Source organism: Numenius arquata, chromosome 1 (assembly GCF_964106895.1).
Source record: "Numenius arquata chromosome 1, bNumArq3.hap1.1, whole genome shotgun sequence".
Lineage (NCBI taxonomy): Eukaryota > Metazoa > Chordata > Aves > Charadriiformes > Scolopacidae > Numenius > Numenius arquata.
In genome coordinates, this window is record NC_133576.1 from 1,949,195 (window position 1) to 2,091,929 (window position 142,735).

Consider the following 142,735-nt stretch of genomic DNA (forward strand, 5'->3'; position numbering starts at 1 on the left):
TCAACACCATCACAGCTAAAAGTGGAGGAGACAACTCTTAACAACTAGAAAAGCGAGGCTGGAGGATAACGTTGTCAAAGAAGAAAGCACAGAGTCAGAAGAAATAAGTCACTTCAAATTTCCTCCCTTGTTAGGGATTTCCTTGAGCACATTGGAAGAGCTCTGGTGATATTCACCATTTGCTGGTCACACCTCTGCTCCATTGGTACCACCTGTTTCTGCTGTTGGCTTTCACATTTCTGTGCAGCAAAAACTGTCATGCATGATTTTCTCCTTCGATCATTATCCAAGAAGCACAGGACGGTCCTCTGTGTTGTCATTCTCTGTAGTTCACTCTCGTACTTCTCACCGGATTCTTCACAGAAAACCGTGGGTTTGATTTGTCTATTTTTCTGTCCAGTTGACACTATTATGGTAACCCTGTTTTTCAGGCTTTGGTGGTCTCGACTGCTCTTCATCCTGTGCACTTCCTCAGCAGGCCTAAGCCTAAATCTGATATGCTTTCCTTGACCTACACAGGGCTAGTGGTGATGTTTTGGACACATCTGTGGCGTAGGATCATTTCCCTACTGGTGCATCACATTTTAACCCCACAGGGTCTGGTGTCCAGTGTGGTTTTTAAACAGAAACAGTCTTTTACAGAGTAAGGTTTATACGCAGAGACATTTGACTTTGTCCTGTCAATCTTATCTATGACACATGGCAATGGGCATGGTTGCACTTTTCTACCCAAAATACAAGTATGTGTTAACCTCAGTTGTGGCTGCAGGGAAGACCAGCGCATGGCAAGGCTTTGAAGTGTCTCCTCGTGCACAAGCAGGACTGTGCATGTATGGCTGTATAGGCATGTGTCTATGAGAGACAGGATCTCTTTGTGATCACACCTATCACCGAGGTTGGACTCCTGTCACCTGACAGGGGTTGCTTGCAAGTCAGGCATCTGGTATGAGCAAGTCTCCCAGACTCCTAATGTGTGAAAATGCAAGCTCCTCTTGAGGGGGATTCATCCAGTCTCCAACATCCATCTTGGGAAAGAACGTGCTAAGCTTGGCAAGGTGTCAGCCTGAGAGTCCCTCTGACTAGATATTTAGACAGCTAAAGGTAAAGGAGACAAATCCCGTCTGCCATTCCTATGGGAAGTGGGAGATGACGTGCCTGCCTGGACCATTTGTTTTTAGTTCTCCTTCTGCTCTTCTAAAATATTTGCAGCTTTCTCACACATATATCGTGTTGTTTCGGATCCACTGCAAGATGCAGTTTCTACTTTTCCACGTCCAACAACAGCGCAGCAATAGTCAGAATAGTTTTTTTCGATATTAAACCTGAAAAGGGAGAGAAAGCCAGATTTAGCTGCATTCCTAGCTTATCTGGATGCAATGCAGTCACTGTTGCTTTCACAAAAGACACTGGCATCTGCCCTTGCTGCTAAGTTGTATTCTTGCCAGTGGGATTAGAAGCTGCCTTGTTGGAGTCTCCCTCCCATTCCTTAATTTTCTTCCCCAAATTGCACCAAAAGTATACGGGCTATGCTTGCCATCCAGAGAGCTTGCCCTTCTTTGGTGGCCTCCATTCAATGGTGCCGACACCACACTCTCCCCTGTCCCTGCCTCCTATGTCCTTTCTTTCCCCTCTGAACTCCATCTAGTCAGATTCCTCCTTCCCCACCAGAACGACAGCTCTCTCCTCTCTTGCCATCCTGATGGGACACGCCTGTGGTCCCAGGGACTTACAGGCTCCCTTTGGCGTGTCACAGGGATGTGCTGAAGCACCTGAATCTCAAGGAATCGGGTTGCTACAAATAGCAGGTCCTGATCTCACTTGTACTCCCTCCTGTTGGCTCTCGGTATATTTTTTTTACTGTTTCCAGCTGTTACAGGGCAGTGACTTGCTGGAATAAGCTTACATGTCTGTGCTGTGTTCCATGTTGTTAATCCACTTCCACTTCTCCTCGCTTGCAGAGTATGTGAGACCAAGAAAGTAGTAATGACCTTCTGGTCGCACAGAAAGATATTTCTAGAAAGTAAACAAACAATGATAATACATTAAAATTACATGGTCTTCACCAGAGGTACAGGGAAATCTTAGTGCGCGATACCCAGCTTTCTGTGGAAAGTACAGTGTGCATCCAGCCACACCATCCCTTTCCACAGCTTCAGAGGCTGGATTTGTCCCTTTTTATTTCATCTCATCTCTCTTCCTGGGGCTTCTTAGCAATAGACTAAAGAGAATAATACACCTGTGATACCATTAAAGCTACACATTGTCATTAGCCAGGTGTGACGTGATACCTGGAGACACTTTTCTATTCTGATTGTGAGGGGAAAGGCCTTTCAGTTTTCGTCACTTATTCCAATAAGTAAGTATCTGTTTGACTTGCTTGGTCCTGTTTGCGTGCTAAACATAAAGTTAAAACATAAGTTAGCTAGGCAGACGCTTTCCTCCTTCCCATGGGAGGAGGCTTGCAGAGAGAAGCTTCCAGATGCAAGACTTCAACCATCAAGATGCATCTCACTGTGAAGGTGTTTGCTGCCATACAGAGGTGCCTGGTGCATACGGCTAGCAGTGGATTATAGACCCCCAAGGACATCTAACGTGAGAAGACGCAAGTGTAACCCATCATCCCTCTGGCATACAGGTCAAGCAGCCCTAGAAGCAGCCCCATGAATTTAGACCTCACCAGTTCATCCTGGTTGTCAATGGTCACCAGGTCTGAATTCCTGTCAGTACATTCTTTACGGGAGGCATTCCAGTCTTTTATTTCATGTGTTTGGGAAAAGAAGTAGCATTTTCCCCCATGTTTTTCCCAGTCTGGGGGGCAGCCTGAAGGAGGGAAGAACAAGTGTGGAAAAATCCATGTTCACACAAAGGAAAGGATGCCATTACAAAATAAGTTAAGAGAGTAAATTACAGCCCCAAAAGTACCCATGCGGCTCTGCTTGCCATTTTCACCAGACCACTGAGGATCCAGGCCAGTCTCTGCAGAAAATACCAGTCCAAGCGTCACTAAGCACGAGCCATAGAAGTAGAATCACAGATAACATTATCCAGCCTTTAAAATCTTTTTTAAATCTTTGCTCAGGAGATAAAGAGGAATCGTCAGGGCAAAAAGCAGCTTTCTGTTCTCTAACGTCTTATTTTGCCTGCTGCAAATTATTGCAAAAGTGACACTATTGAATAAAAAAAATGTTTCTTTCCACTGCCAGGAAGAGTATCGGGAGGAAGAGGGAATGGGAGCTGGAAAGGGTGATACGATTCAGGGAGATAAGATTATTTATTCCTGAGATGTCAGATTTTTAGTTTGTTTTTTGTTTCTTCTGAACAAAATCTAGACCCCTTCCCCCTTTGCTTAAATGGCAATCTAACAGGCTTCTGGAAACTCTCTTTTGAATGACAGAGGATTACCTACCCAGTGCCTCTTCAGAGGTGTTGGAGAACGTTTTTGAGCCAGGTGAGCCGCTTGCAGTTGGAAGGTCTGGAAATAAGAGTAGAATTTCTGCTTTGAATGTCTGACCCTCACTGCAATGTCACCTGTCCCTGCCCTCCCTTTAATCCTAAAACCCATAACCTCTCCTCATCCATCCCTGGGCAGAGCTCCATGCACTCCAGCTGGTCACTGACATAGAGGGTGAAACCCTCTCCTTGTTTCCCCGGCCTGTTCTTCCTGAGGAGCCTTTGTCCTTCCACGCCAACTCTCCAGTCACAGGAGCCATCCCACCACGTCTCCGTGATGCCAGTAAGACCACAGCCCTGCAGGTGTGCGCACACCTCTAACTCCTCCTGTTTGTTCCCCAGGCTACGCGCGTTTCATAGAGGCAGGACCATTTCATTTGAGAAGATGCAGCAGCCGGGTTTTGGATATGGCCTCACAAAGAGTTCCTCCATGGCGATAAGAATGCTTTCGTTCTAAAGAAAATAACTTAGTTTTTTATGCAGTCCAATGATTATTGTGGAACTCAGTGGCATATATGCAAAGAGACCTAGAACTCTGCTTTTACTCGAGTAAGGTGCAACAACTTCCTTTAAGTTGTGACTGAGATACCTCCTTCAAATGAGCTTTTTTCCATATTTATTTAAAGATTTTTGGTGTTATGAACATGTTGGTGACATGACATAAGATCATAGGTTTGAAATATTCTCATGGATAGAAATCATAATACTAACAGGCATTATCTAATCTTGACTTGTTTCTTCAGAACATTTGTATCATAAATCATGTCGTGTTTGAACAGTTTTTTTTTATTGGGTTTTGGCTTTTTTTCTTTTGGAATTTTAAACTTTCAAGCTACTCAATTCTTACAGATTTACTCTTACGGTCACGGTTGGCTAAAAACTCCTGTCCTGTGCCTTCAAGCCAGGTTCTGTTGGTACTGGTTTTGGATGTCATGACTTAGATATTCATCAGGGAGGGAGAGTCACAAATTACAGTAATTATATTTTTAGCACGACTTACACATGAGTATCAGGCACACTGCTAAGACCAGTAGGAGGATTATCAGAGCAACAAATACAGCGATACGTGTTCTGGAGGAACGGCTTACACCTACGGGTAGATGGAAAAAAGTAAAGATTAGTTCAACAGCTGGAAAAGGAACCCTTCATCTTCATTCACAGATGCCCTTTTCAGGCTCACGCTGAGACTAATCTTTCAAGTCAGGCAAAGCCCTTTGGTGCTGTCCCTCCAGATGCTGGTTCTTCTTGTGATAGATATGCTGTGGACACGTGGGTTTTTCCATCACAGATATTCAACCTGAACCCTTCCACCGTCGCCTAGAATACTTTGTTAAGTTCTGCTGCAGTTATTACTGGAGTTACGTGCTCACTGGGATCCTTATCTGCCCTCTCAAAATACTGATGAAGCAAACCCCAATCAACCTGCCCGATAAAGGTCCTGCCAGGTTATACTCCTCAACAAAGCTGATTTTCTGGTGGAGCTGAACTGTCTCCTCTTTCTGTTCTGACTGTTGTTTACAGTTGTTCAGGGGATCCTTGTGCTATTGATTAGCCTGCCAACTCAGTGGATATCGGCGGGTGCTACAGAGCACAAGCAGGTCCAAGAGGGGACAAATAATATGTTTGGTGTCTGTCTGGGCTCATCAGACACTGAATTAAAAGGTAAAGGAGAGCTTTCCATCTCTTCCTGCTTCACGTATCTGCTAGAGGATTTACGTACCCTGTCTGCTGTCTTTGAAGTTTATGGTGTCTGTGTGACAACTGGGATCTGAAAAGCAAATTGAGGTTTTTGCTGCTATTTCCTGTGCTCCATGAAGTAAGCAGTTTTAGAGAAATGAGGAAGCCATCCTGAATCTTCATCCAACCTGCAGTCGGTATCTGGTCCGTTCTGTCTGGTAACCTCCTTTTCTTGTGCACTAATACTTGTGCATTACTGCTGGAATTACTGAAATGCTGAGAAGCTGTCATACTTTGTAGGCTGTTAAACCAGGCTGATTTTAACCCAGAAGGCAGCACTGAAGACGAGCTCTGTGCTGTCTGGTTTTCAGCCTGAGGAGGTTTGGTCAGGAAATGGTTGCACCCTGAAAACATGTTGCACGCATCAACACATCCATTTGATAGGTGCAAATGTCCTACCGATACCTGAGTCCATGTGGTTACCAACAAGACTGTGAAGGGCAGAGAAAAGTTTCAGTGTCAAAATGGAAGCTTCTAGGAAGGAAGTTGGTGCCTGGGGATGCTAAGGTGGCAATTGCAGGAATGGTCCCAGTACCCTATGCAGGACTGGAGGGAGAAATGAAAAGGCGGCATTTTAACCCCCGGCTGAGAAGATGGGGTGACGATCCAGGTCAGGAATTTGGGACACATGGTGCAGAGTGTCCAAACACTCTGGAGGAGCAGATTTCATCTTAACTGTAAGGGAGTCAAGCTGCTGGACATGACTTTTAAAATCAGTGAGAGCAAGCTGGCAGGGTCCGATGGTTGTAAGTCACTCTTAAAATGAGGAAAGGGGAGGTGACACAGGCTAAAGAGCAGTCTGGGGTCATATTGCCATTCAATGTGACTTCCAAACCACTGTGTCCTCAGGAAAAGGAAAAGTCAGAGTGTAGAAACAGTCAAGCAGAAGATGCAAAACTGATTGTCATTAAAATAAAGCATTAAGAAGCAAACAACATCTATGGCACACCTCATTCTAAGTAAGTTGTGAAGATCTGGAATGTCCCACCCTACACTAAAATAGTCAGATGTCAGGTACCTGAAAATGGGTGGCTTCTGCCATCTGATATACTCTCCGGTATCATATAAATGCACAGACCTCGAAGATATTACACAGGATCCAATTAGACAGAAAAGGAGACTTCAAAAGACTTCAAACACATGTGCTTCAAAGATGGTATGTCTTCAAATACATCAAGAGAAGGTACGTTGCTGGAGATCTGTAGGCCAATGGATGGTAGACAATCCAGGAAGCATTCAGAAGATAAGGTCATTGTAGAGAAGCTAAATGAATCCCTTGTATCAGGGTTGACTGAATAAAAACTGTGTAGATCTTCCATTTCGGGGCAGTTCTCTGTGAGATGCCGCACGAACTGTAAGATGTATGGCCCAAATAAAAAAATGGACATTCCTCTCCTCTCCTCTCCTCTCCTCTCCTCTCCTCTCCTCTCCTCTCCTCTCCTCTCCTCTCCTCTCCTCTCCTCTCCTCTCCTCTCCTCTCCTCTCCTCTCCTCTCCTCTCCTCTCCTCTCCTCTCCTCTCCTCTCCTCTCCTCTCCTCTCCTCTCCTTTGTTTAAATTCATATCAATTTAGCAGACAGCATAAAACTTACCAGAGGCTGTGTAGCTGGCTGGAGCGTTTGTATCTAGGGATTGCACTTTCACTTCTGCATATGTAGAACCTAAAACCAGGCAAAAATAACAGCAAAGGAAGTTGAGAAACAACTTGAATGGAATGAAAATGACTGAAATTATGGGAAATGGTAAACACATGGCAGCAACTGATTTATGTGACTGGGTTTATCTACGCCTGAATAATGGTTTTGTCTGTTGCAGTCACACCTTGCTATAGGACTTGCTACAGGCAGAAACAGATCCGGTTTGTCTTCAGCGCAGACAAGAACAGAGGAGACACGGGCACATGCACACGCCTTTTAAATCTCAGCAGAAGTGTAGAAAAATGTCTAAGGTTGTCTGATTAGCTTACTCAATTCAAATCCACATGCGACTGGTAAGAATGGCTACATCAAAGCAAATCTAAAAACAGCAGATCATGCTGAAACTGAAAGGGTAACTGGTTAATGATAAGACAATGAGAAAAGTGAAAACTGTTCTAACATCTGCAGATAGTGAATACAAATGAATATGGAAGAAAGCATGTGGGGAAGGAAGGAAGGAAGGGCAGGGACACATAAAAAGTGGGTAGAAAGTAATAAATACGGTGTTGCAATTTTATAAAGCATTCAAAGTCATCCTGATGTAGAGCACTGAGCCCCTTCCTTTCTGTCACCGCACAGAGTTCATGTCTTTTATGAGTTTAAGTGCATTCCTGTTGATGGGGGTTTTCAAGAAAGTCATAAGCAGAGAAACTTAAAAATGCTGGAGACAATCAGGAGATGAGGAAGCTACTACGGTCAGCAGAAGCTGCAGCCCTACAGGATGAGAACAGTTGATGGCCTTCCCGGAGACAGAGAAAGAATCCAATGAGGAGTAAGAAGACCCCAGACCACAAACCACCATGGGACCAAGGGGTGCCTGCAAGTCACGTGAGGAGCACGTGAAGGGTGGATGCACAGATTGTAAGGGTATAATTGCCCAGGAATGTCTTTGTTCTGGGTCCCTCTCTGCAGGCACCCAGCTCCAGTGGTCCTTGCTGCTGTACCACTCCAATAAATTCTCTGGGGGAGGGGATTAGTGCCCGAGACCTGCCACGGGAAACCCAGGGCAAAGAAACTTCCTTAACACACGGCACTCTTTCTAAAGATGTGGGCGGGAGGCTGAAGAAGGCGAAGAAAGCTCAGTGCAGACTGATTGACCTACCTTGGACATCAGTGACCTTCTGTAGTCTGGGCCTCGTTGATTCGGTCAAGTTCAAGTCAGCGTAAATGATATTTTCTGACATTTTTTCTCCCCTACTTTTTTCCTCTTGCTGCTGTTTTTAAAACGGTGCTCTGGACTGATAACAACTCATAGCTCCCACCCCTTCTAACCTCCAGGAGGAAGTTCTTTGCTGTTTCTGTCATACGGAAACACGTAACGAGAAGGGGAACCTACTTCTAATTGATCTTTTAATAGCAATATGTTAAATGCAAGGCGGTGTCATTGTTGCGGTCGCCTTTGTCGGGAAGTGGTTTCCGCATTAGTAGTATCTTGAGTTTCCAAATATTGACACCCAGCCCTCCCTGTCCCCATTTGTATTTGGAAAGGATGGGTTCTATTACATGAAATGGGAAGGAGAAGAAAACTACAGGGATTCAGAAGTCAGCCCCAGGAAGCAGAGTGTAGGTCTCAGGCTGGACCCACGGCACATCACGGGAGCAGCCCTACAGAGTCCAGGGGCAGTGCTCTCAACAGCAGGCATCTGAAAGCAGGCATCCACATCTCATCTTGTGGATGAGAAGCTCAACATCAGCCAGCAGTGCGCACTGGCAGCACAGAAAGCCAACCACATCCTGGGCTGCATCAAGAGAAGTGTGGCCAGCAGGTCGAGGGAGGTGATTCTACCCCTCTACTGTGCCCTTGTGAGACCCCACCTGGAGAACTGTGTCCAGCTCTGGAGTCCTCAACACAGGAAGGACATGGACTTGTTGGAACACATCCAGTGGAGGGCCATGAAGATGATCAGAGGGATGGAGCACCTCCCCTATGAAGACAGGTTGAGAGAGCTGGGGTTGTTCAGCCTGGAGAAGGCTCTGCGGAAACCTCATAGCAGCCTTCCAATATCTGAAGGGAGCCTACAGGAGAGCCAGAGAGGGACTCTTCACCAGGAAGTGTAGTGACAGGATAAGGGGTAATGGTTTTAAACTGAAAGAGGGGAGATTTAGATTAGATATTAGGAGAAAATTCTTTCCTGTGAGGGTGGTGAGGCACTGGAACAGGTTGCCCAGGGAAGCTGTGGCTGCCCCATCCCTGGAAGTGTTCAAGGCCAGGCTGGATGGGGCTTTGAGCAACCTGCTCTAGTGGAGGTGTCCCTGCCCATGGCAGGGGGGTTGGAACTCAATGATCTTTAAGGTCCCTTCCAACTCTAACCATTCTATGATTCTTTGATTCCATGAAAGCATGAGACATTTGCCCAGATCCATAGAGAAATGTTCTCAATTCTGCTGAAACAGGACACTGCCTGAGGAATGTGGGTTTTGTACAGCTCAGAAATACTCTCTTCCCCTGTGTAGGTAACTTCTAATGGCAAATGGGGATTCATAAAGTGGGATTGGTCCACTCTGTTTTGGGAAGGGCAAAGGCTGCTTAAAGGCTGCAAGTGTTCAGCCATGTCTGTGAAAGCAGGGCTCCATCATGCGTAATGGTTTCTTGGGAAGACAAAATGGCATTACTCCATATGTACCGGCTTCCTTCTTCCCCCAGCCTTATATGGCTAAGCATGATATCATATGGTATGGAATACCCCTTTTGTCACTTGTGGTCAGCTGTCCCAGCTGTGTCCTCTCCCAGCTTCTCGTGCACCCCCAGCCTGGTCGCTTGTGGGGTGGTGGGAGAAGCAGAAAAGACCTTGATGCTGTGTACGCGCTGCGCAGCAGTAACCAAACAACCCTGTGTTATCAACACCGTTTTGAGCACAAATCCAATACAACACCACACAAGCTACTATGAAGAAAAGTAACTTTATCCCAGCCAAAAACAGCGCAGGTCACTACCATGTAAGAAGGATGTGAAGGTCCTTGAATGCATCCAGAGGAGGCAACAAAGCCGGTGGAAGGGCTGGAAGGCATGTCCTATGAGGAGCAGCCAAGGACTCTGGGTTTGTCTAGTCTGAAGAGAAGGAGGCTGAGGGACAACCTCATTGCTCCCTACATCTTCCTGAGGAGGAGAAGTGGAGAGGGAGGGTCTGATCTCTTCTCCCTTGGATCCAGTGACATGTGGGAATGGTTCAAAGCTGTGCCAAGGAAGTTTTAGACTGGACATTGGTAAGTATTTCTTTCCCAGGAGGGTGGTCAAACACTAGAACAGGCTCCCTAGAGAGGTGGTTGATGCCCTGTGCCTGACAGTGTTCAAGAGGCATTTGGACAATGTCCTTAACAACGTGCTTTAATGTTTGGTCAGCCCTGAAGTGGTCTGGCAGTTGGACTGATCATTGTAGATCCCTTCCAACTGGAACTATTCTCTTCCCAATGAGGAAGGAATCCACTCTGCATGGTTAGTTACACTCCTGATCACTATTTTGTGATGCTTACTTTTAAAGTCTAAGGGTTTTTTTATCTGGTGTACTAATTATTGTCAAAAAAAGCAGAGACTCTTCCTTGGAGAAAGGGGGGAGAGAATTTGTTGAAAAGCACTGGTATGAGATCTGAAACTTGGAAGAGACAGTGTGATGACAAAGAACATAACTATCATCAGACTTGTACTTCTAATTCTCATGTATGCATTGGGAAAAAAAAATAAAAGAAAAAAGATCAGCAAATGGTCCAGCTTTTGTAAAATTGGAATGAATAGATTTCTTATATGACAGAGAATAAGGTTGATTTTTCAGTAAACACCAAGTCATTGTCTCATTCTTGCCTGGCAATCAGCAGGTAAATCCCCTGCCATGCAGTCATTGATGGATACAGCAGGACTAACTAGTTTTAGAATCAGTCACATTATTTAATAACTACAGAGCCTAGTTGCCTATACTGACCTAAGTTCAAGGAATATGTAGATCGCTTGCGACTAGATAATGATAACTGAAATGCCAGTGAGCAAATATGTATAATAACCCATCTATGAAAGCTCTGGATTTAATAATTAATCAGGAGCTACTGAAGAGGTGACTGCATTCCTGCCTTTACTGCATCATGGCTCATTGCTTTTCTGATTTAGAGCAAACTATACTAGAAAGTACTTTTTATGAAAATGAAAAAAAATGCCAATGCCCATTGGACCTATTTCTTCCAAAGCTAGACAGTTTTCTATTATGTAACTGTCCTCTCATGTTCAAGGCCATCAGATCTGGGATACCCTGCTAACAGGTGCTACAGAGACTTCTTCAGCAGGTCAGTGATCTCTTCTGGTATTCTGTCCCTCACTTCCCATACTCAGAGGCCAAGACAAGCCAAGCAAACACCAGCTGTGTGAGAGAAAGAAGAGGAAGTGAAGCAGTTTCTTTGGTAGTTGATGACTCAGAAGTGCCTGCTGCAGTCAAACGAAGGTTTGCAGTGGCCCTCAGACCTGACACTGAGAGGTATCCAGAAATATTGTGACAGGCAGCCCGCTCTGGAATACTGATATCTCTGATTAGACCAGTCTCGTTTCTCTGGAGTTCCTGAGAGTGGAAGCAAAGAGGGAAAAATAAAATTACGTGATCTGCCTTTAAGTTGGGAGCCACAAGACTCCAGCATAACACTGCAAGTTTTGTATGCAATTTGGTCAGTTCTCTTGCTGTCTGGGTGTGTAACGAGCCATCTTGGAGACAGTCACAACATGGGTCTCCCCTCTGACAGCAGAGAAGCTCTCTGAGAAAGGAGAAGATGGAATTTTCATCCTTTCTGAGTTTAAGTTTTTTCCCTAATTTACCTCTAAGGTGAGTAGGTACCAGACTGACGCACTGAAATGCAGTCAGGTGGGGAAGCTATGTTCTATATATGTGGATTTTCAGGATCATCCTAACTCCCTGCGTATGCGCCTTGTCTGGGGTACCTTCAGCACGATTTTATTCCTCATTCTGTCAAAAGTTCCCTGCCATGGCATCGCTCTCTCAGCACTGCTATATTATCCAAGTGAAAGAGTGTTTTTTCTCTTTGGAGAAGAATTTTTAGCTTTTTTAGTTCAAAGTTCAGTAATGACTAATTGTCTCTTGGACAGTTTCTTGCAACTGCAGCCTAAGAGATGGGACTTTATCATTCAGGTAATCCCTTTCAGTTCCTATAGCCATGGATAAGGTATGAGCAGCTGGTGTTACGCAAGGGTTTGTGTGTTGTCTCTATCTCTCAGCTGTGCTTTACTGTCATCATGTCGGAGCTGACTCCATTTCCCCAGCCACAAATTGCTCAGAAAGGGGACTTACATTAATGGTTTTAATCATGACTACTTGCTCTGCCTCCTTGGCTGCTTTCTCTGCAATTTTGACAGTCTCATTGTCCCAGTCAACAAAGTCGATGGCCATCACGGCTTCCACAGCACTGGGGAAAGAGTAAGGGGCAATGGGGAGGTGGAGAAGACAAATGATGAGATGATGAGGAAGGAGGAAAAAAGAAAGGATGGGGGAAAAACAATAAAGGAGAAATTGTTCACAGTAGGACAGTTGATAGATATCTGCAGCAAGGGAACTCTCAGCTTGACAGATCCAGATACATGGCTCTTTCTTCCCTATCAGCAACATTTCATTTTCATTATCTTTTCCATTTACCATTCTTCATGGCTACATTTTGCTCTGCTGCCTCCAGAAACACGTTGACTCAGGACTTACTCTGAGGCCTCCTGTTTGAGTACGTGCGCAATGTACAAAACGTCAGGGTAGCCCATACAACTGGAGATGTTGTTACGGGGGTAGTAGAAGAGGAACGCGAGACACATCTCATTCATGGTGCTTGGCCCACCCTGCAAAGACACAAAGATGACTCAAAGGTCTGCTGAGACATGAGGAGGAGACTATTTCTCCTCAGGAAAGCACTCTTGTTCACAGCTCATGAAGATCCTGTGTGGTAAAAAAAAAAAAAAAAGAATTGATTTTTTTGACAGTTAGAAACAGAGAATCAACGTATCCTTTGAGAAGAGTCTGATAAATAGGCTGCTCTGTGCAAGGCATGCCTCAATATGTCTATGATATTGTGTCTGACACAAGAAGCCTTTGCCGGGGCTGTATTTGCTTGGGGGAGAGGGACATGCCCGCCCAAAGGATTTTAATGGGGATAAAGAAATTTTAAAAGTAATGGAATATTTGTAGGTGGAAAAACCAACTTACAAAAGTAATCCCTGACCGATCCAGTGTCTGAAAGTTGCATTCGACCAGGATCTCATCCCCCTAGGGAACACAGTAGGTCACACCATCAGAGCTGGACAAGCAAAGAACGCAAAACAACTGCTTGCAACACGGGGAACCAGGAAACTGTGTGAAAACAAAGGGCCACGGCCTGAGGTGGAATGAAGAACAGAACATGTCGACCTGCTTTGAGACCTCTAGTGCTCACCACCTCCCAGCCTGCCTGCCCACAGCTACATCCCAGGGGAAGAACGTACCGGTTTGATTATGAGGATTTCCTTCATGTCCCGAATCTCCTGCAGTCTGAAGTCATACTTACTGTCCTCACAGATGATCCCCAGCTGCTCGCCATTCCTGGGGAAGACAAAGGAGGGGAGAAAGTTATAACATTTCCATGGATTCCAGGATGAATTAAACAGAGCTGAGAAAAATCCTCTCCAGAAATTGTGCCTGATCTCTTTTGTACCTTAACTCACAGCACGTATTTTCAGTGACAGTTAGTCCCAAACACACACTTGAAATTTCTCACCCAATGCTCTTTGGTCTGGAGTCCAAATATGGACTTTTTACATTTCAGGGTCATTGTGCCTTGAAACTTTCACCTTTCAGATAACAGTCTAGGCTCCCAGAAGTAAGAACTCCAATACTTGCAGTACAAAAGAGTAGAGTTGGCAGGCTGTTTAGGACCTCCCTTGCAGATGCAGAAGTATCAAATGTGAATTCTTCCTTGCTATTTCTACAGTGCTTTGTGGTATTGCTTCTTAGGTGGTCTCTGCTCTGCCTGAGCACTGCTTCTCCATTCACGTTACACGTCCTTTGATCTTGCAAAGTACATCCACGGTGCTCATGGCAAAGTGCAAAAGGGCACTCAGCCCACAGATCCTTGTGGTGCCCATGGCCAGGCTGTCCCAGCAGCTGCCTCATACCCTCATTGTTGCAGGCTTGCTTTGTGACTGCTGGCAGCTCTGAGCGGGTGAACTGCTACCCTCATACTGTTGTCCAGCTACACATTATAGCAGAACCTTGTAGGGTTCAGGAGGGAGGAATCTGGCTCGAAGGCCAACTTCACAAAAGTGCAAGTCAAGAAAGAAGATGCTCTGTCATGTGACACACAGTTTATGTATACCATGAGACTTGCATAAAGAGCAGGAGCCAAAAGCTATTGCTATTGTCTGGAATGAAATAGCTCTGGCTAATTCACTCATACCAGCTATCTGTGACTTTTGGCCTGTGCTGGGGTTTTCTGGATTTAACATCTGAAAAGGAGACAGCCCCTAAATTGCTATCAAAGATCCCAATCTGCTGTATTCTTTCAAGGTCAACCTCCAAAGAGTCTGGGATCTCCACTAACTGGACGAGTGACTAAGAACATCATAGTTATCCTACATGTTACAGGGAAAATACCAGGAAAAAAAATAGCCACTGTGCCTGAATCATCTCTGTTCAGGAGGTGTTTCAAATGCTTGGCCTTCTGCTCTGGAGCTTGTCTTTGAGATGGTGTCAGGACACAGTCCTAACATGGTAAAGTCTATAAAGGTCCTTTATCAGATGATGTATGCTCATCCTAAGTAAATTGGACTGCTGCCTTAGTCCTCACTAGACTGACCTCAAGGGATTCCTAGCAAAGAGACAGAACCTTCCATTTTCTTCTGAAGCTTAAGGAAAACTCTTCTGATTATATCACTCCCTGCTGATTGGAGCATGCACATGGAAGGTGCTAGATGGAGGGAGGCCCACTCCTCTTGCTGTCTAGCACAGCAATCCAAGTCAGGTCAATTTAGGCTGGAGATCACTATCATTGAAACTGAATGATGGCTTTAAAGCCAATAGGTTTTATTGATGTCTACTTTGCTCCTTTTCCAAGAGGCAACCATGTTTGTCAGCTATAATGTGCTACTCCTGAGAGACACAGACAGGCATAATCAGGGAGCAGACATATTCACAATGCACCTTTCAACTTACAAAACCCCCATTTATTTAGTCTAGTTATAGCAGACCGAGTTTGTTTACTAAGGTTCTTAAAAAGTTTTCCCTGCTTTTGCCATGTCACAGTTAGGCTGCAGAGGCTGCTAGGGGAGTATTTTCCAGATACAACTGGCCAGAGAGGGGAAAATACCCATCAGACAATTGTGTTAGTCCCACTTTTCTGAGGTTGCCTTTGAAGGAGCTTCTAGTCTTTCGGTGCCCTTCCTTGGTGTACTGGGGCATGGGTAGAGAGGCACAGGACCAGGGTGTTTAAGCCATGTTTGATTGTAGGGTATCATTGGTGTTTAAGGATAACTGAGGAAGGCTACTTTCAAGGGCAGATGTGCCATTTTGGAATAATCTAGATTCTTCTCAATGATGTTTCATATGAGTGCTTAGAAGCCAAACTAGACATCTGCCCTGTTCATAAGTCAGCTTTGCATTGGTGGTGATGGTGGTGGGCAGGCACTCTCCTGTCTTCCACAGCTTGCCTGCAGTGCAGTTCAGATTCCCTGCATACCTATACGATCAGTATGTGTGGAGTTTCTGCAGGGTGAATCAGCATGTGAGGCAGTATGTGAGACAGTGCAGGGGTCTGGGGACTTGGTGTGAGAGCACAGGCAGCTAAGGACCAGGCAATGCCAAAGTTTTCCCTTGCCATCCTAGATGGAGCCCACATCGCATCTCAGAGTGTGCACTGGCAATGCCATGTAGGCAGGCAAGGAACTTGATCTTGAAGGTGTCACGGTGAGCACTCTAAGATTAGACTGTCAGCTATGACATCTTGGGCTACAACCATATGCTAAGTATCATAGGAGCACAGATTGTTCTTTGGCTCACTGGCACAGATTAAGTGTCTGCCTCCCTGTAACTGTCTGCAGTGTGATACTTGGCTTATGTTGGGTTATTCTGAAATTAGAAACCTAAGGAGAAGATAGGCCTTATACCTATAGCACGTGAACTTCTGTGATGCCTCTTTGGCCTAAAGTACAATAATTTTTTAATTCTGGGGTTTTTTTTGTTTTCAAATTCCAAGCATCTGAAGTAGAGTTCAAATGCTGCGGACCATGACTGGCTGTTTTCATAGCCTGAAACTGAGGACTCATGCTTCATGGGCTGGGGTGTGATCAGAGAGCACATAGCAGGGCTGAAGTTTTTAGTGGGGGAGGATCGTAGCCTGGAGAAGAGAAAGCTCCGGGGAGACCTCATAGCAGCCTTCCAATATCTGAAGGGAGCCTACAGGAGAGCCGGAGAGGGACTCTTTGTCGGGAAGTGTAGTGACAGGAAAAGGGGTAATGGTTTGAAATTGGAAGAGGGGAGATTTAGATTAGATATTAGGAGATTCTTTCCTGTGAGGGTGGTGAGACACTGGAACAGGTTTCCCAGGGAAGCTGTGGCTGCCCCATCCCTGGAAGTGTTCAAGGCCAGGCTGGATGGGGCTTTGAGCAACCTGCTCTAGTGGAGGTGTCCCTGCCCATGGCAGGGGGGTTGGAACTCGATGATCTTTAAGGTCCCTTCCAACTCTAACCATTGTATGATTCTATGGTGGAGGAAACCAAACCCAGTGGAGTTTTTCCCATGCAGCCCATGGGAACTGGTACGCTCAATCCCCAGAACTGTGCCTGTGTAACCTCAGGGTAAGTCTAGTGAAGAGGGCCAAGCTATGCAAGGGCACTGTCTAGCAGCTGACTAGTGTGGACGAGCAGCAGTCCAGTGCTTGAGCTCACTGCCTGGACCTGTTTGATTTAACGGGAGGCGCAGCCCCCGTCTCGTACTCTCTGCTCAGTTGACCCTTCTTTCATCGGGAGCTGTTTTTTTGTACTACAATTCAGACACTGCAATCTCCTGCACTGGCAGACAGATGAAGACTAACCTGGGAACATCATTAGCATCCACTCTAGCCCAAGAGTCAGAGACTGATCCTGTGGCACAGGCAGCAATACTGTGAGTTTGCTTCTCTTACCAGTATTGAGCAGCTTTCACTCCTCTGCCAGACAGGTGGGTGTGAAGCAGGTAGGCGAAAACATGCAGATCTGGAACCAGCATCCCATTCATCTGCAGTTCAAAATGAAGTAGGTCAGAGCCTGGCAGTCATAGCTTAGCACTACGTTCCAGGCCTGCCCATCAAGTCAAAAGCTTGATGGAACTTGTGTAATTGTCAGCTTAACTTTTTTTTTTTTTGTAAAGGGAGGTTTAAGCCTATTTCCTCATGTAGGTCAGTACTGATTGAAAGGTTGCTCTTTTTCCTTTCTGGTTGCAGAAAGGAAAAAGAAAATTTCCTTTCTGAAAATTGCTCTTCTGGCATTAGATACTGTGGCATAGTTGTCTGAGTTTACGATATCTCATGCTGGGTACTGGAACCATATCTTGCTATCAGCTATGTAAAAATCTGAGACAAGATACAGGAGAGGCAGTAAGCGAAACATGCAGATACATGGACTCTAAGAGAGGTAACAGAAAGAGTAAAAGAAGAAATTGGAAGAGACTGATCAGTGAGCCATTAAAAGAGCAATCAAAATGTAAATGTTAAAAGGTTCAAAGAAAATATTTGAAAATTGATGACAAGAAATAAAACAAAGTTACCTCAGGCCTCATAAGAGGGAGCAGACATATGGGTTGTTCGAGGGGGCTTGTGGGACTATGTAAAACTTAGGGGATGTTCTGAGTGGATTGTGGGAATGTGCAAAATTTTTTGTGGGATGCTTAAGGAAGAGGTCAAAGGTAGGGAAGGAGAGAAACAGACAAGGGAAAATGGAGAAAGGAAGAGGAGAGTCCAGTTGTACTTGAGCAGACTGCTGGTTAGTATGTTTGTCTGACCAAACCCAGTACTCGATCACTGCAATCTTATTAAAACTATCTTATTAAAACTCTGTTCCTAACTATTTTCTATGTGTGTACTCTGTATACCGTGTATATGTGTGTGCCTGTGTTTTTGGGATAGGATGATCCACTAGGGAAGTTTAAGCTAGAAAGACCCAAGGTCTAGGCCAGAGACTGCATAAAAGGGCCCTGGGTCTGGGCACGGATGCTGAAAGGACTTACGGTCTGGACCAGAAACCGGATAGACCAAGAAATGTGATTACGTGTGGGAGCTAAGTGAGCATGCTTATGGTTATGTTCTTCTAGTGAATGTTAAGCCTAATTAGTGAAAGAGGAGCAAGAGGAATTGGTCATTTGTGTTGTCCATAGTTGTGTGGGTGTTGTTCGTGCCTGCGTGTTGCCTGTAAATATGCTGTACTCCTACCTGTGCTGATCTGTTTGTGGCCAGATGAGTCTGCTCTTTGAATGTGTGTTTGGGTAGGGTGGGGGGTGTCTATATCTTTATGTTTGCCCCCAGCCTTAGCACCTGATGGACCTGGGAAAGGGGAAAGTGGCAACCTCACATCTATCAGTCCTGGAGGGACCTGTGAATCCCCTGGATCCCACAGTCCACCAGAGCTGGTTATAGTTAGCAGCCCCTCGGCTGTGATTTGATGGATGTTAGATCTCCACTCTAGAGGTATCTTCTTGACTTGAGAGGGAGCACCATATTGTCCCAGACTAGTACCTGCCTTCCTACACCACTACCTTGCATCTATGGCAGGACAAAGTCCTCTTGCCTGTGGTGGAGCAGACTCCCTTGGGGGTCTTGGGAAGCACTACAACCTTTGGATTTTGTTTCCCTTTCAGTTAGATGAAGTGAATGGGTATTTAAGCCATGGTTCTGACATGCTTACACAGCTCTGGTAATGCTCTTGGTTCAAATCTTGGGTCTCTGCTGAGCAGTTTTATTGGAATAGATATTAATTTTGCAGCATGCAGAAATGGTGGCTAACATGGCACCCCGCACCAAATGGCTTTTGGACATGTCTAGAGCAAGATGAAAAACCAAACTGGGAAAGATCGAGAAGGATTTCACATGGCTTTCTCCACACTCACTTCATCAAACTGGCTGGAATTGCAAAGGCCGTAGGATCTGTAGGATTCTGCTCCAGGAGGAATGAAATGCACAGGGAAAGTGAAGATGCCTGTTTGCAGAACCCCCACATCATATTTCCGAAGCTCTGGAGTATAGTAGATTCGTACCCCTGAGCTGTCGATCAAACCTGTAAAAGAAAAATGACCCCTCCTTCAGCAACGGCTCCAGAAGGAGCAGAAGCGGGGCCTGAAGCAGCAACCCATATAGTGTCTCTTTTCCAGTCACAGGCTGGGAGCAGGCACAGGTTAACAGGAAGGTCTAATCCTTCCACCCTACCCCTGTGGTATGGTCCACTGTCATTTACATCAAAGTCATGCAAGTGCACAGTTGCACAGATCTTCACTCATAGTGCGTCTGGATCCAGCCCCGCTTACCGTTTCAGATGATTCCCATACTTTTGTTTCCCCTTCTGTAAAATGATAGCAAGTACCGTGGTGGCTTTCCTCATCACCATCGCATAGGGATTGAATGCTGGAGGTCATGGTAGAAGCTTGAGGTGGTATTATTAGGCTCTCAAGACTTTATCCTGACCTTTGGTACAGCTATTTCTCTGACAGTCACTCTGTCCCTTCCTTTTTCCCCATGATACCCACATTTCCCTGATGTTTTCCCTAACAGTCCCACTAGTATCATAGCAGGAAGATGTGCTCAGCTTTTTTAATGGCAAGACGTGTCTAATCTAAGTAGATATAACTATCTATGTTTCTAAAGTTAGTTAAAGTTCTTCCTGAATGGGACCCCAGTCCAGTTTCTCCTTACTGTCCCAAAGGCTGTACTGAGCAGCATATGGAAGTGTTTCATGCAGAGGCTGATTTCTAATAAGCATGTAAGTGAGGCCTGAGGCTTCCATCCTGAGGCTGTTGTTTGTCAGAAAACTGCCCAGCATTACCCACCTGGTAACAAGTCAAAATTGCTGTAATGGATTTCTAGTCGGATGTACTGAGGATCCCAAGGTGTCCCTATGGAAATTGCAGCTTCATCTGGAAATTGATAAGTCTTTTGGAAAGAGGAAGAGGAGGAATAAAGTTATATGAAGTTGTTAGTTTTTAACTCTTCTCTGTTGTTTCTTGGTTGAAAACTTACAGAAAGAAAGTTTTTTATTTTCTTCCATCTCTGACTATTTATTTAGACACTGATAGAAATCAAAATGTTGTGGGAAATTCTGCCAGTTCCATTTCTTTTCCTTCTGAATAGGAACAAGGAACAATTTCAAAATTTATTTTGATTGGTTTCACTTTTATTTTTATACTATATTTAGTAGGAAATAGTTATAGAATGTGTACACTTGCAGCAAACTTCATGTCAGTATTGGCACTGCATAATAGAAAATCTGAATGAAATTAGTGTAAAAGTTTTAGACAAAACTTGTCTCCTTCCTCTCTTCTCCCCCTGTATATGCATACTACAGAAATACAAAATACATTTTGCTCTGAAAGGCAAAGTGACCATCACAAGCAGGACTGTGGGGTCTTACTGGACAAGCTGACGACAAGGGTACTACTGTTCATAACAAGAAATGGGGAAGGGAATGGGCCTGGCAGACTCACCTCTCCTCCAACAGCCCAGCCCACAAGCACCTGAGAGCACAGGGAAAAATCTGGATTGGCTCCGTAGCAATTGTCTATGCCAGTGGGTAACACGCTGGCATTGCCACAGGCATAAACAAGAATATGATGAACCAAGGATATGTTGTGGGGTGTTATTACAGGTTCGAACTGTAACCAAGAGAAAGAGTGAAAAAAGTTATTGTTGACCCAAAAATATTTATTTCTCAGGCAACCAGAAAGAGCAGTTAACCAGAGCTTAGGCAAACAGATACAATCTGATTTGCAAAATGGATGGTAAACTGGATGATGGTATATCGATTCATTTTGTTATGCACCCAGCAGAGTCCATTTGTCCAGAAACAATTTGCATCTTCCTCTAAAGCACCTCCCCTTAATCAGAATCATGGGGGTGTCTATTTGACCTGTTATGCTGGGCAGTGTGGTTCCAGACTAGAAAAGTAAATACCTTACCTCATGCACCATTTCCTTGGCCGCAAAGCAACACAAGGGACCTTGATCTCAGGTTCACTATAATTCACTGCTCCCTCAGTTGTGCCAAGAGTGTATAATCAAGATAGTTTAAATAAACCCCGCAAATAACCTGGTTCATTAAGCACTGAACTTCTTGCCAGCACTGATTAGATCAGGCCTCAAAATCCTGATGTTACCCCAAGAGCTGACTAAAGTTCCCGAGTTTGTTCTGTAGGTTTACCTGTCACATTCTTCTTTTTTTCTAGTCTGTGGAAATTCTTCCTTGTGAAATTTTGCCTTATGTCGTTGCAGTGGAACATCTGGTTTTAAATCCTCAAAACTAAGAAGATTTACTTGACCTTGACTCAAAGTTATCTTAACTTGAGAAGTAAGCTAGGCTTGCTTTGGAAAGCTCCCGTTTCTTTTTTTGCTCTTCCTTTTTGCATATTGAATCTTAAGAACTCGACTGCAAAAACATTAATTTTGCTTTCTATACAAATACTCTTAGCAATTTCCAAGAGCAAAAGCAAAAGTCCTTTCAAATATAGAAAATTTTGGAGGCTCCCTTTGCTCTCAAAGATACCAACAGTGGCCTGAGCTCACTACACTGAGACATCAGACTTGTAGCAAGGTTTCTTCAGGAGTGATGTACATGAAGACAAAGGTACTTCCAAAGCTAGAAACAAGACAGAGCTTATTTCCACACAAGCCAGACAAATTAGAGACAAATGAGAGAGCTGGGGTTGTTCAGCCTGGAGAAGAGAAGGCTCCGGGGAGACCTCATAGCAGCCTTCCAATATCTGAAGGGAGCCTACAGGAGAGCCGGAGAGGGACTCTTTGTCAGGAAATGTAGTGACAGGACAAGGGGTAATGGTTTTAAACTGAAAGAGGGGAGATTTAGATTAGATATTAGGAGGAAATTCTTTCCTGTGAGGGTGGTGAGGCGCTGGAACAGGTTGCCCAGGGAAGCTGTGGCTGCCCCATCCCTGGAGGTGTTCAAGGCCAGGCTGGATGGGGCTTTGAGCAACCTGTTGTAGTGGAGGTGTCCCTGCCCAGGGCAGGGGGGTTGGAACTGGATGATCTTTAAGGTCCCTTCCAACTCTAACTATTCTATGATTCTATGATTCTATTAAAATAGCTGGCTCATCCCAACAGCAGTGAAGGACAGATGGAATGCTCCCAAATTTATACTAAAATGCTGTAAAAGACAGCCTTGTATGCATGATAGAAGAAGTAAGTCTATTCTGTCCTGTTTTTTCCCTGGTAATACAGCCTGCAAGTTTACCTTGTAGATATGGTGTTTCTGCTTGACCATGGGCAGCGGGATAAAGGTGCAGGCATACTTGGTTTCTTCAACTGGAACAGCAAACTGAAAAAGAAAACAGACACTCGAGTCACCTGAAGGTTCCCCTGGCAACTCAATAATGTGCACAGGGAATTGGAGAAGCCAAAGGGAGGCAGTACGAGGAGAATGAGACCCAGAAGGGAAGGGGGCTGGAAGGATGACGCATTTAGCCAGCGTCTGATTGTTTTTTGGTTGCAATGAGGGAGGTCAGGAAGATGAAACTGTATTCTGTTGAAGGGAAAACACATTTGTCAGCTCTATCAGGCCTTAAATTCTTTTTCTTTCAGATTTTTTTTTTTCTGTATTTTTCCAAAAGGGAATTGTACTACTAATTTACCTATTCTAACACAAACTGAGCATAGGAAATGTCCAGTTGGTTCATCAACATTTTTAATTGTCAGCTTTCTGGAGTCACAAGCACAACACATGATAGCACTAATCCCACAATTCTTTACATAAAAATACTGCCCCTCTTCACTGTGGAATATTGCCCACGCTGATCAGCAGATGCTGCTGTGTCTTGAGTGAGTGCTGACTGTGGGGGCTGATACTGTTTAAAGAAGGAAGGTGTTAATGCAATACCATAATAAGCTGGTACTTTTGGACTCCATTTGACAAGGATGGCTCATGTACCACGAGGTGATGTTAATGGGGGGCTCCAGCTCTCCTGGAAAATCCTTACATCTGGCACTGAGCTGCAGTGTAAGTTAATACTGGAGGCAGTGCACACAGTAGTGTACATTGGGTTTTCTGACGTCTTAGCCGGACTTGTCACTGAGCATTTAAGTGTTTTCCCATTATTTGTCTTCTCTGTGATATTATGTAGTTCCCACAAAAGAAAGATGGGAATCAATAATATCTTCAGTGTATTATAGATATTTTTCTACATGGATCGGACAATAGACCTGTATACATACATGCCTGAGTTAATAATTGTATCGCAATTCAGTAGCCACGACCTCTGTTTGGTTCCTTAAACTCTAGTCAAGAGAACAGGCTACACTTTACAGCATTTTCCTAACAAATAAGCCCTTTACTCTTCACACAGCAACCCTTCCCTTCTCACTTCATTCCTACTCTTGCCAGCTCAAGATCAGTCATGCCCATTTCTTGATCTGTGCTATCCAAACCTCCAGCATGGGCATGATCAACTCTGCAAAGAAAGGCAGAGGAAGGGGAAAATTTTTAACATGCCAAGTAAAGCTCTTGTCCAATACTTACATTGTCCAGCCTCAAGTCATAGGTGAAGAATGTTTTGGGACCAGTTGAGTCAGATGGGGCTCTGTACCTCATCAAGAAAAGAGACTTGGAAAATCTTTGTCCTTTAAAGAATTGGACTGTGTCATCAGGACCAAAGGCAGTAACGAGGCGTGCTGTGTCCATCTGGAATGGAAGTGTTTCATTGGAAACTCTCCTTCATTCCTTCCCGTCAACTACATACACAGGTATTCACTCCATAATCACATGCCTTATACCTCTCTACACATGTATTAAAGTGCAATCCACATACTAACCACGTGCAATTAAAAGTAATCTAAAATAATATAGCTGTGTGTATTTGGTATGTACCCAGACACTCAAACAATACGTCAGAACACACAACACAAAGTAAACAGTTTAAAACACAGGATTTGTCTTGTGAAGACACAAACTTGATGGGTTTCTTCCCTGAGAGATGGTGCTGGCTAGAAAAGACACTCGGAAAACTGAACCCACTGTCATTTCACTCGCATTATTGGAACATGCATGGATTTAAAGTGTTGGTGTATGTGAAATGAAACAAAGCTGGAAAAAAAGCTGTAAGGGATTTGATAAACTGGAAGGGATTTGATACCTGCACCATTTTGGACTTAAATGTTTAGATACTGAGTGTCTGGATTCTGTTCCAGCTGTGGGAGCTGTACAGTAGTGCTAAATATCAGATTTTCAGATATTTGCATATCCTAGAGCAAGCAGAGGCAGTTCATTTATCTGTATATACTATTAATGCACTTTGGGCAATTTTTACAAAGAATTACTAAGACACTTACACAAAAAGGTAAGAGAACTCTAGTCTTTGATTCCCCATTAACAGCTACTGTTGAGCATGAACATAATGATCCGCCTGGATCTGCCCCATCATGTAAGGACAGCAGTAGTCATGAAACTCTGAGGGCTCTTCCCATTCAGAATGGGATTATATTTCTTCCAATTAGTAAAGATCATCAAGAAGGTTTGTAAACACAAAGGCATCTACCCAGTCATTTGTGTATGAATTTGAACTCTGGGAAAATGGTGAATGTACACCTAATTCTGCACCAACATTTTTGAGTGGGCTAAGCCTTGGATAATGGTGATTTACCCAGAGGTCCCTCAAGTAGAGATGAAATGGTGCAAACAGTGTCTATATGTGCAGAGTTCTGAAACTGCGTGCATTAGCGTGCCTGTGTACCTTGGCAAAGCATATTTTTGAAAAAACTGTGACTTAAAATACCAGTTTGGGTTGGCCAAGTTTTTAATGTCAGTCAATACAAGTATGAAGCTCTTTCAAGAGAACGCCATTATCAAAGCGTTCTGAATTTTCTAAACATAATTCTTCTCAAAATACTGCCTTACATTATACAAATAAAAACTATATCTCCCATACTAGGTTGGTTTTTTATGTGGCAAACAAGACAGATACAGAAAAATGAGCAAAATTTTGAAGACCTGTGTTCAAATTTAAGAAAATACTGACATTTATATCTTCCCTATTCTTTGATGAAAACCATTGGGAAAAATTGGAAAGTCATGGGTTCAATGGATGGACCACTCGGTGGATAAGGAACTGGCTGGATGGCTGCACTCAAAGGGTTGTGGTCAATGGTTCAATGTCCAATTGGTGGCCAGTGACGAGTGGAGTTCCTCAGGGATCGGTACTGGGACCAGTGCTGTTCAACATCTTTGCCGGAGACATGGACAGTGGGATAGAGTGCACCCTCAGCAAGTTTGCCGACGACACCAAGCTCGGTGGTGCGGTCGACACGCTGGAGGGAAGGGATGCCATCCAGAGGGACCTGGACAGGCTTGAGAGGTGGGCCCGTGTGAACCTCATGAAGTTCAACCAGGCCAAGTGCAGGGTTCTGCACCTGGGATGTGGCAATCCCAGGCACATATACAGGTTGGGCGGAGAATGACTGGAGAGCAGCCCTGAGGAGAAGGACTTGGGGGTGTTGGTGGATGAGAAGCTCAACATGAGCTGGCAGTGCGCACTGGCAGCCCAGAAAGCCAACCCCATCCTGGGCTGCATCAAGAGAAGTGTGGCCAGCAGGTCGTGGGAGGTGATTCTACCCCTCTACTCTGCTCTGGTGAGACCCCACCTGGAGCACTGTGTCCAGCTTTGGAGTCCTCAACTCAGGAAGGACATGGACCTGTTGGAATGGGTCCAGCGGAGGGCCACAAGGATGATCAGAGGGATGGAGCACCTCCCCTATGAGGACAACTGAGAGAGCTGGGGTTGTTCAGCCTGGAGAAGAGAAGGCTCCGGGGAGACCTCATAGCAGCCTTCCAATATCTGAAGGGAGCCTACAGGAGAGCCGGAGAGGGACTCTTTGTCAGGAAGTCTAGTGACAGGACAAGGGGTAATGGTTTGAAATTGGAAGAGGGGAGATTTAGATTAGATATTAGGAGAAAATTCTTTCCTGTGAGGGTGGTGAGGCACTGGAACAGGTTGCCCAGGGAAGTTGTGGATATTCCATCCCTGGAAGTGTTCAAGGCCAGGCTGGATGGGGCTTTGAGCAACCTGCTCTAGTGGAGGTGTCCCTGCCCATGGCAGGGGGGTTGGAACTGGATGATCTTTAAGGTCCCTTCCAACTCTAACCATCGTATGATTCTATGATTGTAAAAACATCAAATATATCAATATAGTGCCTTTGAAATGGGCATTATAAATGTGGCTGTATGCTCCCATATTTTTCTGTATATTCCTTCTAGTTCCAATAAATAGTTATTGTACTATTGTGAGAAAAACCTGTCATTCTCTGTCATCTGATCCTGGGGATCTGAGAATATGAGAGCAGGTTTGTTTGGGATGTTGCTTGGGCAGTCCCCTTTCTTACTGTGATATCCAGGTCTTTTGGGTCACATGTCCAGAGGTGTTGTTTGAACAGCATGGTGGTGGAGGTCTCATTCTCTGTCACTGACAGCAGTTGGTAGTCCTGGCTGTCGTCTTCCTCAAGGGTTTCCTCATCTACTACATAATAATCCTGGAAAAGGAACAGCGGTGAAAGCCGTATAGAGAAGAGAAGAACTTCCTACGCCTCGAGAAGTCGTATTTCCAGGTACTGCTGGTGGGATCTGAGTAATTATCAAAGCATTCCACTCTCCCAAAAGCTCCTCTGCTTTCACTGGTGATTTCCACAAACCAACTGAAGAGAACTCGCATCCAGTCCCTGTTATATGCAGCTGCTCAAGGAAAGAGCAGCCCCTGGTCCCATCACTCAGAGGATGGCCTGGATAGGATGGATCCTAGAGGATCTTCCCTGCTCCCTGAGTGACCTGCTGGACACTGGGACATTTTACCACATCTGGCTTAGCCACACAGGGTGGGTTATCAAATAAGTCCTCTTGAAAAACAGAGGTAGTTCAAAAGTAAAATATTTTGGGCATACTAAAGCTTCTACTTTAACTCTTAGGTTTTCCATACCACCTGGAACCTGGGCCTGGCTGTGGATGCTAAGCTCTCCTAGAAACTACAAGCTAACCAGTGATTTTACCAGCATAGACACAGTGAAAAAGACAGTAGCACATGACCAAGGTCATCAAATGCAATAGTTACTTGGAAAAAAAAGGCACAGAAAAACGAGACAGTTGAAAAGTTTTGCTGCAGTATTCAACTTTGGAGGCATAAAAGAGAAGAGAAAAATTTTACGAGGCTACAGTCTGGTCAAAGAAGAATATTTTTATGTTAAATGCTTCCTGATGTTTTTTTCCTCCCATCTCTGTTCCTTTAAGTGATTCTTTCAAAGCCTTCTTACAGTTTTTGCTAAATTTCCCAGTATCTCCTCTAATATCCCTTCTTGTCCTGGATTTTATCTATGGATTTGGACTTTCAGAATAACCAAAGCAACTTTTCTCTAACCCAAATGCTCAATTTACAGAGGGACAGATCATAGCTTGAAAATACAGCTTTTGTTTTCCTACTGTTTCGAAACACCTGTTGCACTCTCTCATTAGAAGATCAAAATTCAAAGATAAGTAGTCTGCAGATGAGCTACTTCGAAAGAAATAAATTATTTAAAATTAAATATACCTCATGAAAGAGGAAGAGAGTAAATAGCTGCAAAAAAAACCCCTCCTTTGTGAAAACAATCCTTTTTGGCTAGTTTTTTATCCATTGGACGTTACTCAGATAATGACTTTGTTACGGTTGTAGTAAAGAGGCAAACTGAAACGAAACGCAAGGATGCAAGAGAGGATTAGAAAGAAGAATGCAAATGGAAAACTCCACTTAAACTCCATCTACAATAACTAGTGTTCTTTTCCTTTAAACTTGCTTTGCTTGCAGTAATGTCTCCAGACGTAAATAATTGGAAGGTATTTTCTGATAAAGAAAAGATTTGAAAAAACCTAAAACTTTTGTGGGACCAAAATTATTTTCTAACTCAAACAAAGAGTTTCAGCTACCAATGCAGAAAAAAAATGGAAAATGTTAAATATCTCTTCTGAAAACAATGGAATGTTTAATATTTTTGAAACCAAACACTTCAATTTTTCCTTTCAGGGCGTTCTTTTAGGAGAAAATAAATGCTTTGGTTTTACCCCAAATCACTTTAAAAAAATAAAATAAAATAAAAAATCATTTTTAAAAAATAAAGAACAAGCGTTTCTTCTAAACTGATCATATTTTTTTTCCCCTGTGGTCATTCACAGCCAAAAATTCTCTGTCTGTGTCACAATCACAGGAAAATTTCAAAAGTGGGTATTACAAGAGAGGTTTTGCAACCAAGTAACGGCTATAAGGAAGGCTAGCTACCTCATCCTCTCCAAAGTTCACCCATCTGAGACAAGCACCGAGACGTATTTCATGCAAAACACATTTTACTGTTGTGTGAAAAGGGAACTGAAAACAGCTGAGCAAAATAAAACCACTGTGATTGGCAAACACTCCATCAGTGTAAACTCTTTTTCTTTCTGTATCTGGAAAACACTAAATTGCCTGTTTCGCTTTCACAATTAAAACAAAACAAAACAACACCCAGGTTTTTTTATGCCACCCTCAGTGGCATTTTGCTACTCTAAACTCCAGCTGTTTTAACATCAGGCATTTATCTTTAGTGGTTGCCTTTATAGACAACAGAAAAAAATAGCAAGTTCCAAGGGTGTCCTATCCCATTCCTAAGGGAGGCATTTAAGACAATCAGAAAGAAGCAACCTTTGGAGGTGAACACATCTGACTCTACTCACATTTGACTCTATAGAGATAGACTCCAGTGATGAAGAAGTGGAGTGTTTATGGGTAAGGGTGAAAGGGAAGGCTAACAAAGGTGATTTTGTGCTGGGAGTCTGCTATAGACCACCCAACCAGGATGAGCAGGCTGATGAGGTATTCTATAAGCGGCTGGCTGCAGTCTCGCAAACGCCAGCCCTTGTTCTAGTTGGGGACTTCAACTTACCAGACATCTGCTGGAAATATAACACAGCAGAGAGCAGGCAGGCTAGGAGGTTCCTCGAGTGTATGGAGGATAACTTCCTGACACAAATGGTAGGTAAGCCTACCAGGGGAGGTGCCTTGCTAGACCTACTGTTCACAAATAAAGAAGGGCTAGTTGGGGACGTGGAGGTCGGAGACAGTCTTGGGCTTAGTGATCATGAAATGGTTAAGTTTTCCATTCATAGTGAGGTAAGGAAGGGGATTAACAAAACCTCCATCTTGGACTTCCGGTGGGCAGACTTTAACCTGTTCAGAACCCTGGTTGGGAGAGTCCCGTGGGAGGTAGTCCTGAGAGACAAAGGAGCCCAGGAAGGCTGGACGCTCTTCAAGAGGGAAATCCTAAAGGCCCAGGAGCAGGCTGTCCCCATGAGGCGCAAAATTAAAGGGCGGGGAAAATGGCCGGCCTGGATGAACAAAGAGCTCTTGATGGGACTTAAGGAAAAAAGGAAGGTTTACCACCTTTGGAAGAGGGGACAGGCAACTCGGGAGGAGTACAGAGATTGTGTTAGGTCATACAGAGAAAAAATCAGGAAGGCAAAAGCCCAGCTAGAACTCAACCTGGCCATTAATATAAGGGACAACAAAAAAAGTTTCTATAAATACATCAACAAAAAGAGAGTGACAGAGAATGTCCATCCCTTACTGGATGCGGGGGGAAACCTTGCAACCAAGGATGAGGAGAAGGCTGAGATACTTAATGCCTTCTTTACCTCTGTCTTTAATAGTCAGACCAGCTACCCCCAGGGAGTTCAGCTTCTTGGGCTGGAAGATAAGAATGGAGAACAGAACAACTCCCCTGTAATCCATGAGGAAGTAGTTAATGATTTGCTTATGCACCTGGACACGCATAAGTCTATGGGGCCGGATGGCATTCACCCAAAGGTTCTCAGGGAGCTGGCAAGAGAGCTCACCAAGCCTCTCTCCATTATTTATCAACAATCCTGGTCAACAGGAGAGGTGCCAGATGACTGGAGGGTGGCCAATGTGATGCCCATCTACAAGAAGGGCCGGAAGGAGGATCCTGGAAACTACAGGCCTGTCAGCCTGACCTCGGTACCGGGAAAGATCATGGAGAGGATCATCCTGAGTGAGCTCTCAAGGCACGTGCAGGGCAGCCAAGGGATCAGGGCCAGCCAGCATGGGTTTATGAGAGGGAGGTCCTGCCTGACCAACTTGATCTCTTTCTATGACCATGTGACCCGCTTTCTCGATGAGGGGAAGGCTGTGGATGTTGTCTACCTGGACTTTGGTAAGGCCTTTGACACCGTCCCTCACGGCATTCTCCTGGAGAAACTGGAGAATCATGGCATAGACAAGTGTACCCTCCGCTGGATAAAAAACTGGCTGGATGGCCGTGCTCAGCGAGTTGTGATTAATGGAGCAAAATCTGGTTGGCGGCCGGTCATCAGTGGTGTCCCTCAGGGCTCAGTTTTGGGGCCAGTCTTGTTCAATATCTTCATTGATGATCTAGATAAGGGGATTGAGTGCACCCTCAGTAAGTTTGCGGATGACACCAAGCTAGGTGGGAGTGTTGATCTGCTTGAGGGTCGGCAGGCTCTACAGAGGGACCTGGACAGGTTGGACCAATGGGCCAAGGCCAATGGGATGAGGTTTAATAAGGCCAAGTGCCGGGTTCTGCATTTCGGCCACAACAACCCCAAGCAACGCTACAGGCTTGGGGAAGAGTGGCTGGAAAGCTGCCCGGCAGAAAAGGACCTGGGAGTGTTAGTGGACAGCCGGCTTAACATGAGCCAGCAGTGTGCCCAGGCAGCCAAGAAGGCCAACGGCATCCTGGCCTGTATCAGGAATAGCGTGGCCAGCAGGAGCAGGGAAGTCATCGTGCCTCTGTACTCGGCACTGGTGAGGCCTCACCTCGAGTGCTGTGTTCAGTTTTGGGCCCCTCACTACAGGTAAGACATTGAAGTGCTGGAGCGTGTCCAGAGGAGAGCCACCAAGCTGGTGAGGGGTCTGGAGAACAAGTCCTATGAGGAGAGGCTGAGGGAACTGGGCATGTTTAGTTTGGAGAAGAGGAGGCTGAGGGGGGACCTCATTGCCCTCTACAACTACCTGAAAGGAAACTGTAGAGAGGCGGGGGTTGGCCTCTTCTCCCAAGGGAATAACGACAGGACCAGAGGAAATGGTATGAAGCTGCGGCAAGGGAGGTTTAGATTAGATATTAGGAAGAATTACTTTACTGAGAGAGTGGTCAAGCACTGGAACAGCCTGCCCAGGGAGTGGTGGAGTCACCATCCCTGGAGGTATTTAAGAAACGTGTAGACGTGGCTCTTCAGGGCATGCTCTAGTGCCCGGGATTGTTGGTTTGTGGTGGGGTGTTGTGTGTGGGGTTTAGTTGATGGATGCTGCTTTTTTTTTTTTTTTTTTTTTTTTGGGGGGGTGTTGTTGTTTGTTTGGTTTTGTGTTGTGTTTTTTTGTTTGTTTGTGTGTTTTTGTTTTTTTTTTTTTTAATGTGGTTGGACTCGATGATCTCAAAGGTCCCTTCCAACCACTAAGATTCTGTGATTCTGTGATTCTGTGATTCTGTGATCTCCACTTACTACAGAGGAAACCAAGTAAATTAACCTTTGAAGAGCTTCACTGAAGGAAAACATGAGAGTTTCACATCTGACTCCTGGCTGAACTGACCTCTGGTTTGGATAAATCAGAAGTTACACTCCTAGCAGCCTCTTGTAGCTTCATGGTAGGTGATTGTGTCAGTCATATCTAATTGCTTCTGGCTGTGGTTTTGAGTTGCAGGTGGGCTCAGTTTATTTGTCTAAATAACATCATCTAGTGCCATCTGGGATTTCATAGGGTATCTCAGGTAGCTGTATGGGGCTAAAAGGCATGACAGAGGACCTGCAGGAGACCTGGACTCTTCTGGACTGTCAGTCAGAGGCCATGCCAACTGAGCATCTCAAATGGCCTTGGACATCTGTCTTTAGCCAGTTGAGCCCACACGCTTTCAAGCCAATGTACTTGGAGCATGACCCTTGGCAAAGGGGGATGCAGAGGAAGCCTTTTCAACTTACAGAGAAGTAGATGCTGCCATTTGGGAAGACACCTCCTATCACAATGTCAGATCCAGGCAACTCTCCATGAGGGCTGAATCCAAATGCCACCCAGCCGGTTGTACGGACCTGCAGTTCAAATGACATCATCTCCTGTTCATCATGGTCCCAGCGGAGGTAGGCCATGTTTGAAGGATCCAGGAAAACGGAGAAACGCAGCGGTGGAGGTGCAGGCTGACCAGAACAAAAGCATGGGAGGAACAGGAGGAAGAGCATACCCTTGATTCTTGAGAAGAGAAATATCATCAGCAGCAGGAAAACTGCAGTTTCCGAGTCTTGCTGGTACCTTGTACAGCTATTCTGCTATGAGGGCCCAGTTTATATGGAAGCGCATGAGGCTGGGCCTATTGCCAGAAAGGAGGAGTGGAAGCTGACTGTTCTATATCAAATTTAACACGTAGGAAAGATTAACACTTTACAGAATATGTCCTGGCACCTTGCCTAAGTGAAACCCTACTAGGTCATCCCACGTACATCTTAAAACATTTTTAAGAGCTGTTTTGTACTACACAACCAAAAAAAAAAAAAAAAAAGAAAAAAAAGCAACAAAGCGGTTACCTCCTACCCAGTGCTCCTCGGGGTGGGCGAGCGCTGGCTCTCCTCACCAAGGAAAAGGGGGGCTTCTGACTAACTTGCTTTTCTGTTGCAAACGCCGAAATGAACTCTGACTACGCCGCCCTATTGTCCGGTGTGATGATTATTGGCAAGTTTGTTGGGAATGGGCTGGTGAGTCTTAGTGCCATGGCTTATCAGAGGAAACTACTGTGGCACATAAAAAGGGCTCCTGGACTGTAGTGGAATAGTAGAATAAGAAAAATGCTTTTGCTCCATGCACTATGAGTCGGTGGGAATGAGGGGAAGGAGAAAAGGCTCTGTTGCCCTGCCTAAGACCTTTCAGCGTAGTGATATGAAAAACAAAGAGCCTTAGCAGGTTTCCAACAGGTTCTGCCAGGAAGTGCTTTGTGCATCTCATCTCCAGTTTGCCCAGTAGCGCAATCCAAACTACAAAACGTAGCTTGGGTCTGTGGATTTTGAAGGATGTGGTAATTTATTCCTATTTACTTGATAGGAAAGCCTAGAAAAGCCCATTTGTATTAATCTTCTGAGAGAAGTGCTCGCAGAAGAGATGAATAACAGAGAAGGAGAGATATCTAATCTGATCTTCAGGGACAGGGCTTAAACAGCTCAAATTGCATACAGATTGCTTGAATCCCAGCTTACTTTGTTGGCAGTCCTGCTGTAGACAGCAAGTATATTTATGGCTTCTTTTGTGAGTTATGCAATGTGCCCTTGTCGCCAAGAGGGCCAATGGAATCCTGGGCTGCGTAGGGAAGAGTGTGGCCAGTAGGTGAAGGGAGGTCATTCTCCCCCTCTACTCTGCACTGGTGAGGCCACAACTGGAATATACTGCGTCCAGTTCTGGGCTCCCCAGTTCAAGAGAGACAGGGAACTACTGGAGAGAGTCCAGCGTAGGGCAACAATGATTAAGGGATTGGAGCATCTCCCTTATGAGGAAAGTCTGAGAGAGCTGGGACTCCTTAGCCTGGAGAAGAGAAGGCTGAGGGGAGACCTTATTAATGCTATAAGTACCTGAAGGGTGGGCTGAAGGATGATGGAGGTGGACTCTTTTCAGTGGTTCCCAGTGACAGGACGAGGGGCAATGGGCACAAGCTGGAACATGGGAAGTTCCATTCAAATATGAGGAGAAACTTCTTTCCGGTGAGGGTGGCAGAGCCCTGGAACAGGCTGCCCAGGGAGGTGGTGGAGTCCCCTTCTCTGGAGATCTTCAAGCCCCGCCTGGATGCAGTCCTGAGTGATGTGCTCTGGGCAACCCTGCTTTGGCAGGGGAGTTGGACTAGATCATCTCTAGAGGTCCCTTCCAACTCTGACAATTCCGTGATTCCATGATTCCATAATACAATGCCAACATTTTAAATTTTCTCTGCTCCGGGGAGGCCCAAGAGGCTGTTCTAGAAGCACTAGGCAGAGCTGAGGGATATGGTAATGCTAAGGGAGCATTTCAAGGCTAGGACAGCACAGGCATATCAGAACTGAGGGACTTCAGCCCCTCTGTGGTGAGAACGAAAGACAGAGTTGATGATGAAGTAGGGAGGGAATAAGGGAAGAGAATCTGCTTTGCTGGTGTTTTGCAGAGCTGCTGGTGTGAGAAATTTTCACTGTTGCTGGTTCTCCACTCTTAAGCAGAAAATCCCATTCTCACATGGCGAGGAGCATGAGATTAGGAAATGCAACTGAGGCACTGCTGGAAGACATGCAATCCCATGACTGGGATTACAATGAGGAATGGTTTGGCTGTGTGACAAAGATTAGAACTGCGTGGTTTCTTCGGTGGAGCAGGATGTGGTGTTTGCATGCCACTGCTGAGGGGTGTGGGACAGATACCCAGGAGCAGGAAGATACCGCAGATTGGCAGTGAGGAAGATGCCAAAGAAAATGATAAAATTATAGGTTACCTGAGTAGAGGAAAGAAGATAAAACCCCTTCTGTTAGAAAACTAACTGCTCCTACAGGAGCCAAGTGTGAAAACAAAGAGGAGGCTCAGGAGCACAGGGTGCAACAGCACTTTTAGGGATCTGCCTCATGTGGCAGATAGAGACACCCAGAGAGAAGAGGAAAGCAGTGATGTTCCACTGTGTTTTCTCTTTGGGGATTTTGATGATGTACAACAAACTCGGGAGATGGGGAATAATGACACTATTATGCCCAGTACTCTTTTGAAACAACCCTGAAAGCTCCACAGCTGAAACCCTTTGCTGGCAGCACACACATCCCTGACACCTCGCCAGCTCCGTCCCCCACATCTCCCCCCCTCAACAGCTCCCTGTTGCACTGCAGGGTAGGAAGCATAGGAATCCTGTTAAAACCAGTTGAAGCAATGTCAGTATTTCATTTCACAATATTTGACCGTCTCTTGAGGTTATTTAACACCTGCACTTCTTCTTGACAGGCTGAGAGAGCTGGGGTTGTTCAGCCTGGAGAAGAGAAGGCTCCGGGGAGACCTCAGAGCAGCCTTCCAATATCTGAAGGGAGCCTCCAGGAGAGCCGGAGAGGGACTCTTTGTCAGGAAGTGTAGTGACAGGACAAGGGGTAATGGTTTGAAATTGGAAGAGGGGAGATTTAGATTAGATATTAGGAGGAAATTCTTTCCTGTGAGGGTGGTGAGGCACTGGAACAGGTTGCCCAGGGAAGCTGTGGATGCCCCATCCGTGGAAGTGTTCAAGGCCAGGCTGGATGGGGCTTTGAGCAACCTGCTCTAGTGGAGGTGTCTCTGCCCATGGCAGGGGGGCTGGAACTCGATGATCTTTAAGGTCCCTTCCAACTCTAACCATTCTATGATTTTATGATTTTAGGCCAATTTTTAACAAAATACTCCATTAAAAAAAAAAAAAAAAAAAGAAGAAAAAAAAGTCACAGAGTCTTGTTTTGGAAATGTGGAAAGAAATGCAATCTTCATCTCAAAGACTGCAAACTGTCAAAACTGGATATTCAGTTAAAGGGATTTATTTAGGTTGCCTTCATGTTCAGTGGCAGAGGGAGCCTAGACTAACTGAGACAAAACAACTGTTTTTTAAATTACTTAAGTGACGTGGAATGAATCCAAAATGCAGCATTTATATACCCTTTACATTTCTTCTCATTTTTTTAATATAAAGCTAATCATTCATAGGAGGAACCACCCCATGCCTCAGTACAGATTAGGGTCTGACCTGCTGGAGAGCAGCTCTGTGGAAAAAGACCTGGGAGTCCTGCTGGACAACAGGATGCCCATGAGCCAGCAATGCACCCTTGTGGCCAAGAAGGCCAATGGCATCCCGGGTGCATCAGGTCCAGAGAGGTCATCCTTTCCCTCTACTCTGCCCTGGTGAGGCCCCATCTGGAGCACTGGGTCCAGTTCTGGGCTGCCCAGTTCAAGAACAACAGGGAACTGCTGGAGAGGGTACAGCAGAGGGCTACAAAGATGATCAAGGGACTAGAACATCTCTCTTACAAGGAAAGGCTGAGGGACTTGGGTCTTTTTAGCCTGGAGAAGAGAAGGCTGAGGGGGGATCTGATCAATGCCTATAAATACTTAAAGGGTGGATGTCAAGAGGATGGGGACAGTCTTTTTTCAGTGGCGCCCAGGGACAGGACAAGAGGAAATGAGCACAAACTTGAACATAGGAAGTTCCATCTAAACATGTGGAGGAACTTCTTTCCTGTGAGGGTGGCAGAGCCCTGAACAGGCTGCCCAGGGAGGTGGTGGAGTCCCCTTCTCTGGAGACATTCAAAACCTGCCTGGACACGTTCCTGTGTGACCTGCTTTAGGTGGACCTGCTCTGGCAGGGGGGTTGGACTAGATGATCTCCAGAGGTCCCTTCCAACCCCATTTCATTCTGTGATTCTGTGATTCTGTGAACTTCAGTCACTAGGCCATCTAAAATAGCTATTTATGCATATGTTAAGACAAAAGAGTCATACTTTCAGTGACAATAAAAAGCCTGGACAACAGATTTAGATCTCCTTAAAATGAGGGATTAACGAGGGAGAAAGGCACCATTTTAAAAATACCTACTTCTGCCAGTGTTCGTGTGTGAGGTTAAAGGAGCCTACTTCTAATAATGTTGACACTTCCGCTGTGAAGGATGATCGGAACAAAATGAAATGTTGCTGTTTAAAATTGTTTAAATTACCATTTTCTGATTTTATCCTTCATTTTATCAAGGTGTTAAGAACCATTGCTCTGCAGCTACGCTCAGACTAAGATTAAAATCTACCTTTTTCTTTACTTTTTGTATTTGTTTTCTGTGGAGGAAATATGGAAATTATGAAAATATGCTAATTTTGTTTTTGAGAAAAATGGTGGGAAGACCACTGCCTGTTAGACAGTAATGGGAACAATATTAAAAGCACTAGAGTTGGTCACTTACTTTTCAAATGAAATATTTTTCTCAAAAAATATGGACTTACTGAAACCACAGCTTTTCACATAGACATACCACACTGCCAACAGTTTGTCAGGGAAGGCTTTCAGTTCCAAGTGGAATGAGTGACTGAAAAAACAGAGAAAAAGAAACAACTGCCCAAATGAGCTAACAGGAAAGGACGTTTGGTAGGTTGATATCCTGCTTCTGGACCATGTGTTGTGGTATTTGGAACAAGGCTTGAAGCTGAACCCTGTATCTCAAGTCAATACACAGACAACAGAAAATCTGCTATTTTGGCATCAGTTCATTTCCCTCCCTTAACAGGTTGTAGCTGTATTACCCAAGAGAACATGAGAGCAGGATGCTAATGAAAGGCAAGTGAAAGGACAGTGGCAAAGGGAACACCCTGGGTGAAAATGAAAGGGTTGTAAGCATTGGCAAGAAGCGGAGGGTATCTGTGGGGGAGTCAAGTTTTTCAAGCCCAGAATAAATGCAGGCGGCTCAGCTTCGTGCCTCATGCCCTAAACAAGGTTTGCTTGATAGAATTTGTTACAGGGCATGCAATAATTATAATATTCCCTGTTCTCTGGACAAGGCATAATGATATAGTGCAAGCGTGTAGATTAGTGGTGTTTTAGCTTATCTACTGAAAAGGGCAGAAGCAAGGCTGCATTAGAGAATTTACTAACATTATTTCCTGATTCTCAGCAGTTCAGGTTTCAAGCATGACAAACACTTCTCGTCCCTTCCCACCTCCATCCCTCTGAATGACCGTGTCCTATAGGAGGACTTAAGACAATGCAGGACTACTTTCATTTGGGAAATGCATTATGTTGTACTATGTTGCCCGATGAGCTGCTGCAGTTTAGAATGCTATATTTCGCAATGCGGTGCACTATATCATACTGAGATGGGTGATACTCCCTTGTAAGACATTGTGTGATATGTCATTATATTATGCTCACTATTTGAAGTAAAACTAGCCAGCAGGTTTAAAAATGACTGGAGACCGGCAGAGTGACAACTTGAACTTTTGGTAGCCAGGCTAAAAAATATCCTTGCACTCAGCACCACACATCTTTGACAGCCTTCCTTTTCCATGTTTGGACCCATCCCAGATCCTTTAGGTTTGAAAAAACTGGTGACTTTCTGAAAGATGATGCCAAGCTGACTTACCTTTTGCCACCCATCTGCAAGACTGGTTCTACCGAATAAAAGGTGGAGGCCATAGCAAGAAGCAGAGGAGATATAGGCTCCTCATCGAATAAAGCATGCAGTCCTGAAAGAAAGGTGCTGACAGAGATTGTTTCATGAGCTGTCTTGCGAAAGGACTTCACTTTTCCTTAACATAATTTCTCAGCTCTTTCACTGCCATTGGCTTGGTTTTCCCATCGCAGTGTTGCACAAATTCCTGCAGCCATCCCACCGTAGCTGTGAAAAGCCCTCTCCCTCTTCACAGGCCGAAAATCTTGGATGCTTGGGAGGACAGAGAGGAAATCTTTCTCTTTAATATTAAGTAATTTGCAAAGTGGGCTGAGGGGGAAAGAGACCGTACAAGAGCATGTGAGGGATATTTAGGGAAGGTGGAATTATAAGACTGTAGTCCTTTTGCTCCCTTTCCCTTCCCAAGCTTCAAAGGGGTGACAGAAGTACTGTTGAAGGCAGGGACATCATAGGTTATGGCTAAAGGTCTTTTGGAACAGATACAAACAATACAGTGTCTACACAGTCATTTTGCTGACAGACTTGTCCTTTGAAAGCTAAGAGCACTGGGAAGGATAAAGGGTCAAAGACAACCAGTTCCCAGGCTGACAGATTGGCTTTTGCTGTCTCACATCACAAACAGGAGGACACATGGATATCAGTAGCCACAGAAATTTATGCCTGCTGATGAACCCTTGCACTGTAGACCGGGGGTAATCAGAAGGGTCTCTACTTGTGGAGGTCGTAGACCTGAGCAGGCAGCAAAACCAGACATTCATTTCCAGCAGGAGGATCGTGAGAGGAAGCAAAGAGGTTTTTTGAGCAGTGTGGTGTTTGGAAATAGGTGTAGAATGGTGGGAGTGGAAAGTGTCACAGGATCACAGAACGATATGGGGTTGGAAAGGACCTCTGGAGATCATATAGTCCACCTCCCCTGCCAAAGCAGGGCCACCCAGAGCAGATTGCACAGGAACATGTCCAGGCAGGTTTTGAATGTCTCCAGAGAAGGAGACTCCACCACCTCCCTGGGCAGCCTGTTCCAGGGCTCTGCCATGCAATTCTGACCATGCCCCAGGAAGCAGGAACCCATCCACCTCCCACACAAACACACAAGATCCCACTAAAGAAACTCTTGATTGTTATCACTTGCTTCTTCCTAGCAGGAGCAACAATTCAGTCAGTGGTCAAACTTTCGGATGTGAAGAACTGGCAGCTTTAGCGTGCTTAAACGATACAGAGTGATGGTAACAACTTTTTAAGACTTATTGTGTAATCTAGTCCCCTGTGTGTAACCTGCATTACATCGATCCCATACAGTGCGGTGCCATGGGGATGCTGGTGCTGATACAAAGAAGCTCCAATCAAGTAAAAGAAAGACTGGGTGTTTCACTGGAAATAATTCTTAGTGCTTTGTCTATTCAAGACTCCTGTTAAACAAATGATATTTTCTCACATCATGCAAGTAATATCATTGGAGCACAAGGTCACGGAGCTGACAGTTGGGAACGATTTAATTCTAAGAGCTTCAATTTTCCTAGGTTTTCCCTATCACAAATTACCGTAATTCTTCAATGCATTGTGCCTACTAGTGATTTTACTATGACACTTCTGCTTCAAACCCCACCTCCCAAAATCTGGAAATAACGTGCCCAATCTCTCAGTTTCTCTGTCAAGTCTCTCTGCAGACTGAAAAATTCAAATGGCTTTAATTCATCCAGTCTGACAAACATTAACTTTTTTTTTTCTCATAAATAGTAGAAGTTTGATACATAGACAAAAGCCAGCATTACAAATAATTTATTCTCCTGGTTAGCACCTTGCCCCAGAGTAGGTGATCCCTGCTTATGCACATAGATGTTACAGGAGTCATAACGTGTTATGTGTGTGTCGTGCATTGCGAAATCCAAACAATGCAAAACAAGGGCAGGGGGGGACCAAGTTGCAAAATCACTGCTTTAGCTTTCTTGTACTTTGCTCTGAGAGCTTCTTAGCTGCACTGATTCAGTGAAGCATATTGCTAAGCTCACTGCTTTTTTTCAGTGTAGTGGCAGACGCACTGCTGTACTCTCACGGCTCAACTTTACACTTATCTAATGCAGGGGTGCTTTTGGCTTTTTGTTATTTGGGTTGGGGATTAACCTTGAAGAACTCTGCTCCCAGGTTAAGATCACAGGTAATCACAGAATCGTCACGGTTGGAAAGGACCTCTGAGATCACCGAGTCAAACCATACACACACACACACACAAAAAAAAAACCCCTACAATCCCAGGCACTAGAGCATGCCCTGAAGTGCCACGTCTACACAATTCTTAAATCCCTCCAGGGATGGCGACTCCACCACCTCCCTGGGCAGGCTGTTCCAGGGCATTCTTCCTAATATCTAATCTAAACCTCCCCTGCCGCAACTTCAGACCATTCCCTCTGGTCCTGTCATTATTCCCTTGGGAGAAGAGGCCAACACCCACCTCTCTACACCCTCCTTTCAGGGAGTTGTAGAGGGCAATGAGGTCTCCCCTCAGCCTCCTCTTCTCCAAACTAAACATGCCCAGTTCCCTCAGCCTCTCCTCATGTGACTTGTTCTCCAGACCCCTCACCAGCTTGGTGGCTCTCCTCTGGACACGCTCCAGCAGCTCAATGTCCTTCCTGGAGTGAGGGGCCCAGAACTGAACACAGCACTCGAGGTGAGGCCTCACCAGTGCCCAGTCCAAAGGCACCATCACTGCCCTGCTCCTGCTGGCCACGCTGTTCCTGACACAGGCCAGGATGCCGTTGGCCTTCTTGGCCACCTGGGCACACTGCTGGCTCATGTTCAGCTGGCTGTCCACAAACACCCCCAGGTCCTTTTCTGCTGGGCAGCTTTCCAGCCACTCTGCCCCAAGCCTGTAGCGCTGCCTGGGGTTGTTGTGACCCAAATGCAGGACCCGGCACTTGGCCTTATTGAACCTCATCCCATTGGCCTTGGCCCATTGATCCAACCTGTCCAGGTCCCTCTGTAGAGCCTGCCGACCCTCAGGCAGATCAACACTCCCACCTAGTTTGATGTAATCTGCCAACTTCCTGAGGGTACACTCAATCCCATTATCCAGATCATCAATAAAGATATTAAACAATACTGGCCCCAAAACTGAGCCCTGAGGGACACCACTGGTGAAGGGGGTATGTTAAAGAAGAACCATTAGAAATGCATTCAAAATGGCATACAGGCAACCTATAGTGACACTAGATGGCACTGGAACACTAGCGAAGGATCCAAAAACACTACAGGCAACACCTCATGACCAGCTGCATCTCTGCATCATGCGACTTGTGACTATGGTGTTTCAAGGTGGTTGCAGATATCTTTATTCACCCTGAATAAAAGAACTTCAGGATCCAGTACAAAGAAGAGCATGGCACCACTGTTAGTTCCATGGTCTGGTCTGGGCTCTGGCAGCGACTGTGCATTTGACTTATAGAAATTATACTTTGGCTGCCTCCTAGAAGGGGTGGTGATGTGCAATTATTGCAAAATGCATTTAATTCCAGAAAGGCAGAAGGGAATGCATTAGGAGTATGCATTATCATTATTTCGTTACAGACATTTTCTTAATGTGGTTTCAAAGACAGAAGAGGTATGACAGCTTGTTCACAGAGCCTTTGTGCTCTCACAGCTTGATTTTGTGTCCTACATCCTGTAGATACCCACTTTTTCAACGGTTCAGGTTCCTGCAACTTCTCTTCAAGCCAATGACACAGTTTCCCAGCGCTTCCCCGTACCATGATGCCCCTTCTAGCCTTACACCCCAAATCAGTTATCTCTGCTGCAACATGCCCAGTTCTTTCTCCATCCCACATTCCCTAACGGCTTTTGTTTGGCCCAGATCCTGATCAAGGGGCAGCATATCCTTACAGGGATGTAGAACCACGCACATGGTCCCTGGGTGGCCAGCGCTCTCATGTTTCTCGGGGGGCCAGCAGAACCAACCATAAACACATTCTCCTGCCTTTCCCTCACTGGTAACACTAATAGGGTCTCACTCCTGTGTCAACTGTAGCATCCAAAAGCAAAATGCTTTTGAGAACACTGTTCCTCTGCCTATCTCAAATAATATCTGTTAATAAGTTGAAGAGCTCAGGGGAAGAAGACACCAACCAGAAGATCAGCGGATCAACGTGCAGAGAGAGACAAGAAAGCAGCCACCTCATTTTCTTGGAAAATGTGGCTAAAAATGTCACTATATCATACAGAAACAAAACATGATGCATGGTTTGGGCTTTTCGATTAAGTAAATTGATCGCTTTGTGATTCTTTTCTCTATGAGTCTACGCTGTTACCAGTCTGTGAGTGGTTCAAGCAGAGCAGGAGTCAGAGGAATCTTCTCAACTTTTTGAAGGTTGTCCTTTTACAGCACAGAAAAGAGGATGCTACCTGTATCTATTGGGTCTCCTTTTTTTCTGTAGAGGCATGTGAAAGCAGCGATGATATCTGAGGGCTAGATCTTTCTGCCAAGTAATTTCTATTTATTTCTGTCATCTCTGAAAAAAAAAAATAAAATCCCACAGTTATCTGCCAGAGCCCTTATTAGGAAAGATTTTGAAGATGGAAATATGGAAATCACTGTGGAGGCTGAAGGAAGGAATTAAAAAAAGAACAGCAGGTCAGCAAGAAAGGGAAGACAGGAAATACATGGCAGCCAGCTAGCTACAGTGAAACGCCATCCCTCTGCCTTCTGTGAACAGAAGGATAATCAACTCAGGTGGCTTTGTTACTTTTCCCTCAACTCTATGAGTGCCTTGAAAAACCCATCAGCATATGCCATGAGACGTAATGTGGCGCTGGTTACTACAGAAAGCTATTGGAATGTTTTAACTGTGAAGAAAATGCAGCTCCAGCACACGAGCCCATCCATCAAATGAGGTTTACAGCTTCACTAGGACTAAGCAATACTATCAAGAGCAACTTGGTATAACTGATCCCAAACTTTGCCTCTGAGGTAGAGCAGACAGATACACAAGTGTACAATTATAAGACAGATATTTTAACTTGGAGCAGCCTAAGCAGTCAAATGAACATACCACAACAGAGATGGAGAATGAACAGCAACTGAATTGAAACAGTACAAATTATAGTTCCAAGGACGTAAGGATCTGACCTTTTACGTTAAGAACTTTTGCTGTTCTTAGTCCACATTGAACCCTTACACTTAAACATAAACCCATTTGCTTCTTATCTTCTCTATACTTGCAGACAATCAGCCAAAAATTATTTTCCAAATATCTGCAAAAACTTATCTGAATATTCCCTAAAACTGATGATGAGTCTAACTCCATCCAGCTCCCACTAGGAGTCGGAGTACTCTGTGAAATGTGGTAAAGGCTCTGCCTGCATCCTACAAGATGCTCACCCAGTCTGCGTACCCTGTGCAATCAGAATTTCCCAGCGCATCATTCTGGTGATGAATGAGAGCGTTTTATAGCCTCCAGGAGGGTTCAGCTGCAAAGGAGTCTCTCTGAAGCCAGAGATAGACAATTCTGGTACTAACATGCTGGCCTGCTTGTCAGATATGTCTGCATCACAGCAGGATGATATTTGTCTGCCAAAATACCCTTCTAATTAACTGCTCGATTACACACAATAATGGGCTATTGCCCTGCTTGGCTCACTCATCTCATATTCTTCCAGGTGTTTCTTCACGAGTCCCAGGATTTGCCTAAAGCCAAGAGAATAGTCACAGGGCGTTGGGCAGTCCATTTTCCCCGAGATGACTGTTAGCATTAGCTTTCTATTCAGCAGGAGGGCACACCTGCTACGGGTCTTTTGTCGTTGCAGTCACCTCTGTACCCTGTCAGATGGCTTGTTTACTCACTGTTACATTAGAACTGTGTTAGGACCATTTTCATATCCTTTGGGTTTTTCTTTTGTACAAAGAGCCTGCGGGAGTTTGCTGTTATGGTGACTCTTAACACCTACAAACACCTATTTCTCTTGGGACTACTACTGCTACAGCACGGTGCTGCTGCAGTAGCAGCTGCAATTTGTAGGACAACTTCCTCGCTATTTCCATCCAAATTGCTTTACTATCTGAAAGTCACAGCAAAGTGTAAAAGTCGTGCTGAGGTGGGTGCTGTACAAATGCAATGAAAAGACAGTCTATTGTCCAAGAGCTTAATGTGTAAATTAATTAAACATAGAAATGATAGGGGTCATAGAAATCGGCTTTTTTACAGAGTATTAAGTTAAACTACCTGCAGAGGACAATTTCCCTGAATCCAAACAGCTTGCTTTAATACATCTTTCCTGTTGGTACGAATACTGAGTGGAGTCTCTGCAGAAGTGGGCCCAGAATACAGCTCTTCTTTGTTGCTGCTAAAGGGCTAAAGACTGTAATTTACATTTCTAGGTGTACTAAGAAGGTGTGACATCTAGTGCTTCACTATAAACAAGCGGGAGGTAGAAAAGGAGGGAAGTGCAGGTGCTGGGTTTTCTTTCTCATATTTTTTTACACAGAAGTAAATCCAGTAATCCTATCTATTAATTACACCTGATTTACGCTGATGTAAGTGAAAGGATTCAGATTCTTCAATCAATGCATTTGTTCTTTTAGCTCCAGGAAAGTCTAAAATTCGAAAGTCTATTACAACATCAAGAATAAGCCACTCTCCACCTCTACAGTCTCCATTTTATTGCTGCTGGTTGTGAAGGATCTCTGATCACGACAAGGATGGAGATGAGGAAAAGGAATTAATTTGAAATTCTGTTTTGGTTGTCTGGACTATTTCAAGGTAAAACGAACATTAAATATACTTACAATGTTCACAGCCCATGTACAGACAGATACAGCCTATATTCCTGAGTACAAAAAATACCTACAAAATATACCAAGTATGCAGCTGAAGCAATCATCATTTGTGCTGTGTATTACTTAATTGGAGGGAAAAAAAGAGAATTTTTTGGAAGAGCTGTTTCACTACTGTGTTCTGCTTGATCATTTTTTATAGGCTTTTCCGTTTGGCTCTCCAAGTGTTTCTCTGGAATAGCATGTTTCCTCGTGTTCTGCACATCGTTTCCTGTTGTGCCAGTGGAGGGCACAGGGGGAGTCAGTCTTTCAGCCAGTTCACTTCTCACTTTGTCAGCCGTATCTTTCCAGGTATTTTCTATAACAATAAATAAACAAAACGATAGGGTAAGACTGCAGGCTTCGCGGCAGATAAACACACGATCGCCACAAATCCACAACAGATCAATTGAAAATTTTCTCTGGGGTCTTACAACCACAACTGATGCATTCGTTTGCTCTGAAAGTGAAGCGCACTGTGGTGTGGTGACAGAAACCGTAACTATTTTGCTGTCAGTAGGGAAAAGATCTTTCCATGTGAACCCTTAGTACTGCCAGTCTTCTTGCTGGAAGATGCTATAAAACCTAAGTAATGGGTTTCTACAGAAGTGAGAAATAGTGGCTCTATCCACCACGTTCCAGTGACTATCCATTACCCCCACACTGTGTACCTCACCTTACTTCAGACAGATGATATCAAATATAAAGAAATACCAAACACTGATATAAATGCACTTAGTTCTCCAGCTAGCACATGCTTACGAATATCCTCTTTTTTCTTTTCTGGTCCAGAGAGAGCGCTATCACTCAGGTTCCTTGAAGTCTGTGTTTTCTGTTTTGCTCTGTATATTTTTGGCTCCTGGATCCATGCATGCTTCATTGCTTCATCGGGAGTCATGCGCAGGGCAGGTTCCCACCTTAAATCCATGGTAGACAAATAGTTATTTAACAGTAGCTCTGACTGAAACTCAGTTTAAGCCAAAAGATTCAGTATTGTCTTCTGAAAGTCATTTCATGAGGACATTTTTTTAACCAAAATAATTTTAACTGAAGACAAGAAAAAATCGTATGTGATCTCCATCCTTCTAAACTTCTTATTTACTGCAGCAGTGTGTGCTTTGCTGATCTGTGGCATCAAACCAATTTTAATATGCAGTTCACAGTGTTACAAGGGATGGGACCCTACTGAATAATGGCCTCAAGGTTTTCACATTCTGTCAATGCAAGCTCTCAGAAAGGGAAAATAAATGAGACGCAGGGTAATTCATTAAAAGATATGTCTTCCCTAATTTAACTGCACCTGAAACTACCGTAGAGACTTAATGTAACAAAACTCATGTAAGATCTTATTATGGAAATGAAAGGTGATTTTTTTTTTTTGCAAAATCTCTGCACTGACTTTACTTCATTCATTCAGTTCTCACACCCACGTAGTCACAAGTACCAAGTGTTCTGGAACAAGACCACTTTTGTGTCACTCAGAGGACGAGGGTTGTCAGCTACTGAGTCCCCATCACATCTCTGGGGCTTTTCTTGATTGATGATGATGTACTCATCTTTAGACAGATCTTTTATGTCCTTTAGGAGACACTTGCTGATTGGGCATGGTCCTTCGGATCAGAACCTTGCTGACTTTAGTCTCCATAACTGCTAGGTAAGATACCTACTCATGTCTATTTTCCCTTGTATTTTGGAATATATCTTTGTTTTCCTTTTGGGCTAACAGGAAAATGAACAGCATATGTGATATTCTGCAAGCTTGTCACCATGCAGTTGCTGTGAGCTCTGAGATTTTTCACTGCTGGTCACCTGTGCTGTGGTCTCACCAGAGTGCAGGCTTTCTGGCTGCGACACAGACAACGCGCTCCCCGGTTCTACAGGGGGGAGCACTGTCCTTTGTTACCAATACACACCGTTCTTTCAACCCTTGTTCTACTGTTTCTTCCAGTGCTTAAACACACATATATTTTCACTCATACCGCATTCGCATCAGTCCTAATATTTCTGTTAATAATCTCTACGTGTGTTGCAGACTATTTAATTCTATTTTGTCTAATCTCAGTGCTGTCCAGAACTGTACAGAAATAATATAGGAAAAAAAGATATTCTTGTCATCACAGGAACTGATTGAATTTTTTTTTTGGTCTGATGTTTTCATCCACAAAACGGGTGCATACAAGTTGAACGAAACTATTTGTGAAGTCATGGCAAACATATCAGGCTGCTTTGGACAGACACAGATCGACAACCGAAACTGAAAATAGTTAAATTCTTTTTTGTCTCAAAAAGAGTTTTCATTTCAAACCTTACTTCATTCCTTTGAGCATTTAAACAATCCAAACATACAACATTTTTTTTCTGTGTGACCTGAAATGACTCGTTCACAGGTTCTTTTTCTTCACTGAAATTGTTTCCTAAATGTTCTGATTCAGCCAGCAAACCAAAACGGATCAATGATTCATACAGCTTTAGCAAGCAGAGAACATTGAAAGCAACCTTATTGTGAAACAGAGGTGGTTATTTTTTTTTTTTTTCATCTAACCACAAGTTATAATCATAGTCTCATAGAATGGTTAGAGATGGAAGGGACCTTAAAGATCATCGAGTTCCAACCCCCCTGCCATGGGCAGGGTCACCTTTGACTGGACCAGGTTGCTCAAAGCCCCATCCAGCCTGGCCTTAGCACGGATTTCTTTAGGAAAGTACTATTGCACTGCTAGAAAGAAACTTACAGTCAGTGCTAAAGAAGACACAAAATATTAGCCTTGCATAAGATATAGGTAACACTGGAAAAGGTATGGGACCAGCTTCTGCTACCGTTACACAGTACAAATTAGGATCCAAGCTCACCCGGAAAGCCTTACTGCACCTATGCAAGAGGTCAGTATTTAAGTCACCCAGACAAAAGTTTGTTCCTGCATTCTCAGTCTTTTAGTTTGCTGGATGAGTAAAAACCTCATTAGCAACCATCTCCCAAGCAAAAAGACCTATTAGTAAAATGACACCTCGTATCAGCAGGGTCCATGGAGTCCCACCCTGTAAAATGCTTAGTAAGGCTGACTGCCTTGGAAAAGGCACACGGTCATGTCTGAGCCACAAAATAGTTTTGCTTCTCCCACGTTACTATGTTACATTATTATTAATTTGTTAAAAAGACCCATTTACTTGGTGATGACAGATACGCTGGTGACACTAAATCACATCTCTCTTCCCCCACTTTAGCACTGATGCTCTCACCATCAGTGTGTTTCACTATTAGAATAGGTTGCCCCAAGACACTGTGGATCTCCCACCTTGGAGATACTCAGAACCTGACCAGACAAGGTCCTGAGGAACCTGCTCCAAGTTTGCTCTGCTTTGAGTGGGAGGGTGGGCTGGATGACTTCCAGAGGTCCCCTCCAACCTAAGTTATTCAGTGATACTAGGTAAAAAGTTCCTGGCATAGAGAATCTGTGGGATTTCTACCTTGTGTCAAGACTGTTAATTATTACATGTTATTTGCATTTAGCAAGTGCATATCATCAATTTCCTTTAAGAAAACAGCCATGGACCACTTGTCATACTATGTATTCAGTAGCAAAATCCTTGACTGAAGTAATGTCAACAGTTTATCCTAGAATGACAGGACCTGGGACATATTAGACTCTCCTCACATTCTGAGCTCCAAGGATTTATAAAAATCTATTCCAATCAAGAGAATGGAAAACTACAGTCCAACAAATAACTCTTCAAATGTGCAAGCAAAACCAATATAAGTACAAAATAGGCTTAAATCAGCATGCAAACTGCAAGGTAACACCTTGGTAACCGTGCTAAGTAATTCTCCATACTAACTACCACAGTCAAGAAGAAGCAAGCAAACGATACCATTGATTCTGGGATGAAGACGTGGCTGAATGTACTATGCATTTTTATCCTCTGCTAAGGGGGAGGCGTATAGTGTATTGGAAGTAAAAAGAGTCTAATCTCACCCAAGGGAACATGCCCGCAGAGAGCAAGATCTTTGTGAGCAGATACTCAAAAAAGCAGAATTGTTTTCATACATATACCACAGCATATCACCTGATTGCCATTCCCAAGACCTAGTATAGAAAATACAGTAAAGACATTCAATCCAGCTAAGTCAGCTCCTAGTATAACTCCTCCTGGAGGAAATTGAATGACTTTCTTTCCACTGGAGCAGGAGTTAGATTTAAGCATGAAACCAAACTTTGATCTCCAGATATGCACTGCCTTGGGACATTGCATTACCATTAACTATGTTATCTGAATGAACTTTTATCTCAGATAAAACAGAAAGGATTTAATACAAAGGCCTCAATGGGTAAAAACCATTGCTTTTAGAGTTTAGTCTCCAGCACCAGAAGATGAAGATCTGCTTTCAGATGTGATGATGTCAGCTTTCTTTTGTACCTTGGACTAATCCCATAGAGCCTTTCTGTGCAATGATTCCTCCCTGCAATAAGCTGCGAATAATAATAGTTATCCAAATGCTACCACAGGGAAAACAGAAAACAAAAAACCCAAAACACAACACCAAAAAGCCCCAAGTGATACAAAGATTTTAAAGGCGCAAGAGAATGAAAGCAAAGTCAAAACTAGCCTGCCGCATATAAGTCAAAATTATGAACTCACATAAGACATCCTTTCAGAAAGTCCAAGAAACCAGCATCGTGGGTTTTCAGTACTGTGCTTAGATCCTTGGAGTCTGGGCATCTTGTTTTTCCCTTGCTGTTAGTTATGGATTTAGGAAAACCTTTGGAATCTTAAAAAAATAAAGACATGCTGAAAAAAATACGTTTAAAATCCTCACCAAATCTTCAAGAGAGTTGCAAAACCAGTACCCATATCCATCCCACTAACTCCAGTTTTGCCTGTTGGCTTGATAGTCTGCCAGCATTGCGGCAAACGATATTGGTTGCATCCTAGAGACTGCACCCTACACCACGTTTTTTTTGTTTGTTTTGTGTAATTTCCAAAACCAAATTATACCCATAGGAATGGACTTAATCTAAATTAGTTCCCAAAGCCCACTGCATTCCTTTTAGCAATAATATTTTTAAGGAGTAACAGCGGAATGGATTTCCCAATCCCTTCCCTACCACTTTGGCAATAAGAGGTCCATAAAACATGAAAAGTGCAGCACCAGGTTCATTTGTAACTTCACGTTCCCCATTTGCTTCTTTTTAATATCTCTTCCTGAAAGAAGTTTTGTCAGCTAAGAAGCAGCTAAGGTTCTCTTACCCTATTCCCTACCAGTAATATTAACTAGGTATTAACTAGCAGGGAGGAATCCCACAAGGACAAACAATCAGAAGCAGTTACCGAAGAACGTTTGCTTTCTTGATGCAGCCTGGATAAAATCAGCTGGTGGAAGACCCAATACCTTCAACATAGAACATGAATTCGTGAAGTTACTCTTCATTTCACAAACATACATAACGACTGTCAGGAGAGATGAGGTATTTCACCCCCTTCCATACGGAAAGAAGCTGGATGTCAGAGTTTACTGTGAAATGTCTACAAACCATTTCCTTTTGTGCCATTCATTGTGGAAGGAATTAAGGCATTCCTTTAGAGGTTTCCTACATAGAAAAAGTGATCTTATAAGGGATGACACTGGGATCCTCACTACCAAGAGGACCCTAAGAATAAGCATCTCTGTTAATGACACATGGAGGAGGCCACATGGAGAGATGCCGTCTTTGAAAAAATCTTGTACAAACTAGTGCAGCACTATAAGGATCAGAATTTAGGGCTGAGTTCAACACCAGGTTGAAGTTTAGTGATTGGTATAGACTATCTAAGTAACTTGCTTTCATGGGTCGGTTTTGCACCTATTCTAACATTTGGACCGGGTAGGTGATCTGAGGTATAAGATGTCACAGTACATTCATAAAACTCTTTGAGGAACAGTTACAAAGTTGACAGAGCCAAACTTCTTTGCAGGGGCAGACAGTGTAAGACGGGGCAATATCCACAAATTGTGGCTTGAGAAGTTCAGGGTGACTATTAGGAAAAACTTTTTCACCAGGAGAGTAGAGCATGAGTTGAGCAGGTCACCCAGAGAGTTTCTACTCAAGCTTTTGAGGTTTTCAAGATTTGCTAGGCACAGCTGACTAATCAGATGCTAGCAAAAATATCTCCCTCAGCAGGAATTTGGACTAAGGAGATCCAATTTAACCTACGCATATTGGAGAAGATGAGTCTGTTATAATTGCTTTTCCTTTCCCTTAGAGATGCTTCTTCTGTTCTAACTTGTCCATACAAATTTTGACCAGATTATAATATGTGTCCTTCAGAAGCAAGACAGTGAGTGTACACAGCAGTGTTTGGCACATGAAATGGAAATAACAGTTTTGCATTAGAGCCCATCCTTTCAAAGAGCCCTTCAGCTGTAATAAACCTCCCTCTAGAAGGCCAGCCCATAGACAAATGTACTTCATCATCTCTTGACATTTCTCTTTGTTGCTAGCGGTGTAATATATCAAATGAGTACGTAATTCAAAAGACAATCCCAAAAGTTACCTCCATGATGCAGGCAAGTTGGTCAACTTCATTTTCCCCTGGAAACAGCGGGTAGCCTGTGTGAAGCTCAGCTATGATACAGCCTAAGCTCCACATATCAACAGCCATAGCATAAGGATGACCAAGAATCACTTCAGGCGAGCGATAAAACCGGCTCTGAACATAGGTGTACACTATATCAAAACAGAAAATTACACAAGAAGCAAAATATCAGAAATGGGACAGAAGTGTTGATTCCAGATTTCACAGAAAAGTGAAATACATGTTCAGGTATCAGGTATCTACTCTATCCATTAGCTGCCATTAAGGGCTTGCTCACATAGGCTCTGAAAACCTTTTCTAATTCTATCCTAAAATCAGTGGGTGATATGCTCTCCACTATTCTATGTGGAAATTGTTCTTCAGCAAGTTTTACTGAAAGAAATTATTCTACTAATGCTGTGATTCAGCTTACTCCGTGTTCATTTTCCTATTTGGAGGTCTTGCCCTCGCATCAATCAACGGTTCTTCATTATCATTATCACAGGCTTGCACTGTAGGAAATACTGGTTTCACTGACACCTAGCGAACATCTCCTACTGCCTTCTGATTTCCCCATTAATGCATTATAGCCCCACAGCAGATGTCAAAAGACCTCATTCCAAGACTGGGACTCATCATAGTGAGTAGACTAATTCTTTTACCTCTTGCCATTCAGACAATCTGAACGCGATTACAGGATGCAAACTCTCTTATTTTCTTATTCCTATCACTCTGCCGGTCACTTTGTTTATATTCCTGCACTTCTTTGCATTCCCACATATTCAACATCTTTCTGGAAGGAAAGCGCCCTGAAAATTAAGTGCCGCTCAATATGTGACTTCACTAAATCTGTGCAGGTGGGGAGTACCATGGTGGCAATCTGTGCCCTTATGCATTTGACCAACTGCATAATTGTTGTCTGCTTTTTGTCATTTTTGTCACAAATAAAGAGCTGACTTTTTGTTTTCTAATCTCTAATCCTGTACCACTCTGAGGGTTGCACCAATTCTTGTTTCAGCTGACAGAGTCTTCTCAGATATGCTCCATCTCTCCTTTCCCTTGTTTTCTGTTTCAGTTTGATACTCTCCTAAAATATTTCAGGCTGTGTCTCAGATTGCACCCTACTCAAATGTGGGCAAACCAAAAATTACTACCTGCTCCTGTAAACCTGGGCTCCTGTAAATCTAATGGGCTGAACTCCAAAATATAGATAAACAGTTTTGGCTCAGTTTATATATCAGTCTTTCACAGGAAAACTCAAGCTATTTAAGACTAGTTTTGTTTTTCTAAATTAATGGAATGTATACTACAGATTTCTTGTTTGTTTGTTTGGTGAGTTGTTTGTTTATTTGTTTGTTTTTAACAGATACTATACATTACTTTCTCCCTTACATTTTTTTCTTATCTTCTGCACATTCTGCTTAAATCTTTGACAGAAACCCCCCCAAAATTCAGACTTTCTAAACTTGTAGCATAGTTCCCATTACCCCCATTGTATTAATCCAAAAAGTGCCAATTATAATTTGACTATCCTAATTGGGAAAGGATCTTTGGATCTTATAAACTCTTTGTTAAGTGAAGTATTGGGATTATCCTCATAGGCCCATTTCAGCAAACCACTCTTGCAAATACAATCCTGATTTCAACAGCAGTCGAAGGGCTGATCAGAACTGAGACAAAGAAAAAGCATGGTAATAGTTACTTATTTCCTGCTAGTATTTGTTCCACCACCAATGGCTGAAAGATTAATTAGATTTTGATTAGGGGCCTAGGCCACTATCTTGTTCTAGGGAACTACAGGCCTGTCAGTCTGACCTTGGTGCAGATCACCTTGAGCGCCATCACACGGCATGTACAGGACAACAAGGCAACCAGGCCCAGTTAGCATGGGGTTTACGAAAGGCAGGTCCAGCTTGACTAACCTAATCTTCTTAGGTGCACTTAGTGGATGAGGGAAAGGCTGTGGATGTTGTTTATCAATGATCTAGACAAGGGGATTGAGTGCACCCTCAGTAAGTTTGCAGATGACACCAAGTTGGGTGGGAGCGTTGATCTGCTTGAGGGTAGGAAGGCTCTACAGGGGGATCTGGGCAGGCTGGATCGATGGGCTGAGGCCAACGGTATGAGGTTCAATGAGGCCATGTGCCAGGTCCCGCACTTGGGTCACAACAACCCCAGGCAACGCTACAGGCTTGGGGAAGAATGGCTGGAAAGCTGCCCAGCAGAAAAGTTGGTTGACTGTCGGCTTAACATGAGCCAGCAGTGTGCCCAGGTGGCCAAGGTGGACAACAGCATCCTGGCCTGTATCAGGAACAGTGTGGCCAGCAGGAGTAGGGAAGTGATCTTTCCCCTGTACACCCCAGCACAGGTGAGGCCACACCTCAAATACTGTGTTCAGTTTTGGGCTCTTCACTGCAAGAAAGACATTGAGGTGCTGGGGGGCATCCAAAGAAGAGCAACAAAGCTGGTGAAGGGTCTAGAGAACAAGTTTTATGAGGGAACTGAGGTTGTTTAGTCTGGAGAAAAGGAGGCTGAGGGGAGACCTCATTGCCCTCTACAACTCCCTGAAAGGAGGTTGAGTGAGGTGCGTTTGGGTCTCTTTTCCCAAGTAACAAGTGACAGGACCAGAGGAAATGGCCTCAAGTTGTGTCAGGGGAGGTTTAAATTGGATACTACGAAAAATTTCTTAACCAAAAGAGTTGTCAGGCATCGGAACAGGCTGCCCAGGGAAGTGGTTGAGTCACCATCCCCAGAGATATTTCAAAGCCATGTAGATGCGGTGCTTAGGAACATGGTTTAGTGGTAGACTTGGCAATGTTAAGTTTATGGTTGGATTCAATAATCTTGAAGGTCTTTTCCAACCTAAATGATACTATGATTAGCTCAATCAAAGAAATAGTTTTTCCACATTTTTCAAAATTAAGAAAGGTTATTAAGAAAATTACATCAACTTGACTTTTCTGCAAACCTCTTTGGTGTTCATAGCAGCTTGATCCAAAATCAATAACTTTAACTGAACCTTGGCCTTTGTGGTACAATAATATGTTCTCCTAAAGAGGAAAAAAAAAAAAAATCACAGGGAAAAAAGGGGTTTAACACCACATTAGGTTAGTGAATACTTTGGAAAAGAAGCAATGCATAACACAATGAGTTTACACTTATTTGCATAATAAAAGCTTAGAACTTCAATTTCCTTGGGAATGCATTTGCTATTGTGTAGGCATCCAATAATATGCAATTAACCTAAGCAGAGGGGAGATTTGTAAAGGTACCCAGTTTGAAGGTTAGCTAGACTAGGACACTAGTCCCTTACATACAATCCAAGCCACTGCACTGTGCAGTGTGTGGTGCTATCAAGGCACCAGCCAGTGAGAATGCTTGCTGTGTGAGCTCCCCAAAACTCATTGTTGTTAGTCGAGTAAAAGGCAAACTGCATCTGGTTGCCTGCTATGGTAAATTAACCAGAATCATCCTTTTGTAACCACAGAAAGTCCATGAACGAGTTGTACCTCACAATTCTTCCCTCGTTTGCTTTCAACCTTCTCAGGACTCGCTGTAAGCACACCTCTCCCCACCTCACAGCAGTGTGATGCAGAGATCCCAAGGTAGTGATGAACAGAAATGCTGGGGCCCTATGGATTATTGGCTGGGTGCAGCACTGTGTGCCGACAATTCCAGCTTGAGAAGTGGTGATTCTTAAACACCCAGTTGAGGAATATTTGCACTGATGAGTACACATAGCTTATTAGCTCTCTTCTGCAGAGTTGAATTTTATCATTAAAAATCTAAGTCAAGGATTTCCTGTGATTTCCTTTCTAATCGCACAGTCTTCTCCACTTCTCAGCAATGAGATGGCTACCTTTATCAACCCCTTTTAAAGTGATCGTACAGCGAAGCTTTGAAGGGCTGAGCAGTTCCCATGCCAAACTGATCGAGTAGTTTCTTGGGAAATTAGTAGACTCGTGAGGAAATTCTGTGCGTGACAGGAGGGGGAAGCTGCTGCTACTGGTGAAAGTCAAGGCAAGGACTGACTTCCACTACCCAGGTGCTCTTGGTTCTGTTTTGGGAGGAAGCATCCTCTCTCTGCAGCTAGCTATTCCTTCATGCTCGTGGTAGGACTCTCTCTCTAATACTGGATCTCTCACAATGCAAGGGAGCTGATTAAATACAAAACCAGGTTTTGGAGGGCAGTGATTACCTAGCATGTAGAGCAGAGAAGCTCCATACTCTACCTTACGTTGAGAAATATCATAGGAGGCAGATGGAATAACAGATGTGAATTTCAGGCAACATAAATTAAATTCATGAAAGTGTATAATTGTATGAGTTGAATGAGAACAAACTTCTCTTTTAGTTAATTCACTAAATGTTCACTAATACGTTACTCTATTTAAACACATACTACACTCATTGATCTTGCCAACCTCATTCCGTGTCAGTGAGTGCCTGGAAACAGATTTCCTCTTGGGCCAATTGTTTCTAATTAAGATATTTTGATTACCTTGCAATCCTTCACTTCTCACTGCAAACTGGTCTGGCAAAGAAGTTGGCAAGACAATGGGTACAGACAGTATGTGACTCTGCAGACTTCCGAGTCAAGATACATTAAGCAAAGTGAAAGCAGAATTTCAGGCTTAGCATTTTTACTTGAGAGCGAATTTATATATTTATTTATTGGTTCATTTGTGGTTTTGAAAAATAAATCAAGATAAACGTTCACCTGAAATGAAAATAGAGTTAAATAGAAATCTCAGAAAATTGCAAAAATTTAAGATTGGGGCATTAGGAGAATGGAAATGTTTCACCCAGCATGAATGCTTAGCAGATCTAGCAGCAGGAATTGGATCACATATATTCCTCCAGAAACAGGTGAGCACCCTAAATACTGCACTATAGAAGTGCTTTATCATTTACTAGGCTACCTAATTTTGTTGTTCTGCATATGAAATTAAATAGAAGTAACAGGATAACCTGGAACAGGCTGCCTTGTGAATATGTCCTTGCATTGTAATGATGTCCCTCATGTTGAAATATTTAATCTCACAAGTATGTTTTTCCTTCTCTAAGCAAAAAGTAATTTGATTCTCATTTGCATACATTTTGGCAACCAGATAATCATGCATAATACTGCAGTGAATGAACTGAATCAATGGAAATAATCACTTGACTCTACTACTAATACAGTCTGAAATGAACTATAGCTTCTGTACAAATACCCTACTGAGTTTTAAGGATTCCTCCTCTCAATCAATACAAATAGGATAAAGCTTATGTATTCTTTACAGAATAACAGGTTATGGAATGACTGTACTTACAGGCTTCAGATCACAGTGAATGATTCTTTCCTGGTAGAGCACTTGTAAACATCTCAGCACACACTGAGTGAAGTGTCGAATTAAAGACAAATTGAAACCTTGGAAATTGTTCTTTTTGATCAACTCATACAAATTTATTCTGCGGGGGTTGTGGAGGTGGAAGAAGAAGAAGACAGAAAGCAGAAAAGATTTAGGAACTTATTTTTAAAGGCATGATTAGTTTACAGTACATTAAGAGAGTATTTAGCCTTCCTACAGGAGGAAGAGAGTATTTATATCTTCCTACATGATGGAGGACTCACGCAGAAGAAAATGATTTAGCTATTTTCCTCCTCGAGAATGCTGTTCTGCACGTAATATGAACAAACACCTCCCTGAGCCTCCAGATCTAAAGAGGACATGTCAGAGGGCTTGTTTGATTGCTAAACTCAGTGCTATATTATGCAGCTGTGCTGTTGATCACCAAGTATAACTACCATTCAGGAACTGAGAAACAAGTTTTCTTCAATCCCCTCCTCTCTCATTTGTCTTTGCTTCGGCACCTTGTGTAAACCCTTTTTGTCTAAAGAGTCTTTAACCAGCAGTAGATCTTTCTAGATAAATACCCCCATAAATCCAGGTCTCATTAGGTTTTTTATATTTCTCCTGTCACCATCATATCTTAGCTCCTTCCAGTAAGTCCATTAAATGATGTTGCTAACTTCTGCCAAGCGCGGTTGGCAACACGTGAACGCTGCCCTCCAGCTGCCCTGCTCCTGGCTGCCAGGTCCTGTCCTGATGGAGCCCCCATAGCTCCATGCACCAGAGCCCCCAGGGAGCCCCCAGCCTGGGGTGCGCCCGGACAAGTACAGAGCGCCCAACATTTGATTGTTCTTTGGAGGAGGAAATGGCCACAGGGATGGTGACTACTGAAGGGATGCACAAGCTTGTCCTCAGCAGCATGGTCTCCAGAGGTGTCCTCAGCAGGACCCCATGCGTCTGCACTGACATAAACGACTGTAGCTTTCTGCCTTCTCCGCTTGTGCGTCCACGGGTGTCAGGCAAGGCCCACTCCTTCAGGAGTAAATGAAGTTAGCAGGGCTTGGTGGAGAAGAAAGTTCACAAATTAAGAGGTTTTCACTATATTTTAGAAGCAATAAAAATTTCACCAGACAATTATTTTTACATCACGACCAGTCTTCAGCTCTTCTGTAAAGATCTGAACATAGTGGCTATCCCATGAACGTTTTCCTACAAGTTTCCATAGCAGCTTTCTGAAAAAACTGGTCTGTTTTTTCCCCTGGAGAGGAGTCAGTTCTTATCCCTGTGTGTCTGAGTGACAGACTTGCAAGCAGCAACACAATGTATTTAGGTCTGTTTGAGATCAAGCCTTCTATATGATGCTTAATCTTCAGCAAGGTCTATAACATGCAGCAATGCAGGCTTTACTTTAAGGGATGGGGAACCGTGGATAACCTCTGTAATCCCAGTTTGATGCCCTGATTACAAGGAGGCCGGTGAATAAATGGTCTGACTTCCCTAAAATTTCTCCAAAATTCCTCCTAAGATGTGTCCTGCAGCATACATTCATAGAAAGCAAGAAACAGCCATACTTTTGGATTATTTAATATTGTTTATATGCCCTAAAGTTTACCAGTCATGAATCCATTGGTTTACTCTTCTTCCCTTAGGTCTTTCAGGGAAGAAAACTTCAATACACAGCACAGAAAATAAGGGATGGATCATGTCATTGTGTGAAGTCTGAACGGGGGCTTTTTCAGTTCACCTTTGGTTACCAAAGACTGACTCAGTTATGCAGTCTGTATTTAAACAGTATTCCTTTCTTGTAACATAAAGAGAAGCAAATTCTGCCAAAGAAAGCATAAAAATGAAAGCTTGTAGGCACAAGGTCTACAACTTTCCTTAAGATTTGTGTAAAGGAAAGTATACTTTACCCCAGCAGTTCGAAGGAAATACAGAAGTGATTGCGAAAGTAGAAGTATTCCTTCATGTGGATGATATTGTGAGTATCATCTTTGTCCTTCTTTAGGAGAGCATCAAGGATCTTCACTTCTACCAAAGCCTGGCTGTGAAATCTGAAATATCACAGGACAGGGGAAAGGTAACATTAACTCAATCTAGCATTTGTAGCAATACAAATACCACAACCTTACTTTAAAATCAACATGTGGGGCAATGATTAAAAAATCACCATTCACACCTGTTAAATACTGTAACTTTGATTCATGATGCTTGTTGCCTAGTCTAAATATACTGGCCTTATATAGCATTTAAGAGTAGTTGTTTTGACTTATCTGAAAAAAATATTTAAATGAAAAAACAGTCTCAAATGAGCATCCAGAGTAAAACCCTAGTGGTTTCAAAATCCATGGGTATGCTTCCATTTACTTGAGCAGGGCCATATTTCACACCAACCACAGTAAGACAGCCAGTTTTGCAGAGCATCTTTACATTTAGTGTTCACGGAGGGGGAAAAACCAAATAGCTATAACTGTTGCTGGAGTCAACAGCATGATTCTCATCTGCTTCATTGACTCTGGTTCAAGCTAAACTCAACTAAAAAATTTGTAACCAGTGATATAACAAGAAGAGGTTGCTTAGGACCATAGTGTAGAATTTTTCATGTTAAAATGAGTGACTGGAGCCTTCCTGTGGTTTTGGAGTCTTGAGGGGGGGGGGGGGGGGGGAATGTAGGCTCTCAGCTCTCAGTCATGCAGGGCTGGTTTAAACTGTGCCACAGATACAGAGACCTCCTTGTAAGTTTGGAAAAACTGTGCCTGCTTTCATAGACTGTCTCCACTGGGTCCAGGCCAATTCTGAGCCCCTGTCATCACCTTTCTTCACTCTGTTTTGTGTTTAGTGAATGTCTTCACACTGTGTTTAATCTGAAAGTCTGAAGTACAGGGGGTTTGATTTTGCTTTGTTCACGTTATCCCAGATTGTCACTGCCTATATGACAAAGAGCTGACTGTCCTGATTTAAAGTCAACAGATGTCTCACCTTTTCTTATTCCTTATTATTTTCAATGCCACTAATTCATTGGTTTTATGATCCAAGCATTTAGCCACCTGCCCAAATGACCCTTTCCCAATCACCTCCAACACTTCATATCGGTACGCAATGTGGTCATGTAAAACCTTCAAAAGAAAACAAATAGTTCAGATTCAGATAGTGCGACAAAGATCAGGCTTTAAAGTATCTCATGTGTGTGAGTTCACTTTCTATGAAAGGTGTTGGACTGGTAGCAAGTGAAGTCTACATTAAACAAGGGTGACAGAGAAAATAACAAGTGCATGCTTCACTAATCCACCTACCTTGCATCAATCCTGAATGAAATGCAAAGTGGTCTCTCTTTAGGATTATCTTCTGAGCTTTAAAGTGATTGGTGATGACATTTTCACTATATGAATATTTATTTTATAGAAATAACATGTACCTCACATAGATCACTTAAGAGTTGGCAGACGGTCGACAGTCACAACAAACTTATTGAGCTGAAAAGCTGAAAATGAGTACCATAATTTTTTCCACTTACCTTTAAGTAGGAACCATGCTCGTCATCGTAACAATTATTATTCTGGGTTTCAGGCAAACCTTCAATCTTTTTAGCTTCCAGCCCAAGAAACCACAGCTCTGTATAATTGAAAATTTCTTTTTGCTCATAGACTGTTAATTGGTCTTTAAAATACTTCAAGGCTTCTAAATCAGAAAAAAAAGAATATAAAACCAAAAACCAATAAAATGTCAGAAAGCTGATGGCAAATTGCTTTTACAAAGGAACATTTTACAGTAGAGTATGCTACTTTGAGCAGGAGGTTGAGTAGCTGACTGTTAGAGGTCCCTTCCAACCAACATTTCTATGATGCTACAGTGTTGACATTTTGCACCAATTTAAGTTTCTTTTTCTGACTTACAGTATTATGTTCAACAAAACATTCATCATCCTTCAGAAAGACTTTTAAGCAAGCTTAGGTAAAAATTATTTGATTCTGAGCAAAGTTACGTACCTAGGTGTTTTTGAAAATCCCATCTGTTGTCTATCTGCTTCAGCAAGATTCATAGCTTACATAAAAAATGATTACTGGTTTGATTGTCATATTTATAAAATGGCAGTAAACTTCAGTTAACCAAAGCTTTCAAGTACTTGTTTTTCTGATAGAAAATGTCAAGTTCAGATGCGTAAGGTTAGGAATTAAATGGGGCCCAAATATGCTGTTCTCCTAGTTCAGATTCCTCCTGCATAGAAACATTTCAGCTACCCTAACACTTCCATTTACGTCATTTAAATCTAGATAAATAATCAGACGGTAGCATTACAAATCAAAGCGTTCTCTAGGCATGCATGTGGGTGTTCTGTTAAACAGTGGCAGCTCTTCATCTGCAAATGTAGAGATGCTAAATAATTTAAAAGAAAAAGGCCACTACTTTTTTTTCCTAGACAAAAAATAGATTAACTCTGCCAGAAACTTTCTGCGTGTGAGAACTCCAAAAATACAATTTAGCCTACGTAGATAAAACGTGATACAGCTACAAGCAAGTGTGAAGTGTTTTATCACTGTACTAGAATATTGCTTTCACCTACATGACCTGTCATAAGTCTTAGACAAATATACATTCTTTTGTATAATGCCTCCTTCTCTCATTTATATATTTGTGTCAGTCTATTCATTCTCCTATTGCACGTGTCCCCAAGTAGTATTTTTATAAATTACCGAACCCATCCATATTCCTTTCCTCCAAACTCTTTGTTAAATATTGCAGTGACCATTTAGCATGGGAGCTCTGGCCACTGCATATCCTGACTGCATACGCTCCCTGTCTGTGGAGGCAGCCTCTCACTCCAGTCTTTTTAGTGCTCTCTGTTATATTCTACCTGAAGCTGTCATAGGCAGTTTGACGCTGATGCTGGTGCTTTCCAGTTCTGATGTTTTTTTCTGGGCTCTGGTACCACTTTCAGGAAGGTCGTCTGGAAAGTTGAACTGGGAAAAATTGCCTTGACTTCTGTTTTCCTGCCAAGCAAAAAAAATAAAAAAACAAAGGTAAATTTTGCTTTCAGATATTTTAATGAAAATACATCTAATCTGTAATTGTATAAATATATGCAAAATATATTGAAAAATGCTACAATCCAAAACACAAAGCTTCTGATTGACAAGCGGCTGAATATGAGCCGGCAGTGTGCCCAGGTGGCCAAGAAAGCCAACGGCATCCTGGCTTGTATTAGAAATAGCGTGACCAGCAGAAGTAGGGAGGTGATTGTGCCCCTGTACTCAGCACTGGTGAGGCCACACCTCGAGTATTGTGTCCAGTTTTGGGCACCTCAATACAAGAGAGATATCGAGGTGCTGGAGCGAGTGCAGAGGAGGGCAACGAAGCTGGTGAAGGGCCTGGAGAATAAACCGTACGAAGAACAATTGAGGGAGCTGGGACTGTTTAGTTTGAGGAAGAGGAGGCTGAGGGGAGACCTCATCACTCTCTACAACTACTTGAAAGGACACTGTAGAGAGGTTGGTGCTGGTCTCTTCTCACAAGCAAATAGCGATAGAACAAGAGGGAATGGATTCAAGCTGCAACAGGGTAGGTTTAGACGGGACATTAGGAAAGAATTTTTCACAGAAAGGGTGGTCGGGCATTGGAATAGGCTGCCCAGGGAGGTGGTTGAGTCACCATCCCTGGATGTGTTTAAGAGACGTTTAGATGTGGTGTTGGGGGATATGATATAGGGGAGAACTTTGTAGTGTAGGGTTGATGGTTGGACTCGATGATCCCAAGGGTCTCTTCCAACCTAGACGATTCTATGATTCTATGATATTTATTTTGGATTTGTTGAGTGTCAGCTTCGTGCTGAGACAGAACAAAGATGCTTGGGGACTAGAATGCCCTGCTTACCCAGAGAGCAAATTCTGACAATAGCACTAGAGGCTGTTGGACCACGGAAACATAAATCTCAAAACATAAGAAGGAAGTTCATCTTCCAGGTTCATTCAATGCAAGGGCACTCACTTTCTATAAATGCTACAAAATGCCATGGTTTGATTAAGTTGCAGTAACTCGCATGAGCAAGGGAAGGGTCTGAGTCCGGTCTTCTGGGTACAGAGGGCAGGAAAGACAGAATAATAGGCAATATTCATCTCAGAAGTCTAAGTGGGCACATCCACTGAAGAGTTGTGCTAGAATCCTTGAGATCGCTTGTGCAGCCCACAGAACTGGAGGGACACCAGTTTGGGTCTGTGCATGTACACATTTGCAACAGAAACATCAAGATCGGTATGAATGGGGAATAAACAGTCCTGTGTGGGCGCAGAAACACTTGAAGGAACAAATTGCAGAAGAAAGGATATACAGATGACACCTATATCAGCAGCACATGTATATTCTCAGGGCTCCCAGAACTGGAAAACAAAGATCTACAGGCTACAGAATCAAGCCATAAAGAGATGATGGAGGTTTAGAGGTAAAAAAGAGACAGATAAGGAGACAGAAGAGTGTGCTCTGGGATAAGGATGTAGGGTGTGGGGGCCCAGGCCATGTTTCTCCTCAGTCCCTTCATTGAGGGGAAAAGACTCAGCTGGAGACAATGGATCCAATGGATAAATACCTGGCTGAAGCTGCGGAGAGGGCTGTGGTTTCTACGAACATAGGATAAGGAACAAGAACTGCTGAGCAGGAACAGGATCCATCTGATGAAGCCGGGCAAGAGTGTCTGCAAGCAGCTTTGCTAACCTAGTGAGAATGGCTTTTAATCAGGTACCTTAGGGAACACTCATCACAGCCTAAAGGCCCTGATACATATGGGGTAATTCAGTCACCTCAATATCTGCTGAAGTGGCAAAAGCATTCTGGGAGCTGTCTGGACTGTGCTCTTAATGCAGGTGAGCTGAGATGTGCTGCTGAACCTGTTACTCACACGCAAGGAACAACTGGTTGAGGATGTGAAGGTCAGGGGAAATGCAGCTTTGGTTGCAGTGACCATATGATCGTGGAATTTAAAATCCTCAGAGAACTGGGTGAGACAAGCAGTAGAACTACAAACGCCGTTCTTCAGAAAAGCAACTTTTGGCTTGTTCAGGGATCTTCTCATCATAAACCCACGTAAGACTGGCCTGGAGGGCAAAGGAAATCAGGAGACCCCATTGATCTTCAAAGTTAATCTCCTTATAGCACAAGTATAGTCTATTCCAACATGCAGAAAGTTAAGTGAACACTGCTGAAGGCCAGCATGGATGAAAAGGGAACAGGCGCAAACACAGGAAGGAGTGCAAAAAAATGGCGGAAGCAGGGATGAGTTATATGGGATACATGCAAGAGACACTACCTGAACATGCAGGTGTGTTTAAGAAAGCCAAAACTCAGCTAGAATTGCAGCTAGCAAGGGATGTGAAAATCAATAAGAACAGTTTCTGTAAGTACGTCACCAACAAAAAAAAAGAAGGCTAAGAGAAATGTGAACCCACTTCCCGGTGGAATTTGGCACCTAGTGACCGAGGATTTGGAAAAGACCAAGGTACTCAATGCTTTTAACTGGTAAGTTTTGCCCTCAGGCCTCCCAAGTCCCCAAGTCTAGAAGCAGCACTTGTGTAAAGGAGCATTACCTGCAGTAGAGGAAGATAGTTAGGGACCACTTAAGTAGCTGGACGTACCAAAGTCTGCAGGATGCACCTGGGGGTGTGGAAGGAACTGGTCAATGTCATTGCAAGGCAGCTGGCTGTCATCTTTGAAAGTCGATGGCAATCAGGAACAGCTCCTGACCATTTGGAAAAGGCAAACATCACACTTATCTTCAAAAAGGGCAAGAAAAAGGCTCCAGGGAACTACAGGCTGGTCAGCCTTAACTCAGTCCCTGGGAAGGTTACAGAACAATTCCTCTTGGAAGCCACTTCCAACCAAATGAAAGACAAGAAAATTATTTGGAACAGTCAGCATGGATTTGCCAACATAAGTTGTGATCAAATGGTGTCTAAACAACTTGATTGCCTTCTCTGATGATGTCATAGGCTTGGCCAATGGCAGAAAAGCAGTGGGTGCTGTATACTTTGACTTCAGCAAGACCTGTGACACTGTCTCCTACAGGATGCTTGAAGCCCAAAGAGTGAGATACGTGGAACTGGATAAATGGAATATGAGTGGAAAATCGGATGGATGGTCAGGTTGTAAGGACTGCAGTTGGTTAGTGGTGGCATCCTTCAGGGATCGATACTAAGGCCAGTACAGTTTAGTGTCTTTATTAATGACCTGAACAATGCATGAGTTCACCCTCTCAAACCTGTAGACACAGCAGGGCTGCTATCCAAAGGGACTTCAGCAGGCTGGAAAATGGGCTATGGGTATCTTCTAAAGTTGAACAAAGACAAATGCTAAGTCCTGCACCTGGAACAGAATATACCCAAGCAACAGGACAGGCTGGAGGAGAACTGAAATGACGCAGCTTTGCAGGGAAGGGCCTGACAGCAACCTGACAACAACTGTGCCCTTGTAGCAAAGAAGGCCAAACGCATCCCAGGCTGTACTAGTAAGAGGATAGCCAGTAGAGGGGGAGAAGTGATCTCCCCCTGAGGTCACTTTGTGAACCATGCTGGGAGTACTGTGTCTAGCCTGAAGTTCCCCAGCAAAGAAAGACAGTGACAAACTGGAGTGAATTCAGGGGATGGTCAGGAGCCTGGAGGACATGATGTACAAGGAGAGGCTGCAGGAAATACATTTTTTCAGCCTGCAGAAGAGGAAGCTTCAGGAGTGATCTTATTGCTGTCTGCAGTTACTTGACAGGATAATGCAGAGAAAGCAAAGCCAGACTTCTCAGAGGTGCATGGTCCTAGGACAAGATCATAGAATCATAGAATGGTTAGAGTTGGAAGGGACCTTAAAGATCATTGAGTTCCAACCCCCCTGCCATGGGCAGGGACACCTCCACTACAACAGGTTGCTCAAAGCCCCATCCAGCTTGGCCTTGAACACTTCCAGGGATGGGGCAGCCACAGCTTCCCTGGGCAACCTGTTTCAGTGCCTCACCACCCTCACAGGAAAGAATTTCCTCCTAATATCTAATCTAAATCTCCCCTCTTCCAATTTAAAACCATTACGCCTTGTCCTGTCACTACACTGCCTGGTGAAGAGTCCCTCTCCGGCTCTCCTGTAGGCTCCCTTCAGATATTGGAAGGCTGCTATGAGGTCTCCCCGGAGCCTTCTCTTCTCCAGGCTGAACAACCCCAGCTCTCTCAGCCTGTCTTCACAGGGGAGGTGCTCCATCCCTCTGAGCATCTTCGTGGCCCTCCACTGGACCCGTTCCAACAGGTCCATGTCCTTCCTGAGTTGAGGACTCCAAAGCTGGACACAATACTCCAGGTGGGGTCTCACGAATGCAGAGTAGAGGGGTAGAATCACCTCCCATGACCTGCTGGCCACACTTCTCTTGATGCAGCCCAGGATGGGGTTGGCTTTCTGGGCTGCCAGTGCGCACTGCCGGCTCATGTTGAGCTTCTCATCCACTAGCACTCCCAAGTCCTTCTTGGATGGGTAGATGGGTATGTCACTGATGGATACTAGTTGCAACACAGGAAATGCTGATTAGATATTAGGAGAAACTTTTTTTATCATGAGAGTGGTTCACTATTGCAGCAGGTTACCCTAAGAAGCTGTAGACTCTCCATCCTTTGAGATATTCAGGACCCAACTGGACAAGGCCCTGGGCAACCTTCTCCAAATTTGCTCAGCTTGGAGTAGGAGGTCAGGATAGATGTCTTCTGGAGGTCCCATCCAACCTAAATCATTCCTTAATTTATTTATAATTCCTCATCCTTTGAGAAAGTCCTGAGGACTCATAGAAGTGGGACAGGATGGAGACACAAAATATCAGTCTCTCTCAGTGTCAGAAGGGTACAAAAGCTATATTCAAAAACCAGCACATGGTGATATGGGCTAACCAGTGGGCAACGCTAGTCCACCATGTCGTCGCAAGAAGTCATGGCTGGTACCACTTGGTTACATGTATCTTGGTGGTTGTGATTTTTGGGTTAAGAATGTGTTAGTGCAAGTGAAAATGGTTTGTTTTAAAATAAAATCAATTCCCATACTTGCATCTAATCTTGCTACTTTTTTGTTTTTGTTTTTTTTTTTCCCAATATTAACTGCTACAAAAGCAGGGCAGCCAGGTATGAGCGGCACCACTTGAACAGCTCAAGCACAGGTCTGTGCTGCCACAGGTCAGTCCTACTGCTATCCTGCTGAGCCCCAGCTTGAGAACTCCACTCTTCCCTCATTCCAATACTCACTCCCTCAATTCAGCAATGGCCTGTTATTTCTAAGGAAGAGTAAACAAAGAAGCTCTCCAAAACAGACAGCAATTTCTAGATTGAAATGTTTATTGTCCCCTTGGCACTTCTAAGCCAAGTAAAAGGCTTTCTTATTGGTGTTTACACAGCTTCTTATAGAAGTCTATAAGTTCCATTTAAAAATAAAATAAAATCCCACCTCTGTGAAACGCTTGGGTCCAATCTTTTCACAGATAATAAAATAGGACAATGGTTCATTTTCAGACGCAAAGCTTAATCACTGGCTTCTGTAGGAGCTGAGTGCAGGTTTGACTTAAAAAGGCCACAGAACCAAGCTTTAAAGAAAACTTAAATTATTTTGGAGACTAACCCATTCCACCTCATCATTAATGCTATTTGCATTTTGTAGCTTTGCTCCCCTACCTAAATAATTTGTAGTAGTAGCAAGCTGCCAAATTCAAAGTATTTGAGAAGACTCTTGACTTCCCAAATAAAATGCATTATGTGGGGACTTCCACTGCAAGAAATCGGAAAAGACCTCATATCAGAGCCCTATAGAACCTGACAAATCTCTCAATAAAGAGACTGCATTGAAGCAGAAGAAAGGTGAAAGGAGTGATCAGAGTAGTGGTGATGCGTAGTGCAGGTCCCTGTTTTGTTGGGGAGAAGAGGATAAGAAGAGAGTTCAGACAGGGGATGGATACAGGACTTCTGAAAAAATGAGAAAGAAGGAATGCCAAATGTGAAGATGACTTCAGAAACTTCCTGTGATGTTGGGTGTCCATTAAAATATCTGGAGATCCACACAACCATGCTGGTAAGTGATTTATCTGTTTGACTGTTTATAGTTCTTCCTTTTTTATTTCTCTTTAACTAAGGCTGAAAATGGAAACTGATGCAAATGATGACACTAAACTATTTCTCTCTTCCCACACACAAACACACTTGTGACACTGTGCCACTGACACTCTCTTTGCAGTCCTAGAGAGAAGCTGATTAACCAGTCAAGCACAAGATGTCTGAGAGTTTTATAACTGGCTCACCTGAAGAGAGGGGAGGACATTCTGCAAGCTCCTGTTTGTTATCTGAGGCAGGCTGCTTTCAAGGGGAGGAGGGTTTGCAGTGTCTGCAACCAAACCATGCTTTGCTTGACCTTCCAGATGTGGGAGGGAAAGAACACCACGACTGACTTTCTAGATAGAAAGCATAAGTATTACACAACATTATTATATGACATTACATTATGTGTATAGTTCACCTCTGACACCTAATGACGAAGGGGAAAAGAGCAGGTACTCTCCGGCAGCTCCCAATTTTATTAATGAGCAGGAGTAAGTTGCCCAGGCAATCTGGCAGCCCGGCACATTTTAGGTCATGAGAGTTTCTCCACAAGAGCATCTCCATCCAGCAGCAGAGCACTGACTGCTTCAGCTGGAAAAGGTGGTCGGGCTTGGAAAGCGAACAGGCAGCAGGACTCCTCTGACGGGGAAAATAAAGCATATGTAGGGTAATAAGCAGGCATGAATTTTAAATGGCAGGCAGCATCACGAGCTATTCCCAGCGGCAGAAGAGAAATTGGGACTGGACTGCTGCCAGACACCAGGGTGGAGACAGAGGGAGGGTCTTCCCTGCACTGGTTTCTCAATATTTCATTCCCCCCTCATTTCCCATAGAGTTCACTTTGACTGGGCCCCTTCGTCGCACCCCTCACGAGCGAGGAAAAGGCAAGCTCTGTGCAAACTTTATTGAAAAATAAACACTTATACACATTTGAAAGCTCCAGGATTATTAGTCCTTCCTTTGGTCTTCTCCCATTTGTTATTTACAAAATGTTTCTATACCACTCATTCTTTAACGTGAGTCACTTAAGCATGTGGTTTTACGACTGTTAGGACCTCTAATATTTTTGGATATCTAAAGTGAGAGAAATCATGCTCTTAGCAGCAAAGAAAATCTTCGAGGTAGGCTATTTCTTTGGCAATTAATAAAAAATGGATTTGAAATAGATCTGAAATAGTTCGACTATGTGCTACCAAACGCCAAACAAGGCCCAGAGAGTTGAGGCTGCTCCCATATAAGCCTACCTTTCACTGGGGAAAGATGGAAACGTTTTTGTCAAGCATTTGACGGCAAAGGAGAGGTTTGGTATTTTTTTCAAAAAGCAAAGAAGCAAAGCTCTCAGTCCAACCAACCTGAATGAGTAAGTTTTCCAATACAACGGAAAAGGTCTTTCACACCTTAGAACTGAGATTCCAGTGGGCTTTTCTTGAAAGCTTCAAGAAACAAAAGGGGCTGGGCAGAAGAAATGCCTCAAATGCTACTGAACAGCCAGGCAAAACAAAAACACCCGCAGGCTTTTGGGATAGTCATACGGCTACAGGGGAAATGGAAGAGGGCAGGGAATAAATCTCTGGTCAGATTCATTTATTGTAAGGGCTCTCTTAGAAAACAAGGAGTCAGATATTTTTAAAGTCAGCTGAAGAGTCACCTACCTGATGGAAGACCCGGTTAGATCCTAGACGATCTCTCTCTTGAACCGTCAGTTGAGACTGAGAAAATGCATCCACGTGGGAAGACTGCCAACATGAAATGATGCTTTAATAAAAAGGATTCTAGAAAAAAAAAACAAGCTGAAATCTCTGTATGGTTTCTGTGTTTCTTTCCTTTATGGCAACGTCTGCGCCAACACAGCGGCCGGGAGAGGACCACAAAAGCTGCTGAGGACGTGCTACGCTCTAGCAGTTCCTCTCACAGTGGAACAGCTGTTTGGTGGGCAGGTGCGGAGACAGCTTGCTTTGCCTATTATGCCTCTCAGCGTGCTCGATGTGCCCATGTGGTCAGCGGAGGGGAAAGAGGGGGGTTTGCCATCCCTAAATGTGTGCTCGAAAGCAGATAGTGAGCCTGCTTGGAAGGACAGCTTCACAAGGTAGATTGTGAGCCCATCCATTGTTAAATAGCAGCATTAAACGGACTCAACTTCTGGTGCAGCTTTTATAAGAAAAACAAATCAATGTTTGAATTTACTGAGATGTAGGAAACAGTCCGTTGGTTCCAATGGGCAGATAATATTAGCAACACATTCAAAAATAAAAAAGAAACATGGGGAAAGTGCTAAGCAGCTGATTATTTTTAAGATTCTACTAGTACTTTCAGTAGTTTTTTTATTGAAGGTAAACATGATAAGTAGCACTGCACGTTTCCGTCCAACAACAGACTATAGTGAATTGCAGAAATCCTTACAATAATTTAGATACTGAAAATTCTGTGGCTACAGCAGCTTGGAGCTCTACTCCATAGGGTGGAGTGAACCTCAACCCCACTGGGTTTAGTCAAATGTGCTGCCTTGTCCCTGGGCTGTGAGACACGTCGTTCCACTCACAGTCACATGATTTTTTAATCATCTTTATCCAAGTGGATGCCTCAGTTCCACTAGGGAAGTTGGGAAGTGGTTGAACAGCAGTATTTTCTCTGGAAGCAGAGGAACTTGGAGGCACAAGAGGGGAACTTTAATTTAGAGTTTCAAAATAACAAATTTGCAGCCAAAATTATCTTACGGATTTGAGCTACAGATTAAAAATACCCAAATAAAGCAGGATGGTATTCATTTTTATCTGTTTTGCAGCCAGGGCTTCCACGGCCTCTGAAGTGAGCAGAACACTTGATAAAGTCATTGCTCTTTAAAATGAGTTTTAACCTATCCGGTGCCAGTATCGGTGCCAGGGGCTCACTTTTTAAAGGCTTTTGCCATGGACTTCAGTTAGTCCACATGAAAATATGTCTGCATAGTGGTGTAGTGTGCTTAACGTGGTTTGTACTGGCCAGTGCCATAAACCCTCTGCCATGATGCTGAAAGGGCCTCTGTCTGAGCCTGAAAGAAGAAGGGACCACTCAGATGAGACTGCTGCATCTGTGCCAATACACTGCATATATCCAGGAGCGGCAGTGGGTGATGGATGCTTGTGTACAAACCGATCCACACACATACGGTGACCCCGTTATATCCAGGGCACATCGGCGTTGCTACAAAGGTGCAGATCAAGCTAAAGATAGATGTACAATGGCTCTGACACATCCTGCTCTGTAAGTATGGGATGGGTGCTCAGAGAGGCTGTGGAATCTCCATCCTTGGAGATGAGGTTAGATTAGAGACCTCTAGAAGACACTACTAAAGCTGGGCAGACCAGCTAGAAACTGCCTTTTGGACAACTGTGCTGTTAGTGTCCATGGCATGTATTTTCTCTTTCTTTTCATTTGAAAAGTCAGGGGAGGAAAAAAAATCCCACAAATAAGTTAGTCCTTCTGCAAGCTTAAAGGGTAAACTTCAGATTCAGAACAAGCTGAGAACAGCAGCTCTGGGTTGAGCCTTATTATGCTAATTGGGTACAGTTTGAGAGGAAAGGTCAGGGATATCTGTGGCTCAGAGGAGAATATTAGGGAAGGGAAAGTTACTAAGACTTGACATAGTAATTCCCATCTTTGGAATTGGAGATCAGCTGACCAGGGGTAAGGGACTACGTGCTGTAAATCCAAAACATCCCCAGAGCCACCATAACAAATGCCCCCAGGAAAGAACCACTGGATTATTGCATCCTAGATATGAATGTCCTAGACAGTTATATACTTTTCCCAGTACATCCAATCTCCTTGTGGTCACTATCCTCCCCTGTGAATTTACATAGACGATCTATGGAAAATCCAGTGCCAGAATATTTTTACAGACAAACACTTCACATGCAAACTACATATCCTGCATCTCAAGGGAGAATCACATTTGTTATGAAGATGCGTCTGCGATCCACGGTCATAACTACTAGATATATCAACCCAGGTCTTAATAAGACTATTAATTTTAGTGCAAATTATACTTCTCCCCACACCTCATCCATACTTTACTCCCAGCTAGCTTTATTTTTCAGTTTCTGGAGCTGATGAAAACATTAGACTTCATTTTGAGACAGTTTCTTACCCATTTTGTGCTTTTCTAACGACAAGGCAATATAAAGCCAGGATATTAGAGAGGAACAGCTATCACTGAACACCAAACAGTGGACTTCACATACCTGTACAGACTGCAGACTCTTCACTCCAAAATGGCATTTTATTTCTTAGAAATACTTTTAAAAGGCTATGCAGTGACGTCTATTTTACTAAATATAGAGTCCAAAATATATTGTATTCAGTAACAGAGCATGAACAATTCACAAAATGACTTTAAAACTCAGCAAGAGCCAAGGAAGCAGGTGAGCGAGCACCAAAATATGCTGCCAGCATTCAGAATCCATCTAATTTCCATTCACTGGGGAAAGATTGACAAGGTTTTGAGACGTACGTTTCTCCTTTTACACCACAAAAGCAAAATCAGTCCGTCAGCCCATGGCTGTGCCTTTTTAAAATCACGGGTACTTATGATTCTCTTTATCTCTTTTTCTCAAAACCTACTTACTAAGAGTTTATAGTTCTTCAGCACTCTCGGAGCAATTTATTGAAAACACCTTAAAATCAATAATGGATCAACCCTCATAACATTCCCCCTGAAAAGGTAAATAGCATAATCTTTTACCAGTAGAAAAACTGATCTGTGCCTGCAACGCTAATGCCAGTGGCTGAACGGGGAGCAGGTGGATTGATCAGCTAGTCCACAACAGGGATTTATTTGATGGTCTTGATCCAGGTGACCCATCACCTGCTGCTCTAACAAAATCCTGTGCATCTAGTATGGGATCTACAGCTGAGCTGTTGAGACTGGTTTAATTCTGGCAGATGCACTCTAAAGAAAAACTGCAGCAACTGTTACTATTTCACTCCATTTCACTCCTCACTGTCCTACTCCTGTAGCACTTGGCCTGTCCTATGACTTTGCACTTCAAATTGCACCTCAATCCCAAATTATCATCTCCTGCTATTCCAGCCCTTCAAATCATTTATTACTGGCCATTACCTTGCTAATTCCAATTATTGCTCAAGAAACAGAACAATGTCCTCATTCACTATCTAGTCTGCAGTCATAAGGAAGTTTAGGTACAGCATTCTGCAAAATCAGAAATTGTGGCACGTGTTCATAATCGCCCAAAGGTCTGTTTATTTTTTTCAGTACCCGGTTGACCACAGAAATCAGAAATATATGAGAATTTTAGAAATGATAAAATACACAGCTATATAAAATATAGACTCCATTGTCTCCTCATTTAAATGGGCATTTTCTTCTCTCTGTCCTCTATCAAAACTGAATAAAGCCTGTAGAATACATAGAAAGCATGCAATGTAAGTGTTAAATCATGCAATGTATTAAAAAGCCGTAACAAATGCAGTCTCACTCACTCAAAATACAGTAGGAACGTAAACATTTTCCCCACCTTGTCAACTATTTCTGTCAGCATAACGGCAAGAGTCGGTAACCGCAGGATAGAGGTTGTTTATTCCATTCGGCGAATGCATTTCAGAAAGCCCACCTTCATGTAGTCAGAGCATAGCAGGATCAGTTTCATACACAGTACCCTGATCAGAAAAAAATGGATAACCCTCTGCTTGGCTTCAGATTTAAATTTTTATCCCGGAAATATGCCAGTGACTATTAGCTGCTCTAGTATTCTTTTGGTGGCCATCTGTTCCTTTTCTCAGCCTCCTTCTAGCCAAATATAATTTTCCATATTTATCATGGCAAGTTGGTAATAAGAAAGACAAATATAACAGGATTGGCTGTTCTCCTTGCCGTCTCAGTCTGTTCTTTCTCACTGAGCTCATGTGCTTGTGAAACCAAAAAACACTTGAACTTGTATTTTTTTCAAAATTTGTCACAACGACCTTGCTATACAGAGAGTAAAATCTATTCACCGAGACTGCCAGACTGGAAAATGAAAATAAATTAATAGCTCAAGGGTTGATTTCTCATTGGACGGTATGTGCCATTTACTGAGGACCAAACGGTGGCACCTTGGTCCGTGGTTCTTCTTGGCATCAGTGCAGAGCTGCTCTGTCCTGCGAGATAATGAGGCTCTCATTTTGGTGTGGGTAGTGAGACAGAGCTTAGCTGCCATCCTGTCTTTCCTTTTCCTCTTTTGGGTGTTGGGCGTGTGACGGAGCACTGCTGGAGGCGTCCCTATCCCCCCACCGTCTTAGGGGGATATCTAAGCCTGAAAATACAATGTGCTCCCCTCCTTCATTTAGCCAAGGAATGGCATGTTCCCTGCTGGTCTTAAATCTGTCGACAACCCAGAATAGTTCTACTTTCGCTCAGAAACCAGAGTTTTCAAAGAAGAAATACATGCTCACCCACAGATGCTATTCTAGAAGGCTGCCACTTCCACTGATGTTCATGGAATCAGCACCGCTTTTCACAGCGTGGTCAAAGGACAAACTGCTGTTCTTTCCCATGGTGGCCCATGCAATGCCCATGCCTTATCTAATTGCTGAGGTACAGCATCCTACAAGGCACATCACTCCCATTGCCATCACTCCCACTTTTCCATACTTCCAAGCTCGGCAACTCTCTAGTCAACCAATCCTCCCCAGTATCACACCTCACACACACGAGAAGCTTCTCGTTCTCTAGCCAAATAACCACAGAGACTGTCATACCAGCAGAACCGGTTCAGCCCTGGGAATGAATGGAGCTGCCATGTGCTGGAATACAAATTAAACAGCACAAACACACATCACTTTTATCTAAGTTAAAATCACTCCCACACAAATAAATACAGACAAACAAGCATGTGTGAGCACATACAGCTCCTTACGCTCCAACTCTTCTACACCACAGGTATATTAAGCATTTCTGAGCATTTTTCACCAAGGTTCACAAGAAGAGAAGAGAACTAATGTAGTGTGTGGCATATATTCTAACTGTGAAAACAGACACTTGTGATACTGGAAATTATCAGTGCAGTCCACCGTTGATAGCAGGTTTATGTACTACATCGGTGAGGAAGTACTGTGATCATAGCACTCAGTGTTCTCTTCCCCACCAGCTCTGCTGGGAATATGAGGTGGGGGTACCCGGCAGAAAGCTGCACACTGCATTCCCTCCGGCTTGTTGCAGGACAGCCATTCTTTTAATGAGAAGAATTATAATAAAGCTTTACGTAGCTCCTAAAGCCTCTGGACCATACCTTTCCATCTCAGGTTTTGACTCCTGTTGAGAAACTATTAACATTCCCAGGACAGCCTACATAGACAGGAGTGAAGGACTGATCTGACCATGCATTCAACTGTTAAGAAGGATGTCCTCTATTTTCTTTTATTTATCTCTGTTTTTTGTAATGCTTTCTATTCTCATTTTATGACATTCTTGTAAACATACTCAAATTTGCTAAGTCATGCAGAAGTAAAAACAATCTTTAGGATGATTCTTTTCTCATACCTGAAGAGGAGCAACTAATTTTTGACAACACAAGAAACCGCATAAAGTTTTTTCCTACATTTCTCAACAATACTCTGAAAGCAAGAGAAACCTGCCAGGATTACAACTAAGTCTTAGTCATTATACACTGAAGTAAAAAGTAGTGCATAAAATGTTTCAGCTATAAATTGCAAAGCAGTTTCGTTAAGTTTGAAAGAAATATTTACACTCATTGTCACTCATTTTTAAAAAAAAAAACAAACCCAACCAAAACTTGTTTCTGAAAGATATCTAATTAAAGGAGCTAAGTGCAATGGTAGATAAGTTCCTTGTGCATGCAATGACTGCCTGTGATCATCACATAGACAAAAAACCTTAACTACAAATTTACTAAGTTCGGTAACATCTCTGTGAAGTAGAATAGTACTAGAGGTGAAGGACGTTAACGAACTTCTCTCCTGCAAAGGAACAGGCATTCTGGAGTGGGAAGAGGATTCATTCCATCTTGGACTAAATGTTCAAGGTAAACAAATGTCCCTGTAGAAGTGAATTGGCTTGGCTTGAGAAGGAGCCTATGCAAATAATGTAGACTAGCTACCCTGAATTTTTATATCCCTAAAATTAGATTAAATTAATTCTACTCTTTATACCCTTTACTGTTGTTCCTTCTGCACTGCAATGCACCTTGGAGAGCCACTTCCTCTAATGCAAAATGGATACCAAATGCTAAATTTGATTTGAAAATATTTTACTCCCCCTACAAAGTCATCCCGCTGATTTGAGTGGGGACAAAAGGTACAGGACGGAAGCTGGCTCTTTAGTTTATTCACAATTCCTATCATGGTTAGGATCTGCTCTTTCTCCTGGCAAACAAGAAAACCAAATTAATAATGCTGTTCAGTTCTAAAAGAGCTAGATAAGAATCATGAATGCAGTTTTACATAGGAGGAAATTAAGGCATTGTCTAGCTAAGGACATAATTATCATAACCTTGGGAGATAATTCCTAACATCTGAGCAAGGGTCCACGACTGAATTCAAATACAATTTGGGTACATGGGGATTTTCCAAAGAGCTGATTGACTATATGAAGCCATCAGGACCCTAGAAACATCATAATTTCTAGGAAACAGACTGGGCAAACAAAGGACAGAGCCTAGAAATCAGTGCTCAAACAGGTTTTTCTAGAGCATCAATCTGTTCTTAGGACTATTCCAAGAACAGAAAATATGGCTATTCCTGGACTCACAAACTGAAGAGGAATCACATGAGAAGCAGGAATTGGACAAGGACCAGATAAGCTGATTTAAATCGAGTGGGGTGCACAGATGAAATGTAGCTCCAGATATGTTGAAAAGTCATAGGCAAAAAAATAAAAAAGATGATAGGCAAACAAGATCATTATCATGATGGAAAAGAATTTTTAACTTTCCTATCAAACCCTAAAAGCCTTGCAAGATCTTCCTTGAAAGAGCTCCAGCTGTTTCTGCCAATCTGCAGGTCAAACTTGGGAAACATCTGTGTCACCCTGTGATGAATGAAGTGAACTCTGGAATGGCTGATCCAGAAGAATCAAGGCCTCTCAGTCCTTGTATGGATCATAACTACACTTACTAAATACCTTCCCAAATACTACCTATACATTCACACGACTTGCTAAATAGTGCCATCTGGGAAGGAAAACCAGGGGCATCATTTCACAACTTCATTACTTCAGAGTGGTTGTACTAGTATAAAATTAGCAGCGCATCAATGAATGACCCCTCACATTGATTTTCCTGTAGAAGGTCAGTTTAAACAAAATGATCAAGTGTTAGGTTTAAAATTAGAAATGCACATTTTTTAAAAGGCAGAACTTTTGATTTCAGCTTAATACAACTCACTGGGGTTTCTATAGAGTATCTTTTTTTTCCTCTAAAATAAAAAATAGACTGGCTGTCTACAAAATACTTATATTTTTAATAAACCAAAAACCCTCTCACATAAACCAAAAGGTCAAACTGAAATCTCTTGCAGAACCCTAGGTACTCTGGGATTCTACAAATTAATCATTTGCTCACCACTTGGGCAGAAACCTATAAGATACTCCTGTGACTTAAAAATGTTAACAGTTCTTGGCGGCGTTAGTAATGTTAATGTTTTAATTAAAATTTTTCATCCCAATTCCTTTTCTCCAAACAAATTTAAATAATGATTAATCCAATAAAAATGTCATACGGAATTGATGGTAGATGGTACAACTGATCAAACTGTCTTCCTTCTGTTTTCTAATAGTCATTTTCCATTGCTCACAATAGGTATGTCATCACCGAATATAAACATTTGTACATCAAACAATAAAAACAAATGCTAATCACTATTACCTTAGGCTGGATTCTTCTATTTCTTCTCATTCGTAAGCAAGAGTTATTGAAGAAGCTGAAATCACAGCAGCTCTCGCTGCTTCTTTCTTTCCCCATAATGACAAAGCTCCATGTTTTAAATCTGACTCCATTAAATTGTTCGCCTTTTAATTTAAGCCTGACGCTACTGTTCATCTAATCCATCGCGGCCACACAGGTGCTTCTCCATCAATAACAGCATGGGCTGATTGATGATTTTTATGGGTGAGCTGGCTTGACTCAAATCACACGTTGTTTTACCACAGTTCCACAGCATCGACACAAACCAAATAATATCAAACTGAGCTGTGAATAGCAGCATATTTGCTGACGTGCTATGAAACCTTTGAGGACTTAGCGCAAGCACAACATGTTCGTCAATTAGGCTCAGCATGATTGCAAAACTATCCCTTGAGGCACCACAAGGTGCATCATTTGCTTTCCTTTCTTCTTTTTTTTTTTCTTTTTCCTTTTTCAAAGACACAGCCCTAGCTTTAGCTCTCCTGCTATAAACATAAACTGTCTAATGAAGGTAACTCAAAGGTAATTCAGGGTTTTAGTGAGAATCCAAGAGTGCCTCCAAGCATTTCACTCACAGCTTCCTCTTAGCCCTCAAAACTACTTGCAGTCTTGGAACGAATGTTTCTAGGTAGTCCTGTCTCTGCTTAAATTTGAATCCTCTTTGTGCCCTGACAGCCTTTTAGATATTCCATCAGCAAAACAAACGGTTGCAGGAGCAGCAGCTTTAGCTTGGAATATTAAGGGAACAGACTTCAGTGATCTTTTATTCAGCACGCTGTAATCTATTTTTGTAATCCTGACAGGCTCCACGGGGGAACAGCTAACACTTAGTCTCAATTCATTATTTCCTTTACTTTTCTTCTGAGAACGATAAAGCAATTCATGTTTCATAGCCAGCAGAAAAAATGCAGACAAAATCTTTGTCAAAGTGAAAGAAAGATTTAAAAATGCAGCAGAGCAACACAAGCCTTATGACAATAAAGCCATAGAGTTTTTGGAATAAAGAAGAGAAAAGAAATCTCCAAATCTGCTTTTTGGAAAAGACTGAAATTAATACCAGTTAAATTTCTTATACTTTTAATATTAAAAAATAATTTTACAAACACTAATATTATTTGATCCTTATGTTCTAATGCAAAAAAGATTCAGGACCACAGAGACATTGAAATTATATTCTCTCCTTATTCGATTTTTATTTGCTTTGGAAACTTGAAAAAAAAATATGGGAGGGAGGGAAAGAGAAGGATGAGAAAAAATACAATTGGATGACAAAACACAAATGCCAAGAAGTCAAAACTCAAAACTGTTTTAATTAAAAAAAAACAAATAAGCTATAAAATCTGATGGCCATAACTTTTCTTACAAAACAAATAGAATCTCAAAGCTTGAGAAAGATTTCAGAGAATCAGCAAAGAGTTTGTTCCACATGGCAGGAGACACAGCAGTAAAAATAATAAATGGAAGGGTTTGCACTGTAAAGTCTATAATGAATAAATTCTGCCTTTGCCTTCATATCCTGCTCCAATTCACATCATTGAAGTGTTCTTCTGTTTCTGGGAGTCGATTCAGAGCTTGAAAGGAGACCAAGGGAAGTGATGGAAAATGTAGAAACTGTATAAAATCAAGTAAGTTTTTTGTGAAGTCTAGTGGAAGATGGATCATTCCCCAGATCTCAACCCACAATTACTATGAACAGAGCAGATCAACAAGAGAAATGTGAGCTTTCATTCAAGCACTGAGAAGCCTGTCATGACTCCCATAGTTTTTACGAAAACAATGCTTACGACCCTGACAATCCGAAGGTGCCGAAGAACTCTGATCATTTTAGTGTAGGTTACAATACCTGCCAAATTAATTTGGAGGTGTCAGGAGGGGACAAATTGACTCCGTTTTCAGCTACTTGGAGGAGTTAAATTGATTTGGGAGGAAAGGAGAGACAGTTAAATGAATCTGCACCAGCTCCTTTTAGAGCTCGAGTGCTGGTGCATGGCAGTGACTTGCCATCAGTACGATGCTATAGCAAATATTATCCACATTTGGAAAATAATACCTATTAAGAGGTGCTGAGCCCGTGTGTAAATCACAGAATCACATGGGGTTAGAAGGGGCCTCTGGAGATCATCTAGTCCAACCCCCCTGCCAAAGCAGGTCCATCCAGAGCAGGTTGCACAGGAACGTGTCCAGGTGGGTTTGAATGTCTCCAGAGAAGGAGACTCCACCACCTCCCTGGGAAGCCTGTTCCAGGGCTCTGCCACCCTCACAGGAAAGAAGTTCTTCCTCATGTTTAGGTGGAACTTCTTCTATTCAAGTTTGTGCACATGTCCTGTCCCTGGGCAATGCTGAAAAAAGACCAGCCCCATCCTCTTGACACCCTCCCTTTAAGTATTTATAAGCATTGATCAGATCCCCCTCAGTCTTCTCTTCTCCAGACTAAAATGACCCAAGTCCCTCAGCCTCTCCTCATAAGAGAGATGCTCCAGGCCCTTGATCATCTTTGTAGCCCTCTGCTGTACCCTCTCCAGCAGTTCCCTGTTGTTCTTGAACTGGGCAGCCCAGAACTGGACCCAGTGCTCCAGATGGGGCCTCACCAGGGCAGAACAGAGGGGGAGGATGACCTCCCTCCACCTGCTGGTCACACTCTTCCCGATGTCCCCCAGGATGCCATTGGCCTTCTTGGCCACAAGGGCACATTGTTGGCTCATGGTCATCCTGTTGTCCACCAGGACTCCCAGGTCTTTCTCCTCAGAGCTGCTCTCCAGCAGGTCAGCCCCCAACCTGTCCTGATGCAGGGGGTTATTCCTCCCCAGGTGCAGAACTTGTATCTCCTGCAAGGGCATAAATTGATCCGCATTTGTGGAAAACTGAATGGGTATGTACCGCAAATGGGAGTCTGAGCAAGGCATTGCATAGATCTCCCTTGTTTTCCGGTGAGGGTTTCCCAACCAGACACATCCCAGACCCATGAGAGCTGAACGACCTTCCCGGAAATTAAAATTCACAGCGCTCTCTGCCATTGCAGCATGTACTTCAGTGGTTAAATGTTTGCCCACCTTACAGCAGGTATCTCCTGCCTCTCTGTTGAATAGACCCCAGGCGTCACTAAGCAACAACGGCACTGACATCGTGTGTCTTCCCATACTTTTCCCATTTATATTACACTAATACTTATATGTTGGTCTTGCAAATAATTTACTGCTGTTTTTCCCTAGAAGTTTCTAGAAACCTGCTGCTAATCATTGGGCTCGTCGCTTCTGTCATCAGAGAGAATCGCTTCCTCATACAGAGTGCTCAAGTAAAACAAAATAATTGGTGTATTAAAACCTTACATATAACAATTCGACACCCTCCTCTACGCAAGCACACCGCTTCACAGAATGTCAGAAACACAGAATCACATGGGGTTGGCAGGGACCTCTGGAGATCATCTAGTCCAACCCCCTGCTAGAGCAGGTCCACCCGGAGCAGGTCCCACAGGAACGTGTCCAGGTGGGTTTGAATGTCTCCAGAGAAGGAGAAGGAGACTCCACCACCTCCCTGGGTAGCCTCTTCCAGGGCTCTGCCACCCTCAAAGTAAAGAAGTTCCTCCTCATGTTTAGGTGGAACTTCTTATATTCAAGTTTGTGCCCATTTCCTCTTGTCCTGTCCCTGGGCACCACTGAAAGGAGTCTGGCCCCATCCTCTTGACACCCTCCCTTTAGGTATTTATAGGCATTGATCACCTCGGGTTCTTGCAGCTACCTGTATGGAGCAAAACTTTTGCTATACACAACAAGCCTCAATACAAAAACTACAAAGCAAATTAGTGCATACTAATCAATATAGATGCATGTAATGAATTACATCTGTTTGTTGCCTGGGTTTGGGGTTCCTTGAGGAGTTTTTGTTTGATGAATCTTTTCAGTTCATCTTTTTATACATTATTTGACTGGAGTTATATGTCAGGTGTCAGGACAACTTTGTGGTATTACTGACACTTAACACTGCTAGGCAGGGAGTGGTGCACAAAACGCGGTCTCATGGAAAGCTGGTCCCAGTGGTCATAGCCAACAGGGAGGGAGAAGAGGAAGAAGAAGATAAGATTGCAGCAGAACAATGAAGCGTTACAGCCAAGAGACAATCACAGGCTTTTGCAGCGAAATGGCAGGGGTTGATAGTAGGTAACCTGTGAAGAACGTCGGAAGAAGGGACAATTTTAAAAAAGACAAAACACTTTCAAAACTGGACAGTTCGATTCTGAATGCAAAATGCAAGTAAAGCAGATATCTGAAAACAGAAATAAAAAACAAACAACACAAGCAGCTGTATATGCAATCACCTGAAAACGTGAAACTTCGTAACTTTTTATGACTCTTAAACTGAGAGAAACCTAATCCCAGTCAACAAAATAGAAGGCCACAGATTTTCTGGGCAACTGCATCATGGCTGCCAGCGAACCACTTAATAGAAAAAGTATACGGCAAACGTAATCTGAATGAGTGGATAAGTACAGGAACAAACTTCGGCTGTGCAGATGAACTGCCTAATCATTATCAGATTAAAAAACCTGATTAAACCCAGATTAAAAAACCCAGATTAAAAAGAAGAAAAAAACCCCAAACAATAACAACAACCAAAAAAAGAAGTAGGTCTGTGACTTTCCAACATTTTGAATTAGGCTGATGAAAGAAATTACCTCTCTCTCCCCTCACTTGTATCCTTACTCATCACAATTGCAATTACTTTGCTCCTACTAAAAAATACAGACCCATCCATATATTTTTTATTAGGAATAAAAACAGATCTAACAATTAGGTGGAAGTATGTAGAATCAGGATACAACTTCCAGGCACATCCCTCTGCCTACATTTTGCTTTTGACTAGCACTAGGTGACTCCCTCTGGGTATTTTGAATGGTTCTGCCTCCCTGCAAGGGCTGTATGTGAAGCCCATGGACCTTATTCCGGGGGGGGCTGGACCGTCTACTGCTGGTATCGACTTTTAGCTATTGCGCGATATCTGTATTTAGCTATGCAGGTTCTAGTAGCCCAAAGCCAATTTTCAGAAGTGCTGTAGGTGCTTAAGCATACCAGAAATGCAGGTGCATGCTGAGTGCAGTGGTTCAGTCCTGTCCGCTTCCTCCCTCCCACTCTCATCCAGTGCCTCATTTAGGAGTCCATCTGTAGAGGCACGGCGCTATGGCTGCAGCCAGGGGTACGGAGGAGCTGCAGTGTGAGGAAGAAGGGGGACCAGGCACGAGAAGGGTCCGAACTGCCTCCCATACTAGCAGCACTGCCATCCCCGCTGCAGCCTCCTCGGGGTGTTACAGCTCCTGGCAGAGCTGTGTTTGGCAAAGAGGCCAAGCGATCAAGCCTGGCAGACCTCCTCGATTCACCTCTGGTGTTGATGTGCATCATCGGCTGGCAACCACTGGCCTGGTGAGATACTTCTCAGTACCCGGACACCACAGGAAACCCCTTGGACACAGACTGCAGTCTGCATTTCACATGCTGTTATGAAACTGCGCGGTCAACTGTGACTTGAATAACATGGCTAAGGCAACACCTCTGCCGGGGAGACGTGAGTTAATTAGCAGTCTGAGGCACTGATTCAGTAAGAAATTTCACAGAATCATGGAATCACAGAATCTTCATGGTTGGAAGGGACATTTGAGATCATCGAGTCCAACCATACACAAAAAACCACAACAAAAACCCAACCCAACAATCTAACAATCTCGGGCACTAGAGCATGCCCTGAAGTGCCACGTCTACACGCTTCTTAAATACCTCCAGGGATGGCGACTCCACCACCTCCCTGGGCAGGCTGTTCCAGTGCCTGACCACCCTCTCAGGAAAGTCATTCTTCCTAATATCTAATCTAAACCTCCCCTGCCCCAACTTCAGACCATTTCCTCTGGTCCTGTCATTATTCCCTTGGGAGAAGAGGCCAACACCCACCTCTCTGCACCCTCCTTTCAGGGAGTTGTAGAGGGCAATGAGGTCTCCCCTCAGCCTCCTCTTCTCCAGCACACAGTTAATTTGAAGTACACAAGTGTTTCTATGAACGTCAAAGGTGAGTGCTTACAGTCTTTGCTCCATACAGGTACTGACACAATCTCAGTGCACATGCTAAATTTTAATACGTTAATCTCACTGTATTAAAGATAGATGTGCCAAAACGTCCATGCCTGGCACATGTGCATTGCTACCATTAATTTAAATAAAAGATTCTAAGTATATATTTTGCCTCACTTTCTCTTTGGAGAGGAGGAATGTGTTACAAATCATGCCCCTGTGGGATTCCAGGAGAAATATGCATTTAATAAAGGAGCTTTCCTATTATTTGGGGAAAATACTTTAATAATACTCTCCTCACATGCATTATAAATACACAGAATATTAGGGAGATTTGAAAGGAGAACTATTTCCTTAACCATTACATATTACTGTACAATGAATAATTGAGGCTTGAGGTAGATGATCTCAGGAGGTGCCTTCCAACCTAAGCAGTTCTGTGACCGTAATATTGCGGTATCGCTGCTTACCATACACACAAAGGTTGTGCTGACCTGTCTTTTTACTGGTGTTACCATAGTCATCTCACACTTTGGACAATAACACTCATTTTCTTACCTTGTGTCAAAGACCCCCCCTGTATGTTCAACTGCAGAGTGTAAAATAATGCCACAATCAGAATGGTGATAAACGATATCATGTTAACAAACCCAAAAATTTGCTAGTAAGTCCTTTTTCCCTTGCAGGGAGATGCACAGAAAGCACGAAGAGTATACAGAGGAGCTACTGCAGTATGTGCTGGGTAACAGGAATGACACGGATCAAAATTTGGGAGTTAGGCACGGTTCCTGCTTAGGAACAGCCTGGCTGTGACGTGTGGAGGACAGAATGCTTCACATCGCTTCAGTAACATGCTTCCCCACTCTTTCAGGAGCAGCTGGAAAAATCTGCCTCCAAATTTCTTTGGCAAGAAAGATGAATCAAAGCAAAAGAAAAAAAGGGGAAGCAGGACCTGGTCTCAGCAGAGACAAGCCCACACGTGTTCCAAAGTGTACACAGTTCAGAAGAAAACATGCACTCTGTTATCACTTATTTCTTATTACAACCTCACTGGGGTTAATGAAGATGCAGTGCACAGAGGCGATAAATGAGAAGAATCAGACTTTCTATATGCAACTGCATAAATTAGAGGTGGAGAACATACCCCATACAGACCATGATTTTTCTTTAGATGATGGTTTCAAAACTATTCAGTGCTATATCTATATCCCGCTGATTTAAATGTTCCCAGGAACTTTGGCAGCTCTCCACTTCACACTTACAGTTCCTTTGCAGGTAGCCTAAATTCAGCCAGCTCTTAGTAAATACATCTCATCTGCCTTTGCTTTATGAGCACACGTAAACCTTCCTAAAAAAGCCTTCGGGCCATTGTGTCTGCCCAGCAGTGGCTGCGAGGATCTGTCAGAAGGGCAGATGGAAGGGGTAGGGGCAGCCAGGCAAGGCACAGGAGCACTAAGACCCATCCACGTGGTAGGAAAATGAGCTCAGAAGCGTTCACTTAAAGATCTGCCTCTCAGTCGTACCAGCTGGCCTGCCTCTCCAAAGGCTGGCAGTGGCTTCATGGTTACTTCTGCACAGCCACGCGAACACAGCCAAAGAGAACATCTTTTGGGGTTCTAATTGACAAGCGGCTGAATATGAGCCGGCAGTGTGCCCAGGTGGCCAAGAAAGCCAATGGCATCCTGGCTTGTATTAGAAATAGCGTGACCAGCAGAAGTAGGGAGGTGATTGTGCCCCTGTACTCAGCACTGGTGAGGCCACACCTCGAGTATTGTGTCCAGTTTTGGGCACCTCAATCCAAGAGAGATATCGAGGTGCTGGAGCGAGTGCAGAGGAGGGCAAAGAAGCTGGTGAAGGGCCTGGAAAACAAATCATATGAAGAGCGGTTGAAGGAGCTGGGACTGTTTAGTATGAGGAAGAGGAGGCTGAGGGGAGACCTCATCACTCTATAACTACTTGAAAGGACACTGTAGAGAGGTTGGTGCTGGTCTCTTCGCACAGGTAACTAATGACAGAACGAGAGGGAATGGCTTCAAGCTCCAGCAGGGTAGGTTTAGACTGAACATTAGGAAGGAATTTTTCACAGAAAGAGTGGTCGGGCATTGGAACAGGCTGCCCAGGGAGGGGGTTGATTCACCATCCCTGGATGTGTTTAGGAGATGTTTAGATGTGGTGTTGGGAGATATGGTGTAGGGAAGAACTTTGTAGAGTAGTGTTGATGGTTGGACTCGATGATCCCAAGGGTCTCTTCCAACCTAGACAATTCTATGATTCTATGATTTTACAAGGGGTTTGAGTTCTACCTAAAACCACTACAAAAGAACTAGATATTATTAAAATTATTATAATCAACCCACTAGGTCTTTATACATGCAGAGTTTTAGCATACATCACATTCTGCAGAGAATTAATGCCTTTGATTGACGTAAGATATGACTAAATTCAATGAACGCTAAACTAGTCAGGGACAAGCAGAATTGTAAAACTCAAACTATATAAAACTACTATTATGATTTCCATCTTTTCTTCAATTTCCTGAAAAACTTATAACATTTAACAAGCTATATTCAAAGATTTCTTAAAGCCAGAGTAACCCACAGTCAAGCGACCTGTACATTGGAGGGAGGGAATGTGATTAATTTCAGTAGAATTTCTATGGACAAAGTTCTAATATTTAACTATATTTCAAAAACAGCTTAAAAGATTTCCGAATATAAGCATTTTCTTTGGAGCTCTCCAGCTTATCGGACTTAAGCAGGGGTCTGAGAAAAGAAAGATGATTACCAAAATTGTTCTTTTTTAAAGTTTGGGATCTTATGACCAAATTATCAATTATCAATTGAATTGTCATTGTATGAATTGTCACTATAAATGGAAAATGGGGAAAGAAAAATGCCTGTGAGTCTTCAACTCATGGTCCTGAAAGGTATTTTAACAATACTATTTGGACAGAAGTGCAGGAAGTGAGAAACTCTGCACCTTAAATTAGTTTAATTCCACTGTCTTGCTACATATGAGACTAAGTCTTCAGTGTCAAAAGCCCTTGAGTCCTCTTGCCATAACCTGATTAAACAAAGACATATTTAATCCTCAGCCAAGCTCTTCTACATTGAAGAGAATGAGCCTCAGCAACCCTAAAAGACAACTCATTATCTTGGCTCCCTCTTAAACTGAGATACTCCCCCATGCCAAGAGAAATTACCCACCATGTTAAAAAAAAAAAGCAACCAATGCAAAAGATCACAGGTAAAATTAAGCCTCTACGTGCCAAGCAGTGAGAAAACAACGATGCTTTGCTTTAAGTTCTTCCTAGGTTATCCATCATAGGTCAGCTCAGAATTGTTCCATTCAGATAATTCTGCTGAGCTTTTCCAAGGTTACCAGGAAATAATTTATTTAAAAAAAAATAATAAATTCAATCTTGGTTACTACTGCTTATTGCAGTACCGGTATTATTGCTTTGAGCAACCTGCTCTAGTGGGAGGTGTCCCTGCCCATGGCAGGGGGGTTGGAACTCGATGATCTTTAAGGCCTCTTCCAACTCTAACTATTCTACGATTCTATGATTCTGTGATTATCCTCAAAAGACCTGGCCAAGAGCCTCCTGAAATCAAGACTGATCACAATTTTGGTTAACTTTGAAGCAAATTTCAAACTTCTGGACCTGGTGGCCTAAATCCTGTTGCTATCGTTAAGGGTGAATTTCCTGAACTGAGTTGGTTGAAATTCAATGTCATATTCTGAGGGGATAAAATGTAAGTAATTGGCAGATATCCCTCTCATCTTTTCCTATTGGTCCGTGTTATCACGGATAAAATGCCAAATACAGAAGAAAGTGCACTACTCCTGTCTGTTCTCCCCCACCATTGGGTTTAATTAACACACACTTCAAATAACATTACCCTTTCATACACCAAACTAATATTTAGAATTAATAACAGCATTCTGGATAGATTCAAACTGAGAACAACTGAGAACAAGATGTCCAAGATGTTTCTCCATGCACACCGAGACAGATCGCAGCAGGGCAGAGAAGAGCCCCCTACTTTCATGAGGGTTTTAAAGCAGCACTGTTGCTAAAAGGGGGCTGGGGAGGGGAGGGAGGGAGAAGCCTGCTTCTCCCTTTGCTATTTATTCTTAATCCTCAGCTGTCCCTTTCTTCATGCCAGCACAAATGTTCACGAAGTCTTACAATAAATTGCTTCAAAAAATAACTCAGGTTAAATTTAAACCAGCAAAGCGAACTCAGCTTAGTTTTAACCTGCGTCAGTCCTCTTCCAATTCACCATACAGTGGCAGGAACGTTCCCTGCAGTTAAGGACAAGTGACCAGGGTCAAGGGCCTTTTTCGGCAGTGGTTGTCAGTCCATGCTGATGGAACTACCCTGTTGGGAGCATCTCTGTTGTGCTTTGACACTGCCATTACTGCCTGACGTTTAAACTGGGAGGACAGAAATATCTCAGCAAGCTGTGGCCTCTTTTGCTGGGGTTTTTAAAAGTAGAATAATTAATATTGTCAATTCCTCAGTGCTCATGGTCTCAAAGGCAGCCATGCCAGGTGAGAAAGATGATGTCAGGAAGAAAAGAGAAAGAGAGATACTGCCTTATAGCTTGCCAATAATTCTTAGCCATGAATTCTGTGTTAACCTAAAAACTTTCACCACTTTATTATGGGGAGGAAGAACCCCAGGCACCAGTACAGGTTAGGGCTGGACCTGCTGGAAAGCACTTCTGAGGAGAAGGATCTGGGAGTCCTGGTGGATAGTGAACTATCCATGAGCCAGCAATGTGCCCTTGTCGCCAAGAGGGCCAATGGGATCCTGGGCTGCGTAGGGAAGAGTGTGGCCAGTAGGTGGAGGGAGGTCATTCTCCCCCTCTGCTCTGCACTGGTGAGGCCACAACTGGAATACTGCATCCAGTTCTGGGCTCCCCAGTTCAAGAGAGACAGGGAACTACTGGAGAGAGTCCAGCGAAGGGCAACAAAGATGATTAAGGGATTGGAGCATCTCCCTGATGAGGAAAGGCTGAGAGAGCTGGGACCCTTTAGCCTGGAGAAGAGAAGGCTGAGGGGAGACCTTATTAATGCTTACAAGTACCTAAAGGGTGGGTTGAGGGAGGATGGAGCCGGACTCTTTTCAGTGGTTCCCAGTGACAGGACGAGGGGCAACAGGCACAAACTGGAACATGGGAAGTTCCATTCAAATATGAGGAAGAACTTCTTTCTGGTGAGGGTGCCAGAGCCCTGGAACAGGCTGCCCAGGGAGGGTGTGGAGTCCCCTTCTCTGGAGATCTTCAAGACCCGCCTGGATGCAGTCCTGAGTGATGTGCTCTGGGCAACCCTGCTTTGGCAGGGGAGTTGGACTGGATGATCTCTAGAAGGTCCCTTCCAACTCTGACAATTCCGTGATTCGTGATTATTTTAAAATCGACTTTGATTAAATACAGAGCACGCTTGTGACTGTGTTTGGAAGGAAGTAAAAGCTTGTGTCTGTGCTCTGTAGAGCTGTGACACCCAGCATACGTTAGCTGAGGCAGTGTTAACAATCTTCATTCTTACTTAATTTTGTAATTACTGTACAGCATGTTATATATAGCAGGAACTTGTTTAGCTTCCAGTTTCTTATGTTTTGTTCCTTTCTTATTCCATAAAGCATAGCTATCCAATAGCAAGTTCTACACATGCATTTGTATTTCCAGCAGTCAGCTCATCGGATCACTGATTTTACCTGGTAGCAGCAAAATAACAGATCAAAACCTATGCCAAAGTGCTAGTGATAATTAAAAGAATAATTGTCAACCTTCAGAGATTATTTTTATTGTTGAGAATCAACATCATCAGAATTTTAATAATTATCAGGACTCAACTAATCCTGCAAAAGTGAAAATCACAAGTAGCATCCAAAATGAATCACAATGTCATGAAATCAGCTATGAATTCCACATTTAATGAGTTACTATTGAGAATGAATTGACAGCATCATCAGTTTGAGTTCTTGTAAGAGCAAGGCAGCTATTCTGCAGTCTGAGTGTCTTAGACACCTGTGAAACTATTGATATATGGAAGTTGTCCCTTATTTTGAATTTTTTTCTCATTCTATTGCTCCCCCGATGAGTCTCTCAGTGACCGATTCCCTCACTTTCATGGACATTTAGGAAAAAAAAAAAAAAAAAAAAGACTGCTTTCCCCATGTTGCATATGGATCTTCACTCTGCTCGTGGTCCTCCAGCACAACACAATCCTTCCAATCCCCTTTATAATAATCCAAGATGTGTAACACCTGTGGCACAGCATGGCTCACTTACTAGCATAGGTTAAAATATATAAATGATCGTGTAGAGCAATGACTTTATTTTTCTATTACTTCTGCAACCCTGAGTTAGAAAAAAATATCCATTTTGGAAGAGAAGAGAGGACTATTCAGAAATCTTCCATTATTACTATCACTTTTTGTTTTCACACAGGGAACCCACAGTTAGCAGTTGCACCAGTCCACAGACCTCTGGGTCTCCTTCTGCCGTCAAGGAGACAGATCAACACATCTTTGAAAACTTTGGACAATCTTTGGGCAACAAGGGTAGAAGGTGGTCAAGAATATGTTGGCTGTCTCAGAGTCTGTCTCAAGAATATGTCTCAGAGGAAGCTGGGAGGTGCAACCCACTGAAGAACATGGGGTGCCAGGCTGTGAAGGAGGGTGGGAACCACCTGCTACGCTCTTCCGAACATCCCACACAGGCAAAATCAGGAGAGGAGAGCCTTCTTGAGACAGCAATCATACGTATAAGGGGAAAGGAACAAGCCAAGCAAAGACATGCTCTACCCTGCCACCACAGAGGCCTTGGTGCTCTCTGACTCCTTAGAGGGATGTTTGTCTTCAGGCACAGGAAGACAGATTTTTCTCCACTGCTTCAAGTACAAGTTCATAATTGCAACTTTGTGAGAGGAGCACAGAGAATGAAGGAGGATTTGAGCGATTACCTACTATCTGGACCTGGACAACAGCTGCCAATTCTTAGATAATTTCAATAAAGGGAAGCACTATGGGATTCTGATTTATTGGTAAGTTGCCTCCAACTTCTTAGGTCTACACAGTTCTCTTACCTTTGGTTGTGCTGAATGCATCCCTTTTCCCAACTTATCTACGCTGGGGAAGATGACAGATCTGCCTGTTCTTACGTTTTCTGGCTCGTCGGTAACTTTGTTCCTATGAAATGGTGACAGAGAAACTGAATCAGCTGCACCGCACTCAAAAAATTACATCACTATGATTTTTACCCAGGCAAGGGTAGGTAAAAATGCTTGAGAAAAATTACAGCAAACATCTGGAGAAGAACTATACATTAAAGCTGATAACAGAATGAAATAATGCCGGAAATACCCACTAACATTATTACTCACTTCCTCTATGAAAATGTATGAGAGTAAAACTGTGTTATTTAAATACTTTGACAAAAGGTAAGATGATTAATGCTTATTACATTTCCATTTGTTTTTCTATACTAGATGTTTTAGATTCAAAAAAGATAGTTGGAAAATACTTAGATAATTAGAATACCTTCTGGTTATTTCCTTTTTCCTGTTCGGCAAAACATACTCAATGTTTAAAGCTGCAAGACTCATTAGGGCACTAGCACTGAAACGTAACGTAATATTTTATTTATTAATAATTGCATTTTTTTATAAAAGAGCTTTGTTCAAATAATAGACATCAAATATGGAAAAGATTCATAAGATCAGCCTCAAATCAGTGCGTATTTGTTTCCTATAGGAATTAGAGTCGAATTTCACTTTTCTAAGACTAACTGTCACTGGGTAATCAAATGCTAGGCTGTTGAGAACCGAGAAGCACCAGTCACTGCAGATGCAAGTACAGCATAGACATCTGAATGTCTTCATTCTGATTTTGCCTTCCACCAAAATGCTACGTACATTTAAAAAATATGCAGCAGACCTGACAGAATCACAGAATCACAGAATATTTTTGGTTGGATGGGACCTTTGAGATCATCGAGTCCAACCAACAAAACCCAACCAACCAACCAAAAAAACCAAAAAACAAAAAACAAAACCAAACCAAAAAAAAACCAACCAGAAAAAAAAAAACCAGAAAAAAACCAACCCAGAACACCAACACCAAAACCAAACCAAACCAAACACGCACAACCACACCCCACCCCACCCACAAACAGACACAACCCAACAATCTCGGGCACTAGAGCATGCCCTGAAGTGCCACGTCTACATGATTCTTAAATACTTCCAGGGATGGCGACTCCACCACCTCCCTGGGCAGGCTGTTCCAGTGCCTCACCACCCTCTCGGTAAAGTAATTCTTCCTAATATCTAATCTAAACCTCTCCTGCCCCAGCTTCAGACCATCTCCTCTGGTCCTGTCATTATTCCCTTGGGAGAAGAGCCCAACACCCACCTCTCTACACCCTCCTTTCAGGGAGTTGTAGAGGGCAATGAGGTCCCCCCTCAGCCTCCTCTTCTCCAAACTAAACATGCCCAGTTCCCTCAGCCTCTCCTCATATGACTTGTTCTCCAGACCCCTCACCAGCTTGGTGGCTCTCCTCTGGACACGCTCCAGCAGCTCAATGTTCTTCCTGGAGTGAGGGGCCCAGAACTGAACACAGCACTCGAGGTGAGGCCTCACCAGCGCCCAGTACAGAGGCACCATCACTGCCCTGCTCCTGCTGGCCACGCTGTTCCTGATACAGGCCAGGATGCCGTTGGCCTTCTTGGCCACCTGGGCACACTGCTGGCTCATGTTCAGCCGGCTGTCCACCAACACCCCCAGGTCCTTTTCTGCTGGGCAGCTTTCCAGCCACTCTGCCCCAAGCCTGTAGCGTTGCCTGGGGTTGTTGTGACCGAAATGCAGGACCCGGCACTTGGCCTTATTAAACCTCATCCCATTGGCCTTGGCCCACCGATCCAACCTGTCCAGGTCCTTCTGTAGAGCTTTCTGACCCTCAAGCAGATCAACACTCCCACCTAGTTTGGTGTCATCTGCAAACTTACTGAGGGTACACTCAATCCCCTTATCCAGATCATCAATAAAGATATTAAACAATATTGGCCCCAAAACTGAGCCCTGAGGGACACCACTGGTGACCGGCCACCAACTGGATTTCACCCCATTAATTACAACTCTCTGGGCACGGCCATCCAGCCAGTTTTTTACCCAGTGAAGAGTACACTTGTCTATGTCAAGAGTACACTTGTCTATGCCAAGAGTACACTTGTCTATGCCAAGTTAGCTGACGAACAGCTAACTACGCCGGCAGCTACCACCTAACAGTCTCGCTATCTGTTTTTTATCTTTTTTTTTCCTAATTTCATTGTAGTGCATTATTTACAGCCTCTGCTGCTCACGTCACCCAACTCCTTGATGCGCGTACACTTTACAAATACAAATGTTAACCATATAGCTTTACCGTACTGGAACAGTAACTTCATGTACTGCCCTCTAACGTTGATTTTTGACATAGCTACAAGCTTCTGTTCACTTTCCAAAAAATGTGCACCTATCCTTTAGCATTTCTGCTGAGATGGGGTTCAAAGGGTGTTTCTGAAAGAACTGATTATAACTCTTTAGAATCCTTTAGTTTAATGAATCCTGCAAAATTAATGGAATTAAAGGAAGATTTACACAGATTTAGTGGGTTTAAAAAACCATGAGATACCCAAAAAAGATCTCTCACCTATTCAAGGAGGGAAACAGAAAGATAATCTGTCATCTTTGGCTTTACTTTACAAGATGGTCTATTTCCAAGCAGATAAACATCATCTGTCTTTCATATTTGGTCAGTTCTATTGTCTCATATTTCAGGTGCCTTCTTTTGTTCACCAGAGTCTGGTAATTTTTAATGACACCATAAATATGATTGCCTTGGCCCCAAGGATTGTAATTATGAAAAAGAATTTGGTGAGAAGAACTGAGATGCCCGAGCATTAAATAGAGAGAAGCTTAAATACACTAAGGAACATGTAGCTTCTGTCCTTTACAACTCAATGCCAATTAGTCAAGCTTTAAGTCCTTTCGTGTTCTTATTCAGTCAAGTCTAGGGAAAGTTAATCTTTAACTTTTTAGAGATTATAGACAAAAGCAATTAAAATAAAAAACAAACAGTGGGAAAAAGAAAATTACGAAAATGAAATTTCAGATTTTCAATATCCCAAATGTATGGGAACAACACATGCTCTAAGTTTTTGTTTAAAATGTACACAAGTATCGTGACTATTGAGTGTGGGAAGAGCGAAAGACTCAGCACAGCAGAAACAGCCTTAATTCAAAGAGCATCTGGTTTTTTTCATAGCTTTTTGGCTTCCTCTCAAGAGAACGATGCCACACATGAGTAGCGACAGACCAGTAATTCTTTGAAGTAGCAGGACAAACTGTTTTAAAATGCAAAGAGCTGGTTTCTGCAGAGAGGATCACAGGAAGTGGTAACGTTGGTTTTTCATCTTTGTGGTTTGCACTGATAGGTTACTAGTCTGTTGGGTAAAAGAAAGTTGAGACAACAAAAGTGATCAAACATGAAAGACAGGTGACATTTATCTGCTTAGAGATAGCGCATCTTGTAACTTATACCCAAACCCTCTGTCAAAAATTAAAGAGTATTTTAGGGAAGAGCAGCCCACGGAGCTGCACGGAATTCCTGATGCAACTGATCTCAGGAAATGGCTTTTGGGCACCCTTGTTCCTGTTGCAAAAATAATAGGAGAAGGTTTGTTTCCCTTATTAAAAATCCCGTGGCTCTGAGCAAGTATTTACACCTGTATTATTCAGCTACTCAACAGATACAGAATGTCACATTACCGGAGTATCTGAGAACAACCAATACGCACTAGGGAAATGAGGGCCCGGTCATATAATCATATAATGAATTATTCACAAGTTGAGAGCTTCTGAATCAAAAGTAAATTATTTTTTCTTTTTTTTTTTTTCTTCAGAAATAATGGAAGTTGAAATAGTGATTTTTGTCTTAGGACGGTAACATGATTGGTAATATATCAACAGCAAATAAAGAACAAATCTGCAAGAATCAGTGAAGCCATCAACGGAGGGAGGGCAGGGATTAAGGATGATGGTAGCAGCACGTGTACTTGACTAAGTATTTAGTGGTAGCTAGCGATTCTTCGTATTTCATAGAGATTTGATACATACCCTCCTCTGCACATACCATATTCTAGAAGATAACGCTAAAGAGCAGAAGTGATTGCTCAATAAAAGGTGCTGCTCAGTTAAGCTGCAGTAATTTCTCAGCAGCAAAATTTTGATATTCTCACATGTTGCTTCCCAGGTATGTTACCAGAAACAGGAGGACAAGAACGAGAAACAGAAAGGAAAAACTCAGACTGATAAAACTGTATTAAGACAATATCCACGAGTTGGTTAATAAAATTTTGCAGAATAGGAATAATTACGCTTCATAGAGAGATTCAAACAACACGGTAACGTGATTAGACTCCAGCTCTACCGAGTCTGAAGAGATCGGTTTACACCTGGAGATGCAGGACAGTGTAACAAGCCCACCGGGCTATATGAAAAACTGGAAGATCTCATCTCATTACCACTACTGAAAAGCTTTCTCACGGGGAATACTCTACTAGAAAAATGTAAGCACCTCAAACACTAAACAACAGCTTTTACCATGAAGATTACTTGCACGCTGTATAATCTATTACACTCATTTACAATTCAGCAGTCCCTACAGCCAATTATTTATCTGTCCCCAACTCCCTCAATTCTAATTGTATACAATGATTTTGTTTTATTTATTTTTCTTAATGTTACATTTGTTGTTTTATGTCATTTTTTACCTTTGTATATAGACTAGAAAACCAGGATGAAGAAAAAAAAATCATATTCACAACACTGATAAAACTCTATTTTGAAGACGACTTCTTATTCTTCCAAATCAAAATCTCTGATATTTCAACACCAGAGAAATAATCACCTGTGACCATGTTATCTCAGCTGTTCTCTCAACACCCCAGAGGAATTCAAAATGAGTGCAAAAATCCGGGCTTCATAAATACAGTGCCCGTTTCCTTAGCCCCATGCCTGGCAGTGTTTTAAGAGGCATTTGGACAATGCCTTTAACAATATGCTTTAACTTTTGTTCAGGCCTGAAGTGGTCAGGCAGTTGGACTAGATGATGATTGTAGGTCCCTTCCAATTGAAGGAGTATATTCCTATTCCTATTCTATTCTATTCTATTCTATTCTATTCTATTCTATTCTATTCTAAATTTTCTATTCTAATTTTCTATTCTACTCCATTCTGATGCTGGAGGTTCCAAATCCACGTCTGTTCAGCATCTTCTGAAACCTTGCGTTCAACCAAATCAGGAAGGCCGAGCTCTGCTCTTGCTTTACGTTCTATTTGAATATTCTCCTTTAAATAATGCTCTGCATTTATTATCAGGAATATCAAATCCAAAGTCTAAACCTTAATGCATTAAAAGGTACTGCTGAACCAGCAGTTCTTAAGAACTTCTGTGCCAAAACAATCGACTGCCAAGCTGTCATTCACGGGTCTTTATGCGGAGAGACATGTCGTCGGTGAAATGCCCAGTCAATCTGGGAAAATGTCTAAAAAGAGAGTGAGTCTCTGCGGGACAGAGAGTGAAGAGGTGCTGCAGGTGTCCCCCCAGGACACCCAAGATTTATCCCACCAGCCCACCATACTTTTGCATTGTAGGTTTCTGCTGGCCTTGCTTCTCCGGCGCTTTCCTCCTCTTTTTTTTTTTTTATGGCATTATCAGTACCCTTAAAAAGAGTAGGAAGCGAGAGATGCACTGATGACGTTGAATGCCTGGAGGTACATAAATCTGCTTTATGAATATTCGAAGCAATTTTACGCAGCCGCGTCCTTCAATTTCAGCCATTTTTAACTGTTTTTCTTTTTAAGCGTGCCTCAGACCAAGCCCACGTACCCAGTCTTGGAGCACAGTGTCTTCAGGCTGGTGGAATTCTGCGGAGTGTTTTTGTGCCGCAGCCCTGTTCTGTGTGACCAACCTGTGTCCCCGTGGGCACGGCTCACGCAGCCGTGCGAAGGCAGCTTGCAGCTACTGTGCGGCTGGTTCCATCTCTAGGAATACCCGCAGCCACGGTCAATGCTGGAAAACTCCTCTGCTGCTCTGAAGCAAGAGGTGATCTCTAGATTGGACAGGGTACCTACTCATAGTATTGTACGTAGAGTTGTTTCAAATTCAGAGCAATGAGAGAACCGTAAACGTTATTTTCAGAAAAAAATTAATTTTCCAAGGTTGAAAGCAGCTGGTTGCTGGTTGAAACACAGACAACCTCTCTGTTACTAGCAGAAGAGAATAATTACTGCAGCAATTACAGCCCCTAAATCAATTTGACTGCTTTTGTTCACGTCCTTTAATAACCTAAGACACAAAAGAAGTCATCTTTTATAAAAATAACCTGCACCTACCAGCAAGATCTGTTTTCTTCGGGTCAGGTACACAGCAGCTTTGAAACAAACAATTGAAAACATTTACTACGTCCCTTTCAAAGACATTTTTTCTAATTGTCTATCTGGAATCTTCCCTCAGAGAAAAAAAAAAAAAAAATATGTAGAGAAATACTGGAAAATCCTCATGAACCGGAAACCCACACAAACTTAAGGAGGGGCTCAAGGACAGGGGACAGACTGGAAATTATGTAAGCCCAAGCTCCCTGTGCTTCCTGTTCTGCTGCAGCTTGTTATCCACTGCACACTTCAGAAAGGGGCTATGTAAGCACAAAGAAAAGGAATTAAGGAAAGAACATAACATACGTATTACATGCAAGTTGTCGCAAGCGTTATTCTTGGATACCCACCTTTCCTCCTGTGGGTACTCCTGCTTTACGTTTGTTTGGGAACAGTTTCAAGCTTGTCTGACGGCAACCTGCTGCAAACTTCTGGTTTTTTGATGTGGCACTTTAGCAAGCTAAGGTAACTCACGAACGAGTCAGACAAGCACCAGAGAGAACAGGCGCGTGCCTCCACTCCTTAACTCCCCTCCAGCTCACTGGAGCACACTTCACTCAGGGCTACGGGATTCCATGCCAGGAGTCAGGCATCCAAAACGTGGATGATGCGAGATTGTATGTCACAATGCCGATGTTTCTTTGTTTCTGAGAAACAGATTTTCAGCCACAGATTTCTTCTCACTCCTTCCATAAAGTAATATGCATATTGCTTCGAATAAACAGGCATTTATTAGTATCTTGTTTTAACAATATAAGTACTATAAAGTTAAAAAGTGATTTGTCGTACCATAGTTTTACTTTAGGCAGGACCACACTTTTGTCTGTGTAATTACTCTGAAGAGGGCTATATATTCCTTTGTTAATGCAATTCACTCAGTCATGACCTTTAAGTAACACAGGGACAAATGCATCCCCTGTGTCATCTGACATAGTCAATATGCTTAGATTGGAAATTGCTTACATCGTGGACTAATAAGTTTGAAAGCTCAGTCTCGTTACTCAGTAACCATCGCTTCAATCCGCTAACTCTGCATGGTATCACGGTCTTCAATGAAGACTAAGGAGCTCAAAGCAAAATCCTCACCATCTGAGCCTGACTAATGCTGCTGACTTCCAACAAGAGTATGCACATGCAGAAATATTTGCCAGACGGTAGCCAAAATTTAGAAGTGATTTTCAAAATGAATAAAGTCAATTAATATGATTATAATATGATTATATAAAGTATTTTATTTTAGCTTTTTTAAAAATACAACATTCTAAAAAACAATTATATCTATAATACATAAAAATTCATTAAAATCCACATAAAAATATGCAAACGTTAACAGATTTTGAGAGAGTGGTGACAAACTTTCCAAAAAGGGGGTGGGAAGTGATAACTTAACACTTGCAAGAATTGTTTTTTAAACTGTGACTTTCACTTGTGTTAAGAATCCATTTGAGATATCAAATTCTATAACTGACATAGAGCTGTCTAGACTATTTTAATGCCAAGAGTTTAGATATCAGAGAATTAAAATTATCACAAACCCACATCTCTGAGTATAATAAATCAAAGAGCTGGTGATCCAGGTGTCACCTTAATTAAATAATACTATTCAGTAGCACTTAAGATGCCTAGCACTCTGGAAAATACAACGTCATTATAGTATTAGACACGTACATGAACAACAGTCCTCCAGAACAGATGATGCCATGAAGCTTTTGCTGCCCACCCTGTATTTATATGCAAAACACTTTCCAAAGTCTTTTCCTTCACGTGGCACCTTGTCACTGACCGCTTAACTGCTGGTAGCACTGGGATGCAGTGGTTTGACTCTTGCTAGTCTGGAGAGGCCGAGCCTAAGACACTGAGTAGGTGACTTAACTGAAACGTATTTCATAGCGTTATTACTGCTTCCTGATGCAGCTGAAAATAAATTTTAAAACAAAAAGAAGGTGTAAGAAGAGGGGAAAAAAGTAATCATAAAGCTGTTTTTATAACAGTATATACTACTTTTATAACAAGTAGTTTTTATAGCAGCACAAAAAAGTACTCTAAAGATAGTGCAAAAAGGTCTGAACAACATACCACAGAAGCACACGAAAATCAGCATACTTACCGGGAATCAATCTGTTTGGGAGCCAATGCAGCAGGTATGGTGCACAGCTTTAAGTAACCAGCAACACACTGGACAAGCACATAAAAACTGTTCCCAGTGTACTGTGCCTTTTCAGGTGCTCCACAGAGAATCACCCAACTGAACACAATTCCAAGTGGGAAAATAAGACTTGAGAGAAAGGAGCCAAAAAGAAAGAAATGTGTACAGAAAAGAATAGTAAACGTGAAGGAAAATCAAAGTAAGAGGCAGGAGTCGGCAGCCGCATGCTCCAACACTTTAAGAAAGTAAAAGCTTATATGCATTTGCTTTACTAAAGCAACTAAAACACGCCAACATTTTTCTAATACTATTTCTTTATAATAGGTAACAATGCAGAACATACCAGAGATAAAGAAAGCTCTTAACAACAGAGAAACAGCCACAAGACAATCTCTTGACTAAGATTTGATCCACACTCTGGAAAATATTAACCTCCGCATATAAAGTAAGAATAAGCTGTAAGAGGGAAAGAAGCAGGGAGATAGGTTTTCTATTTTTGCAAGTCTAAGGTCAAAAGAATACCTTTCATTATAAGAGGGCAGTAATTTTTCTGAAATACTGTTTATTTGTTTGCTTTTAGGAGAGATTGCTAAAAACTTAAGTCAACTAGTGTAGCTGTTTATAGTTACCTGGTGGTATCCATTTAGGCTTCTTGTATGTTACAGGACTTGATGTATGTAAAGGTCTCCCAACTGGTTCTGAAGTACTGGACATCTCCTTTTGTGTCGCCTCAGATTTTTGTTCCGTTATCCGTGAAGGAGAAACTACAGGGGACACTTCGTTGGAAAATAAAAGCGACCTTAGAAAGATACTCTTTAGCAGAGAAATCATCACACTGCATAAGATGATAGATCACTGTACAGCATGAGCTCTCTGCATTGGGTGAAATAATAAATATGTTACTAGATTTATCTTTAACAGTATGTATTTATACAGTCAGTCCTGTTATACTCTGAAATTTCTATCCTGGTTTGAAAATAAGCAGTGTAACAATTTTCTCTTGAAAAAAGATACTACCTGACAGATATGGAATTTCTAAGAGGGAAGATTCTTCTGTCAGCTACACAAAGCAAACCATTCCTTGGCATAACTAAAACTAGTTTTAAACTAAATTACATGATGTAAACTGAGGCCCAAAATTAAAACACATTACCAAGTCAGACACAAGATTAACACTGTGCTAAGAATTTTTTTAAGCTATTTAAAGTAAATTGTGTAGCAACACAGTGAACAAATAACCCCGAAGGGCAAGGATATCTAGTATTTTTTGCCAAGTGGTTAGTAGAACTAGCATTATTTAGCCGTCCTTGAATTAAAAATTTATGAATGCAACTGCAAGAGGAGGCTCTGAGATTATAATTTAAAAAAAATAAATTCTCAGATCACTCATTGTTATTTAACTTTTTCTTAAAAGCTAGATACAGGTATATAAAAAGAAATTAACTCAGTCTATTCACTTTTGTCTGCTTTTATTGTAAGGGGTGTTAGTTTACTATCAAGCGTTTTTTCTTTCAGGATTTTTTTCTACTCTCCTACCTTTGCTCTGCATATAGTAATTTTCATCATAACCCTGCATAGTCAGTTTGTCAGCCCAATTTATCTAATCCTTCAGTGAAAATAAAAGGAACTTTTATTATAAAGAAGCCTATTTCAAATTCACGGTACCTGTAGTATTAATCTTGGACTTGAGATTCTTCTTCTGTCTTTCAGCTGGCATCTTTTGTCTGGCTTTCTTTTTATTTCCTTTGGCTTTTTTCTTTTCCATCGCAAAGTCTTCATCATCACCTTCACTATAATCTGAATCTTCTTCTGAATCCTCACCTACAGCAAGGAAAAGGGATGTCATCTCTTTACAGGAAATGCAATTTACTGTTATTCCAGGACCTTCTAATCACATTCTGGACGTAAAGAACCAGGATGTCTTAAGGATATAGTAAAGCAAATTTGCACATATTTATATGCTGAACTGAGAAAGAAATAGCCTCCATAAAACATTATGTATTTACAGAATTCTTGCTTTGTACTTTAATAATGGAATGCGCTGGTATAAACTGCATACAATAATGATTTTAACAGCAGAATTACAGGTATTCCCTGGTCCTCATAGGGAAGTTCAACCACCCTGGTATCTGTTGGAGGAACAACACAGCAAGGCATAAGCAATCCAGGAGGTTCCTGGAATGCTTTGATGATAACTTCCTTCTCCAAGTGATAGAGGAGTCTACAAGGAGAGGTGCTATGATGGACCTTGTTCTCACCAACAAGGAGGGGCTGGTGGGAAATGTGAAGCTCAAGGGCAACCTTGGCTGCAGGGACCATGAAATGGTGAAGTTCAAGACCCTTAAGGCAGTGAGGACGGTGCACAGCAAGCTAACTGCCCTGGCCTTCAGGAGAGCAGACCTTGACCTCTTCAGGGATCTGCTTGGCAGAGTAGCATGGGAACAAGCCCTGGAGGGAAGAGGGGCCCAAGAAAGCTGGTTAATATTCAAGAGTCACCTCCTCCACGCTCAGGAGCAATGCATCCCAACAAAGAGGAAGCCAGGCAAAACCACCAGGAGGCCTGCATGGATGAACAAGGAGGTCCTGGACAAATTCAAACACAAAAAGGAAACCTACAGAGGGTGGAAACAAGGACAGGTAGCCTAAGAGGAATACAGAGAAACTGTCCAAGCAGCCAGGAATCAGGTCAGGGAAGCTAAAGCCCAGACAGAACGATCCCTGGCCAGGGACATCATGGGCAACAAGAAAAGCTTCTACAGGTATGTCAGTGATAAAAGGAAGACTAGAGAAAATGTGGGCCTCTCCAGAAGGAAACAGGAGACCTGGTTACCCAGGGATATGGAGAAAGCTGAGGTACTCAGTGACTTTTTTGCCTCACCAGCAGGTGCTCTAGCCATAATGTCCAAGTCGCAGAAGGCAAAGGCCGGGACTGGGAGAATGAAGAACTGCCCACTGCCGGAGAAGATCAGGTTCAAGGCACTATGAGGAACCTGAATGTGCACAAATCCAGGGGACTTGATGAGATACATCTGCGGATCCAGAGGGAACTGCCGTATGAAGTTGCTAAGCCACCAATCATCATATCTGAGAAGTTGTGGCAGGCTGGTGAAATTCCCACTGGAAAAGGTTAAATATAACCCCCATTTTCAAAATGGGAATAAAGGAAGAGCCAGGGAACTACAGGCCAGTCAGTCTCACCCCTGACCCTGGCAAGATCATGGAGCAGATCCTCCTGGAAACTCTGCTAAGACACATGGAAAACAAGGAGGTGATCAGCGAGAGCCAACATGAATTCACTAAAGGCAAAATGTGTCTGATAAATTTGGTGGCCTTCTATGATGGGTTACAGCGTTGGTGGATAACAGAAGAGCAACTGACATCATCTACTGGACTTGTGCAAAGCATTTGATACTGTCCCACATGACATCCTGGTCTCAAATTTGGAGAGACATGAATTTGACAGATGGACCACTCAGTAGATAAGGAACTGGCTGGATGGCCGCAGTCAAAGGGTTGCGGTCAACGGCTCAATGTCCAAGTGGAAGCCAGTGATGAGTGGTGCTCCTCAGGGGTCACTACTGGGACCAGTGCTGTTTAACACCTTTGCTGGCGACATGGACAGTGGGATAGAGTGCACCCTCAGCAAGTTTGCCAACGACACCAAGCTGTCTGGCACGGTCAACACGCTGGAGGGAAGGGATGCCATCCAGAGGGACCTGGACAGGCTTGAGAGGTGGGCCCGTGCAAACCTCATGAAGTTCAACAAGGCCAAGTGGAAGGTCCTGCATGTGGATCAGGACAATCCAAAGTGCAAATACAGGCTGGGAAGAGAATGGATTGAGAATAGCCCTGAGGAGAAGGACTTGGGGGTGCTGGTGAACAAGAAGCTCAACACAAGACTGCAATGTGCACTTGTAGCCCAGAAAGCCAACCAAATCCTGGGCTGCATCCAAAGAAACACGGCCAACAGGTCAAGGGAGGTGATTCTGCCCCTCAACTCTGTTCTCGTGAGACATCACCTGGAGTACTGCATCCAGCTCTGGAGCCCCCCAATGTAAGAAGGACATGGACATGTTCGAGCAGGTCCAGAGAAGGGCCATAAAGACGATCAGAGGGCTGGAGCACCTCTCCTATGAAGACAGGCTGGGAGAGTTGGGGTTGTTCAGCCCGGAGAAGACAAGGCTCCGGGGAGACGTTATACAGCCTTCCAGTACGTAAAAGGGGCCTACAGGAGAGATGGGGAGGGACTCTTTATCAGGGAGTGTAGCGATAGGATGAGGGGTAATGGTTTTAAACTGAAAGAGGAGAGATTTAGATTAGATATTAGGAAGAAGTTTTTCATTATGAGGGTGGTGAGACCCTGGAACGGGTTGCCCAGAGAAGTTGTGGATGCCCCATCCCTGGAGGTGTCCAAGGCCAGGCTGGATGGGGCTTTAAGCAAGCTGGTCTAGTGGGAGTTGTCCCTGCCCATGGCAGGGGGGTTGGACCTCGATGATCTTTAAGATCCCTTCCAACCCGAACCATTCTATGATTCTATGATCATATTCTGCAGGCATTCAATACTAGGCTGCTACCAGAAACACAGTATGAGGCTAGGCTGACCTCCAATGAGATGCAGCACGTTTTTCTAAGAGTTGAGAATTGGAGGAAGGAAAGAAAGGAGGCTACTTATTGTTTTAGATAAGCTTAAACAAAGCCAATATTGAAAACACCAACACCTGATGCTACTCCAGAGTCACTGTTTTTGACAAAAACCCTAGAAAACAACTGGGAAAGAGAACAGAGGCTCTTTAAAGAGACAAAACTTTCCTGGACAAAGCAGGTAGAAAAAGTTTGTTCTGACTTACTGCAGCGAATGAAGAGAAGCCAGTATCACTTTTGCCAGTTTGGGGAATGTGTACGAATAAGATCCAATGTTTAGATTTAGAGTCAACGTGCAATTGAGATGCCACTAGTATTGAAAGATAATGCTTCAGTAAGGGGGAGGAGGGAAGATACAGTAGATGCAGTACACGTTTCACTGAAAATACGAACTAAGTGTAAGGCAGCACATTTAAAGGAGAGGGTTTTTATAGAGAAGGACTTACTGGGTACACACTCTGGCTCAGAGTCAGTAGCGCGCTCTCCGTCATTACTGTCAACAGTCAGTAACTTCTTCTGATGTGCTGAAACTTTTGGTGCTGCTGTCCTTTGCCTACCGTCACCCCTAGGTACATCATCATCCATAACACGATTGAGACCTAAAAAACAGAAGGTGGTCTAATTAATTCAAATTCACAGTAAATCTATTCTTCTTCTCAAAAAGAAGCAGGTATTTGAGTCCCCAGAATTCATTTTTGGGATTTTGAAGTATAGTATACGGAAGCCTATCGTTGGCACTTGTTTTCAGGTGATTCTCGTTTTACTCTTTTAACTGACCAAATTGTACTTTTTGGTTGTGAAAGTTATCAATATTTATGTGTAATCAAGCTAAAAACCAGACAGAAGACCAAAAATAAAACTGGAAAACTGAAAAAGTTTCTAATGGCACAGCAAATGTTTTTGGTCATGTTTATTTGATGCTTAGGCATTATGGACCCATGAAGGACAGGAGGGTAAGTGTAGCTTCTCGAAGTAAATAAACTCAGCACCTAAAACCATCACGTCTGTTGCTTTTTCCGACTAACTTTTACTGCTCTGTACCAATCTCATTCAGCAATACACAGGTCTTCCTATTTTAAGACTGGAACCGAATTTTTAATGAAAAAATTAATGCACCCTTCATCCTTCAGTCTTTATTTAAGATAAAGACTCTTTTTTCCACATAAATGAAAACCAGAAACCAATGAAAACAAAGGAGAGGTAAGCTACTTAAATGTATCTTGAAATGCTATTTCTGAAAAAACAGAGTATGAGAGCAACTTACCCAAAAGTTCACTGTCTACACTGCAGTTGGAAAAAGGGGGTCTCCTGTGTACATTTTCTGATTCAATATTCTTACCTGGTTTAGAATTCAGAAAATAAACAATAAATAAATAATACAAAATATTAGCATACAAAAACCACATTATAAAAAGTCAAGATATTAAAAAATGAAAATAGCTAACGTTTTTATCTGTCTCTAATCAAACTATATGTTTGGAAGATCTTATAGAAGAGTTATTTTTCTCACAGAAAAATACAAGAACATAAGAACGCAGGCAATACCTACAAAATCTCATTTCCTTACCATGATATATTGAAATAAAACATGACTTTCAACCTATTTCACTGTAAAATAAATTGTCATGTTCAAATTCACTACATAGAAATAGAGTGTTGCTTGGACTGTAAAATAACCTTGTTCTTCTGAATTTTGCACCTCAAGGATATTTTCAGATTTTTCTTTGATGGATAAGGCTAAGGCAACTTCCAAATCTCTTTGATAAAGTTTGTCATCCAAGGATATCCTGGAAAAAAAACACCAAACATGCTAAATAGTAAAACAATGACACAAGTGTTACAGATCTATTTCTGACTCACTGAACTTTTAAAAATTCAAATACTTGTACAGAGATTAACATTTCAATACATACTTATAGCGTATCATATTATGAATATTACCTCCTGAAATGTTTAGGCAAAGTACACACTAGTAATTAAAGCACACTATACTTAGAAGTATTATGATTGTAAAACACTGTATATATAGATGAACTAATAACTGGTATTATCACAGGAAGAAGTGATTACATTTGCTTGAAACACCACATTGAAATGTAATATTTATACACCACTTTACTACCAAAATAATCAGATTTCTTTTTTCATTGTCATTGCCTTTGTATTTTCCATCAAGATTTAAATACGTTCTTTTTTAAAGAGTTCAACTTGGCTTTATATTTCTCAGTTTTAGGAGTCCTTACGTATCTCAGAATTGTTAAGATATTTTGCACCGTAGAGATATCAAGAAAAGATCCGACATGCAAACCTGCTTCTGCATCTACGCAGGCCGCTTGCTGGAGTTTTTTAGAGCCGCAACAAAATAAACACAGCTCACTAACAAACTCAGTAAAGTTTTCCTGACTCTATGCATAATTACGTTATCCCCGATTTGCAACGATACCAATAAGGCTGAAAATCTTTATCGCACTAATATGTTAGTTGTTTATTCTCAGCTGCTTAAAATTCAAGGCGGAAAAAGAAAAAACGAATATTATTATTGGAATCCAGCTTTATACAGAGTTGACCACATTTCAACATTTCTTACCTTTTACTAGGTGTCTGTTTTTGTGACGGAGTCAATTCAGTGTGTGCCTTTTTTTGCTTCTCTTTTTTCTCCTTCTTTGGATCCTTGAGCTGTGTTCTGGATTTTTTGCTTGAAGGTGCAGCTATACATGCAAAGTCTTCATCTGTTTGGGAAACAGCAAGAAGCTTTAATGAGTTTTGCTGTGTTCTTCCATGTGACCAAAAGAAGTCATTCACGCTGAAAATATACCAAAGATAAACTTTTTGAAATGAGTTCTATTTTTAAAGAACACATCAACTATAGTTATACTATTCTTGAATATATTTTAAATGAAAGTTTAACAGGACCACTTTTGCATATACTTTTATTCAAGAGGTAATTATTTCAATTTTTATTACCAATATGGCAATAAAGCTTCAATGTCCAATGTCCTACCAGCTTTTCAATAACTGGAAGTTCACCTTTTGATATGCTGAAGAGCAATCAATTGTAATAGTAATCACTATTATTAAACAGTTATAGAGTTCCTGGTGTTTCGGGAACTGCTCCCGTTAAAAAATGGCATCTGCTGCCTTTTTTCTACCATTTTCATATTGCCTCTTACCAAATACAATGCATTTCTCCAATTTTTAAAAGAAAAGTAGAAGGCATGAAAACTGCCTCTCTTCCAACTGCAGACATTGCAGATCACAGTGCAAAATAAGGAAAATAATAATAATCTTCAGTATTCTCTAAGTGATGGAGAACCTTAGACACGTTCGCTAGCGTTTCTGAGAATTTACACTTTTCTTTAATATTACATGTGGTCACTTATAAATTAAGAAAAGTTCATGCACCACATTTAAACTCCTGAAACTAAGAATCTCCATTAATCCACACGGTTCACAGCAAAAATAAAAATTATTTACTTTTGCCCTCCCTTCCTACCAATTCAAACTGTTTCCCGGATCCTGCAAACAGCACAGGAAAAAACCCTCCAAAAGACACGAAAGCAACAAAATTCTGTAAGAAAAACGCACAGTATCCATTGGGGCTTAGAAGTAAGGGAGGACTGTCATGAAAACAAATAGCCTGCAATCCAGTCTTCTTGTCAATGAACTCAAAATTTAACCAAAACCCATCAAGACACAGAGTTGTAGCAGAAACATTAGATCTAAGTACAAATGATTCACTCCTCCTTTACATTTTGATTTACAATCCTGTGACCTGATAGTCAGGTGGACATGGAACCACCAATCACCACCGAAAACTGAGGCTGGGAGAGAAAGAGATTTTCCTGCAACAAGACACTATGTATTCACCTGTTTCCTGACATACTATTGTTATACTCTGGCTTGGAGCCATCATATTCTTGTTGAATTAGGGTATTTAACACTGTGCTGCGATTACTTCCAGTGAACACAGTTAATAGCCTTCTTGATGAACTAATTAATTAAAAACACTGTGGTAGCATTTTGGGTGGTTACACGAGTGCTTGGCATTTTTGTCATGTACAAGAACATGCCACTTACCATCATCTTCCAAATCTCCAAACTGAGAATAATTGACAATTTTCTTGTTCCTGTGGCAAAAAAAAGCATACACTATTGACGGAATCATAGAATCATCTAGGTTGGAAGGGACCTTCAAGATCATCTAGTCCAACCATCAACCTAACTCTGACAAAAAAAACATCACTAAACCATGTCCCCCAGCACCTTGTCAACCCGTCTTTTGAACACCTCCAGGGATGGTGCCTCAACCACTTCCCTGGGCAGCCCATTCCAATGCTTGATAACCCTTTCCATGTAAAAATTCTTCCTAATATCCAACCTGAACCTCCCCTGGGGCAACTTGAGGCCACTTCCTCTTGTCCTATCGCCTGTGACTTGGGAGAAGAGACCGACCCCCGCCTCTCTACACCCTCCTTTCAGGTAGTTGTAGAGAGCGAGAAGGTCTCCCCTCAGCCTCCTTTTCTCCAGGCTGAACACCCCCAGCTCCCTCAGCCTCTCCTCACAAGACTTGTTCTCCAGACCCCTCACCAGCTTTATTGCCCTTCTCTGGACCCACTCCAGCACCTCAATGTCTTTTTTGAAGGGGGCCAAAACTGGACACAGCCCTCGAGGTGGGGCCTCACCAGTGCCCAGTACAGGGGGACAGTCACCTCCCGAATCCTACTCGCCACGCTGTTCCTGATATAGGCTAAGATGCTGTTGGCCTTCTTGGCCACCTGGGCACACTGCTGGCTCCTTTCAGACTGAGCACCTTGCCTAGCTAACACCTGGGTTTTAGATCAATCGTGTTTCACAAGAAAAAAAAAAAACACGTTCAAATGTATGTATATAAAACAGCGCTACTGTACACAATATGGTTTTTAGAAATAGCTTCGAGATTTTTTTAAAATCTTAAACCAACAGTGCTTTTTGTTGCTCTTGCTGTGGGAGCACTGTAGTCTCCTCACGTTCAGGCCGCCTAAGAGCTGCTGCGACGGAAATTATTTACCGCCCGGGTGGCTCTTCAGGCACTTGAAAGGCGCTTCCCGCGCAGCTCCGGCCGGTCCGGGTGCGATCCCACCCGGAGGGGACACAGGCCGCGCTCTCAAGCCCACCCCTCAGCCCGGTACCCACCCGAGGGACGCCCTCCGCGGCAAACACCCGCCCCCGCTGCCTGACCCGGGGGTCGGCCCCGCGCTTCCCTCCAACGGGAAGGGAGACGGGGCAGCCCCGTCCTCGGGCCCGGCGCTACGGCAGGCCGCGGAGACGCTCGGTCTGGCGGTGCGGGGCTCCGATGGGTCGGGTCCGGTCCGGTGAGGGCGAGGGAGGGAGGGGGCCCGCCCGCTCCCCTCAGCGGCCAACGGCTGGCGCGCGCGCGCCTGAAGGCTTTCTAGGAAACGCCACCCAGCGCCGCCGGGGCGCCCGCGCGCCCCTCGGGACCGGCCGGCGGCGGCTCGCCCTCCCGTGACAGCCCCCCCCCCCCCCCCCCTCCCCGCCCCCCGCACCGCCTCCGCTTCGCCACGCGCCACCGCTGCCGCGCGCCCGCACCTCCTCACCGGCCGCGCCATCCCCGCTGCGGGCGGCGCGCGCCGCGGGGCTGGCGTGGGGCGGGGCGGGGCACACGCGCCCGTGACGACAGCGCTGCCGGCAGATTCGCCATGAAGCGAGCGGGTGGCGAATCGGCGGCTCCGGGCCCGCGGGTTCTGATGGGGAGGCAGGAACCGCCCGGCGTCGCTGCCGCCTCCCTCCTTCCCTCTCTGCTTCCCTCCCTCCCTCCGCGGCCGGGTGCCTGCCCGGCGCCGCCGCGCCCCCTCACCCGTCCTCCCGGTACCCAGGTGAGCGCAGAGGGAAGAGGGCACCGCTCCCGCCATTCGCGGCGGGGGAAGCGGCCCCGGTCCCTGCGGGCGCTGTCCCATCCCAGTGTTTGCACTGGGGGTTTGGAGTCTTCCCGGGCCGGGGCGGGGAATGGTGGATGAAGGTGGTGGTGGGGGGGGATCCTGCAGGCCCTTGTCGCCCGCCCCCGCCTTCGTTTCTGCTTCTCGGGGCGTCGAGCCGCCGGTCTGCTCCCCCCACCCCCCCCCGCCGGGTCTGAGGCGGCGCTGAGGGCACCAGCCCCGGTTGAGGAGCGGGGGTTTGGGCCTCTCCGCTGGGGCAGGGTGGCTGCTGGGCCACACGTCAGACCAAAACCAAACCTACGAACCGGTCCCAGTCATTTTGCTGTGGAAAAGACACGTTTTTAATTTTTTTTTTTTTTTTTCCTCTTTCGTTTTCTGCCTTTTTTCCCCTTGGACGGTGGTTTTTAGCACTGGGGAGGTTTCAGCTGGCGTAGAGTGTCCAGCTTTGCGGGTGATGTTCAGAAGACAGGGCAAGGGGTAATGGTTTTAAACTGGAAGAGGGGAGATTTAGATTAGATATTAGGAAGAAATTCTTTCCTGTGAGGGTGGTGAGGCACTGGAACAGGTTGCCCAGGGAAGCTGTGGATGCCCCATCCCTGGAAGTGTTTAAGGCCAGGCTGGATGGAGCTTTGAGCAACCTGCTCTAGTGGAGGTGTCCCTGCCCATGGCAGGGGGGCTGGAACTCGATGATCTTTAAGGTCCCTTCCAACTCTGACCATTCTGCGATTCTAAGGAGGGATGTATGTTGAGTGGAGGAGCCTTGGTGGAGGGAAAACTTACTGATACAGGGACGTGCTCCTGTCCCGTATTTTCATCCCGTAGGCGGTTCTCTTGCTTTTCTCTTGGTTTATTTTTAATGGTATCATTTAAAAATAATGACAGTCTATCCTAACGCAGGTTATAAAATGACAAAATAAGCTTTTTCTAAAATTGATTGCAAACTTCCCTCCCCCCCCCCCCCCCTTAAGCCTACCACATGCAGAAAGGAGGAAATAAAATCCTAATGCACTGTGAAGGATTTCAAAGTTTGGGACGTGAATGTCAGCAATTCCAGTGTTTCGGTTAAAGTTTGCTATTTATGAGGATTCCTTCTGTCCTGGTTCTTCCTTTAAGTCAGGAAGCTTATATTGTAATTTGTAGGAGTAATTACCCAAATTCATACACTGATACACCCAATTACAGTTTAGAAGCATTCAGTGGCTTGGGAACCGGTATTTATGCTTCAGTTCCAACCTATGTATTTGGAAGTCAAAATTGAGTATCTCTGAAAAATTTGGGCATTTAAGTTTTATTGTTAGAAGCTGTTAATTATTAACAAAGCCATGGTTTTAGTTAGCGTTATTTACTTATGATTTTACAAGAATGTAACTCATGTTACTTTCATTTCTAATGCAGGAAATCGGCTCAGGAAGATGAAGCCTAATAAAGGAAGGACCTTCACTAGGGAGAGAGACTATGTGTACACATTCCACGTGGGAAATCAGCATTTAGTGCTTACTGTGCCTCTCAAATTCCCCGTGCAAGAGAATATTAGTCATTTGCATGGGCGTCTAATGCTTCTGCACAATCTGCCATGCTTTATAGAAAATGGTAAGAATTGATTTCTTAAATTAATGTGATATACCCGTGCCTGTAAGTGTCTTACAACCTGCTTTAAGAAACCAAAAGAAGGGTATTCACTAGAACAGTCTTAAATTTTGGTTTTAAGCCAGCAAAACATTAAAGAAAATTACTGTTAGTACTAGCAAGTAAGGTGCCCAAGTTAAAGGCTTTTAGAAAAACATTATTTGTATGTTTCCTAGATGCTTGCTGATACTTCCACTGACATGTTTTGTTGATGGACAATTCTCTTCTTGTTATAATAGACCTGAAGCAATCTCTTAATAAGTTCATAGAAGAGGAAACAATAAAAGATTACGATAGAGAAGCTGAAATGGCTCTGGAAGCAGTGAAATCAGGAAAAGTAGACATAAACCAGCTGGCAGATACTTGGGCTAAAGCTTATAAAGAGGTAAGATTAAGACTGAAAAGTTAATATTAAGGACTTGCTCTGTGAGAGTGTTTGTGTGCAGGTACAGATAGAATCACATCTGTGAAGATGCAAAATTGTATTGAAATTCACTTCTATTGATCAATTCTTAGATTTTTTTCTTTCTATCTGAAAGTGATCATTAAGTCTTTATCGTACAAGTTCTCAGTCAGGTTTTTCCTGAATTTAAGTAGAATCAAAAGATTAAAAATTGAGAGGAAAATGGTTAGTGATATTAGAACAAAAGTAGACCTAAGGTTTATAGTGCATTAAAATCAAAGCAAGAGATAGTAAAGTGGTACTGCTATCCTAGATCTCAAAAATAACAATGAAGACTCCAAGGAGAAAGTGTAGAGTTGGAAGAGACTTTTCAGCTCATTTTCTGAGTTCATGTGACTATTTTACATTATTTAGGGATGATGAGGCTTTACTTGCAGTAACGTGTCCAGTTTTGCATGTGATCCTTAAAATGGAGGAATATAAAAGAACTGGATGAGTCCTAGCAAAGAGGAAAAAAGAATGAGAGAAACTGCAGCGTTTGAGGAAAAGTTCATAGGAATTGAATTTGTTTATGGTGGAATATAGAAGAAAGTGGTGAAAAATTCCAAAACATACATCTGTTATAAAGAGAATTGGAAGCAAATCATCTGCATTAATGAACATCAATAAAATGAAATTAACTTAACCTTTAAGAAGAAAAAATCTGTATTGGGTGAGAATAGGAATGTGATAAAACGGTGAAAGAATTTACAGTCTAATGCTAGCAGTTTCTATGTATAGGTTAGCCTGAGCGTAGGGGTTAGGATTAGATCATTTCTTGATGTTTCTAACCTGCGTTTCAATGATACAATCTCATTTCATTAGCTAAATCTTCTGGGAATGATTGCCAATGTAAAGACTGTTTCAATATAAAGGAGCTTGCAAAACTGGCATCTTTGGGCCATTCTTTGTTCAATAAAAATTGCTTTTCTTAAATCAGTGTTGTTGGTCAAATTCTAGTGACATCAGAGGTTAGTCATCCTTTCTAGGAAAACATTTTTGTTTGCACAGCTGGTGTTTTGGCCCTATCTAAAATCCCATCAGTTGCGAATATTGTTACAGATATTATTGTTCTTCCCAAGTTGGTGATGGCTGAAAACTTGTAATTCCTCACTGTAGTCAAAATCTTCATGTTTCTGCTGTTAGTTACTTCGAAAGAGAAGGAGTATGGGAAGGGAGAAAACGTTAAAGCAGAATACAGAAAGCTCAAATTAGGAAGGATAATTCATGTATGTTGAAGGTTGTGTGGCAGTATGCATGCCCAGATGGTTTTGCCCCACCATTGTGAGGGATCCTTGTATGTCCTAAAGGTACCATATGCTTTAAAATCTCTTATTTTTAGACAACATTAGAATATGCAAAACCTGAAGAAACCAGCTGGGATGAAGATTTTGCTGATGTTTATCACGATCTGATACATTCTCCAGCTTCTGAAATGCTGTTAAACCTGGAACACAATTATTTTGTTAGTATCTCAGAATTAATAAGTGAAAGAGATGTGGAACTGAAAAAACTACGGGAAAGGTATCCCTTCCTTTTCTCTTTTTTTTTTTTTTTTTTTTTTTCTTCTCCTATCTTATTTAATAGAGGTGCATGCCACTGGGCACATACGACTTGTGGGACAGCATGTGTCAACTTGTATTTGTCTGTGTAACCCCTATTTTAGTTTTATGTTTCCCTCTTTAAAGTTGTATAATATGTAGCCTATATTGTTAGGATCAGCTACCTTATATTCTCCTCAGTCACCAAAAAAACTACAAGCTAAGGCCACCAAAGTAATACAAGGTTTGATTTCCATTGTTCTCTCCATGTTGTAAGTGGTATAGCAATGAAAAGTGCTTAGGATGTCTAGAAAATAAAGTATATTTGCGTACCATATCTTGCCTTTGTTATGATGTAATCTCAGTGAAAAATTGGAAGTTCCACGGCATGAAAAGGTGAACACAAGACTTGAACCAACTTTAAATCAGATGGTGTTGAATTTGAAATTTAGAAAAGTCTATGTGGGATCCTGAGTTTCCAAATAAACTTAAATAGCTGCAGGAGACTGCTCTGCCCACAAGAGGGAACACATACAATGCAGAGTTTTCTTATTTCTTTTCAAGACTAAATAGGTTAAGGAAAATGAATGCACGCAAATATAGATATAGTATAGATACTAAATACTAGGGAAGCTTGTGAGATGCCAGAATATTCTAAGTAGGTATGTTTTAGCATCCTAAGTGGTGATAGTCCTCTTGACTTGTATTTGTTTAAGCTGACGTTATGCAATGCATACCTGTTTTTATATTTTCTTCTAGACTGAATCATACGTATCTCTAATTTGGGGATAAATATTGCCAATAATGTGCTAGCAAAACACTTTGCTGCTTATGGACTCTTCTCAAGGGTGCATCTAGAAGAAAGAGCACTTTAACTGAAGAGCAGTAATGTTGCAGAGCTCTAGTGTGATATAACTGTGTATTGACTCTGGTGGAATTTACCATATCTATCTGTCGTAATCAAGAAACTCTGTATGTTGGTGGCAGCTGAGACTATCCCAGATGAGCGTAGGTGGTATTCTGTTTACACAGGAGCTGACTTGGAATACCTGACCCTCAGTTCATATTTGTGGATATTCATTGCTAAATCTGTGCTAGGGTAAATTGATTCCTTGCTGAAGAAAGGGTTGAAGTTGAAAGACTAAGTGAAGCCAGGGATTAAGAAGACTAAGGTGGGACAAGATATTGAACGATCTGCCCTTTAATTCTAGGTCCCCCTGTTGCATGTAGTTTGAGCTGGAAGCTCATCTGACTATTAAAAACAGGTGCGTTTAGCCTGCTTCCTGGCATTTACCTGCCTGGATCAACTGTGGTTAGGGCAGGAGGAAAGCAAGGGACTGAGTAAGTCCATTTCAAAAACTCTTCTAATGATACGGATAGTGAAGGGCTATATTAGCACATCTGAAGATACTGTCATACCTTCTTCGAATATCTGTGAGTGTATACTTTAAGTGTATGAATTCAAATTCCAAAATGAGCAGATGGACAAAATACTGCCTGACGTGACATATCTTTCAGCTGTGTGTTCAGTTGTATCTCTGCTTGTGATTGACCAGCCGGCTGATAGAACTGATCATTGTATCAGTAACTGTATCAACAGTAATGGGTATTCTTCTGTCATTTCTTTGAAAGCGTTGCTTGTTGTAAATCTACGTTTGCTTCTCTTTCAGACAAGGAGCAGAAATGGATAAGGTGATGCAGGAGCTAGGGAAATCACTAACAGACCAAGACGTAAATTCATTAGCAGCTCAGCATTTTGAATCTCAGCAGGTATACTAAGTTCAGTGAACTAGAATATGTTATGCAAATAATTGTCTTAAAAAGAAAACCCAAACCACTCAAATCGTAACCGTCATCTTCTTAGGATTTGGAGAACAAATGGACCAATGAATTAAAACAGTCTACTGCTATCCAGAAGCAAGAATATCAGGAATGGGTGATAAAGCTTCATCAGGACCTAAAGAATCCAAATAACAGCTCAATCAGGTATTTAATTCCTCTATGGTGTTTACTTCTATTTGTAATAGTTCAAAGGACTTGCTTTTATATAATCTTTATTTCAGATTAGCCATTTAAATAGGATAATCAAAGCAAATCAAAGGCAAATAAAACATCATAATAAAATATTTATATTTGTAGGAGTTTCTTCATTGTGTAATGTTATAACCTTTCTGTACTAGAAAGCTGTTGCAATGCATTAAATAACAGCTTGAGCCGAATGGGTTTTTCTCCGATTTTGCCTTTATTTACGTCTACTTTTAACAGTGTCTGTCTTTAACACTATTTCACAAGGCTTTCTCTTACCACTTAAGGATGTTCTGCAGAGTAATTGTAGCTTAATAAATGGTAACAGTATCACACAGTTTGAATTAATAAATCTCTTTCAATTTTTTCTCTTTTTTTTGTTTTATGTATACATCACTGGACGGCTAAAAAAATGGAATTTTTTTAGTGTGAACACTTGTGGTGAGAGTTGAATGAAAAGCTTTCTGATTGAGGAAATAGCAGGGAAATCAGAATTTGTAACCTGGGGATGTCCTTATTCTTCATCATGAGTAACTGCCACCTTTGTTACTAATAGAAAAATAGGAGGAGTAAAACCTGATGCTTTCACATGTCTCATGTTAGTAGAAGAGCCAGTCTGAGTAGATGTAGGTGGATGCAGCAAGGAATTTATGGGAAACACAGCACCACTGAACAAAATGGATGCCAATAAGAGAAGACAGGCATGGATCATACTGCATGAAATACTTCATCGTTTTCTCTTGTTTCCTTTTGGGATAAGGAAGTGAATGGAACATGAGGGAAGAGAGAGAGGAGGGGAAATACATTGGAGGATGATGCTGTATGTTTAGATTTCTCACTACTTTCCTCGGGATTTTGTTGTCTGTGAATTTGTTTTGGAAGTCTTTTAGAGTTCTCCGGTTAGTCTGATAATGTCCAAGGTCTGTATAGCTCACAGGCAAGCCGGCCTATTTCTAAACTAGTGACCAGGTAAAACATCACTGTGGTAGTGACAGTCTATTCAAGCTCTAAGCCCAATCCTAAAATATTTTTCCACAAAATTTTCATGTTAGCTATGTTGATTATTTCCATGAGGTTTAACAATAAAGAAATTACAAAGGCTAAACATACTTATCACTGTGAACCTCTTGCCTTCTACTGCTGTAAAATAAGACCAAGGTGAAGTTGCTTAGAGCTGAAAGCTAGAAGAAATGGACTGCTAGAGGTCCAGAGGCAAGTACTCTGAGAGGGAGTGAGGATGTTTTGGCTTCATAGAATCATAGAATAGTTTAGGTTGGAAGAGACCTTAAAGATCATCTAGTTCCGGGCCCCTTGCCATGGACAGGGACATTCATAATCTTGGGTGGTTATAACATGTGAAGTGATACTGTTTGAATCACTGCACTCACATACAGTAGTAGAAAGTGTGATCTCTCTGCTTGCGTTCAGTCCTGAAAACTGTATGTCCCTAATGCTTTTGAAAATAATGCACAGGAATTCTACAGTAGGGCAACTGGAAGCTTAGAGGGAGGGAGAAATATGTGTGTGTTACACATATATGTAGACATAAAAGATAAACATAATATATACATACATATACATGCACACGTATATATCTATACACATCTAGTTGCTTGTGTATGTGTATTTACTAACAACATATCTCAGTTCTACCTCATCACTAGGCGTTTGCAATTAGTGCAAAGTTTGTAAAACAATCCTTTGTGAAACACCTTTGAAGATTAGGCATTTTGAAAACAAAGAGTAACTTTTCATTAATGCAGAAACAAACTGGAGAGATGTTCATGTTCTTCCATGAAGCAGAAACAGTACTGCTTATATCAATTACTACCAGAAAGTTGAATTTAGGAAAAAAAATAAAACTGATATCTGAAATCTTTCCTGCTGGTTTGAACACTGTGAAGCTTTTGATTTGGCTTTTTTGAATCTCCCATTTTTTGTGGGTGTGAGGGAAGAAATGTTTTATTTAGTAACTTCATAAATAAGGTTTTGGCTATTATAAATAGGCTGAAAATAATTCTATTTTTTTTCCCTTTTATTCCTATGTTCTTATTGTGGTATAACTAGATATTGTGATTTATTCTTATTTCTCAATCTCAGAATGCTTTACAAATGAGCTAGGTAATGTAAAGCTAACAGCAGAGTCTACTCTTCCTGCTGGTATGCACCTGGAGTATTGCATGCCAGAAAGGCAAAACCTCAGATGAGTGGAGTTCATTCAAATAGACTTAGTCTCTTGGTTTCCACAAAGTATCTGAGAATACTTTGGATAGCTTTCAGAAATATTGCTGGTCTTGAACAAAAATGACGATAAACTTTTCAGTACATTTCTCATTATTTTAGTGATGAAATCAGTGTTCAGCCCAGTCAACTGAGAGAATCTGTAGAAGGAAATGGAAGAATTTATGAAGAGCAAAGGCTGTTAGAAGAAAGTTTCACTATTCACTTGGGTAAGTAAAGGAAACGGCCACCGAAACCAAACATAATAACAGATGCTAATAAATAATGTATCTAAGCCATCTATTATTTACAGTATTTAACTGTCAATGTCTATAATATATACAGTTTGTAATTGAAGTACAGTACAATATAAACTGTATCAAACAGTACCCAGCTACCTGAAATATACTTAATGGAAAACATTAGAGAAACAAGGTTTTTATCCACTCTAGCAAGGTGACTAGTGTAGAAAAGCACACTAACATCAAAACATAGCAGTTAAAGATGATATTTTACTTTTCTTATGTTTGGTAAGAAACTGTCGGTATTAAATTCAATTCCCACAATAAATTAATAGAAAAATAGATGCTTAAAACTTTTACTTCTTGTTTATGCAACAGAGACTTCTTACACTTTTTCAAAGTCTCTTTTGACTGCATTAGTATTCCATCCATAGCCTTATAATAAGGAACAAGGCTTATTTCATGTATAGATAAACATTGTGGAAAATACTGCACTTCTTACTCTTGTAAATTGCTGATGTGTATGTAAAACTGAATATATATAGTTAAGAACTTTCTTTGAGTATTATTGATGATATTTCCCTTATAGACCTTTTTCACAAAACTTAGGGTAGCACTTTGATCCCTTGCATTTTAATAACAATTTTGAGTTTCCTCTTTTACTGTATCTATTAAAATTTATATTCCATACAGGAGCTCAGTTGAAGACCATGCATAACTTGAGATTACTGAGAGCTGATATGCTGGATTTCTGTAAACATAAGCGCAATCATCGAAGTGGAGTAAAACTTCACAGGCTTCAAACTGCAATGTCGCTCTATTCAACTTCTCTCTGTGGCCTGGTTTTATTGGTAGATAACCGTATCAGTTCATATAGCGGCATCAAAAGAGGTGAGCCCTCTCTAATGAGGTATGTTGTGTCAAATGAAAATGAATGTCACTTTAAAACTTACTCTCTTTCACAAAAAAATGTTCCCTGTGAAATTAAAATTTACTGGAGACCCTAATGTTTTGAACATGGTATTGCAAAAAGCTAACAAAAAATGCAAAAAGAGATGCGGATAAGGATGGGGGACAGTTATGCTGTGATATACTGTTCTCTCTCTCATCTCTTTCCTAGGTTTTGTGTTTGAGTAAGGAACATATTGGAGTGAACACTTGAGTGTTGATTTCCCTGCCTTAGACTGATTTATTATAGGGGCTTGTAACTCTCTAATATCAGGTTAGCATACCGAAACCTATTTGCAAAGCTGAAAATGAAATAGGCTAAGATTTTAAATTGACGAATAAATGTATAAAAATACCATGTGTTTTAGATATCTGCAGCACTATGAATTCCCTTGAAAATGAACAATAGGGATATTAATTGCCTACTCCTGGAGAGCTTGATTAGTCGCCGTTTTCAGTGCATGTCTTTTGAGTAACTGGACACTATGATGGTGTTTTGTATCAAGGTTAACCAATGAAATGTGTTCATTCCAGTTTCAATTTTAGTCACTGAGGCTTTCTCTCAACCACATGATTGACTTTTCCACCTTCTTCTTGAAGTTTAATACCAAAATATTCACGCTGGAAATGTCTTTTTGACTGGAGCCACAGTTACTCATCGTTATTCTAGCATGCTGTAAAAATAATAGACTTTGGTGCTTGATATTCTCTGAAAACTGTGGAATCGGGCTTGTAGCAAGCAGGAAAGAGAAGCCTACCAGTAAAACTTGCAGTTGTGTTTGTGCTGTTGATGGTTTCCAAGTTGCTTCATTCTGGCAGTTTTATTTCGTACTTGTACTCATTTTCAGTTACTACTTTTTTACTGCTTAAATATTTAAATTAATAGCAAATAGAGAAGATTTGGTGATAAGACAAACATTTAAGTAATACTCTCAAACGCAAAATTGCATCTTCTAGCCACTAATTAAATCTTGCAGCCACAGTAGAAGGGAAGATAAGGGACTGTATTGCAATAATCTGTAAAGTATAATCCTCAATAAATCTTGATTTCTTTGAGTTCTGAAGGGGCTTTGGCGAACTTAACCGTGGGCACATTCCATAGCTGTCTGCACCACCGTTCTTTTTAAAAGTGTTAGAGATGAAAGTGTCTCATGTCTCAGCTCCTCTGACCCGGTCGGATAGATTACTTTAAGCCATCAGTGAATGTCAGGTTGCACTGAGACCCCAAACCACTACAGGCAGCGACTAAGGTTTGAGCACACCACTTTAAATTCACTCTGTGGTGCGAGGGGTAGCTTCTGGCAGAAGATCAGCAACAAGCACCTTTGAGAGGAGACTTTGCTCTTAAACTGTTAAAGCTGTTCATTGCAAGAGCACTAGCCAGAACCAATTCTCCTTCCTAAAAGGCTCTTTAAGAAATAAATATGCCATGGGGTTCAAAGGTTCATAAAATTGCTATATAGAAGACCTCAGATAATTCATTGATGCTATTGTTTAAATAGGGCAGTAATGACTTGTGAAGTCTAAATTTCTGGGTTACAAAAGTGCAGAAACAATTTTCTGCTTCCGTTTTAAAGCTGAGTAAAAATATAAACCTAATAGCCTATATTTTTTGATGGGCTGGAAGCTCCTTCAAACCTCTTGAGATTTTCAAAGGTAGCTGGAGTAAATAAGCTTCATGTAAGCGCGCTGTTTATCCAAGCATTATTACATTGCTTTGAGAACGCCAGTCACTTGGCCAGTACTAAATGGAGAGGGCCTCCAGCTGTATGAAGTCCTGCAACTGACTTCGTTGCAGGACCGAATAGCTGTATTCTGAGGAAGCTTAAGAATGTGCTTCTTTTAGTGGATTTTGTTAGTTCTGTCTTGTCTAGCAAAGCTTTTGATGTTGCATCTTTGGTAAATCCGTTATCCAAAAATGGTTCTATTTGTCTCAAAATTCAGGATGTATGTGAGGTATTTGCAAGACTGGAAACCATGACTGCAGTGTTTTCTGTATTTCTTGCAGTGTGTAAAGAGCAACTAGCAAAAAATACCTTTGAAATCACATTTGGACACCTCTTTAGAAAACAGCCTTGAGCAGAAATTTAAACTTACATATGAACTTTCAACCTCCTTGTTTCATTCAGACTATTTTTCTAAGCTCGATAAACAGTTTCTTTATTTGCTTTATGCATCACTTAGCTCAAGTCTCTTATATTAGGACTTTGTAGGGCTACTGTGGGTCAGGTTTTGAGTAGCCACTCAGACAAACGATAAACTAAAATTGAAGTTCATTGTAATTTAAATACAAGAGACTTTTCATTTGTTTGTTTCAAATAAAATGTCTTGTGACCATATTTTGTCTTGATATACACAGAAGACACAATCTTTTGGAATATGGGCTGCTTCCTCCCTTGGTTTTGGGCACGAGAATTTAATAAAGCCTTTTGAAAATAGATTTTTATGATGGAGACGAGACTTCATGTAAAGAGATAAAATACATTAAGATTTTTCTCTCTACCCTGCCTGTTCCTGTTGCAGCTTGTTCACAGGAGTATACAGTCCTCTGCAGATAGGCAATCAGAATACATTGAGAACTTTAAGGAGGATTAGAGCAGGTACCTCAAAATGGGAAGTAAGTAGCAATTGCTTAGTATAGTCCAGCTTGCTAATAGCTTGTTTTGGCTCCCATTGACTTGCTTGGAGAGATGGCTGGACATTAGGCTAAGGAGCTTAGAATACCAGTCACAGAGGCAGTATGTTATGATCTTAATTATCAGTATAATATTTCTCAGTTTGACGTAATACTTATCAGTAAAAGGAACTTGCAGCTCTTCTCAGCTGCTCTTTTGCAGCTGAAAAAGATGACACTTTTCTTCAGCTTTCAGATCTGTGTTTTGAGAACTAAAAGGAAAGAACTGTAATTCCAGCTTTCCAGATACACTGTTGTTGAATTTCATTAATTGCTTTCATTTTTCAAAGCAAATTGGAATGCAGTTGTTGCTGTTGGAAGTATCTATTATGTATGTTTTAATAAAGTACCACAGATTGAAGGACTGTTAGTAATAAGACATCATTTGTAAGGCACAAATAAATTTAACGCACATGTATTGCTGTTATTTAGGGGTTTTTTGGTGCAGGTGGTTGTGTTTGAAGAGACAGCACTCAAGGATTTTTTTTTTTTTTCCCCAAGTAATTAATTTCTTTCAAAAAATGTTTTGTCTCTGCCATATTTTTTTTAGAATTTAGTCAAGTACAGCAGGGCTTTGTCTGGTTTTTAGGGCAAGTTGCCTTTATAACTGGCCTTGCTTGAATGGTAGAGCAGAGTTACGTAATGTTACTAAGCACAGCCTTATGATGTGGATTTTAATCTTATTTTTTTCCTAGATTTTGCAACTGTTTGCCAAGAATGCACGGATTTCCATTTTCCTGGAATTCAAGAACAGCTTGAAATTGTCCAGAAGGTTGTACTTAAGGCCAGAGCACAGCGTAGCAGTAAGTCGAAAAGACATGGTCAGTGACAACCAAAATTACTTTCCTTGAAATAGAATAGTGGTCAGCTGAATGTTTATGGTTACGGGAAAGTTGATTTCACTCTTCTTCAGTTACCTGATCTATAAAATGGAATGTTCGAGTTTATCGATAAACTCTGAGAAGTCTGCATGAAATTCTTTCCTCACAGACAACATGTTCACGTGATGTCTTTGCTGCTAAAACAGATGTACATTACCAAAAAAAATAATAAATGTATGAGTCCTTAGGTTCTGATCGCTCTTCAGCAGCATGAGAAGTGTGTAGGGTCATTGTGCTTTCCTTTGCAGTTTGAAACTGCCTGCTGCCACACAGACTTTATCTTACTTGACTCTTTTTATTTCTATTTAATTGTAAAGCTTTAAAAATTTCATAAGAGGAGTTATGACTTTTTCTCTTCCTTGAAAGTGAACACTAAAAGCTGAATAATAAATTGACTAAAAGTGTGTACTTTTTCGTGCTGACCAAATCCTTGTGAATGGTTTACTTTACAGTTATATTTACAAATGGCTGTGAAATTTTCTGACCACATGGTGTGAAGGCAGTACTTGTACATCGTGAAACTTTGGTTTTCTTCCAGATAACTGCTTATGTGGTTTAAATATATCAGTAACATGAATAGATTCATAACAGTACATAGAGAAACAAGTTTTCATAGTAATCTGCGTATTGCTGTAGTCTTGAGAAAAATAATGAAAGCTGGTTTTGTACTGCTGATTTATGGAAATCTCTTTTCTTGCAATACTAGAAGCAAATTCGTATTAAATAGTTACTACCTTGCTATTGTTTTTTAAATAATGTATGTGTAGGTGTGGGGGCAATTTGGAAAGTTTATTATTATGTTTGAGAAGACTATATTTTCTTTTGTCCAAACAAAGAGGTATTATAAGATGATTAAATAAGAAGGCTGATGGTTTGTGATAGGATTCAGTTCAGTGGCTGTTGAAGGCAGCAAAACCTCTTCCTGTCCAGCCCCCTGCATTTGGGGGACTTTATGGTAACTTTATGGTAAAAATTCAAGCCAGATACCATCTTAGTACATCAAACTTCAAAAGTGTAATTAATAGACGATATGTGTAATATTTGTGCTATGTATTTATATACAGAAAACAAAAGTAGTGGAAATGAAGATAAATTAAAGAATATTGAACGAAACCAGTCAAATATTTTGCCGGGTGAGTTCTGCTCTATTCTCCCCCTCCTCTTAAAGCAATTTGTGTTATATAGATGCACATTTTTAGCTCTAAAGTCAGAACATAAATTATAAACTAAACCCAGTTGACCTCAATCAGAGGAGAAGGATGTTCTTGTGGCTAAGGCAGAGAACTGGGTGTCAGGACATCTGGTTTCTATTCCCAGCTTTGCCACTGCATCATGTGACTTGGGGCAAATCACTTAACTTCTCTAGGCCTAAAATTTCTTTTCAGAATTTGAGGGTGAAAAAAAGATCTCTGAGCATCTTGGGAAAAGGTGAAACTTCAATACTAGCAACTAATTTTATTTTTGAAAATAATTATATGTATGTCACCGTTGTAATACAGTAAAGCATTTTAGAATGTATTTTTTAGCTTTGAGAATGCATAAATCCTATTTCCAGGGGAAGTATCTTCTGTATGTATTACGAATTTTAGTAAGGAAAGCTTCTGTGGAATTTGAAGGTTGAATACACAGTTGGAGGAGGGAGGAGTTAAATTCGTACAGCCTGTGGTTGAATAAGAGGGCTTCTTAAAATTGCTTTCATGATTGTCTTAGATCTTGTTAGTATAAGTGGATTATAAATCAACTCGGGTCCTTAACAGATAAATCCGGGTGAATCTTGCTGCAGTGGCTTGTGTATTATTACCCTTAGATGATCATTGCTGGGGATTACTACCTCCTTAGCAGTCATCAGAAAGAAGTACATACCCGTTCTTCAGCTGTCCCAGTACAAAGGTAGTATCTTAACTTAAATGACCAGTGACAATAGGTTTCAAGAAAGATGTTTGTCTCTTGACTGAAACAGTAAGAGTATTGCATACCTGCTTTTCTGTTGACTCTCGTATAGACTTTTTATCTCGAGCAGAAAGGTAAAATGGAGACACCTTCATATAATGCCCTTTATCCTCCTTTCTTTACTTTCGATAAATGAATACCAAGTCTAAAAATAACCCCAGTAAGGTGTCTTGGTAACTTTTTGAAAACAACTCCGTAACTAATCTTCCCATTACTATGAATTATTTTAAAATCTAATGATCGCTGATACCTTTAGTCATCTTGCATATCTCGGTTGTTAGGTAACCCACTATCTTTTTCCACAGACTTTTCGCATCCTTTATTTTAACCTATCCATTTTTGGTATTTCCGCCTCCCACATCTGTCTGCAATTCAGTGCTTACATTGTATATTTTGAGTATTTCACCTCCTCTGTGTTTGTTTTTCTGTTTCGTGCTATATATAGATCATATCCGCCTGTACTGGCACTGTTACGTCTTATTACACCAGGTGTCCGTGATCCCAGTGAAACCCATCAAAGCAGGGAAGTGAGTGTAGGATAAATGTAAAACAATGATATTCCAAGAGATTTTAGATCAGTTGGTTTCTAACTCTTTTTTATCTCGTTACGTATGTGTTCTGATCTCTGTTGTGTATTTGTATTTGCCTTTTGTCTTAACTGACCCTGTCCTTACATTGCGTAACAGCTGTGTTTCAGTACAGATCACTACCATGATACCTTGCCTTCTTGGTTTATATTATTCTGTAGGAGAATTCTACATCACACGCCATTCAAATCTTTCTGAAATTCACGTCGCTTTTCACCTCTGCGTGGATGATAATGTAAGATCTGGTAACATAACTGCTCGGGATCCTGCGATCATGGGACTCAGAAACATTCTCAAAGTTTGCTGCACACACGACATTACTACCATTAGTATTCCTCTCTTATTGGTGCATGATATGTCAGAAGTAAGTAAATGTAAAGATTTGGTTTGGTTTTTATTTTCTCCGATGGAACAAAAGGGATTTTTGCAATGGGTTTGTTTAAGCCAAATGGGACAGTTTATCCCAGTCACGTGTTCCTGCCACATCATTGTGCGGGCAATCATCTATAGGGTGACCCAAATGAAGGAACTGAACTGGTTTAAAATGTTGCAGCCAGCTGAATCACTTCAGTTTTTTATTCCCACCTCTCATTTTGGACACTTCACTTCCTTGATCCAGCTCATTGCACAGTTGCGTAAGCGTTAATGAAAGATGGGACTACGTGCCTGGAAGTCTTCCAGCAACAGCTAATGCTTAGAAACTATATCTTCAGAGTCGCTGATGTGATAGTGATAATAGATTCCCAGTTTTAATTGTTGCTATTTAGAAAACCTTAAAACTAAGTTTTATGAGCAGACCTAGCAAAGCTTGGCTTAGAGTTCTGTATCCCTAACACCACCTCAGCCCTACACAGCAGCAACCAGAGTTCACCTTTGCTCTGAACTGTCTCCTTCACTACCTAATCACTTGCATCCTTATTTTCTGTCCCTTTTTCCTCTCTAAGTCCCCCAAATACTAGCTGGGAAAGAACCAGCGTATTGCTGAGGATCTTTGTAGATACAGGTGTGCTTACTTATTGTGCTGAGCTTTTGTATTGTTTTCTTCGATGGGACACTAATGTAGAGCTTGTCTCTTACTCAACTGTAACTTTTTACCGAGCATAGTAATTTAATACCGTTGACAGCCTCTTTTCCTCTGTCACATCTGGCTTACAAGATACTAGCAGAGAAGAAAAAAGGGGTGGGGAGGCAGAGAGGGGTGCAGTGTACAGGCAGTACATCCATATGTCTCGCCTCCCTAGGAGGTGAGAAGTCTATAAACTTAAAGAAATGAGAAAAATAAGATAATGCTGCCATTATTGATACCTTTGCACAGATAGTTACAGTCTGTTGGGGGTGGTGGTGTTTAAAGAACTCTTTGATTTTTCAGTTGTAAATTTCAGTAATGCCTTTCCTTCTTTGGAAATGTCTGACTCATAGCAAGATAAAGGCTCACCAGCGGATTAACTTTAACAGTGACTTCTTTTTTTAACAGAATTTGATTGGAACACAGTGTAGAAGTGAACCCCTTTTGCAAGATCAGGGTCTATTATTGTGAAAGTGCGAGCGATGCAAAAGTTTAAAATGTCCAATAATGAAACTTCTAAAGGATATACTTCCATACATAAAAGTAGACTTAGGAACAGATTATATTATTTATGAAATTTTTCATCTCTGCTATTGATTTTTTTTGGGGGGGGGCACAAATGCAATTAATCGACTTGCAGGACAGCAGCCTGGGTTACTGATGGGGCCTAGTTACTGTGTTTCATAAACTGACATTTTTTCTTAATCAAGTTGCCATCTGACTATATTGTTTTTCTTTTTTTTTTTTTTCTCTTAAACCTGGATAGTTTTGGCTTTCATTTGCATATCTATATATTAAAATACAAATAAAGCACAAGACCAGGTGTTCAGTGTGCTTTGAGAGCGTGTTGTTGCTTGGATGTGTGAAACTGAAGAATTATCTTGTCTAGCGCTGGATTCTTAAAAGGTTCTGGTAAAACAATTTACTTTTTATATTAAGTTTTAAGTCTTTGCAGAGTAAGCAGAAAGTGACCTGGATGATAAGTGTATGTTTAGCCAAAACTGCATTGTGTGAATTGCATTAACAGCATTACTTATTACAGTGCTTTGCAGCTGGCTGACCTCATTTGAAACACACAAATATGTAACGTGTTGTTGAGGGAAAAGTGAATAATAACAGATTTCTGAAAGTTAACCTGAACTTGGTGCCTTCAGCAGCCCCGGTTTTGAATCTGCGTTTACCACCTACATAAAAACATTTTTGTAAAGTGGTTAACCAGGAGCACAGCTGCAGAGAGGATTACATGCTACACCGTGACAGGCATTCATCATGACTTTTCTCTGTGTTTTTCCCAAAGGTTTTCTTTTATGGATGGAAGAGTGGTGTTTATAACCTCACAGAAGTAACAAGTAACAATCTCAATGAAGCCATTACATTTCATTGTTATTGGACCCTTGCATAAAGCTAATTATTTTTTTTCTAGGGAAAAAAGAAGGAATTCTGTTTTCCTTTCTTATGACAAGAACAGCAAAACTGGATTTTTCTGTTCTGATTGTTAACTTAAATGAACGAAAGAAGCTGGCTTTGATACTTGAGAAAGGCAAAAGCAGACAAGTTCAAATTCAGGACAACTGAAGCATTACTGTCTGATCGCTCTTCTCAACCTGCTATAAAGTGACGTATAAACTGAGGATCGAAATGGCTCAAACAGCATGGCATCCCTAAAAATGCTAGAGCTGGCACGCTTCCTTGGTAGTTGCAATATAGGAGCCATTGCTGCTGTCCACACAGCAACACAGAGAAAAATTTGACTCTTCAGGGATATGAGTCAGCTGTCTCTATCGCCATAAGTTAAGACAAAAATGTTTGCAAAAATAGTAGAAATGAAGGGAGTATAAACTCTGTAACAAATGTTTGTGAACATGGTTTCTGTAGAGAGGCTATTGATGGGTGTATTAACCTCAAATATTTCTTATCTGAGTTTCCTGCTCATACAGTGTTTAGGATTTGCATAGATATACTTTGAGTAAACATCTTGCTAATCCTTAACTTACTAAAATTAACCATTGAAATTTGGTTTGAAATCTGTTTCCCGCAAGACATTTATGAACTTTAGTGTTTTCATTACCTGGTTATGACATGGTTCTGGAAAGGCACGAGCCCTGAGCTTTATAAAAGTGGCAGCCCCATGTAGTGAGTCTGTCACAAATCTGTTTGAACAAAAAGGTTTGCAGCGTCTCTTTCTAATCAATGAAGTTGCCTTTTCTTTTAATAAGCAAAAGAAATCTTAATTTGACAACAGTTTACATCCTAAAAAGGAGTGAGGTGTGGTCTCTGCTAGTGAACAAAACCAGAAGTCCCAGGTGTTTTGTGACTTGCTTGGATGTTATTAACCAAAACTCACCATAGGAGAGTGAGTGTTTGCTTTTTTTTTTTTTCCTGTCCCCAGCACTGTATTTTGAATTGGTACTTAGCCAATTCTTCATCATTTCCACAACTGTTACTTAGTTTGCATATAGAGAAAAATCCTGATAACATGGCAAAATTGTGAGAACTTATGTTTTTAAAGACGGGTTATAATTGAATCACTACTGCATCATTTTTTCAGTTCTTGTGGCTTGCACGCAGTGACGTTCTGGATTCAACCTGTTATTTCCCTGAGTGCCCACAAGATTTAACATCTATGTTTCTCTGAAATAGTCCAAGGAATAGTGTCATATCCTGCTGTTTCAATCAGTCCTTTTAAGGCTCAGTTCCCTTTATTATTACGCAAGGTACTCCTGAGTTGCCTTCAGAACAACAGGAGGTTTCTTTTTAGACACTTGTTTTTTACCTAAGCCACAACAGTGATCAAAACTAATGCCTGCATTACTTGTGACAGAAAGCACACCTAGGCAAATAAATTACAACAAAGACCAAATATTTCTTCCAGAAAGCTTAGAAATGGAAAAAAAAAAAATGTTGTCCAGCATTTTTCTGTCTGATTATTGTGTTGTATACGCTAAAAGCAGCATCTGTTTATGCAGTGTTTTACATCATGAAGGAGGGTTTCTGAAAAGAAATTTGTAGCTTATGCTGGTTTTAAGGTATTGCATATTTTGGGCATGGCAGGAGATGCTCCCTCCTAAGTAGGAACTTCGGCTTTCAGCAGTTGTTTAATGCAGCCACGTTCAGTGTAGTGTTTCAGTGTTATCAGTGGGCATTCTTAGGTAACCTTGCTTCTCAAATAACTTTTTTTCATCAGGAAATTAAGCTCTTTGGAAATGACAGGTTGCACAGTGTTTGGCGTTGCCAAATAAAGTCTGAATATAAAATTTCGTAAAGTGTAAATTTGAAAAGGTACATAGAATGATAAACTTGTTTCCACGTCTATATTCTTGTATTCAGACTAGAAAGTTCTCACTTTGACGTTGAAGACTACAAATAGATATTATTTTCTTTCTGAGAAGTGTTTACAGTGACAGTCATTCTGTCTCTGACTAGGAATATTCACTTTGTAGTGCACAACCAAAGAATGTTTGATGCTCTGAAGCATTTAAACTGTTACTTAAATTATTTAGACCAGTGCTTGTAGCCACATCTTAAGATACCTTAAACCGGTGTGGGTTTTGTACCCAATCTTGGTATTTAAGTAAGAATTTGTTACCTGTTTATATCTGAAATTCCTCCGTCAGATGAAGATAGGTTTTGTTTGTTTTAACCTAAACGCATCTTTAAGGGAGAAGGGCTTCTTCCAGTTTCAGTATTAGAGAGAATGTTTTTACTGAAGGCGGTGGGTGTGCCAATAAACCTTAACTGGAATCATCAAGAACAGCTAGGAATCTTTAGTTACTGCTGTTAAGATGTGGTCAGGAGCCTATCTTTGGCTAGCTGAAGCGTGAATCTGACAGTTATCCATTGGATATCATACGTTTTCTGAAGTTCCCCAGGGGAATTAAATAGACCCATTTCCAGTGACATTAATAGGGTTGTCAACAGTATTTTTATTCAAGATCTCAGCTTAAAAAGGTATAGAGTGTTCTGACGCCGGGCTCTCCTACCAATAAGTAGTGGCAGTGCTTTTATGGTCACCTGTAAGGTATATACCACCTGCCTACAATACTCTGGAAAACTGAATCCCTCTTCATAGCCTGTAATGCTGCTTGAATACCTGATGGGAAAATGTGGTTCTATGGCAAAAGAGTATTATTTTTAATAATATCTCTGCTACTCTTGTTGGTTAGATCCGTTGGGCATTAAGGCTACTTATTTTTATTTTTAGGAAATGACTATTCCATGGTGCTTGAAGAGGGCAGAGCTTGTGTTCAAGTGCGTCAAAGGTATGTTCATGAATTCTTCAGCTGTTTGTGTTGCATCTGGTGGCACCCAGCCTTGCTCAGGCTGTATATTTCCCTCCCAAAAAAGGTGTTTATCAACAATTTATGGTTTATTAAAGTATACACTTAGTTTTTCTCTTTAAAATTAATACCTGTCCTACCAGGAAATAGTCTCAGACACTTATAATGGAGACTAAAAATGTTTCAAAAGTATCTTTGCAACTTAAACATAGATAGTAGAAGAAAAAGCCCTTACTGCTGCTTTGAGCAATCTCAAGGAGGGCAAAAGCTGGTGGCTCTCTACAGTATAATTTCCAGTGTCTTACATTTTGTTTAGCTCAAACGATGAGGACTCCGCACACTTCTCAAAGACAAGTTTGTATGCTAATTAATCTCTTCGTTGGAAAGTCCCCATGACTGAACTTGGTTTTCTGTCTTTCCAAGCGGTGTTATTACTTACTGTGTTTTTGTGTGCTGCACTTAAATACTTGAACCAGTCAAGTATTTAAAATGTTAGTAGTGTTAAAGTTCTTTCTGCAGCCTACTCAAGGAACCTCTTCCCATCGTGACCTCTGGTAATTCACGATGGAATATCATCCATAGAGCCACTTTCATTAAACAAGTGTTTTTCTGAGTATCTTTATTTGCCACGAGTGTATTCCTGTGGACCTTGTAGTTCATTTGTTATAGTTAGGAAATGCTAGCATAAAAATGCTGTATGGTAACTTGAGCAATAAATGAATGCTGAGCTTTTTACATACAAGTAAGTTCAGGTAGTTTCTGTTGCTGCCAGATTATCAGTGTACTTCTGGCAAGTGGCTTGTACTCATTCATGAGGATGTGATCATGTGAGAGCTACAGGAAAGAGCTATTTCTCAATGAAAGCAAGCCATTTGAAAGAGCTCATAACCGTCATATTTGGAGAAACCTCTCTCTTCTGCTGGCTAGCACTGTGTTATGCAGTAGGAATGGTTATATTGATTTTCTCCATAAATCATAAGACTTTCCACTTAAAGCAGACTTCAGTCAGGAGATGGGCCAAGTCTGACTTAAATGCGATTAATGACATCCCTAGCTAAGGCAGTTAAAATCCAAATTGTATGCAAAAACTTCCTCACTGCTTGATAACGGTGTAATTGATGGGGAAGACTGCACAGGTAATGCATACAGTGTGAATGCTATTTTTTAGGTTTCATGATGGAAATGGCCTCGTGGGATGGAGGAGTTTCTCGAACTGTACAATTTCTGGTACCACAGGTAGGTTTAAATCAAGTTCATATCGAACCTAGGAGACTACTGGAACAAGAAGATAAATGTCCGCAGTTTTGACTTCTTTGCTATGCTCTGCTCTTCTTGTGTGAGCTTAAATAATCACTGTAGTTTGGGTCCCTTGCCTAAAGAATAGGAATACGAGGGGGTTTATATTTTTGGATATCTTGTAGTATCTTCTGAGGATGCTAAAATTTCAAACTAGGAAGTTCATCTTTAAAAATGGTGAATATATCACCTTTAAAAAAGATACTTTTTTGCTATTATTTACTCTGAAGAGATGGGCTAACCTTGCATTATGTAAGTTTAGGCGTGTACTAGTTATATTGTCTAACAATTTGGAAAGTTGTGATGCGCTGAGTTTAGTCATGCTTCCACAAACTCATTGATGACTCTAGGTATTTGAAGTTAATTGAAATTAAGATTCTGAAATGATTTAATTTGGAGTTCTAGCTGATCTTGAGAAACAAAGTTTTCCAAAGGTGGCTGGCACTGTTTTATTTGTTCTAAAAGAGTGGTAGTGGAAGTAATATAAAAATCGGAGTTATGTTAGGAAAGAAATAACATGCATTTCTTGACAAAATAGTAAAGCGTTGAGCAAGGAGGAAGCCAAGAATAAACCAAGTACTGAAGTTGAATTTAATTCTGGAATTTGGAGAGCAGGAGTCCCATAGATAACGGACAGCACTGTCCTGCTTGTGCTAGGCAGAAATAATCAATTACTGGAGTGAGAAATCCACTGGAAACAGGTATGTCACACAAACACCCAAACAGTATTTTTAGGCCAATCTTTTTCTTTTGATTGAATTAAATACAATTATGACACATAGTTTGCAAATGGTCTTTGTGGTCTTCTGAAAAACAGCAATTCTCATAAATGTCAAGAAACAAGTTGAGAGAGACTTAATTCTTCCAAACTACAGCAAAAAGCCAAAGTTTACTAGTGTAATTTTTTTAATTTCTTTTTTCCAGACAATTTCTGAGGAAATGTTTTACCAACTGAGTAATATGCTTCCACAAATCTTCAGAGTGTCCTCTACATTGACTTTGACCTCTAAGCACTGAATTTTGTGCATAAGTAAGATGTATCCTGTTGACAAAGGATGAGGTTACAGAGATTCTGGATTGGCATGTCTCTTTTCTGAGGGATGATAACCCTGAAGTGGTATTTGCTGCAACTTCAAGAATCATGTTGTCATAATAAAAAAATAAAAGCTGGCTGGACTTGGATGTTAGGAGTTGATTTTTGCCTCTTGCTTTCTGTTTCAGCAGAGTATTCATGTTGAATTCCTCACCTTTATCTGAAAGACATTCAACGTAACTTGTTGTATGTGATCTACAGAAATAGAAGTGATTCCCATGCTTCAGTAGTAGGAATAAAAGCTTATGGTAGGAGTAGTATCTTCTACCCAAGTAGATGGGCTTCAGGTTGTTGAGTTTTAAAAACATTTTCTGAATTTACTTGGTGACACTTAAAAAACTATGAACAATGTCAGGTGTTTCCTTAGAATAACTTTGACGTAATTTGTCACAGTTGGCATTCCAGGGTCACAGTGACCACAAAACAGAATGTATTACTGCCTCATTTTACTGATACACAATGAAAGACATGAAACAAGCACTTAACCTGCTGCCCTTTTGTAAATCATGGAAGTGTTAAAATTTAATTTTTTGTTTTCCTTTCTTATGTTTTATTTAATCCATTTTTTTTCGTATGTTAACTATTTGCTTTATTTCAAGATTTCACATGGATAAGTCTGTCACATGAACAATTTAATAGGAACACTAGAGTGTTCTAGACTCTTGTACAGGTGTATTTTGCTGTTTAATATTGTTTTATGACTAAACAATCTAATCAGAAATGCTGGGGAGACAGCTCAAGATGCAGCTCTGAAATTTCTTGGGACAAACTTAAATCCAGTCAAAAAAAAAAAAAAAAAAAAAAGAAAAAGCCTCTGCCTCCCCATGATGGTGGGTAGGAGGGGGAGGTTGGGAACTAGTTTTCCCCTATGTCGGACAGTCAGGCTTTTTAAACTCAGCTGTGGACCCAGCAGGAGGCTGGGAGCAATCCTTCAATGCAGAAACTGGCCGTGGGGAAAGCCCGGTCTGAAACTGGGATTCTCGGGGCTGCCAGAAGAGTCAGGCTCACAGGGAAGCAGCTGGGGTGGTGAAGGTTCCAGGTAGCTTTCTGGAGTAGCTCGGGCTCTGATTCTGAAATCCCTTTCTATGTATTGCTGAAATTCTGCACTTGAAAACTGGAGTTTAGCCAACTAAAAATCAAATTATTTTCTATTTTCAGTATGTTTGTTTTTTTTTTTTAAATATTACTTAGTTTGATAAATGTGAGAATTGCAATTCTTTTTTCAGGGGAAACTGCATAATTCAAAATTCTCACGGAGAATTAAAGGAATATTAACCAGTTCATGGTGTTTATAAAGTCACTGTGTAATTATCGGACTCCTAGCTTAGTATTTTTATCGAGTCCTGCATGCGGTACAGAAGCTATGTAAGTGACCCAGCAAACATCTATTGCTGAACTGTCAAATGCTTTTCTTTTCCTCTGCCAGCAACTTCTAAAGAAGAATCATGCAAGTAATGTGGCCTAATTTGGTGTTCTAGAAAAGAAGGATGTAAATTCATCTAGAAGGAGCTGGATTAATCTTGTTAGAGCTCGTTTTACAGTGCTGGCCTTAAGCTGAAATCAAACTCTGGTCCCAGAAAAGCAAGTGCTCTGACCACTATTCTGTTTGCGAAAGGTGCGGCAGCAAAAGTATTCCTTTTTATAAGGCTTAAGACTTATCTGTGTTATAAGAGAGGTCTGTGTTACATACTTAGTTTTCTGGGTTTGGTTTTTTTTTTTCTTCAGTCAGGACATTTACTGACAAGTAGCCTGTGAAACACCAAAAAGTCTTGAGCAATTCATCTGCCTTATACTTTTAGACTCTCTCTTAATAAAAATAACGTCCAAATTCACCTGTTATTTTGCCAAAACACAAAGACACCATTTAATTAAGTACCACCCGTGGAAAACTGCCAGTAATTTCTAAGAGAAATGACGATTCGTTTTTTGAATGTGCGTTTTCAGTCCTCAGTGGATTGCATATGAACTTTTCAGCATAATAACCCATTGGTCTTTGATACTAAAAAGAACAAGCGAGCTCTAGCGGTGAGGTTTGGGAAAGTCAAAGTGGTAGGAATGGTACGGGAAAACTATTATTTCTGCTTAAAATTGTACTGAAGCCTGGCCCTTGTAAAAGCCCTGCCACACTGAACGCTCGTCTAAAGGACGAGACAACACAACGTCTATCGTTTCCCTGTTTTTCATATCTATTCCCGAGGAGGTAGCGCTAACGGTGGATTTTTAGCCGTCTTTGTGGAAAAACAGACTATAGAGATGGGATGACCTCGACTGTACTTTCTGTTTGATCTGTACCTGGCAAGCGTAGCCTACAGGCCGCAATTTATGGAGTAAAGCCATGTGAGAAGTCTTGTTTGGGTCATGAGAAGCTATTTGAGATTAAGAGGAAAATGACTCAATAGGCGTGAGGTTTTTCTATTTGTATAGACAGTGCAGCGTTCCTTGGAAGGATGACAGTATTTAATGCCTTGAAAATGTTGCGTAAAATTGTATGTGTGGCTTGTGTGGAACAAATTGTTATTGCCACTAAGAGAAATGAGGAGCGAATGTCACTGTTTAGCTTTTTTAACCTGCTTGTGGTGACCAGTGTAAACTGCAGGTGCCCTTTACAGGGTCTGAACTGGGGTGATTACAAGAAAAAAAAAAAAATAATGGTGAGAGTCTCAATTTGTCAAGGACATAGCTAACTGACCTTCAGCCTATTGTCTTCAGCTATATGATCTGTCTCCATTTGCTTACGTGCTGACTGATGACGAACAGGAGGAGGAGAATACAGGCAGTCGAGAAACAGATTTACAGCCCTCGGCCTGACCGGGCTTTTACCCTTTTGTAATTCCAGAAATTTCACTGCCCGGAGAGGTAAGAGTCGCATCTCAGGTCTTTCCCTCTGCAAGAATACACTCTGGATAGCAGAATCTAAGTTAACGAAGCATAGCTGAAAGATGGTATTTTACGTCTTTTGCTGTTGTATGAGAGATGAGTGAAGGTGATTATGGAGAGGGGTTATAATTTAAAGGAGGAAATTATGACTGCGTTTATGCGTTCTAACCCAGTTCTGTTATTGCTGGGAGCTTAAAAGTTGATCAGGTCATTTGATCTGTACCTCGTTTTCTCCTCATTAGAGGAAAGTTTAATTTGTGCTTGTGTAGTATTTTGAGCATTAGTCTTGCATGCCGCTTTTACTCTTATTTCTTGCCTGTACTGCGTCCAAAAATACGTTGCTCTTCCCTGGTATTCACACCAGGTCAGAAGTGTAAAGAGATGCCTATCCTCTTCTTGTATCTTTGCCTCACTGAGGTATCAGGGCAGACCATCAGCGCTGCATAAAAATAACTGTATTACTTCATACAGTTATTCTACTGGATGTGGTAGAAGTCAGTAGCAACCACAGAATTACGGTCCCACGGGACTACAGAATTAAAAGAATATATTATTATGCACAAGTACAACCAACCTTATTTTTGGTCGTTCAAGTTCAAGGGCTCGACTTTATGCTGTAATAGTGTTTAAACACTTAAGTTTTAATCTAAGCCTGAAGTGCAGAAGCAAGTGGAGCAAAGCAAACGCACACCTCAAGGATCAGCACTTCAGAGACCAGCCACAACAGTCACCCGAAGGAAGATAGTGATGAGCTGAGTCCCCTGGTGAAACTCGTCCTGCTTGAGAGAAGGAAGAGACTACCTCCACCACCAGGGAGGTATTCTGTACGTGAAGGACTCCTTAGAAGAACTTTAGCTATTTGTTAGGGAAATTACTTTGGAAAGCTGGAGTAACCCCAGGAGGCAAAGAAGTCTAGCCCTTCCAGGTGGCGTGGTCAGCAGATGGGACCTGTTTGTCTGTAGCAAGCTGTGCTCCTGCTTGTGCTTGGTGGCAGAATAGGGTGATGCCCCTCCACCGGCAAAGTCTGTCGCTTGAGAGAAAATGTGGCTTTAAGGCCCCTCGCATGATAATAAAGCAAATTGAACCATGGTGTTGAACGTGCTGAGCGAGTGCTCCAATGGGTGGGCTTTTATATTAAGCGTGGAGCTTCATACGATGGCGGTGTTTACTGGGGTGCACGTCTCCAGGCTGAGTCAGGGAGAGAATGTGGAGTGAAGACAACCTAACTGATAATCTGAATGAGCTCGGACAAAGCCCGTTGCCGATGTGCTCGTTGTTCTGGAGATGAATTTATGAACACTCAAGAAGCAGAGCGTTTCAATTCCTGGGAAAATTTTCATTCCCATGCTGCTATACCAAGCCCTTCTATAGGCTGCTATACCAAGCCCTTCCATAGGCTGCTATACCAAGCCCTTCCATAGGCTGCTATACCAAGCCCTTCCATAGGCTAACCCTTCCATAGGTACCAGCTAAGCACGGGTGGCAGCCTCACAGCGTCTGAAGTTGGCAGATAAATTGCATCTTAATTCCCCTTTGGAATGTGGTAGCTTCTTTCTTTGCACATGATCCAGGCTATCCTGGTGATTTTAGGCTATAGAGGAGGATTCTAATATTCTTCTTCTAATAAGAAGCCTGCAAGGTTCTTTTTAAGATTATTTCTTGGAGATTAGGCCAGAATATGGGAAAATAAATGTCATTCGTGGCTCTTTATTTCCATTCCCACAATTGTCAGTATAACTTGCAGAGGGAGAAAAACAGCCTTCACCTTATTTATTATAATAAAGGCTCCAAAAGAGAAAAATCATTGAAACTAGTCAATGTAAAGTCTCACAAGCTCTGCCTTGTTTCATAAGATACCCCAGGACAACTTATATGGACAAAGTGTCCTGAGGAGGACCTACCAACAGTATCGTTGTAAAGGATGCTGTGTACAGCAGGAGTAGAATACAACAGGAGCGAGCCACCCATCAGCGTACCCTGGGTAAGGAAAAAGATGTTGAGTCCGTTGCCTGTGTCCCATTGAACAAGCACAAGGAAGGTGGCTGCTGTCTGTGGAGGAGGAGAGAACCTCTACCGGTTTCCTGGGAGGCGGCGTCTGTCGTTTGGCCTGTGAGAAGGCTGGGAAAGTGGATGACCTGCAGAGGTGACAGCAGTTCATACCGCTGGAACGGGCATCATACCTGAAATAGCTGGGCTGAGTGGATGAGAAATGGAGGGTGTCCACTAATCCTATCTAATTACAGGTATTAGAAGGCAAAAGCATAAGGAAAATAAATCGAGTGGAAGAACGTGCTGTAAAACAGCCCAGAGAAACTTTCTCGTCAGTGACTGGTCAGCTCTATTTTGCTAAATTCAATAATGCCTTTCAACCAGAAAAGCCCTGACCACATTAACAATCTGCGACGTGGCTGTGGCAGAAGGAAGAGCGAGGGTACAAGGGGGTCTGCCCCGAACAGCAACGCAGTTTAGACAAGGGCAAGGGATATGGCTGGGAAGTGGCTGGGCTGATTTTGCAGACCGTGAAACGTTCGCTGTATGGCTAGTAGAATATAGCAGAACGGGCTGAGGCGGCCACCAAAAAGACTGCAGAGGTGGTAGAAGGCAGTATCAAGAGTGGGCTGGCAAGTGCAGCTTGGGGAAGATGAGACATTAGTAAGCAAAGCTTCCTTTGGGTACTTTCTTCTCCCATAAAGTTTTTGTTTTTTCATTGGAAAATGCACTATAGGCTTCGGTACATGATGTTCTCCTCTCACCGCCCAGTTTCTCTGCTTTCAGAAGTGACATGGAACGGTGCTTTCAACCAGCCCCAGGCAGGGCTGAGACGAGGCAGAAGAATTTTCCCTAGTGGGGATATTTATCAATACCCGTAAGGAAGAAAAATTCACCCAACAAAACAAGGTGCTTGTGTCACGTTTGTAACCCAGATGTATAAATACGAAGTACCTAGTATCCAATATTCTATGTGACGTAGAAAAACCCCCAAAGCTAACAGTGTTAAATCATGGAAGAGATCAGCATGGACTAGCACGTAATGATGTGCTATATCTGCACTTCTCAGAAGAGCCACGAAAGATGCTGGCACGTTTCAGAGGGCTGTTGCAGTTCACAACGTCTCCTAAATCTTCACTCCAGTCATTAGAAATACAGCAAAAGATACCACCGTAGAAAAGCCACCAACCCTGTGCAGTCCAGGGCCCGGAGAATGCGATGTTGGTTTTGATTGTCCTCCTAGTTTTTATTTAGGAGTCCCCTTTTGCTCTGCGTTTTGCTGATGTGAATTCAAAGTCTACTAAAGTTCACTGACTTACTCCAAAATTACGCAGATGTAACTGAGAGCAGAATTTGGCCTTGTGTGCCCTTCCAAGGGTGCTAAGTTTGAAGAGATGCAGAGTAGCACTGGCTAAATGACAACTGAAGGGGAATATGAAAACCATCTGTAAATATTTAAAGGGTGCAAAGATTAAAGAGGAGGCGGGTTTGTACTGCGGGTTCCAAGAAGGAGTTTTAACTTAACTAACAGGGATAAAACTGAGCAAAGGGAAATATGTAAGAATTAGAGAAGCGATATTTCTAAAGACTAAGAAGTAAATCTCACAATGTACAAAAACTTCTCTGAGAAGGGAGAGACATCCGCTGTGTAATGTGCAAAATGACAGGAGGATACAGCTATGCCTTTGTGTTATAAAGTACTCTTAAGTTGCCTGGGAGATGGCAAGGCAGGGCTTCGTGTCTGCCTTTCTGATTGCTCAGCTGAAATGGATTGATTTCTCCCTCCTTCTATTCCATCTTTGGGAGGCACGTGCATGACCAGCTGGGTCCAGGCAGACATGGTTTGTTCCCAGTTGGCTTCATATCACGGAATCACAGAATTTTTAGGGTTGGAAGGGACCTCTAGAGATCATCCAGTCCAACTCCCCTGCCAAAGCAGGGTTGCCCAGAGCACATCACTCAGGACTGCATCCAGGCGGGTCTTGAAGATCTCCAGAGAAGGGGACTCCACACCCTCCCTGGGCAGCCTGTTCCAGGGCTCTGCCACCCTCACCGGAAAGAAGTTCTTCCTCATATTTGCATGGAACTTCCTATGTTCCAGCTTGTGCCCGTTGCCCCTCGTCCTGTCACTGGGAACCACTGAAAAGAGTCCGGCTCCATCCTCCTTCAACCCACCCTTTAGGTACTTGTAAGCATTGATAAGGTCTCCCCTCAGCCCTCTCTTCTCCAGGCTAAAGAGCCCCAGCTCTCTCAGCCTTTCCTCATCAGGGAGATGCTCCAATCCCTTAATCATCTTAGTTGCCCTACGCTGGACTCTCTCCGGTAGTTCCCTGTCTCTCTTGAACTGGGGAGCCCAGAACTGGATGCAGTATATTCCAGTTGTGGCCTCACCAGTGCAGAGTAGAGGGGGAGAATGACCTCCCTCCACCTACTGGCCACACTCTTCCCTACGCAGCCCAGGATCCCATTGGCCCTCTTGGCGACAAGGGCGCATTGCTGGCTCATGGATAGTTCACTATCCACCAGGACCCCCAGAGCCTTCTCCTCAGTAGTGCTTTCCAGAAGATATGTTGATAGGTTTCAAATCTGCACAAAGGAGCATTCCATGGAGAAAAACTCTCCATTCCTTCAAGACACACTTCCTGTGAAAGTCAAAACCTTGGTGGGAAGAAATCCTGTTGTTGAATTAATTCCGGTTTGGACAGGGGGTATAGAGAGTCATATGCTACACAACATTGTCATCTCTTCCCTCATGGGCTTTGGTTCTTTCATAACAGTGCCAAATACCATCAGAGCATCTTTGAGACCTTGTGTTTTCAACAGGGGTTCAAGGCCCTTGTCCCCATGCAGGAATGGACCCTGTACATGTAAATTTTGGAGTGTCTTGAACTGGGAAGTTACCAGAGCTGAAGCTGGTTTGGTTGTCTCCCAAAAGTCTTATTTTAAGTGCCTTAAACTGAACCATAACAGCTCCTGCCCAGCATAAATTATAATCCTCCAAAATGCTCTGCGCTCACTCATGCAAGTAATTTATAGTGACTGTTTCAACTTTGTTCCAAAGAACACTTTTAAATCCCGGCAGAAATAGCATCGCTCCATAAACAGGGGCCTGCTTCCTTCCGCCGCTCCTCATGTGTGCAGCATCCACGTTATCAGTCTCCTGCATGCCTATTTCCGCAGCGGAAATCCTACCAGCACAAGCCAGCCAAACCTCCTTTTTTTTTGAGAAATGAATCTTTTCTTGCTCATCAATAAAAGGTGGAAATTGCAGTGGGTCGGTGACAAGAGCTTGGCCTCAAGCTTGACCAGCTACACAATAGGATGTGAGTGCTTCTGTCGAGTAGCTGTTTGGAAACCGCTGCCTGACCACCAGTTGTTATCTTGGATACGTTTTTAGCCATTTAGGGCAATTCTCCCTGCCCATGGAAGTGGTTCTTTCCTTCAAGTGCTCCATAAATTATGGGCAAGTCTTGCAAGCTGGTGTTACTACATGCGAAATGGTACACACCACTCTTGCATCCGTAGCTGGTCCTGCTCAGCTCTCTTTATGGAGCCTTCCTGTTAAGAAATACTAACTGCAGACAAAAATAGGCTGTTGGCAGTTGCTGCATCTTTCTGAGGTTCGCAAGATTTCTAAACCTTCAAAATAATTCAGGGAAGTGCTGCCTAACCATGAGGGATATTGTGTTTTCCTTGGTGCAGATGCTTTTACTAGTGCCAGTTTCTGCTGTTTCAGTAGATGGAATTTGCTGTGTACGTTGGGCCACTGCTTTCTCAGTTCTACCTTTAATAATGGATGTGCTCTGGAGTAAGTTTTTCCATCACACACTTCCTACTTGTGTTTCTGAATCACTTGGTGGCTGGCAGTTATCACCAGAGATGACGATGTGCAGGCAAAGCTAAGTGAGGGATGCGGCACTCAACACGAGTAGCGTGAAAACTCTGGATGTTCAGTACGAGTGGAGATCTCCACATCAAATCCTAGGAGATTCGATCCCTTTATTATTAAGTGGATTTCTGTCTGGCCAGATTTTCCTCACGACCTTGGCCTTTTATGTCTCTTCAGCCAAAAGCACCAGCAACCATCAGTGTTCAGACCATTGTGGTCTGCGGTGGGGTGAGTAACGTGTCCAAGTTCTGATAAGACCTCAGAAAAAACATACCAGCACCCACAGGTCAATTGAAGCTAATTACTTATAATTGCAGTCCCATACCAGAAAAAAAGACCATTACAAGGGTCTTCCAGGCAGACCAATGTATGTAAGCAGCCCCCCCTGAAAACAGCAGGGTTTGAACTGGGATGGCTCGGTTCTTCTGCCATGACCGTTATCTCTGAGCTATCAGATTAACTGCAGTTCAGTTCATGAGCCTGTCTTAATTCTCACATACATAAAATATTAGCTAGGGGAATTTAGCAGGCTTTCCCCCATTGGAAAGGTATAAAAACACAGTGAAGACAAGAAAATTCTCTGCTGATCGACCGAATAATGCAGATAAAATGCTATGTTCAAGAGGATGACTCAAACCAACACTAAGACAGTGCTTTCAAGTAATTTTTAATTAGTGTGATGCGAGTGATGAAGCCGGAGATGAAGCTTTCCAGACATTTCCTAGGAAAGCTCTGCCCATCTTTTTAAACTTCTTTGCTCTGTAAAGAGCACCATCAAGGCTGCTTACACTGAAACTACAGAAGTTGTGAAGATAAAGCATAAAACCTTCATATGATGTATCTTTGCTGGATGCCATAATACAGGCCAACTTTACAGTCAGTCTCCTCCACTCAGTTGCATGCCTGAGCCAAATTCAGGGCTTTTTATGACAATGTTATATGT

General features: G+C 42.2%; 5 protein-coding genes across 8 annotated transcripts; 1 reads left to right on the forward strand and 4 right to left on the reverse strand.

The window, feature by feature from the left end:
• Positions 1–1,174: 1,174 nt before the first annotated feature.
• Positions 1,175–8,066, reverse strand: LOC141470536 (killer cell lectin-like receptor subfamily B member 1B allele B). The gene is made up of 8 exons (XM_074156626.1): positions 7,985–8,066; positions 6,778–6,846; positions 4,451–4,540; positions 3,407–3,472; positions 2,923–2,976; positions 2,678–2,820; positions 1,904–2,013; positions 1,175–1,322 (listed from the first exon to the last, which is right to left on the reverse strand). Exons 1-8 carry the CDS (start codon positions 8,064–8,066, stop codon positions 1,175–1,177), a joined length of 762 nt encoding a protein of 253 aa, XP_074012727.1.
• A 3,114-nt stretch (positions 8,067–11,180) lies between these two features.
• LOC141468687 (putative DBH-like monooxygenase protein 2) lies at positions 11,181–32,316 on the reverse strand. Its single transcript, XM_074153878.1, has 13 exons — positions 32,062–32,316; positions 26,439–26,585; positions 23,584–23,745; positions 22,303–22,386; positions 20,547–20,714; positions 19,893–19,995; positions 18,960–19,126; positions 17,005–17,096; positions 13,334–13,430; positions 13,059–13,118; positions 12,564–12,694; positions 12,162–12,276; positions 11,181–11,420 (listed from the first exon to the last, which is right to left on the reverse strand). Exons 1-13 carry the CDS (start codon positions 32,314–32,316, stop codon positions 11,181–11,183), a joined length of 1,821 nt encoding a protein of 606 aa, XP_074009979.1.
• Positions 32,317–45,128: 12,812 nt separating this feature from the next.
• Positions 45,129–73,551, reverse strand: DYRK4 (dual specificity tyrosine phosphorylation regulated kinase 4). The gene is made up of 14 exons (XM_074146940.1): positions 73,528–73,551; positions 69,667–69,750; positions 68,218–68,367; positions 61,783–61,918; positions 60,445–60,608; positions 59,910–60,046; positions 58,844–58,984; positions 56,910–57,048; positions 54,563–54,644; positions 51,574–51,746; positions 50,371–50,431; positions 49,681–49,810; positions 45,808–45,962; positions 45,129–45,364 (listed from the first exon to the last, which is right to left on the reverse strand). The coding sequence occupies exons 1-14, from the start codon at positions 73,549–73,551 to the stop codon at positions 45,129–45,131; spliced, it is 1,812 nt and encodes a 603-aa protein (XP_074003041.1).
• A 24,613-nt stretch (positions 73,552–98,164) lies between these two features.
• On the reverse strand, positions 98,165–109,862 carry RAD51AP1 (RAD51 associated protein 1). Of its 3 annotated transcripts, XR_012463547.1 has the most exons (10): positions 109,823–109,849; positions 108,314–108,363; positions 106,824–106,965; positions 105,914–106,023; positions 105,501–105,575; positions 104,683–104,835; positions 101,261–101,416; positions 100,225–100,371; positions 99,557–99,724; positions 98,665–99,363 (listed from the first exon to the last, which is right to left on the reverse strand). XR_012463547.1 is itself a non-coding variant. In XM_074160167.1 (9 exons), exons 1-9 carry the CDS (start codon positions 109,840–109,842, stop codon positions 99,236–99,238), a joined length of 981 nt encoding a protein of 326 aa, XP_074016268.1. In that variant the 5' UTR covers positions 109,843–109,862; the 3' UTR covers positions 98,165–99,235. The 3 variants fall into 3 exon arrangements, 2 of the variants coding, with proteins under 2 accessions (XP_074016268.1, XP_074016277.1); XM_074160167.1 differs by lacking the exon at positions 99,557–99,724 and having other exon boundaries at positions 98,165–99,363; positions 109,823–109,862; XM_074160176.1 differs by lacking the exons at positions 99,557–99,724; positions 105,501–105,575 and having other exon boundaries at positions 98,171–99,363; positions 100,225–100,359; positions 109,823–109,842.
• Positions 109,863–109,940: 78 nt separating this feature from the next.
• Positions 109,941–133,130, forward strand: FERRY3 (FERRY endosomal RAB5 effector complex subunit 3). 2 transcript variants are annotated; one of them, XM_074160191.1, is made up of 14 exons: positions 109,941–110,109; positions 111,565–111,759; positions 112,035–112,180; positions 113,580–113,761; positions 115,449–115,548; positions 115,643–115,764; positions 118,147–118,253; positions 118,959–119,156; positions 122,583–122,708; positions 123,833–123,901; positions 125,467–125,669; positions 130,573–130,630; positions 131,817–131,884; positions 132,869–133,129. In XM_074160191.1, exons 2-14 carry the CDS (start codon positions 111,582–111,584, stop codon positions 132,959–132,961), a joined length of 1,650 nt encoding a protein of 549 aa, XP_074016292.1. In that variant the 5' UTR covers positions 109,941–110,109; positions 111,565–111,581; the 3' UTR covers positions 132,962–133,129. The 2 variants fall into 2 exon arrangements, with proteins under 2 accessions (XP_074016292.1, XP_074016300.1); XM_074160199.1 differs by having other exon boundaries at positions 109,979–110,109; positions 122,583–122,690; positions 132,869–133,130.
• The last annotated feature ends 9,605 nt before the right edge of the window (positions 133,131–142,735 follow it).

What these genes read in the sequence shown, in the direction of transcription:
- LOC141470536 (XM_074156626.1), bottom strand. Translation starts at nt 8,066, where the DNA reads ATGTCAGAAAATATCATTTACGCTGACTTGAACTTGACCGAATCAACG. An exon ending in GAAGGTCACTGATGTCCAAG is followed by an intron (nt 6,847 to 7,984) that starts GTAGGTCAATCA and finishes GCCTGGTTTTAG; the next exon opens with GTTCTACATATGCAGAAGTG. An exon ending in ATGGAACACAGCACAGACAT is followed by an intron (nt 1,323 to 1,903) that starts GTAAGCTTATTC and finishes CTCCCTTTTCAG; the next exon opens with GTTTAATATCGAAAAAAACT.
- LOC141468687 (XM_074153878.1), bottom strand. Translation starts at nt 32,316, where the DNA reads ATGCTCTTCCTCCTGTTCCTCCCATGCTTTTGTTCTGGTCAGCCTGCA. An exon ending in CAAAAGACCTGGATATCACA is followed by an intron (nt 23,746 to 26,438) that starts GTAAGAAAGGGG and finishes CTTCCATTCCAG; the next exon opens with ATGGACACAGCACGCCTCGT. An exon ending in ATGACTTGAGGCTGGACAAT is followed by an intron (nt 22,387 to 23,583) that starts GTAAGTATTGGA and finishes TTTCTTTTTCAG; the next exon opens with TTTGCTGTTCCAGTTGAAGA.
- DYRK4 (XM_074146940.1), bottom strand. Translation starts at nt 73,551, where the DNA reads ATGCTGACAGAAATAGTTGACAAG. An exon ending in TGACAGAAATAGTTGACAAG is followed by an intron (nt 69,751 to 73,527) that starts GTGGGGAAAATG and finishes TCATGTTGGCAG; the next exon opens with TCTTCCCACGTGGATGCATT. An exon ending in AACTTGCCTGCATCATGGAG is followed by an intron (nt 50,432 to 51,573) that starts GTAACTTTTGGG and finishes TCTATGTTGAAG; the next exon opens with GTATTGGGTCTTCCACCAGC.
- RAD51AP1 (XM_074160167.1), bottom strand. Translation starts at nt 109,842, where the DNA reads ATGGCGCGGCCGGTGAGGAG. An exon ending in AAACAGACACCTAGTAAAAG is followed by an intron (nt 106,024 to 106,823) that starts GTAAGAAATGTT and finishes TTTTTTTTCCAG; the next exon opens with GATATCCTTGGATGACAAAC. An exon ending in GCCTAAATGGATACCACCAG is followed by an intron (nt 99,364 to 100,224) that starts GTAACTATAAAC and finishes ATTTATTTTCAG; the next exon opens with CTGCATCAGGAAGCAGTAAT.
- FERRY3 (XM_074160191.1), top strand. Translation starts at nt 111,582, where the DNA reads ATGAAGCCTAATAAAGGAAGGACCTTCACTAGGGAGAGAGACTATGTG. An exon ending in CTGAAAAAACTACGGGAAAG is followed by an intron (nt 113,762 to 115,448) that starts GTATCCCTTCCT and finishes CTTCTCTTTCAG; the next exon opens with ACAAGGAGCAGAAATGGATA. An exon ending in TGGTGCATGATATGTCAGAA is followed by an intron (nt 125,670 to 130,572) that starts GTAAGTAAATGT and finishes TTTTATTTTTAG; the next exon opens with GAAATGACTATTCCATGGTG.